Consider the following 138,996-nt stretch of genomic DNA (forward strand, 5'->3'; position numbering starts at 1 on the left):
GTGTGGATGAGACAAAGACATTTTCTGCTTCACAGTGATTTCCTGGCCTGTTGGCCACAACGTTCAAAAAGCCTTGTGAATCCAAAGGTTTGCCTGGAAACAAGTGACGAGGGCCCTGGGCAGCCAATGGGATCAGGCTGGCCTTTTCTACCTGCTTGCGGGGGACTCCCCCTCCTTACTCTGAACCATGAAAGGCAGCTATGCCTAAGTGGGGTATTTCCAACTTGGTGGCTTTCACTTCCACATCTGCTAGGGGGCGTGGTGACCTGCTATAGACGAATCAGATTCTTTGTCAGCATGAACTTCAAGAGGTGACGAGGGGTTCAGGGTTCCAGACACACCAGCAGCAGCAGCAGGTGCCACAGGGGGAGAAGATCAGCGAGGCCAGAAGCATGGACGACCAGCGCGATCTCATCTCCAACCATGAACAGATGCCCATGCTGGGCCAGCGCCCTGGGGCCCAGGAGAGGTATGTGTGAGCCCCAGGAGAGCGCAGATCCTGGGCTGCCCAGAGTCACAGGAGACTGAACTCGACTCTGCATACCAGGGCTCTCATTGATTCTGATCACTGTCTGTGGCCTGCTCTGAGTTCAGTTCCTTAGAGCAGGGGGTCCTGCCCTTTTTAACAAGGTGCACCCCCTCACTATGAAAGCCAGAAGAGAGTTCCAGATTCTCTCTAGATTTTCACACAGTGTTAGGGACTTTGAACACCCCCTGAAGCTGGGGTTAGAAACTGTGGGCCAGACTTGAAAATATTCTCGATCCAGGTGGGGAAATGGCCTCCTGCCAGTGACTGTGTGTGGGGGCAGGTGTTGGCATCATAGAAGTGCATGTTTTTTCCCTCATGGAGGATCCAGCATTGTCAGGAAGGGGATTAAGGGGCTCAGGGTGGGTGTGGCTATGCCCCCTCCCATGCAGGTATCCAAAAGACTTCTGGGGTCTGTCTCCCTGTCTGCAAACAGCCTCACCCGTGTGGTGTAACTCTCAAAAACAGCTAGAATGTAGTTCCCTCATTGGCAGTGTCACCCTCATCCCCTTACCTTATCTCCAAAAGGTAATTTCTGGGAACTTGCAGTGAGCTGTAATGTCACCTGTTGCCAGGCAGAGGAAGGTTTGGGAGAGATGCTCTGAGGTGTCCTAGGGGACAAGGCACCTTGCCTCAAGAGATCATGAGGACGGCGTCCTCAAAGTCTAGGGACTCCAAGGATGGGGCGGACTCCCTGGGAAGCACTGTGGTCTGGCCCAGGTTCAGCTAGGGCCAGAATCTAGGAAAACTTGCTGCTTCTCTCTGTTGCCAACTGCATGTGGACTGTCAGCAGCCCCCAGGCACCATTCGTGTTTTTGTGACCCTATCAGGCAATATCACCCCAGGTTTACAGAGGGGGAGGCTAAGGCTCAGTGTGGAGATTGGCCTAGGTCGTCACTGGCAGCCATCAAGTGTGGGAGGCAGAGCATGAACCCTGACTCCCCTGACTGCTAAGGGGGGTTCACTCTTCTGTTCTGTCACCACACAGGTACAGTTTGCAGATAAGGGAGGTGGGATTGGGTACCCGATGAGCTGCAGACCCAGGTGGGCTAAGGGTGCAGAGAAGGTATTCACCCCTTTCCCCGTTCCCTCTTCAGGTCTCTGATTTTTTAATTGCCATCAGTTACTGCTTCTAAAACTGGACTGGCCTTATGTGCTTAGGCCCTTGCCCCCTGGAGCCTGTCTGAGAGCACCCTTCATGACCACTTCTGCCCGGCAACGTTTGCGTCATGAGTCATGCCGGTTCTGGTTGGCTCCTGACTTGGCCAGTTGTTATTTCTTTCAGAAGCAGGTGATAGGAGTTGGAACTCTGCCAGAATCAGGGGACAACTGCTTGAGATGCACAAAGAGGAAGGAAGTCTGATGCTGAAGTTAACTATTAACTCTCTGAGAATAGTTCTGTGGGTTGTTTTATAGAGCACTAACTGTTCTTGTTCAAGGGGTAAACCCTCCTTTCAGCAGATATCTTAAAGATTTTTTTTAAGATTTATTTATTTTTATTACAAAGTCAGATATACAGAGAGGAGAGACAGAGAGGAAGATCTTCCGTCTGATGATTCACTCCCCAAGCGACCACAATTGGCTGCGCCAATCCGAAGCCAGGAACCAGGAACCTCTTCCATGTGTCCCACGCGGGTGCAGGAACCCAAAGCTTTGGGCCATACTCGACTGCTTTTCCAGGCCACAAGCAGGGAGCTGGATGGGAAGTGGAGCCATTGGGACCAGAACCGGCGCCCATATGGGATCTCGGCATGTTCAAGGCGAGGACTTTAGCTGCTAGGCCACGCCGCCGGGCCCAGTTACAAAGAGAGTTACAAAGAGATACTGTTGCTGGTCTTCCATCAGCTGGCTCACTCTCCAGAGGTCACAGATGATTGGGCCTTTGCCATGAGTTTCTCACGTGGATGGCAAAGGTGTAAGTACCTTGGCCATCTTCTGATTTTTCCAGAAGTGCTGGGCAGAGGCTGAGTTGGCAGTGGAGCAGCACATGGGATGCTGGTGTCGTGGGTTGCGGCTTACCCACAGTGCCATAAGCTGGCCCCTCAGACTTTCTTCCCTAATCCCACCCACAATTCCAGAGCAACACCCATGGCTGAGCCACACTCCAACCCAAGATTTGAGATCTGGTGTTCAATAGGAATGTCTAGAGCCTTAGGCCTCCTGAGAGACTGAGCATCAGGGAAAGGAAGGAATTCCCAAGAGGCCAGAATCAGCTGGGGGTCAGGGTGGGGTGATGCACAGCCAGGCTGGGAGCTGGGACCCAGGCAAGAATCGAAAGATTTCCTCTCAGCCTTAGGGGCCAGGGAACAAGTCCCTGTGTTCCTCAGGGAGACAAAGGACAGAGTATTTTTGCCTCCCTTTTCCCCAGGGTTTTTGCTTTTTTTTTCCTTCTAGAAGCTCTCACTTGGCCTGGAAAGTACAGAGGGCTGGCAAAGACAGCCAGTGTAAATGAGCTTTGTCTGTGACGTCATGAGTTGCTAGGGAGAAGGGTCTTCTGGAGTTCCCTAAACCATCTTGCAGGAAGCCGGGGAGTCCCATCCTAATGGTTTCCAGAGGGCTGTGTCTTAATTCATTTGGACAGAATACCACAGATGGTGATTTACAACGAGCAAAAATTTTTGCCTTCTGGAGACTGGGATTTCCAAGGTCAAGATGCAGGCCTCTGGTGACAATGGACTCCCTGTGCCAAGCCCTTAAACAAGAGCACCTCAGCACACTCCTAGGGGAGCCATCCTGGTGACGCAGTCACCTCCCAACACCTTGCCCCTGGGTACACCTGATGTGTGTGGTGGAGACCCCACCCGTAGGGCAGGTGGATGGAGAACATGCAACAAGAGCTTCACATCCTCACACTGCCAGCTGTGCCAGTGCCCCCTAGGCTATACCCAAGGTCCATGGCCATGAGGCATTCCTGAGCTCTTGAGGGGCTGGTCACTGGCCACCCCAAGTGTGATAAATCTACCCAGGTCACCCAGGCTGAGATGCTTCTTGGTCACAGACCTGGCTCCTACCATACCCTAGTCACAGAGGTGGGGGACAGGAGTATGACAGGAGGGTGGGAGCTCTGCTCCAGCTGGTGGGAACTTGCTTCAGGACACGGGGACCATGTGGGAAGTGCTGCAGCCCAAGTCTCCCACCCCACTCCTGACATGCCAGTCCCTGCTTCTGCTTTCTGTGTTTGCCCTATCCTCTGCATCCCAGTCCCATTTCCTTCCCTTTTCTCCTTAAATGACTTTATTGTGGGGGTGGGGCCTTCCCCTTACAAGGTAAATGCACACATCCTTTTTTGACAATTGGAAAAAAAGGGGGGGGCAGAGCCATGGTGTAGTGGCTAAAGTTAACAGCATATAGCATCCTATATGTGTGCTGCTTTGTGTCCCAACTTCTCCACTTCTAATTTAGCTCCCCACTAATGTGCCTGAAATAAACAGCACGAGATGGTCCCAGTGCTTGGAAACTGCCACCCATGTGGGAGATTCCAATGAAATTTCTAGGCTTGCCCTGGCCTTTGTGGTTCATCTAGGGAGTGAACCAGTGGATAAAGCAGCTCGCTCTTCTCTCTCTGGAGCTCTGACTTTCAAATAGATCAATCTTTAAATAACAAAACAAAATGCCCAAACCTTTTCCTTCGCTTATAGGCAGCCTTGACTCTTCATCCCTACTTGCCGTGGCACCAAGGCCCAGACAGGACAGGGACCTTGGCTCATCCCCTCTGAACCTCGCCCCAGGAGAAGCTGCAAGATTTCTTCTTGGGAAGACTTTAGGGGCATGGATAGATGGAAAATGCCAGCAAGCTGCACCCCAGTAACCAGCCAGTTCCTTGTGTCTAAAGGACAGGTTTAGCAGAGGTGCTCATGGGTTGATAGAGACAGGGGCGCATATCCCCCACCCAGCCCACCACTGGGACAGTCACCCCTCCCCTATAGATTCCCTGACCCAGCCCCCTTCTCTTCCCACAGGAAGTGCAGCCGTGGAGCCCTGTACACAGGCTTTTCTGTTCTGGTGGCTCTGCTCCTGGCAGGTCAGGCCACCACTGCTTACTTCCTGTACCAGCAGCAGGACCGGCTGGACAAGTTGACAGTCACCTCACAGAAGTTGCAGCTGGAGAGCCTGCGTATGAAACTTCCAAAGTGTGCGTGCCCTGCCTTCCTCCTGCGGCTCACCCCCTGCTGTCCCACCATCCTCTCCCTGCACTGCTCTGAAACCCCCTCCTGGTGCTGGGACCACACTCATGCCATATTCCCTGTTCCACAGCGGCCAAGCCTTTGAGCCAGATGCGGATGGCCACTCCCATGCTGATGCAGGCGCTGCCCATGGACAGCCCGTCCCAGGGGGTAAGGGTAGCTTTTGGGTTGGGGGGGAGGGAAAGTAGCTAGTTTGGATGGGGCACAGGAAGACTGCTGACCCAGGAAAAGCCAAGGGTGTCTGAGTGCTGGGGAGGGATGGGATGAAGAAGAGGGCTTGGCAAGTGTATTATGGAGGAGCCTCTGGGAGCAGTCCATGGAAGGAGTGCCTGATTCCAACCCCCCAGTTTCTGAAGTACTCCTCATGCCCACAGCATCCACAGGCCCCTTTGTCTCAGACCCTGAGTAGCCTGTATGGATATTTCTACACACAACCATAAGCTACTGACAAAGCCCTGGGCACAAAACTTATGCCTATTCAACCCATGAAGAAATGGAGGCAGCAAGCGATTAGCACCAGCTCTTGTTTAGTGGTGGCTGAGATGCCTGGGTGCTGGCCCCCGTGCAGGGCCCATCACCAACTCTGTTCCTTACTCCCATAGCCCAAGCAGAATGCCACCAAGTATGGCAACACCACACAGGATTACGTGATGCACCTGCTTCTGGTGAGTGCAGGGCAGCTGCTGGGGGGCCTGTCCACCCCACAAACTGCCCCATGCCTGCATCACTGTGAACCTCAACAGTGCATGCTTGCTAGATTCCTGAAGGAACCTAAGGGGTGGCCATTCCATGTCCTGTGCTGTCCAGCCTCTATTTCTAAGCTGGAGGGAATGAGGCCAAAAGCTTATGGAGGTGTTAAGAACACCTTAAAACACCACCATCCTACTCTCCTCAATTTCCACTCTTGTCTACTCTGTGCTGGACACTGTGCAAGGTTCTGGCTCACAATGGGGAGTCTGGACCCACGTGCTGAGGCCACAGAGACCTCAGGTAAGGTAGGGGACAAGTGACCAGGGAGGAGGAGGATTTGTGAGGCACAGGAGCCAGCTTAGCTGGGGGCAGTCATGGAGTCTTCCTGGAGGAGATGAGTGTCTGCTGCAAGAGGACAGGGGCTTATGGATAGAGCTAGCCCTGAAACCTGTGCATCCGGACTACCCTTATCCTCTCCTCTCCCACCTCGGCTGAGGCCAGGCTCAGGCCCACTCCTCGGGATGGGAGGCAAAGGAACGCAACTTGCATGCTTCACTCCACTTGCCAGGGAACTCTCTTTAACCCTCCCTCCTACCCTGCCACTTTGCAGAGGTCTGATCCCCTGAAGGTGTACCCACAGCTGCAGGGGACCTTCCAGGAGAACCTGAAGCAGCTTAAGAGCAACATGGATGGCTTGAACTGGAAGGTGGGCATGTCTCCCTATGCCCTGACCCTGTGTCTTGGGTAGGGTTGGGCAGAGGGGCATTCTCAGGATGCTAGGTGGGGTGGGAGCAGAGGGGGCCTCAGCACATACCAAACCTGCAAGGTTGATGGGGGTTGGGTTGAGGAACCATCTGGCTAAGCCATGTGGGTTTTGACAGGGAACCAAGCCACAGCTGGATTCCTGGTGCTGGGGCCCCATCTGGCCCACCATGTTTCTATCCCCAGGGGCAGAGTAAGGCAGGTCGGGGTTTGGAGATGGCTGCTGACCCCATTTCCCTGCCTCTTCCCTGACTAGATCTTTGAGAGCTGGCTGCACCAGTGGCTCCTGTTTGAGCTGAGCAAGAACTCACTGAATGAGAATCCCACCCCAGCTCCAACCAAAGGTTCAGGGTGGGGGAGTTTTGGGGGACAGGGGAGGGCCTTGTGGAGCCACCAGGTGAAATGCCCCAGAAGCCGCCTCCCCACCTCTGTCTCCTGCCTGTTTCTCCGGGCTCAGGCAGCCTGTGTGCACTGCTGCTCTTCCACATGGTGATGGCCCATGGGGAACTGGCCTGCCTTCCTGCGGGGACCTCCCTTGTAGAGGACAGCACTGGGCAGAGGGCCTGGAGCAAAGCCTAGCCATGACACACCAGGCCAGAGTCCTCATGCCAACTGCCTGAGCGGTGCTGCCCGCAATTCTGGGGAAGAAGCCCAGGTCACCCGGCCAATGAGGGCCAGCCAGGGCCCTGGATGACAGCTGGAGACCCTTCAAGGTGCTTGCTATTTGTTGTGCTGCTTCAGGCGGGTCTCTTCCCTCTGAGCTTTCAGGGTCCTGAGGTGAAAGGTCAAGAGCACCCCCACCAGGTTCACAGGAAGGGCCTTATAAGCTACTGTGCCCAACAGCCAGTTATCTCCAGATGCCTTCTGCCATGTCGCCGGCATAGGGTTCCCCTTTTTTGTAGCTGGGCAGCCCTAGAAACAGGCAGCTTAGCCCTACCAAGGCGGCCCATAGCTGTTCTCTGCAAGTCACAATAACACTTGGGATTCCAAACATTTAAGGGCTTGAAGAAGGAATCATCAAGTTCTGGAGTCAATTAGCCACACAGCCCTTCACTTCCCCTTCTGATCTTGCTAGGCCTTAGGCCTCAGTTTGCTCATCTGTATGATGGGTGGTGGGAGTAGCACTGCTTGGGCAGAAGGCATGAGACCCGCAGCCATGGAGTGTGGGTCTCACCAAGTGTTCAACCATGCCTGTCGCTTCAGCACTAGGCAAGTGCCGGGAAGAGGTCAGCCGCATCCCCGATGTCCACCCGGGCAAGTTCAAACCCCAGTGCGACGAGGACGGCAATTACATGCCGCTCCAGTGCTTTGGCAGCATCGGCTACTGCTGGTGCGTTTTCCCCAACGGCACCGAGGTCCCCCACACCAGGAGCCGCGGGCGCCATAACTGCAGTGGTAAGCAGTGGCCAGGAAGGCTGAGGCCCGAGCTCCCTCCCGGGGCCAGGACACCGGGGATGGCAGCTGCAGGCAGTTCCATGCCCAGCCTTCTCTGCATCCCACTGTCCTTGTCACTTTGTTCCTCTTACATGCATGCTCAGCACCCACAGCCATCCATGCACTGGTCTCCAGCACCCAGGTGTCCCACAGACACATCATGTTGACCTTGCCCTTTGATCTTCAAGCTCTTCCCACACTTCTTCCTAGGCACCTGCTCTGCCACACACTAGGGCTGCGGTCCCTTTAAGTACTCCAGGGCACTGTGCTAGTGGCAGGGATGGGAGGGAGTGAAAGTAACCAGCATGTCTGCTGCTGCTTTGCAGAGCCGATGGAAGGCGAATACTCCTCTTCAGGGCTGGGCATGATGGGCAAGCCAGATCTGGGTGCAGGTAAGGGCCCTGTGCAGGGGAGTCTCATCGCCAGCAGCCTCCCAGGGGCGAGTGCTTCACAATGGGGATGCAGGCCGGTGGCTGGCACAGCCTGAATCCAGCCTGGGCAGGGGGCATTGGGGGGTGCAAAGTCCTTGACTGTTTGGTGGTCCTGGGATAGGGAAGGGGGACAGACAACCAACAAGTGACCTTGACCAACACCAACCTGCTGCTTCTCTCTCCTAGATATTATCTGAGAACCGCAGTGGCCACCTCCAGCAGCCAGCCAGCTCTGCATGCCATTGCTTCCTGCTCCCCTCCACCCACAGCCCCTTCCGTCTCCCACCCTGAACCTTATCCTGTGAAGACTCTGGTGCCTGGCTCTCTGTCACAACAGCATGGACAGCAGTGCTCAAAGGCCACTGCCATGCCTCTACTTGAGCAAATGCTAGGCAGATCCCCATCACTGCCTCTAGGATCCAGGTCATGGATGAGGTAGAAGGCACAGGAAGAGGGACACCCTGTTCCTAAATCCAGGATGGACACATCGGTGGTCCTGCCCTCCCGGCTTTGGCTTCAGCTTCTTGGCCCGTTCACCTGGGGAATAACCACCCACTCTTTCCCTTCTCCAGTCTCACTCCCTGCCCACCCCATTCCACCCGTTAACAGCCCCCAGGGCATGGCTTACAGAATAAACAGTAGGAGGTAGGACACTTGGGCTCTGGTTCTTCCGTTGGGGTCCAGCCCTTTACCGCAAAGTCTCTGAAGACCCTAAGCCCAATCATCCTGGTGGGGGGGGGGGCTGTAGTCCAGAGGCCTGGGGTCCAGGGCACCTGTGTTCTACGGACACACACATGTGGCTGCCAACACACATGAAGATTTCTTTTCTTTCAAAGAGAAACAGGCTCTTGCCCCATGTTCTAAGTGCAAGTTCTAAGTCCCACTTTCACTTCCTCATAACCCCACCTAATGTCTGCTTAGACCATCATGTGTATGAAGACAGAAGCACCTGGGGCTGGGGGGTGGTGGGCCTGACAGAAGGGGCTGAGATTGGCTCTAGTCAGTTGTTGCCCAGAGGGGTATAGTCCTGCTGCCAGACTCGCAGCTTTTTTTTTTTTTTAAAGATTTATTTTTATTACAAAGTCAGATATACAGAGAGAGGAGGAGAGACAGAGAGGAAGATCCTCCGTCCGATGTTTCACTCCCTAAGTGAGCCGCAACGGGCAGATACGCGCCGATCCGATGCCAGGAACTAGGAACCCCTTCCAGGTCTCCCATGCGGGTGCAGTGTCCCAAAGCATTGGGCCGTCCTCAACTGCCTTCCCAGGCCACAATCAGGGAGCTGGATGGGAAGTGGAGCTGCCGGGATTAGAACCGGCGCCCATATGGGATCCCGGGGCTTTCAAGGCGAGGACTTTAGCCACTAGGCCACGCCGCCGGGCCCCAGATTCGCAGCTATTTAAGAGCTACCAATCCAGAGCTTCAGTGAAACCATCGCATTCTAGAAGGCAGCCTGGCTGCAGGTCGGCAAAACCTGCAGAAGCTTGCTGTGGTCTCTGCCCCGGGCTCACACACAACCAGCCGGGCTGGGGGCACAGCCCTTGGCCCTCTAGGCTGTCAGCCCTTTCTTGCACTGTCCCCAGCTGCCTGACGGGAGGCGGAAGCCATGGAGAACACTCCAGCATCACTACGGCCCCACAGTGCTCTGGAATGTTGGTGGTGGGGGGAAAGGCCTCTGTGTTTCTGGGCTGGAGCTATAGGAGGTATCCTCTCCACTGTCATACCTAGGTCTAGAGCTCGGCCCCTTACCTTCACCACCATGAAACCGCCATTTCCTGGACATGTAATTTTTCTGTCCCTGTCCAGCTGTCCTCTGCCTTGAAGCACTGGGGTGGGATGTCCCTTCCATTCCTCACCACTGGACATGCATATGACCTCTGGCACCCAGACACCTGCTGCAGCCACCTGAAGCCTTCCCTACCGCTTCAGCTTCCCTGAGACCCCACTGCTGGTCCCTGTCCCTCCCCCTCCCTCTTGGCCCGGGGGCAAAGTGCCCCAGAGGCACTGGGAACACACAGTTTCCTGTAGGTCTTTTATTTTTATGAGTTTTTAAAAAACCAAATCAAACCACAACTGGAAAAACTGGCAAAAGAAGGACAAGACCTCAGGACAAGCTGGGGCTCTTGGGGCTGGAGCGGGCTGGCTGGTAGGAGTCCTCTGAGGCCTTTGAGTAGGTTGGCTTCAAACAGCAAGAAACAGGTCCCTTAAAAATATATATATTCTGTACACATCTAGTCAAGGCATCTCAGGCCGTGAAAGATGGGCCCACTTCCTTCTTGGGCCAGCCTTCCTGTGGGCTCACTGGCTTGGCCAGGGTGGAACCCCAGGGTTGGACAGCTTCTGCTACGGGGGAGGAGAGCTAAAATTCAGTTTCAGCCCATGGCGGGCAGAGGTCAGAGGCATGGGGGTCGTCACCACTCAGCAAAGAAGAGATCCCTAGGAAGGAAATACCCAGATTTAAGATTTCCTGACCCTTCTCTACCTGGCATCTCCAACACACAGGTGAGGATGGCTGCCACCCCAGCTCCAACCGCCCCCACCATCAGAAGCAGGCCCTGTCCTCCCACCTGGCTGGTCAGGAAGTGTACCTGCACTTCCGCTGGCCCCTCACACCGCCTGCACCTGCTCAGCCGCCTTCTTCTGTGAAGAGGGAAGTGCGAGGGTTGTTGTACCCAGTCTCTCCCACCTTCCACTGCCCACCTCCTCCCTCACGGGGGCTGCAGGGATACCTGGGGCCAGGGACTCTGTGTCCTACAGGGCAGGCCAAGGCTCTATGCCAATAGCAGCTCAGCTTTCTGAGCCGTGATGCTGGCCACAGTGAGAATTCAGGTCATCCCATGTAGCATCGGTTTTGGTACCCAGAAGGCAGAGGGCCCAAGAGGGCTGCCATGCGGGTCAGGCCTCCTGCCTCACAGGACAGGCTCCTGGGGCACGCCTCCCCCAGCGGGAAGGGATGGGGACAGATTGGGTGTGGGATGGAGCCAGGGCTGTGCCCTCTCTCCTGCCTGAGGCTCCTCAGAACTGTACCTTTTTCTTTTTTTTCTTCTGAAATGGTGACTCAGGGTCTTTGGCTGAGGCCTTTTTTGCTTTCTTCTTCTTTTCCTTTTTTTCTTTGTCTTTTTTTCCTGAGGGAACAAGGTAAGTTTCCTGAACACCACCAGTGAATCCTGAGTGCTGGGGTCAGTGTTGAGGGGCAGGGCCGGGCCCCTAGCTCTCCTTACAGCACAGGGAGCCAGTGGCCGAGTCAGCCTCAAGTTCTGTGGACCACCTGGCCTTGGCTACTTTGTGTGATATATCACAGCACTTTATTAGGGGCAGTTACTGTGGCACAAGGGTTAAGCTGCTGCCTGCAGTGCCCACATCACATATTGGAATGCTGGTTTGGGTCTCAGCTGCTACTGTTTCCCCTCTAGCCTTCTCCTAACGTGCCTGGGAGGCAGAAGATGATGGCTCAACTACTTGGGTTCCGGCCACCCACATGGTGGAGTTCCTGGCCCAGTCCCAGCATTGCAGGCACCCGAGAAGTGGACCAGAGGGCAGAAGGTCTGTTTTGGTCTTGCTGCCTTTCAAAAAGTAATCCTTAAAATTCTTTATTTTATTCATTTGAAAGGCAGAGAGTTGGAGATCCAGAAACAGATCTTCATCTGCTGGTTCTTCCCAATCCTCCCTTGGCTGGGACTGAGCCAGACCAAAAGCCAGAAGCTTCAATCTGACTTTCCCTGAGTGCGTACCAGGAACCCATGTACTTGAGCCACCACCTGCTACCTCCCAGGGTGCACAATTAGCAGTAAGCTGGAATCAGAAGTGGAGGTGGGACTTGAAGGCAGGTACTCAGATAGGGTTTATGGAATCCTGAGTGGTACCTGAACTACTATACCAAATGTACACCCCTACATGACCTCACTGCAATTGAACTCCTACGTACTTTTTAAAAAGGACATGCTCTAAAACACTGCATGTGGGAACCTAGGACAGTTCTGAGCACTTTTCTGAGTGCTGTGGGGCAGTTTCCTTTGGGGGTTGCCCATGTACCCTCACTCTTTCCCATCACTCAGGAGGAATGGGTCCTCCTGGTGATTCTGGGACCCTTAGCCACTTTCCTGCTTCTCCAAGCCAAGACAGTCCACACAGAAACCAGCAATGAGGTGTCTCTACTGTTTGGGGCTGTTCTTAGGGCAAGGGGAAGCCCCCCTGAGCTTGGAGCCAAGCACAAAGCTCAGACGTGTTGAGGGTGGAGCTAGTGCTGGTTCTGGGTCCACCTGGCACCAGAGGAGCTGGTTGGAGAAGTACGTGCCTCTCAGATCTGTTGCCTTGAGATGGCAGGAAGAAACATCACGGCCTGCCCTGGTGGGGTTGGAGCAGGAGCGGGAAGCAGGTGCCTGTGACTGCTGGAGGCAGCTGGATGCACTTTGCGATATGGAAGCAAGCTGCCCCCAGGGCTCTCCTGCTTTGGAATCTCCTTCTGCCTTGGCTACTAGCTTCCCACACAAACCCGGATAAACCACTTCCCAGCGTGCCACAATGCCCTCCATGGGAGAGAGACCAGAGCTGACCCTCCCGCACTGCGGCTCCCTGGCAGCCCCTGGCACGGCCACAGGAGAAGCGAAATCACTTACTCTTGTCTGACTTTTTCTTCTCCTTCTTGCTCTTGGAGTTGCTTTGGTCTTCTTCCTCGGCCTTCACAGTCCCCAATTCCTCCTCTGGCTTGCCCTTGGCCCCTTGGGAGCCAGAAGACCCCTTCCCCTTCTTCTTGCTGTCACTGCTTGCTTTATCTTTCTTGGTCTTCCCCTTGGAAGTCCTAGAGGCCTTTTCAGGGGAACCGGCATTCTCCCCATTCGCCCCAGCCTCCAGCAGCTTCTTCTTCTTGCCCTTGGGGGCTGGCTGGTCCCCCGAAAGCTTGCGCTTGTGGCCCTTTTTGCTGGTTTCCTTGGTGGCGTCCATGGCCTTCTTCTTTTCCTGCTCCAACAGCTCGGTTAGCACCTTCACCACCGAAGCCTGCACCTGGGCCTCGCTCAGGGGCCAGTGCTCATTCAGGAGGCGCTGGGTGATGCTGCTCTGCAGGACCGAGGCCTGGGCACCCAGGGTCCCCTTCTTGGGCTTCCGAGGCTTCTGGGGTGTGGTGCCGGAGGCGGGTTCTTTTCTACCTGCAGAGACAAGAATGTGAGGTCACAGACCTGTGAGAGCTGGTGTGTGGAGGGTACAGGGGAATAGGGGGAGAGCCTGCTTCCTCTGCCAAAGGTGCAGAAGAGGAAAGCGCGGCCCTATCCCAGCTCCTGAGCCCACACCTCTCTCCCAGCCTCACGTCCTGATCTCATTTCTGACTTAGATCGTCTCACACTCCAGCCTCCGCTTGGACAAGTTCAGCCTGTGGTTAGTTAGAAAATGACTGGGATGGGAACAGTGGGCCCAAGAGAGGGTGCTATGTCGTGAGTCCAGAGCTAGGGGTGCGAGACCCAGGTTCTGGACCACCCGCTGCCACCCACTTGTTCTGCTCCTCCTGGGGTCTTGGTTTCTGTTTGCAAACTGAGGAGCTGGACTAACAGCAAGGTTCCCTTCATGCCTGGTGGACCCCCGATGGCAGTGAATGCCATGTAGGTGCTCAGCTCTGTCCACTTCACATAGTGGGGCAATCGCCTCCCGGTCAGAGGTCCTGTGTACACACACGTGGGGGCTGACTAAGCAGGTTTACCGCCTGCCAGAGCAACTTCTGGTGCAGCCTTTGTTTAGAATTTTCCACGCCTCTGCTTGCCTTTGATAATTGTGTGCTGACTACACGTGTTAAAAAAACCTTCAACAGCCCCCTCTAAAATGTCTCCTTGTCGCACCCGCCTCCTACAAAGAGAACGCTGGGGAAAAAAAGTGAGCAACAGCTCTGCTTCTGACCCAGAATAGGGCGAGCTGCACAGAGGCTTGAGGTCCGGGCCCTGTGGTCGCCATGACCCTCCAGGGCTGTGTGGCACAAAGCTCTGTCCTATCAGCACCTGAGGGGGCTCACTGCAAGGAGAGGCAGGGGTCTGACCCAGGCTTTTAGGGACTCATGGCAAGGACCACCTGGAAAAGGATGCAGAGTATACAGCCTGCCCAGGCAGCCTCTCCCCCAGAACCCACCTCTCTGCTCACCCATAGACGGCCTGAACATGCAGGGACTCCTTGAGCTGTCCTTGCTATGTCCATCTGAGTCACCTGTCTTTCCGCAATGTCCGAGGTGACAAAACACCCCAGATCAGGTGACCGGAGTACTCTGTCCATTCAAATACCATGCAGCTATGTTCCATGGGGGGGGCCATGCTTCACTGCCCCCTGTCTCATGTGGCCAGGGCCCTGTGTGAGGACATTTCTTACCGGTCTCCTCCGTGTCTCTTCCAAACATGGCCCCAGCCTTTGACCAGAGCCGTACTTAGGCTCTCTGTAACCCAGGCCACAAGCCCATTTGCTGGGAAGACAAGTCTGCCGGAAGGTTACAGAGAAACAAGGCCCACTTCACAGGTCCAGACCACAGACACTCCTGCACCCGGAGGTCTACAACATGACCATGAGGCCGCACTTGGACGGGTCCTCATGGCCACCATAACTGTTCTGCTGGGACTGTTGCTAGGGCAAGACGAGAAAGGGCCCACAGCCCCAGCTCTCCACACCCAGTTGTGGCTGTACACTCACCTTTTTTAGGGGACGTGGTGTCCACTCCTCGTGGGGGTTCTGCCTCCTGCTTGCCATTTGGGTTGTCTTTGGTAGTTGGAGTTGAGAACACTAACGGTTTGGGGTCCGGCCTGGGAATCGCCTTTGAAACCTGGGAATTGGCTGGCGTCAGCCCAGGGGTCACATAACCTGAGAGGAGAGACTGTGGAAGGCCAGCGTGAGAGAGGCTGCCAACCCAGCCCAGCCCAGTCTGCCCTCCCACAGGAAGCCTGAAGAAGCCAGACCCCAGCACCCCCAAGACTCCCCAGGACCAGGCCAGCCCTGTAAGTGCAGTGGGTGGGCACTGTAGCCCAGAGCAGGACTTGAGTGTGCACCTCCTCAATTATTTTAATTAATGCACTCTCTAGACAGACATTGAAAAAGGAAATTTCCTATTATAAATACAAATGGCGGTTTGGCATTTGGTATGTGGTTAAGTGGCTGTGTGAGCCGCCCACAGCCCATATGGGAGTGCCCAGGGTTCAAGTTTCAGTTGTATTCTCCATTGTAGCTTCCGGCTCAGGTGCACCCTGGGAAGCAGCAGGTGATGGCTCAAGTCCATGATTCCCTCCTCCCACAGGAGAGCCAGATGGAGCTCTTGGTATTGGCCTGGCCCAGCTCTGGCTGCTGAGCTAGCTCACTTGGGGAGTGAATCAGGGGATGAGACTTCTGTCTCAGTCTTACTGCTTTTCAAATAAAACAACAAGAACAACAACAACAAAAAAGCCAAAAGCAACACCAACACCGAAGCCATCAGTCAGCAGCACGTGCCAGGAACAGAGGACAGCCTCCAAGCAGGAGTGTTGTTGCCTGGCACTACGCTGAATACGAGGGAATCCCTTCGATACTCCTAGAGGCAGTCAACCTGTGGCTCCAAGTTGAGTGGAACCTCAGGGCAGGGGATAGCTTGCTGTATCCTGTTGCCTTGGCCACACTGGATGGCCCATAGGCAGACAGGACTTGGCCTAGGACCTGCAGTAAGACCCATGAAGCCGCCATCCAGGACCCTTGCGGTTACCTGGGAAGGCGCCACCACCTCGTCGTCACTGGACTCGGAAGTCTCTTCCACCAAGATCTCCTTCCCAGCAGGGACTGCACCTGCTGGAGAAGCGTAAGAATCCTGTTGGGAAGGCCCTGCTAGCTGAGTAGGGCAGGGCCCTGCAGGAGGGCCTGAGGACACTCTGGTCTTGGACTGTGGTCCTTACCCACCTGCCCAGGGCTTCCCATGGCTCTCCACCCACAGCATTCCAGCTGAGACACCTGAACATCCAGGCCTTGCTTTCTAATTCCTGGGGTCCCTCTCATGATTCCCTATCTTCCCTGGTGGGGTAGCATGAACCTGGAATTTTAGGGACTGGGCCATTAAAGAAAGGAAGCCTAATTCCAAAAAGCCAGCTGTGACCAGGTTTTTGAAATCTTTTGCACTGGGTTCCTGTGGTTGGTGTAGCATGGTCTGGCTGAGGTCACAGAAGCAGCAGAGCCAGAGGCCAGAGCTTGCTGCTCCTGCCCTTGGCTTTTGTGTGCCCCCTTTCCCTCCTCTTCTTCCTGTACCTGGCTTGGGGGCTGACTTGGCCGGTGGGGGTCCCTCAGCACCCTCCTCGCTCCCTGAGGAGCTGCTGCTGCTGTCCTCGCTGTGTTCGGAGCTCCTGGGGACTTTGGCTTTGGGGTTTCCCGAGGGAAGGAGAGTGGCCTGCTGGCCTTTGGCTTTTCCAAGCTTGTTGGCCACTCTGGCCTGGAGAGAGTTGCTCTGTAGACCTGTCACAGGGACTGTTCCTGTAGCACCATCAACCTAATTAGGGAGGAAGAATCTGAGTTAAAACCTGGCTTTGCATGAAAACCTCAACAGGGCTAGGGTGCTGTGCTGGGCCTCATTAGATGCCTCCCAACACTGCTGATGGTGGGCACTGCAATCCCTTCTCACAGATCAGCCCGCTGAGGTCCAGGATTATAGACAAGCACTGGGGTACCCTCCCATCTGCACTCAGGGGCCTCACCTCTGAAGCAGAGCTGAAGGGTATGGCCCCTCTGGCCCTCAAAACTCACCCCACTTGAAGACTGGGTTCCAGCATGAGGAGACTGGGCCTGGCTGGCTTTTTGGGCCAGGACCTTCAGGGCAGCCTGGGTCAGTGGGAGGGAGGCCGGGTTCCTCTTTGTTATCTGTGAACAGCAAAGGGTAGCCCTGAGCCTCGCGATGTCATTGAGGCCATGCCCAGATCGGACTGGGGTTTGGCTAGGGTGGGAAGCAACCCAGCCTGGAGGATTCAGAAGGACTGAGGAACAGTCCAAGGGGTACTGTCATTCTCTAGGCAGAAGGAGTATTGGGCTTTAGGTTATGGAGCTGGGCTGGTCAGTTCTTAAAGAGTGCAGAGCTTACTTCCAGGCCAGGGTAGGGCAGCGGTTCAGGCACCATGGGAAGCCCCGCACTTGGTCTGGGCTCTCCTCAGAAACACACCTCACGCCTCCTGGTCTCTCTGGTGCCACCCCCACTTCCTGCAGCTAACAGCACTTTCCACGGCCCCCAAGCTCTCAGTCCCCTCGGCCCCAGTGACCTTCCTGCCTCTAGTGCAGCCTGTGGCTGGCTGCTTGCCCTGTATCTAGGCCACCTTCTGGGAAAGCCTTCTTTACCTAGCTTCCTAAAGCAGATCACCCCAGTGTGCTCTAGTCCATGTTTGGGTTTCTTCTTGCCAGCTCCGGGCCAGGGAGGACTTTATGCTTAATGACTGCTGTCTTGCTGGCTTGGAGGCCCCAAGGTCAGGAGCTCCTCCCTGTTCTGCTCCTGCCCCAGAGCTTGGCACAGTCAGATGCTTGCCACACCTGCTGGCTGCATGGCTGGAGGGATGCAAGGTCTTTGGGGGCAGCAACTCTCACCCAGCCACCCACCCAACACCTGTGCTCCAGAAGCCCCTTCCTGGGTTGTGGCTTGTGAAAGGCCAGTGAGCAGGGAGCACACCAGCTCTTCTGAGCTGGGCATGCCCAGGCTAGCTCAGCTTTCTTCCCCTCAGGAGACACAGGGCATGCGTGGGTCTCTCTCTACTCACTGGGAGCAAACCAGTAGAGCCAAAGAGCAATTAGGACATCGAGAGTCAGGAGACTCGGACCTGCTCAAGCTGGAGGTCCCTGGGCAAGCAGGAACCCTGCTTGGGACAATGTGTCACCAATCCCACCCTGTTCAGCCACTGAGAGCCAGGCAAGGACCACATAAAATGCCCCACAAAGGTGACAGTCAGGAAGGACAGTAAAGTCACTATTCCAGACATTTAAATGGAGCAACTTTCGTTCATGGTCATTTTAAAACCACAAAGAAAAAAGTTCAACCATTTGGAAATAGCTGGTCAGGTACCCTGGGAGCAGCGTCAGCCGTGCCCAGATGTCATATTCCCGACAGCTTGGAAACTTGGTGGGCTGTGGCTACAAGGCCAGAACAGTCGTGGCTACAAGCAGGGGTGCGTGTGCACACAGGTGTGGTAGCAACCACAGCCCCTCAGCTCACTGGCCGGCACAGGTACCTGTGTGGCTGGTGCCTCTTGTTTCTTGTCTTCTGATGCCCGGCTGCATTCCTCGCTGCCGCTGGCGCTGTGGCCTGTCCTTGGGTGGCCAGTGGCCAGCACGTTGGTTCTGATGGCTGAAACGGGGCAGGATGGGAGCAAGTAAGTAAAGAGGAGTTCCTTGGTTCCCTGTCAGCAGCAACACCCCAATTTGCCAGCCAGTCCTTGCTGGGGCCCTGGTGCTGCATACCCCTTCCTCAAGGCTGCTGTCACTGTGTCCCTCACAAGGTGCAGGGAGCCCAGAGAGCTGCAGTGACATTGACTCTAGGGTTCCTTCTCATCCTCTCCTCTCCCTGCAGAACGGCTATTGCTCCGGAGAGGTCAGGTGCTGGGCCATGGCCTGTCCTCGCAGTTCACACTCTTGTAGAACTGCCTTGGGCACTTGCAGGGGTGCGGCTGCCCACGGCCCATGGACTATGTTCCAGGAGCCCCAAACGAGGCCCTAGCTTGCTCTGCCGTGGCAATGGCTGGCTAACTGGCCCTGCTTGGCAGATGGGAGGAACCATGGCTGTGAGCATGTGATAGCAAAAACACCATGGCGTCATAAGATGGCCTCTCAGAACTGCTGAGCTGGCTTTCCTCAAACGATGAACAAACATGTGCGTCTTGGGCTTTTGGAAAGTCAGCAGCTGGGAACTATGAACAGTGGCTGGGCTGCAGGATTGCAGGGGTTATGCTCTTCTTCTGGGGCAATATGCATTTACTGATCTAACCAGTGACTAGATACCACTTCCTCACAAGAGTGTAACAATGGGGATGGTGCCTGTTTTCTTGCTATCACTGCAAGAATTACATACTCTCTAAAGTCAATCCCCAGAAGTGGCTCTGTCTTCCAATAACAGAACCCCTCCCCGCAATGTCTCTGTGCAGGGCTTATCTAAGAAACGGGAGGCTCACTACCATCCTGACAACCCACTCTAGTCAGCTGGCACACAGCCCTTCCTGACGCTTCACAGAAGAAAAGCACTGGTCCCCGCAGTCTCTGGCCACTGCTCTGAGTGCTACCCCTGGGACTGGCACAGGTAAGTCCTGACAACTATTCTTCCAGGGCTGCAGGTGGGACGCCTGGCAGAGCCTGGAGATACAGCCCCAAGCCCTGTGGAAAAACACTTGGCTGTGCATCTTGGCCACGGTACTGTCTCACTGTCTTTCAGTGCGGGGTGGTGCTGGTGAGAGCCAGCGCCCCATGGGGCTGTGCTCACCAGGAGCCAAGGACTGCGTTGCGGGGATCACGTCGTCATCCTCGCTCTCTGAGGAGCTCCTGGTTGTGCTTTCCGAGGCCCGGGTCTTCCTCTGGGCGCCTGCAGTCTGGGCCTGTGCCGGGGTAGCAGCCGGGCCAGCTGGACTGCGATTAGGGTCGACAAAAATCAGAGGGGGTTTAATCACCTTGAAAAACAAAAACAAAACACCCCCCAGTGATTAAAGGCTTGGTCAGGGGAAGGGAGGAGAGTGCAGGGGAGGGATTCACAGGGCAGAGTCCAAGGAGCTCGGGGGTGGCCAGCTGAGGCCACTGGAGGTGTACTTCCAGCTCAGCCCCTCCCGGCTCACACGGACCCCCAGGGCCAGGGTGGTACAGTAGGGAAGTCACAAGTCTAGAGGAGCAAGGCCAGCAGTCCAAGGCCACAGAACAAGGCAACTGCATAGAATGACCAATTCAGCCTTCTTGACTCTGGCTGTCTTTTCCAGAATTTTCCACAGCTGCTACGTTGTGATACACGATCCTTACCACCCCCGCCCCCGGCCCGGGGGAGGCCTTCACAGTCCAGCTGCCCCACCCTGGAAACACTACTGCAGCCCAGGATGTGGCTGCCCAGGGACGCCCACCTCATTTCTCAACAAATAAACCATTTGTGGAAATGGGCCGGTGAGTGGGGCAGAACCAACTGCAGATTGATGAAGGCATTAACAGTCCCCTACAACCAGTGGCTTCTATTCAGACCCAGTCAGGCAGATGGGGGTGCTGTCTGGGTAAATCCTTTGTAGGGCTGCCCATGTGCTGTGGCTGTGCTTAAATCCCAGTGGATGATATGCCACGTGTGAAACTGGCAGGGAAGTGAGTGGGGACATTGCACAAGCCGGGCCTGCCCAGGAGGCAGTAACTGCCAAGGCTGGGGAAGGCCTGTGGGGGTTCTTTATAGAATTTCTCATCTTTGGGTATGCTTCCAATTCCCCAATAAAAAACGCTAAAAGAAAGCACACTCAAGCAGGCAGCAGTGGCTGCCTGGGCTCTACAGGCGAGCAGGGCTGGGCACCATGGCTCTCCTGACATGCAGTGCTGCATACAACAGTACTCCGAGCCTGGGGCCTTCTGCTCCAGAACCCCAGCTAATGAGAGCATGGGAATAGAACGACCCCTCTCCACTCCACACATGGCAGGAAGAGGAGGGAGCTACCTGAGGTTGAGGGGTGTGCAGTCAGGCCTGGGACCTGGTCTCTGCTCCACCATCAGCTCAGTTCTCAGGCCTGACTCAGCAGCCTGGGTTGCTGCAGAGAGGGAAGGTCAGAAGGAGAGCAGGAAGGGACCCGCCTGAGGGGGGAAGCTCTGCCTGGCTCAGGCCCTCCCTACCCCTGCCAAACAGCCGCCCCCGTGGCTGCTCTGATCTGCCACTTCCACAGCCTCCCTTCCCACGTGATGAGAAGGAGAAGGATGGAAAGTGGGAGAAGGCTTACAGTTGAGGGAGGGGAGCTATATATATGTGAGAAGACAGAGGAACAGATTGTCGGGGACCAAGAGAGGCAACGAACCCACTGAGGCAAACAATAGCATCTTGGGATATTAAAAGTGGCTCAGCAGCAAACACCGCCTCCTGGTTCCACCTGCCCACGCCAGCCCACCCCGGCCCCTGGGCTGTGGGAAGGAGGTGGAGCAGGGGGACTGGCAGTGGTAGAAGGGGGAGTGGGGGAGCATGAGGGGGACAACAGCCTGGTGCTGTGTGTGGCAGGAATGCAAAGATCAACGTGAAGAGTTCAGTGAGGTGGGCAGTGCTGCTGTGGGGCCTAATCTCCCCTGCACTGCGGCGGCCTGGGTTCCCTGCCTGCTGCAAGGGGCTGTCGCACTCTGCACCTTGCAGAGCACCAAACATGAAGGCATGCTCTGGGGTCGCAGAGAGCAGCAGGCACATGAGGAGTGGAGCAGTGAAAGCATCATGGGCCTGAACACTTGGCTGTGCCTCCCTGCCAGGGTGGGGCAGTAAGGATGGGAGGAATTCATGGGCTCCCTTGCTGACCAGGAGTGTGAGGCTGAAGAAGCAAACCTGCCCCCTGTCAGAGCTGAGCTAACTATCATAGGGCCCTTGTGCTGGCAAGTGTGACGAAGTGGAGCAGAGTTGGCGGCCTGGGCTGCTAAGCCTGATAAGGGAACAGTCACAAAGGCACCATGCCTGCAAGAGCCTCCCTCAGAACTGCGTGGGGACCCGTTTTCAGACCCCGGATGGCCCTCCCCAGGGGGCTGAGGAAGCCCACTCACTGGGGGTGCAACCCAGGGCTTAGAAGGAGAGGGATGTGGCCTTGCCCAGGGGAATCAGCACACTGATACCAAAGCCAGGACTGGAAGTCAGTTCTCTAATCACACGCAGCCTCAACGAAACACCCCTCCACTTCTCACAGACTTCCTTCTCTCAGGCTCAGCCAGAAACTTCCAGAGTGGGATCTCTATGTCTTTTACTGTTTTGGTAAAGTAATGGAAGAAGTGGCAGTTAAAAAAAAATTAATTTGAATTGCTAAGTGAAAGTGGCGTGTATTATGGGATGAACTATGATGTGATGTGTATATTCCACAGAGTGGCTAAATTACGTGCTGTCTCGCGTGGTCACCATCTCCACATGACTGTCGCCCACTGCAGGCTCAGCACAGACCCGGGCCTGAGGTTCACTCTGTGCAGTGGGCCACAGGCACAGCACGGGGCCTGCAGACACAGCCACACTCCATTCCCGCTTGCCAACCCAGGGCCCCACCCAACAGCCCTGCATTCTCTCCTTTCCCCCGCAGATGGGCTATTAATAACAATAGTGCAACTTGTTCATAGAAAAGTGCTCAATAAAATGCATCATAATTATAATAATCATAATTAGCGGGCTGGGGATTAAGGCGCTGCAATCTCCTAGCTTCCCCAGGCTATGCCGTCTTCCCTGAATCCCCCAGGGGAAGGCACAAACTGCTTCTTTCCTTCTGCTTTTTTTTTTTAATAGGGACTCTAGAATCTTCAGGACTAACATACCAATTAAATGGTTCAGTTTAAAAGCATGATGTTCATTTTAATTGTGTTAGTCTGCCCCCACAGAGACACGCAAAGGGGCCCCCTCCCTGCCAGCTGTTCGAATGCCTCGCAGAAGAAGGCTGGTTCACAAAGGCTCCAGGATAGCCTTGCGGCCAGGCCCGAGCTGGGAACAAGCAAGTGTCAGGCACTGCCAGGGAATCCTGGCCGGCCTGGGTTCAAATACCATGTCTGCCTACTGGGCCTCAGCCACATGGCGCTGGGGCTCCTCATTCTACTCCTCCAAGCCGCAGGGTCTCCTCCCTAAAATAAAAAATAACTCAAGGACCTATATCCTCTCATGGCTGCTGTGCAAACAAAACAGGATGATCAAATCGGGGCTCAGCACAAAGGTGGTCAAATGCATTAGCTGTGTGTAGTTGCCCATCTTAGATTTTGTAATCGAACTGTTATGGAGAGAAAGGCAACAGGCCCATCACTAGATTTCATTGATGGCCTGAGAAGCACATGGAATTGAAATAGAAGGGGAGATAGTTAAGGAGACCCCACTGGTCTGGGGGCTGCAGGATCCAGCACCTCTAGCTAGGTCCTTGGAAGGGGCCTGGTTGATGCCTCCAGAAAGGCTATTGTATACATAGAAGCATGGAGCACCTGGCATGACTGATGCAGGCCTCTGAAGCGAGGGTAAGATTGTGGGCCTGACCCCACCCTTGTGTGTGGGTACAGCAGAGCACCTGACGTGTCAGGTGCCAGGTGCCCATCTCTGCGAGGCTCTCGGGACTCTGAGAGCCCTGCGGGTGATGCTTGGGGATTTCCTCGCACAGGCAACCAGGGACCACCACTTGCACCTTGCTTAGCCTGTTGGGTATCATTAGCATTTGGGGAAACCACTTCGACTGTCATGGCCCAGATACCCAACGGGGCCACATGGCCAGGCCTGCTGATGGACAGGGGACTGAGCCATGGCTTTAGGTTCTTTTAACAGCACACAGATTCAGGAGAGGCCCATCACTGACTCTACTTTATAGGCAAAGCAGCTGAGCCTCAGGGTGGACGAGGCAATGCCTAAGCTAGGAGCTGGTGGCAGGTGGCACCAATGCTTTGCTGGCCCCGAAGCCTGCCTCATTTGGTCCCGGAAGGATGATGGTGTCACAGGGGTAGGAACTTCAGTGACTGCCATGCGCTGCTCTAAAGTGGGAGCTCTGCCCCTCCTGCCTCAGCCCTAGCAGGCAGGGAAGGAGGCATGGCCTACCTGGCTTGATGGCAATTCCTCGTCACTGCTCTCGGAGGACTCTGCTGCCTTCTTCTCTGGAGGGGCCGGGGTAAGGATCTTGCCTCTAGATATTTTGGCGTTACTGTCCTTGCGAGAGGTTAAGACCTGAGTAAGCACAAAATGTGTGTGTGTGGGAAAGACATTAGCTAAGCAGGAAAGGGGGTCAGCAAGCCATGCCCACATGCACCTGCCTCTTTGGGGAGGGCACGGTGGCCCCTTCCTGGCCTGGAGTGCTCTAGAAACTGGAAATGCACACTTCTTCCTGGCTTAACCTCCTTCCAGGGCTGCCCACTAAACATCACGGGGAGATAGGACGCAGAAACAGCTGAACACTGAGAGCCGCAAGCTGCCAGCCCAGGGGCTCATGAAAGGAGTCCCGGATGAAGCTGTCGGTGTGAGCGGAGGTCCCCACACACCTTGTCTTGACTGTAACATCCTTCTCGCTTCCTGCTAAGAAGCACTCTACTGGCTAGACAGTTCAACGGGCCGTCCCTGTGGGAACTGCGGTCACCTCAGCTCAGCGGAGGACAGGAAGCAGCCCAGCATCTTACCACCTGGCCTGGCCAGTGAGTGATGCCCAGGCTGTTGGAGCTTGCACTTTGCTAAGAGAAGTGAGATCAGGACTTGCACGCATCACTTTCGACTCTCCCACTGAGGCAGCTGTCACGCAAAAAGGCCACCTCCTGCCAGCCCTGGCCTTCTGGCTCCCTGCCTCAAATTCCAGCAGCCCCTCCCACCAGCCAGACAAGGGCACTTGCAGGCTGCTCATTATGGACTGCAAGAGGGTGGTTCAGCCAGTTTGAGCCCTGGACAGGATGTGGAGGGAGAGCCTCCAGGCTGACTTGGTAGCCCATTGTATACATAAGGCCAGAGAAGCACTGGGGCAGGAGTACCTGTGCACCTGTGACGCCGAGCTGAAGAAGGAGCCAGCAACAGCAGCCAGATCCTGGAACCTCCCACATGCTGACAGTCAAGCCCCTACTGCCTTAACTTCACAATTGGGCTTTTTCCTAGAGCTTAGCTCATCCTGACAGAGAAACACACTGAAAACTTAAAACAAAACTCCAAATAGTCCAGCCGCCACGCCCTCCCAGTATCACTAGGAACAGGCATCTAAAGGGCTGCCGGTGTTGCTGACCACCTGCTCTGCCCTGGGCGCACAGCCTCCACCTGTGCCTGGGGATAACCAACATGCCACCGAGCTCCACCCTCTCCTTGTCTGAGCTCCAGGGATCTGTTCTTCCAGCTTTGCTACACAGTGCAGAATCCTGTGGTAACACAGGCCCACCCTGAAGACTGTAAGCTCCTTAAGTGAAGTTCAAGTTCTTCCCCTCCATTGGACAGGTGTGGATATCAAGGGCATAGACATAGCAGAGCTGTGCAGGCAACAGATGCCACCTCATGCCTTCTCTTCCCGCTGCCCAGGGCCTAGGCTTCATGCTAAGCTCTCCCAAGCAGAGCCACACTGCGTTCTTCCTGGGGCCTCACAACCCCCACACCACGGCCTGGAACCCCTCACAACCCCTGTAGCAGAGCTCGGACCCCTCATGACCCCTGCACCATGGCCCAAGCCCCTGACTTCATGTACTGTGGGGAGCGGCCGACCCCACGTATATGTTAGGCAGTTGCCAAGATGGCGGCTGGCCCAGGGCCAGGAGGCGGAGCTGGTCTCGCCAGCAGGTAAACAGGATAGGCTAGTTCCCCCTCGGTGATTACTGGCCTATCACGTTGCGCCAAGTGGACCCACGGAGAGAAGTGATTGGTGGAGAACTATATAAAAGTAGCGGGTAAAAGCTAGTGGGAGGACAGACGAACTAAGACGGACAGAGGACGGACGGAAGGACAGACAACAGATGACGACGAAGAAGAAAGACTGCGGGGCGACAAGGAGACTGCGGGACAACGAGGAGACTGCAGGACGACGGGGAGACTGGGGAATGAAGCAGAAGGTACGGGAAGAAAAATGGGAGGGAGGGTGGCGAAAGAAGCGGGCGGGAAAGCTTAGGCAAATGGGGACAAGAGCGGCGGAGAGGTTTTAAACGCAGCCGCTTTTGGCAGTGAAGGGTCCGGTTGCCAGCTTTTCCCGGACCTCCAAGAGTATGACGGTGTTTTTAGTGTCGCTGCTGCTGGGCGGCGGTGACAATGTACCTCAGTAGGACTTGTTTGCTTCGCCTTCCACGGGGCTGGTGTGTCTGCTTGAGCTGTGGGGGCCTTGGCAGACACCGGGGTGCCCAAGACCCCTTTCACTGGTGAGGCCTTGAGTTGGGGGTGTCGTGTAGCAGATTTTGCCTGGGGAGACATGGAGTACAGGAGTGCATGGAGAGGAGGGGTACTGGATTTGCAGCCTTCACCTCTGCCTTCCCCACAGAGGCCTTAAACCACATCCTCACAGAGCAGTGGCGGGTGAGGTCTTGGAGGTCCGGCAGCTCTTACCTGGGCTGGGGTCACGGCCATGGGTGTCTCCCCATCGCTGTCCGAGTCCTCGCTGCTGCTCTCCGAATCCTCCTCCTTCTTCCCCAGCTGGGTCTGAGCAGGCACAGGGCCTGCCTTGCCAGAGGGTGCCAGAGGGGTCCCTTTCCTGGGGGACTCCTTGGCAGGGGCCAGGGCAGCTCTGAGTTGGGGTGTCTTTCCCAAGAGTTTCACCTGGGAGGTGAGAAACAGGTAATGAGGGAAGGAGTCCAGAAGATATGCGTGTGTGTGAAGACAGGAGATCAAGGGGACAGTGCAGTTGGGTGCGAGCCGCAGCTGGACCCACGGGGTCCCCCTACAGAGGGGAGCACCAGGCTCCTCCCTGCCTCAGTGCTGGGCCTCACCTGAGCTGGCGCCTCCTCCTCCTCCTCACTGTCTGAGGACTCCTCACTGCTCTCCGAATCCTCCTGTGGTCTCCCCACGGGCACCTTGTTGGCCTGGGCCACTGTGGTTGCCGCCTTACCCACAGCACTGTTCTGGGCAGTCTTCATGGGAGGCTTCCCCTGAATTGCAAGGAAACATGACATTGGAGAAGGAAGTGGCTGCCTCAGCTCCCTTTAGGCTAAGCTCCTCGCAACAGCTGGGGAGGTCACACCTGCGCATGCAGGGCCTGCTTCTGGCTAGCCCCTGGCCCCACTTGCCTTGGCTGGGGATCCCTGCTTGGCTTGGGCAGCGGGGGTGATGACTTTTCTAGGGGGTGACGTGACGCCTTGGGCTGCAGCTGCTCTTGCAGAAGCTGTGCCAACTCTAGCCTGGGGTGCTTTTGCGGAGGCCTTCACCTAGAGGAAGACAAGGGAACCTCAAGTGGTGGCAAGAAATGAGGTGGGGTGAGAATGGTGGGCCAAGACTGCCAACACTGGAGTCAGAGGCCTAAGCTTCGATCCGGGCTCCTCCAGCTAACAGTTCCGGGAACTTGAGTCTAGTGACCTCATAGGGCCTCCGTCTCGGCGGAACAAGGACAATAAGGCCCATCTCTGGGGCTATGGGGGGGATTGAACAGGGCCTTCTGTGCCTGGTACACAGTACACAGCCAAATAAGCTTGTGCCTAAAGCACCCTTTGCAGTGTGGGCCACACACAGGAGCACCCAAACTGTAGTGTTTTCCTTTCAGCTCAGGAGGTGAGGGGCTGGAGAGATGGAAGGATTGTCATCTGGACAGCATGGAAGCAAAGAAGCCTGGTTCTTGTGCCTTGGTTGGCTGGAACACAAGGCTAACAGCAGGAATTCAAGCAGTCAACCTAGTCCATGAGGCTGAGATGACAGAACCTGACAGGAAAGCAGTGCTCTTTTGAGGTTTTCTTGGGCTTTCCCTACATTAACTGATAGAGCCCCCCCAAAGCCTGCCAGGGTCTCCAGCAAACACAGAACTAGTGGGCCGAGAGCCACCAAGGAGGAAATGCCCAGCACAAGGCTCTGACAGGAGAGTGGGGAACAGGCCAGCTCCCCAAGCCCTGCCTCATTCAGACACAGCCCTCCTCCTGGCATCCCGTGCCCACCAAAGACTGAGGGAAAGGAAGAGCAGGCGGGAGTGCAGAGAGGAAGGCTCCCCAAAGTGCAGACATGCCGAGCAGGCAGCCCCACATGCAAGGCCCCTGGAGGGGAGCGCTGTGTTTCACACAGACGTGAGGGCAAGACAGAAGACTCACAAGGCCCGCCACATCTCTGCTCACACAAAGACCAAAATCACACAAAACAGGTTCCCCAGCCGCAACACAATTAAACCAGAAGTCAACAACAGAAAGCAAGTTGGGTAATCCCAGATATCTAGAAATGAAACAACCTACTTCTAAATAACCCTTGGTTCAAAGCATAAAAATAAAACACCCATCTCACGGTGCAGGTGGGAGGCTCAGATGGAAAGACAAATATTTAAGAGCTCTGTGCAGCGAGATTGGGCGGGGGGCAGGGTGTGGGACTCACTCTTTTTTTTTTTTTTTTAAAGATTTATTTTATTTTTATTACAAAGTCAGATATACTGAGAGGAGGAGAGACAGAGAGGAAGTGGAGCTGCCGGGATCAGAACCAGCGGCCACATGGGATCAAGGCAAGGACCTTAGCCACTAGGCCACGCTGCCGAGCCCGGGACTCACTCTTGCAGCCCGCAGGTTGCCAGAGGAACCCCACATGGCCAGGGACTTCAGTGAGGAAGACCTCAGAGAGTGTCCTACATGCCACAGGTTATGTCGGGGGTGTGGAGGATGAAAAAACCCACTGAAATGTGTGCTCCCACCCCAGGGGGAAGAAAGAAACGACTTTAATTTTGGAGTTATCACTGGAAATAATAAAAAAGCAACCATTAAACAAGGAACGGTGGGTAGTAAGCAGGGAGAACGAGCCTTACTCGAGTTCACTAGACTCAAGCTCCATTTGCCCTGGCTCTTCCACAGCGTGAGAGCTGAGTCCCACTCCTGCTCTCTGTCAGAAAGGCCTATGATTGGGTGACAGGTGCGGAGCTTGTGGGCAGGTGAGAACCCACTCACACCCTGGAGGACTGATCTTTAGAGAGGAATTGGCGCCTCCAGAGGGCTACATCACCTGCTAGGAGGTGGAGCTGGGATTTGAACTCGGCCAGTATATCTCCCTGCCATTTGCCTTTGCCACACTGTAGCATGATCTCACCTGAACATGGTACTGTTAAGTCACCCAGACCAAACACTCTCCTTGCACTGGGCCTTTGCACAGCCTTTCTTTGCCTAGAACACCACTCTCTTGGGTACTACCACACAAAAGGTCCTACTAGTGGAGGAGCACCCCCGACCCCTTGCAGGAATAACCTGTGTGCACATCCATGGCTCCACTTGGGTGGAACCTCCCTGAGGGTCATGACCAGAGCAGCCTGACAGTACCTGCAGAGGGCACTTGGACTGTGTTGGAGACATAGGAAATCTCAAGGAGGGCTTAAAAGTCCATGAAGGAAGACAGCAAAGCTCTGACGGGCAGAACAGCTAACAGTAGAAGTGGGCAAGGAAGGCTGCCCAGGTTTCTGCATGCCCAGGGACAACAGCAGCCCCAGACAGGCCCATCCTCAGCCCAGGCCTAGGCCTCACCTGCGTGGTAGTGGAGGCGGCCCCCTCACTGTCTGATCCCTCTTCACTGCTCTCCTTGTGCGCCTTGGCCTTGAGCTGGGCACTGGCAGGCCCTGTCTTTCCGGGGAGCATGGGTGTGGTTCCTTGTCCCAAAGGTCCCGTGGAAGTAGCTGGGGTAGCTCTTGCCTGGAGGCCTTTGCCCACAGACTTTGCCTGGAAGGACAAGTGCATGTGTGCATCTCAGGTGCCCAGAGAAGCCCAGAGCCGCCCCAGGGCTGGCCAATCCCATGCAGGCCTCACTGTAGCAGCAGGAGTGGTCTCCTCATCACTCTCTGACTCCTCACTGCTAGAAGAGATCTCCGTGGGCCGCTGGGCGCCCTGGGCCACAGCAGGGGATGAGGAGCTCACTTGCATGGCGGGAGCCTTGGTAGATGTAGGGGTCATGGGAGCGGGGGTACCTTTCTTTGGGGAGGCCTTGGGTTGAGTTTTCTGAGCCAGTTTTGCCTACAGGGACATGGAAGGCAGAGGCTGGAGCCCCACTGCTGCCCACACCCACTGGAGCCCAGGTTCCTCCCGAGAAGTGGCCAGCTCACCCTGGGGCTGGCTGACAGGGGCAGTCCTAGGTCGGCTGAGCCTCACCTGAGTAGGAGGTGGGGCTGTGCGTGCCTCCTCCTCGCTATCAGACGACTCCTCACTGCTTTCTGAGTCTTCCTTAGGAGCTCCAGGTCCAGGTCCAGGCTTCTGGGAGGGCACCGGGGCTGCCACTTTCCCTAAGGGCCCCTGGGTGGGAGCTGAGGATGGGACTTGAAGGCCTTTCCCTGGGGGCTTTACCTGGTGGGAGACACATGGATCAGGAGAAGGGTCTAGCGGACAGACACAAACACATACACAAACACAATGACCTGAACGGTGAACAGAAGGCCCCGGGGAGCTCCTAGCACTGATAGACAGCAGAGTTTTAGGGAATTGGCCTTTACCTGGGCTGCGGACATGGCTGGAACCACCTCCCCATTGCTGTCAGACTCTTCCTCACTGCTGCTGCTACTGCTGCTGTCTGAGTCCTCCTTCGGCTTAGCCACCTGGGTCAACGGGGCTGCAGGCCTTGCCTTCCCAGGGGGCACCAGCCCAGTGCCTTTCCCTGAGGGCCCCACGCCCACAGCAGGTGCAGGTCTGACTTGAGAGTTCTTCCCCAAGGGCTTTGGCTGGGAGGGCCAAAGGACAAAATGAAGGTGGGAGTCCAGAGAAGGGAGGGACAAGCCCATAGGAGCTCTTCTGGGGTGTCTGACAGCTCACCTGGGTTGGGTTCATCGTCTGGGTCACAGGCGTCTCCTCGTCACTATCTGACTCCTCGCTGCTGCTCTCTGAGACTTCCTTCTGCTTCCCCACTTGGGCCTGGGTGGCGGCAGGGCCTATCCTGCTGGGGGCCACCGGAGGGGCCCCTTTCCTGGGGGATCCCTTGGCAGCTCTGGCATGGGGAGTCTTCCCTGAGGGCTTCACCTAGAATGAGGGGAGGGTGAACGGGCATGTGCAGATACAGGGTCTAGCAACAGGGGCAGCACAGAGGAGGCGCCTGAGGTCTGGCACAGTGTGCAGAGCAGCCCTCTGAAGGCCAGCAGGGGCGGTGCCAGGCTGCATGGGGTCCCCCGACAGGCCTCACCTCGAGTGGGGTCACGGCAGCTGGGGTCTCCTCGCTGTCAGATGATGATGCCTCACTGCTGCTGTCGGAGTCCTCCTCTGGCCTCCCTGTCTTCCCAGGGGCTGCTGGGGTAGCTGCTTTCCTGGGTGTCCCCTTAGCAGAGGCTGAGGCCGATCCAGCCAGGAGAACTTTCCCTGAGGCCATGACCTAGGAAGAGGCAAGGAGTAGTCTGCTCTCAGCTTCTAACAATCCTCTGCTATGCCCTCAGGATATGGCCTGGAAGCCTCACGGGGATCATCCAATCCGTTCTCCAACCACCCCAACCTCAGACCCAGGCCCACACCTGGCTGGGGTCCCCAAAGCTTCGTCCAGCTTAACTTCATGCATTCCTAGGGCATTGCCAGCTCTGCTCCTTCCAGCTACTGCCTGAGTCCCTGGGTCTCCAGCAGACACCCCAGCAACAGGCAGCTCTTCCCGCCCTGCCCCGGACTGCCTGCTTGGCTGCCCAGCACACGAGGGAGTCACAGCTGGGGGGCTGGTGAGTCTGGGAAAGTGTGACTTTGGCAAGAAGAAAAGTGTCTGGGGGGCGCTCAGTGAGGCCCCCACTTGGCCTGGGGCCAGTCACCCTGCAACATCAACGGCTCTGATCTTTGAAGAACCTTTCCCTGAAGTGGGTGCAGGCCACTCCAGACAAGCTCTGTGTGACTTGTTCCTTTTCAAAGTTCTGCATGAACATGTATGCAGAAGTGTCTAGAAAAGTCCCCATACTAAAAAATGGATGCCCCCACACAAAAATAACAATAAACAAACAAAAACAAAGAAAAATGGATACCTACACAACACTTGGTAGCTTGTGGGCACAGCAAAGCAGACTCCTGGACTCGTTCTCTTCTCCCAAGGCTGCCCTGACCGCTGTATTTCAAACCGCCATTCTTCACTGCCCCCATACCCTGCCTTCTCTAACTTTCACTGGCATCTAGCAAAGGCAATCTTATTTATCTGCTGCCCTGATCAATCCACCCCCTGCATTACCTCCACCCTTTTTGCTCCACACTCTGACTCCAACAGTTCTGCAGCCCCTCAGGCTTGCCCTTGGGAGGCCCCCACAGCCTCAGGGGCTGAGATCCCTAGCAAGGGAAGGTAATTGGACTCCCTTTAGGGGCATGATGTGCATGATAGGCGCCTGCTCAGTGCTGGCCTGAGAAGCTAGAGGTCACAGAACCAGCAAGGATGAGGGTGGCAGGGATGATGGAGTGGACAGCCCATCCAGACCTGTGCGTGGACCACAGAGTATTTTCCAGAGGCCAGAATCCCCGCTTCGCCACCTGCATATGGCTCTTCTCCCCCTCCTCTAAGGGGGCTCTTCCCCAGCAGAGGTGCTCGCCACACAGCTACTCCTTCAGCTATGGTGGGCCCCGGGACAGCTGAGGTACTGGGCACCTGTGAGACTTCTCACCTGGCCGGGCCTCCCTGTGGGGGGCTCCTCCTCACTGTCGGATTCCTCACTGCTCTCCGAGTCTTTTTGTGTTTTCTGGGTCTCCGCTGCTGGGGTCAGGGCACCTCCTCGGGCCTGGGTTGGCCTGGCCCCCACCTTCCCGGGGGCTGGAGTTGTCCTCTTCACTGTGGACTCCTGGGCAGGGGCTGGCAGTGGGGCTTTGACCTGGGTGGGTTTCACCTGGAATGAGAGGCTCTAAGTAGGTGGTCTGCTTCCCCTTAGCTGGCACTCACAAGTGGCCCAGAACGCTCAGAGCAAGCTCATTCTCACCAGCATCTCTTCCCTTTAGGAATGCCCTCTCCCCAGCCCAGGGAAGGCCACTGGGCTCCTCTACCCCGATTCCCACCCACCCCACCAAGGTAACCGGCCAGCCCCAAGGCAGCTGGGCTGAGGCCAAGAGATCTAAGTGCCCTGGCCTCTGAAGTCTGGCCAGGTTCCTGGGAGGGTGGGAGGCCTGGAGGGGCAGCTCTCCTGAGGCCAGGTCCCTTTACCTCCATATCAGTCTCATCACTGGAGCTGGAGGTATCCTCGCTGGAGCTGTCGGCCTGGCCCGCTGACACCAAGCCTGAGAGATGGACACAGTGGGGAATAAGGGACCCTTTCCAGACCCACCCACACCTTCCCCCACGTTGAGTGTTAAGCAATGGAGCCTTCCCTGTACCAAGTTACAAATCTGCCTGCCCTCTCAGCCCCCATCTGAAGGTACATGGTCTTCACCCCTGTAATCCCAGCCACCTGCAGCTGAGAGGTGACAGGGAGCCTAGACTAGGTCCCAACTGTGCACTCACACTCGCGTTTATAAACTTTCTGAGTTACTGTCACAGGCACTGAAGCAGTCATGGCACGTGCCTGTTTCACATGGAAAAGGAGGCAAACCCAGGCCCTTCAGAAATGTCTGAGCTGCCAGGGAGCCCTGTAACTCCCCAGAAATGCCAACTCACTATGCAGGCTGCACTGACTCGCTGGAGCTGCCCTCTTACCTAGATGCAGGCCCCTCACTGCCTATAGACAGACCTTTGGGCTCCAGAATGACCCAGAACTTTGCAAAGCAGAGCCAGCACCTGCCTCGTCAGCCAAGGGGTGGGGCTGCTCACCAGGCATGGCAGCAGGTGCAGGGGCTGGGCCACCAGCCTCCTCTTCAGTTTCTGAGGCCAAAACTGTGTTCATTGAGGGTTCTGCTGACTTCTGGGCTGACTTTCCAGTCAGCAGGTGGGCTAGAGCCTTCTTGGATGCAGAATGTGGCACAGAATTCACTACCTTGTCGGCCCTGGTCTGTGCCTGCACCTGCAGGGAAGTCAGGGGAAACACTGGGTTAGAACAGCAAACACAGGATACAGAGTGCAACATCCCATTGTGACACCTTGTGGGTCACCTCCCAAAGGCTCACCTTTTGGGGTTGGGGGTACTCATACAGGCCCTCCCCTAGTAAGACTGAATTACAGTTTTTGGGAGAGAATAAGTAGGGGTAGGTGGCAGTCTGGTGTGACTATCCACTTTTTGTAATTCCTTTTACACACAGTAAATGCTGTAGGCCCTTGCAGGGACACAGCCTGAAGCTCTGCTTCTAGCTTCTGGCTTAGGACATGCAATTAAGAATTTCAGAACCTCAGGTACTTGGTTTACTCCAGTGTCTCTACTGCCTGGCAGTGCCAGGAACAACACAGATCAGCGCACTGCTGAGTGCACTGGGCAGGTGGATGCACTAGGGAAACCGCCCAAGCCTGTGCCCACCATGCCTATTGTCCACGGCAGCAGACATTACTTCCACCTCTCCTGAAGAAGAATGTATGCCATAGCTAGGTTATAACACGAATCCAGGTGGCAATTACGCACAACCTTATCCTTCACCCACATAGGGGACTATTCCCTTACAGCATACTGCAACTCCCACAGGCAATGGCTGGGAGTGGGCATCACTCACCTTAGCCTTTTCTTTCATGCTTGCTGGCAGATCCACCCCTGTGACTGAGGAGTTGACAGCTGTTGGCCTTGGGGCTGCAAGACACAACCAGCGGGATGAACCAGGTGAGCTTTCTTGTTTGAGGGCGGCAAACAGCTTTCCTCTCACCTAACGGTTCACCTGCTACTGGCTGCCTGGAGATGGCATCAGGACCTGGTGCTGAGCCCAGATCCATGGGAAGAGCTTTGGGATGACTTAATCAGGTGTACCAGGAGTACGAGAGAAAAGAACCGCACCACAGAAGCTGTGTGTCCATGTTCTGATGGACGCCTAACTCCCCTGGGGGCATGAGACATGCAGGACTGGCTCCCCCTCATTACCACAGAGCAGACAGCTCCCAGGAGCGCCAGGAAACCTGGGCCCAGTTGGAGGTATGATGTGTGGATTCTTGGTGCTTTTACATCTTAGGGGAAGACTGCAGTCTTGTTAGAGGGTACTTGTGAAGAGATGGAGACGAACGGCCCAATCTGACCTGGACCTACACTTAGCGCCATCTCCCTTTCTGTAATTATGGGGCACTTCACACATCTTCACAGGGAGACATCATGTGGACTGGGCCACCCCACTCCAGTCATTACCAACTCCTGGCCAACCTCACTTCATCTGCAGCTCCCCACTGGGGATTATTTTGAAGAAAATGCCAGACTTCTTAGCATGCTGTCCACAAACACTTCAGGAGGTCTCTCCCAATGAAGACTCTTCAAAAAGTATAATTGTGATTCCATTTTCATAGCTTATACAGTTGATTAATGCGACTTGCTAGCCAAATGAAATCTTACCACTTTGTTTTCAACAGTACACGGGCCTGTATGTAAACATGCATCATCTGTAGATGCAAAGGAGGTTTGAAAGGGGCCCCTTGGGAAGATGAGTTAAAGAATGGAAGGAAAGAACAAGAACGGTCAGTTTCCCTCTATATGTTTTTGCGTAGTTCAAAGTCAATCTGTTCAGCATTTATAACTTAAGAAGATTAAGCACAACATAAAAGATATGATCCAGTATGACCTGAAACATTTTTATAAGTAGGCTCAGAAAAATAAATGGAAGAAAGATGTGTGAAATTATAGGTGGCAAGAATATGGGGTAATTTCTCCCCCTTTTTTCAAAGTGACTTCCAATAATGAATACTCCATAATAAATCCTGCATTTCTTTTATAATCAGGAAATACATTTAAAAATCAGGAAATCACCTTCATGTAAACTAAAAACAAAGTATCACGATGTACTGGAGACACGGATGGATAAAACACAGGGCCTCAGAACACGGTTGGAGGAGGGGCCACAAGGCCTTTACTGGGTCACCCCTGCTGGCGCCGAGACCAGTGATGAAAGATCGCCACTCGTGATGCAGCATACAGGCCGCACTGAAGAGGTAGCCAGCGGCTGCCCTCTGGGCTCTTGGCCATGACTTTTGGAAATGTAGTCTTCCTCCACCCATCAGCATCACCAGGGAGCTTGCAAAAATGCAGCTCCTGGGCACTGTGAAGGTGACCACAGATGCACCTAAGACAACAGTAAGAGGGCATCTGGTTTCACTGGTGAGCCCTGGGAGACAGGACAAGGGTGGGGGACACAATGTCTGGCATGGAGGAGGGGTTCAAGTGAACACTGTGACAGACCCAACCTTCCTAGAAGAAGCTGATCCTCCCAGGCTCTCCAAAGAGGAAGGCTTCCCTGGCACAACCCAATTTCCTCTAGGCTGTCCCAGATGGCTCAGGCCCCACCAGCACCAACAATGGGGGCCTGACCACAGGCCCAGGGATCCCAGCAGCCACCAGCACACAAGGCTCTTACTGGCTTTAGCAGCCAGGGCTTCTACTTCCTCATCCTCCTCTGAGCTCTCAGAGCTGCTGACGGGGTCTGACACACGCATCTTCTTGGCTTGCAGTGCTGCATCTTCCTCTGCCTTCTTCTTCCGCCCAAGCTCCGAGGTTCTGCAGGATAAAGGAAGGGAGTGGGCAATAGCCACTGCACGATGGGACAACCCCGGGATCTAAGATCAGGCCCTCCCCACGTCCTGCCAGCTCCCACAGGAACATATTCATAAAGAGCCAAACCACACTGATTTGTATTTCCACTCATTTCAGTGAACGCTTTTACAATGGCTGACTGGTCTTTAAAATAATCACACTGGCGGGGGAAGATGTCAGATGGTACCAGCAGCTCATTGACCTCGCAGGTGCTTCTCAAGATCACCAGGCACCCTCCTCCAGAACTCCAGAACTGCCCGTGCTGTGCCCCAGACTGGTGTTCCTCCCCTTACGCCTCAGCAGTACCTTGGCCTCTGCAGAGAGACCCCCACCCTGGGTAACCACCCCCTCCCCTGGGGAATTCTTGGTACTGCTTTCATTTCCTTCCCAGCACCTTTGTAGATCTGGTACTTTACTTACTTCCTGCCCGCCTCCTCCACCACACAGAAAGGCCCCGGCAGGGCGAGAGGAGGGCTGGCAAGCTCACTGTTGTATGCTCAGCCCCTGGCAACGTCTCAAGGAATTAATTCCAAGTGATGTGCCCAGGGCCAATGTTGTTGGGGAGCCAAACAAGTACACACATGGCCAAGTCTCCTGGACCTTCAAATTTTGCCTCTTCAATCCCATCCTCCCACCCTCAAGGAGTCACTGCCCATGTCCCCCTCGCCCCACTCTCCAGCTGGCACAGCTATGCCTGTCCAGGGTGAGCTGCTGGGGTCCCTTGTTCAGATTGTCAGGAATCTCCTGCTAAAGCAGGTTTCATATGTAACATGTATCAACTTATTCTTTATTCTTCCTCTCAGCAGGCTATAAGATCTACAAAAGCAGGGATTTTTTTTCCCCTCTGGTTTGTTCCCAGAATAGTGCCTGCTACATAATACGTGCTCAACAAATACAGAGACACAGAACAGCAGCCTCCAGTCAGCCCCCTTTGGCTCCCCCAGCAGACTCCCATGCTCACTTCTTCCCGTGCAAAGAGATAATTACTATTATTTTTGTTTTCCAGATCAAGACAGACTCTGTGAGGCCAAAGCACTCACTCAAGGTCACAGAGCTTGTGGCTGGCACTGAGCTCGGTGGGTGACAGGTCCTTGGCCCACTCAGTAACCTCCCATTCCTGACGCAGCTCCCTGGAGGGTGTCCTAACTGCAGAGGTACAGGGGTGCCCGGTGCTATGGGCTCACCTTAGCACCAGAGCAGGGCCGAGTGCTGAGCTTTGCAGTGGAGGCGGGGACCCCTTTTCCTTTCACTCCTCTCCCTCCTCCTACCAGCAGGGATGACAGGGCGTTCCTTCCCTCTCTCCCTCACCTCACAAGCAGCCCACCTTACTTGTGGATTGTTCCCATGATCAAGTATGTATGTATTCAGAAGATGAAATCCACTCCTATTTTGCAGAGCATCAGAGAACGCATCACCCACCCCTCCCTTTCCTCAAAGATGTGCAGACAAGGGTGGGCGTTTGGCTTAGCAACCGAGACATGGGTTGGGATGCCTGCACCCCACATCGGAGTGCCTGGTTCTGAACTGCATCTCAGTTTCTCAGGGACACAAGCCCTGGGAGGCAACGGTGATGACTCAAGTAGCTGGGTCCCTGTCACCCAGCTCCTGGCTGCTCCTGGCTTCCACCCAGCCCACTGCCAGCCACTCCAGGCATTTGGGAAGTTAACTAGTGGACAGCAGCCGTCTTTTGTCTCTCTCTTTCTGCCCCTCAACTAAGAAGAAAGAAAACTACAGAGGACCCAATGCTAGAACAAACAGAACCACCAAGTGTAGATAGCAGTCCCTTACCTTGCCCCACAGCTGCCTCTTTTTCAGCCTGGCCAACTAGACAGCCCTGCAGAGCCCTGGCTTTCCTGGCTGCGCACGGCCAGGCCAGTGCCTGGAGGAAACACTGATGGCCCTTTCCTTCTCAAAGCATTCCTCTGCTCATACACCCTGAGATCGTTTCCTGCATTTCGGTCTCACAGGCTTCGCAGGCATTCCACATTCAACACTGCCCTTGAACTCCTTCCCTCCCAAGGTCCAGACTACGCTCTCTGCATGCACCCGCCTTCCGTCCAGGTGGACATCGACTAGAGGCTACTTTCCCAAGCCGTCCACAGATCCTGCTTTCATCCCAACAGTACAGGGACCCACTGTCTACCTCCTCTCTTCTCCCTGTCCCAAGTGGCTCTCGCCATGGACCAGAGTGATCTCCTCAACCCTCTGCTTCACATATCCATGGCTCCCATAGCTCTTGGGTGGACATGATTTGATACCATGGATCAGCAGAATGTATGAGGTGGGCCCTGCCTTACCATTCCTGCCACAGGCTTCAGCACCAGCAGCTCCCACTGCCAGCCCCAGTCTGTGTGTCTCTGGGGACCTAGCTCACGCCCCAGCTTCCTGCACTCTCAAGCTGAGGTCACTTCAAGAGGCCTCCTCTACACCCATAAATGGCCAGACTGAGGATGCTGAGGCACCAGGTACGTCTCCTTTATAACCCTACTAGTGTGATCTTGTATTCGTTTGCTTCCTTCTATGACTCATCATGGCTATCTCCTTGACCCATTAACAGCTGCAGGAAAGGAGGAGCCACATCTGTCTCATTTACGATGGCAGCTACCTGATTCAAAGAGGGCTGAAAACTTGGCAAGCGCCCAGTGAACAGTGATGGAGTGAGCAGCAGGTGGGTAAGATTCTTTGCTTCTTTAGGGACCACAGCTCCCAGCATCTGCTCGGATTATGTGATGATATCCACAGGGGGCTAAGAGCAGAGGTCTAGCTTGGATCACCACCCTGGTGGAGCCCAAGCTGCTTGCTTTGGTACCCCCCTCCAGGCCTTCACGGGCTGCTGACTTACTGTTGCCAGTGCGTGTAGATGTCCAGAAGGGTGACAGGTTGAGTCAGGAAGCTTTTCTGTGGAGAAGGCAAGACAGCCACCATTAGCTCCCAACCGGTGTAGCGAGGGTCCCCTCCCAGGCAGCTCTCTCTGCCCAGGTGGTCTGGAAAAGGGCTTTTGGCTCTGGGAAGTCACGCTGTGTGGTCTTGCCGGTGCCACCCAAATAACCCAGAGCCAGGAGGAACACACCATTCCAGGGGAAATCCTTGCCAACACATTGGCTTGCAGCACCTGAGAGGCTGGGGTGTTCTAAGCTAGCTCTAACATAGTCTCTGACCTCACGGGCACCCAGGACCTTGGTCAAGACTCTCAAAGGTCTGACCAGTTGCTGTACTTCAAGTGATAACTACAGCCCATACATTTGAGGCACCCAGGTGTTCTGAGGGCAACCCTCTGCTCCCCACACAACAATGATGCCAGCCTCTTGGCAGTGGCAGGGGGAAGGCGATGGGCTACAGAGCCACAGGGCAGATGTCGAGATGCCAGTGTGTCAAGTGCCTCGAGGAGGCCGAGGAGTGATGGAGTGCGAGCAGAGGAAGCGGCGACTGGGTCAAGTGGCTAAGACAGCACCTGCGGAGTCAGGCAGTGTAGCATGCCTTGGCAGAGCAGCTGGCTTGACCTCTTCAAACTTCACACTGCTCTAGCACATGGGCATGACAACAGAGCCACCTCGCAGGTCTGAAGGAGACCTCGGGGCCCGGCCCCTGAGCCAGAAACACCAAGACCTTGTGTGTCAGTATGCCTGTGCTCCACCCAAGCCACCTCACTGTCCCTTCAATGTTGCGCCACCTTGTTTTGTGACTCTCGCTGTCTAGAACACTTTCTTTCTTGCCTGCTAACCAGGAGCTCACCCCAACATTTCCTGTAGGACTCAGCCCACATGTCATGTTCTCTGGCCACCGTACTTAGAACTAAACACTCCAACCTCCCGTGCCTGCTTAGTTTTATGGCCAGCACCTACCAGCCATGAACACACCACATTGTTAATTATGGTCATCCATCAGCTACTGCTACAAGGGCAGGGGACTGGGGCTTGCACATCTGCCCAGTGCAGACCCTCCGCCCACTGGACCACTCCAGCAGGTCTTAGTCCCTCACACCTCTGCCATGGTGGACTTTCTGGAGGTTGGGGCTGCTAACAAAAGCATCCCGAGGCAGTTGCACCTCTGTGGGAATATAGAAGCCCCTTCTCTTCTCCAGATCTCCAATCAACTGCCACTTTCCCAGGGTGGCAGAGCCCAGTGCCCCTGGCGAAGGCCATCCGCTGTGTCCCGGCCTTGCACGCTGGGCCCTCATGGCAGTGTTACAGGCACACATTTTCCCAGCCAGATGGAGAGTTCCACCAGGGCTAGGGGTGTTGGGGGGTGCCTGTCTACTATCCTGAGTAACAGAATGGAAATAAGATGGTGTCACGGCGTGGTACCCTAAGGCACTGCGACTCAGCACGAGGGTGAGGTCTGAGCTCCAGAGGAACCACCCAGATGCTCCCTGCTCCTGTCTTCCTCCACCCCCGCCCCATCCCAAGGGGATCATCCCGATCCACCCTCGACCCCACAGCAGCCTCCTCGTCCCAGAGGGGATCGTGTGGAGCCACGTGGTCACACACTTGGGGAAACTTAAAAGTGCCGCTCCCAGGAAGAGGGTGGAGGTAAGGGGCGCGGGAATTACAAAGCCCTGCGCGTCAGGTCCCGTGTTCCGGCCCGCCCACTGGACAGATGGGGCAACTGAGGTCCAATGGGGCTGAAAGTCCCACGGGGGAGGTAGAGGCACGGGTGTCTCTCCAGAACCCCTGGCTCGCACTCCGGAGCATCGGGGGAACCGCTTCCAGGAGGCATCCACATCTCCAGGGGCAGGACGTGGCCGTCGCTCTTGAGATCCTGCACGCGGCCCTCACACACGACCCCTGAACGCCTACCTGGCCACTCTGCTCCTTCACTTCGCGAGCCGCACGCACGTAGCCCGCCTGCAGCAGATGCTGGTAGATCAGCGGGAGCAGCTCCCGCCGCTTCCGGGCCTCCGCCATGCCGGCCACCCGCGGCGGCCCGCTCACCTGCACGCCCCCCTTAGTCCCCGCCCGCCACTTCCCGCGTGCCCTTAGACCTCGCGCACCCCACTTCCGGCTCCTTGTCCGCCCCGGCCGCGCGGCTCGCCGGGAAATGTAGTCCCCGGCTGCGGGAGGCCCCGCTTCCCCCTCGCCCAACTTTCCGCTCCGGGGAGGGAAAGGAGCCGAGACTTAGAGGGAACCAGCCTCCCATTGGCGTGGGGGCGTGATCAGACGTAGCCCCGCCCTCAGACCGGCCTCGGGGTGGGAGAGCCCCACCCACATTTCAATCCTTTCGGCTCACTCTTGTTGAAGTGATCTTTTTTCCATTCTCTGCTGGTGCGACTGCCTTCCCTTAGCTCCTCTCTCCTAATCTTTACCTCTCCAGAGACCTGAACTTGTAGTTACCCACTCTTTTCTTCAGTCCACGCATTTTGGGATCTATGATTTAGGCTCGTGTTGTTTCTATTGTAGTTATTCATTCTCTGGTTGTACAGATTCTGACTTGAGCTCTGTATCTTGGAGCTAGAGGAAGAGATGACTAAGACATGGCAGCTGCCCTCGAAGCTCTCAGGGTCAAGAGAGGCAGGTGGTAACCAAGCAACTGCAGCTGAAGACTCCGTGTGCCCCGGGCAGCATGGAGGAGGGCGTCCTGCATCTGAGCTGAGCTGAGAGCTGGCACGCCACGCAGAGGGCATGGCGTGAGAAGCCACCCTGGCGCAGGCTGGAGACCCTAAGCATAATTGAGCCTGTCAGGCTGCTGGGCCCAAGGCTTGGGCAGGGGTTGGCAGGAAAGAAGGGACCAAAGAGGGCGTGGGAGGACAGAGGAGACAGCCTGCAACCCCCCAGTTCTGCTCACAGTTTGAACTTTGTTCCAAGGGTAATAGACTGGTTTTACACAGGCGTGCGACCTGAGCTTGTGTTTGTAAAAGACCTTCCCTAGAGAAGCAAGGAAGGTGGATTTGTGGAGAGCAGGAAGGCGGTGGGAGGCTGTGGGAAGAAGCTGAACCAGCCATGGGCCACCCAGCCCTTGCTCTAGAAAATGCAGGCCACGGGCCCAGCGGCGTGGCCTAGCGGCTAAAGTCCTCGCCTTGAAAGCCCCGGGATCCCATATGGGCGCCGGTTCTAATCCCGGCAGCTCCACTTCCCATCCAGCTCCCTGCTTGTGGCCTGGGAAGGCAGTCAAGGACAGCCCAGGGCTTTGGGACCCTGCACCCGCGTGGGAGACCTGGAAGAGGTTCCTGGTCCCGGCTTCAGATTGGCGCGTACCGGCCCGTTGCGGCTCACTTGGGGAGTGAAACATCGGATGGAGGATCTTCTTCTCTGTCTCTCCTCCTCTCTGTATATCCGGCTTTCCAATAATAATAAAATCTTTACAAAAAAAAAAAAACAAAGAAAATGCAGGCCACTTGTGGACACATGACATTTTCTGTGCTAGTTCAGGACACAGACTCAATCTAGGGCTGGGCACCCTTCCCCAGCAAGAAACACAGGACCAGGTAGTTAATGCTGTGTCACTGGTGAGGAAGAGAGAAATCAACCCCCTTGGCATCAGTTAGCAAATGCTTATTGAGCACCTACTATCGCAGATGAAACCAGCGCCATTCCTGTAGAGCTGACAGTCTGATGGAGGTGACAGGCTAAAACAGCAGTCATGTGCTATCCTGTTACAAATAGGGTACATGTTCCAGAAGCAGGACATTGTTTTCTTATGGACTCCTGTGGTGTTGAAGAGCCACACTGCACTCCCATGCCTGGGTCCAAATTCCGGCTTCACCACTTATTACCTACATGACCTCGGATGCATAAGGTGACTTCTCTGTACCTTTGTTTTTTTGAAAAATATTTTAAAGGCATGATTTTTGTCCAATGGGATTATCATAAGAAGTGAGCTCTAGGAAAACTTTTTCTTTTAAGAGTTATTCATTTTTATTTGAAAGGCAGGTTGTACACAGAGAGAAGGGAAGATTGGAAGAGAAATCTCCCATCCACTGATTCACTTTTCAAGTAGTTACAACAGCTGGAGCTGGATCAGTCTGAAGCCAGGAGCCTGTGATCCTTCTGGGTCTTCCACATGGATGCAGGGTCCCAAGGTTTTGGGCTATCATCTGCTGCCTTCCCAGGCACATTAGCGGGCAGCTAAATCGGAAATGGAGAAGCCAGGACTCAAACCAGCACCCATATGGGATGGCAGTACCGCAGAGACTGAATGGACTATGCTATAGTGCCTGCCCCTCGTAAAGCTTCTAATAGGCATGCTCTGTATGTATATATTGGCTGGGATGGTGAAAGCATTTAAGAGAAAGTTAATGAGGATGTAAGTGAGGAACCCTGAACTGTGTGTAGGGTAGACTGGGGAAGATGCTGCTGGGCAGAGGTGGAGTGTAAAGGGCCTAAGGCAGAAGGTGCAACTGAGAGAAGAGGAGAGAAGGGGACAGGGGAGGGTGTGGAAGATGGGCCAAGGGAGCTCTACATTAACGGGCTGCTGCTGGAGGGCACTTTTTCTTCCTTTGGAACCCACTAGTGGTGTACACCCCACAGGTGGGCCTGAGGTGTGGCTGTTTGGCAGAGTGGAGCAGGGAGAGAAGAGGAGATGGAGGGGCGGGGCCGGGGTCTGCGGAAGGGGCAGGTGAGCGACAAAAGTGTAGGCCGGCAACCTGAGAGGGGAAAGTGGTCAGGTGCTGGGGGAGGGGAGTGGAGGATTCCCGGAGTGGATTAGGAAGGAAAATGGGTTAGATCAAGCATGTCAGGGGGGACTCAGGTTTCTGTACCAACAGGTGGGCAGTGTCTTTCTGAGACAGAAACTAAAAGAGGACTCAGGGTGTGGGCGCCGAGGGAGGGAGGGTGTGCAGGGGATGTTAGAAGTCCAAGTTCTATCGTGGATTCACTGAGCCCAGCATGCCTTTGAAACACCAAGTGCGGGAGTTGACTGGGCTTTTGGGTAGCTGGCTGGGGGGCTTAGTGTCGATGTCTGAGCTGGAGAGGAAGGTGGACGCGTGACAGGAGCTGGGTGATGGTCTAGGCTGTGGGTGAGAGCAAGCTTGCCAGGGCAAGGGAGAGCAGAGGTGACCCAGGCCTGAAGTGTGGGGCTCACGCGCTGGGGCTGAGTGAGGCAGGATCTGTCTACACAGGCTGGGAAGAGTGACCAGAGAGCTTGGGAGACACCCAAGAGAGGGGGGCTCCTGGAAGACAGCCAGCGGTGGAGGTGAGGTTATGAGGGGCAGGGCCTCAGGTAGTGCCATGGGTATGGAGTGCTGGAGACCATCAGATGGCAGTGGTCTGAGGGCCATGGTGAGATAAGGGAGGCAGTGGAGTTTCAGAGAACTTTCTGTGTGGAGGAGAGAGAGAGAGACTAAGCCACTGTGTAGCTGTGTTTCAAGGTGCAAGGGACCTGAGTATGTTTACAAACTGCAGGCAGATCCCAGCTGGGTAGATTCCTCAAGGCAGTGGGAACAGCAGGTGTGAAGGGCTGGGATCGGCGTGGGGGGTGGGTGGAGGGGTTGGACCTGGGTGAGGATGGGGGTGAGGGGCTGACTTCTCTAGAACCCCAAAGCAGGAGCAAAGGGAGGGCGGTACCAATGTAAGTGTAGGCTTGCAGTGGGTGTTACGGGAGACTTCATCCTGAGCTGCTATTTTCTTCTGCCAAGTGGGAGGCAAGGTCTGCTGAGAGCGAGGAAGAGGTGGAGAGGCATTTGCGGGAGGGGGAGCATGAGCATTCAGAGTGGAAATTCAGCTAGCCAGCCCACAGCATCCCTCAGGGCCTCATAGCTCGCCAGACAGTGGAGGTCAGTGGTTGCTGAGGGCTGTGTGTCAGGACCTGTCTGCTCCCTCCCTGCTCAGGCCCTGCCCACTGGGCTGCAGACAGTTGTGCTGGGGCTTCTCCTGCCTGGGGCTCTATCAGCTGGGTGGGGGAAGGTCTGACGGGCAAAGGGATGGCATTTCTGTTGGTCCTGGGCTTCTCGGGGGAGCGGTTGCCAAGATAGGTTGGCTGGTTTCTAGGGAGAAAGAAGGGGGCACCCAGGCAGTTGGGAGCTAGATGCCTGAGATCAGAGGGGCCTGCCAGCTTAAATGGGTGGTGATGCTGAGGAGCCCAAATGGGTTAAGAGCTCATGCCATGAGCATGCATGTCCCTGCAGAACCCGAGACCTTGCAGCAACTCCACCAGGAAGCACCTGTAGTCCCCGGTTGAGAATGCAATGATTCAGTAGGATGGAAACTCCCTGAAAGCACTAGCATGCTGTCTTACTGATGGCATGACTCTGCCCCCCTCCACTTCCAGCACCGTGTTTGCACACAGCAGATGCTCACTCACTGCTGTCAAATTTATGAATAAGGTATAGGGGGTAGGGGTCTCCCTGGGAGTGAGGCCTATTGGCCAGAAAAGGAGAAAACTTGTAGCAGGCAGTGTAGACAGAACTGGGCTGTGCATCCTCAGCTGACCTGGGCAGAAATGGAGAACTGGTATTAAATTAAAAAACCAGCACCAAACCCATCCAGGATGGCCTGCTATTAGTTCCCATCTGGCAACAGGTTGTCTGTTTTTGTTTTGTTCCTAATAAAATTCATTGCTGGCGCTTGACTCTTTGTCCTCGGCTCCGGAGAGGCTGGACAATTTCTTTATCTCCCTGATTTTCCAAATCATACCCTTCGCTGCATTGCCTTGGGGACCAAGCACGAAATTAAAACATTAAACCGATAAAATATAACATGGCAACAATTAAGGCAGCGGCAAACAAAACAGTGCATTAAAAAAAATCAGCCGCAGAGAATTTCTCAACCAGTTTGGAAAAAGATGTCTTTGTTAGCTTTAGAAGGCAGAAGCTTCTAGACCACTCTACTGCAAATGCCTCTTGGGTAGATGGTATGCCTTAGTCACCCAGGATGCCCAGGGAGGGCATTTGGGAAATTAGCGAGAGGCAGATATGCTATAGAAAGGCTAAGAACTCTGTGGGTAGGCCCTACAGAGGTGGGAGGCAGCACACAGGACAGGATCTAGGCCAGGAGGCAGGGCACTAGCTATTTGGGCTGGCCTCTCGCCCTCTCTGGACCCCAGCATTACCTTATGTTCAACGAAGTTCCTGGACAACAGGCCTTTAAAATACTAGTACCCTCAAGAGATGTTGCCCAGCTGGGAAGACGTGGTCCAGAGCAGGCCTCCTTTGGCCAGGGTAACTAAACCTGTTTTTTTCGTCTGGACCAAGTCACTTGGGACACTAGATTTCTCACAGCTTCCTCCTCTCTCGGGGAAAATTAATTTTTTCCTCTGGTGTCTCAGGGATGTTTGAAAGGTTGACCTGGTGTTGCTGCAGTAACGTGGAGTTCAGAGAGATGTCAAGGCTGACCTCAGTCCATCGGGGCTGAGAGATACTGTCACCTGTCCCCTCACCCTTGGGTCCGGCTCCTCCCCTCTGCAACCCGCCTCTGGGTCCTGCTTGGACCCCCACCCCCCCACAGCATTTCTCTACTCCATGGTGGGCATCCCACAATCTGTAGTAGACCCTGCAAACTACCCCACCCCATGCTGCGATTCAGTGAGCTGCAGCTCCCTGAGGCCAGAGCCTGTGTCAGGAATGGCAGATGGCGTGATGCAAGAGGCTTTTGGCTGTACCCTCGTAAATACATCCTAGCTGATTCAACTTTTCATTTCAGTGGATGGAATTAAAAGCGGGGCCAGAGAAAATGGATGGGCATTTGGCCTAGTGGTTAAGATACCTGTGTTAGGGTCAGCATGGTGCCACAGTAGGTTAAGCTACTGCTTGGGATGCCCACATCCCACATGATAGTGCTGGTTCAAGTCCCAGCTGCTCTGCTTCTGCTAACGCACTTGGGAAAGTAGCAGAAGGTGGTCCAAGTCCTCAGGCCTCTGCTGCTCACATGAGAGACCTGAATAGAGTTCCAGGATCTTGACTTTGGCTTGACATAACTCTGGCTTTTATGACCCTTTGGGGAGTAAACCAACAAATAGAAGATGTGTCTGTCTATCTCCCCCTACTGTTTTACTTTTTAAGTAGATGAGAATGAACATGAAAAAGAGGCCCGAGTCTGACAGTGGAGAACAGAGTACCTGGGCTCAATACCCACCTCTGCCTCCTGTCTCCAGCTTCCTGCTAACGGGCACCCTGGGAGGCAGAGATGATGGCTTGGGTAATTGGGCTCCTGCCTTCCACATGAGAAACCTGGAATGAGTTATCAGCTCCCAGCTTCAGTCCCTGCAGACAAGGCCTCTGGGGAGTGAGCCAGCAGCTGAGAGCCTACTCTGTGTATCTGTCTCCATGTCTCTGCCTCTTGGATGAATAAGTGAAACAACAAGCCAGGTGGACCAGAGGGAATGCATGCGTTTTATATTCATTGCGAAAGCCAGATTAACTGCTGAAAGAGGTGCAGCAATTCCCAGACTTATCAACATAATTTCTTAGTGTGGTGATTTTGCTTCTCAGAGCTGGAAGGGCCCTTGGAGAGCATCTAGTCTGGTTCTTCTCACCTCCTGCCAAGGGAACAGGCCCTCTGAGAGATCGCCAGAGGCTTAAAGGCAGAGGCAGACCCTCTAAGAGGCTGTCCTGTGACAGTGTGTAGCCGGGTGATAGCACCCCACAGCAGGGGGTGACTCCATTTTGATTCCTTGACTAAGTTTCAAGCATAGCTAACTGCAGCTGTCTGCTTCTGCAAACATGCTTGCTAGTGGATTGGCTTAAGCTGCGGTTGGAACTTAAGTTGACTGGATACCTTGTGTGTCGCTTAAGTTGATTGGATGATTTGTAATGTGTATCACCTAAGTTGACCAGAATGCTATCCACTGATTGGATAGTTTGAGAAAAAAATTCCTGGCTGTTGAGTGCCAATGGGAACTTAAAAAGTCCCTGACTTTGGCCATGTGGCATAGTGGTTCCTGCAGTGTAGCAGGAACTACCACTGCCAAGCTTGGCTAATAAAAACTGCCCTTACATCCTACACTTCTGTGCGGCATGCTCTCTCTTGCTGTCTATAACAGTCCCCTTTGGCTTGAGCCATTGCCACATCCCCTTCTCTGCAGGCTGCCCTTGCCCTCCCTCTTCCCCTGTCTACTCTACACGCTGTAGTTGGCATCACATCACTTCCCTGCTTATCCACCCTCCCCGGCTGAAACCCTGACTACAAGCTGTGTGAGTCCTGTTTTTCCGCGTGCCTCCTATCATTCAAACATGCAACCTAATCTGAGCATGCAGTGTCCTGGCAACATTTCACTCCCTTGCCACCATTCAGACACAAGTGCTCTGTCCGCTCTGAAGTTCCTGTTCCTTTCCAAAGACAAGTGCAAGCGCCCCTCTTCCATACTAGCTCCTGTGGCTGCCTAGGCTCTTCACCTTGGGCAGTCATTTCTGTTCTGCAACAAGGTCCCCTTCTTTTGGCTTGTCCTTTCAGGAGGACATGCGTGACAGAGGGTCCAGCCAGGAGGGGGCAGTGCACCACCAAAGGAAGGTCTCCTGGAAGGTCAAGGTCCCTGGGTTGCAGGGACCTGGTGAGGACCATGGACACCTGTGTAAACAGGTGGAGCCGCAGAGGGAGTGATCCTTGGCAAGTTCTGCCCCTCCCTGGCCTCGGTGTGCGTCTCTGAAACGGGTAGGGTTGGGTCGGTTCAGCATTTCTGAATGCATGGAGATGCACCAAGTGGCTTCAAGAGAAAAGCAGATGGACACTTTAAAATGGAAAAGTTATGTATTTACTTTAGTATGTATTAGACCAAAAAAAAAAAATCTCTTACATCAAACCTGTTATTTTGCAGATATCACTGTGGATGAGGCTCAAGCAGGCATTCATGTAAAAAAAAAAGTGAATCAATAGTAAGGAAAGTGCCAATTAAGTAATAGTACAGGTAATAAGTCAGCAGTGAATGGCTGCCACTGGGAAAATGCAGCTGTGCTCTGCCTCTGACGCTCTGCAACAATGCTGTGACCGGCTGTGACTCCTGGCTAGGAAAGGACTGGAGGCAGGGAGAGGGAGCTGCCTCCTGTGGCTGGGGTGCTGGGCCCAGGGCTGGAGGGGCAGGAAGCCTGCAGACGGGCTCTCCACCCCACCCTTGCTCCCCTGCAGAGGATCCCAGTGCTGGCTGCCCCTCCCCACTGCCTTTCTTAGCTTCCCCTCAGTTACCAGGGAGTAGGAGGCTGTTCCCTCATTCTCACCCAACACCCTGCTTGACATCAACTATTCAGGGCAGCGATTGCCAAAGAGGCAGGAAGACACTGGGCACAGAAAAGATGGTCATTGTGGACAGGTTTCTGTCATGCACATCTGTGTCCAGTCTGAGATGACCGCCCAGCCATTCCCAAGCTTATTGAGTGCTGGCCTCACCTGACTGTTCAGAGCAACACACTTCTAAGGCCCCACATCAACAACTTTGATTTTGGCCTTTATTCGAAGCAAAACTTGTTTATTTCTTTGAAACACAGAAAGAGATTTTGCATATGTTGGCTCACTCTCCAAATGCCCATGATGATTGGGACCAAACCAGGCCAATGCCAGGATTCTGGAACTCCATCCAGTCTCCCACATGGGTGGCTGGAACCCAAGCACTTGCTATACTCTCAGGTGCATTAGCAGGCAGCTGGATGGGAAGTGGAGGAACTGGGTCTTGAAACCATATGATACGGGATGCGGGTGTTGCAAGCATCAGCTTACCTGCTGTGCCATACCTACTTCCACACTTACATTTTTTTTAAAAGATTTATTTATTTTTATTACAAAGATATATAGAGGGGAGGAGAAAGAGAGAGGAAAATCTTCCCTCTGATGACTGACTCCTCAAGTGGCCTCAATGGCCGGTGCTGTGCTGATCTGGAGCCAGGAACTTCCTCCAGGTCTCCCGCACGGGTGCAGGATCCCAAAGCATTGGGCCATCTTCGACTGCTTTCCCAGGCCACAAGCAGGGAGCTGGATGGGAAGTGAAGCTGCTGGGATAAGAACCTGCGTCCATGTGGGATGCTGGCGCGTTCAAGGCGAGGACCTTAGCTGCTAGGCCACGCCACCGGGCCCCACACTTACATTTTTAAAAGCATTTTTTTCAGTAATTAATTTTTTAAAATATTCATTTTATTTGAAAGTCAGTTAGAGACAGGGAGAAATAGAGAGATCTTTATTTTCTGGTTCACTCCCCCAAATGGCTGCTGCAATGGTCAGAGCCAGCCCAAAGCCAGGAGCCAGGAGCTTTTGGCTCTCTCACGCTGCTGCAGAGACCTGAGCATGTGGGCCATAGTCTGCTGCTTTCCCAGGTGCATTAGCAGGAAGTAGATTGGAAGTGAAGCAGTTGGGATTCAAGCCAGTACCCTAATACTGGCTGCTGGCATCCTAGGCCACAGCTTGAACTGGTGTGCCACCCCACCAGTCTTCTCCAGTAATTCTGGTGCTTCTAGACCTGGGGGCTCAGTGAGATTGTATTGCTCACTGACAGTCATGGGTGGGTCAGTAGACGCTTTCCTGATGCCCAACTCAGTTCTTCCTCCCGAGCATTGAGTCAGCCATGGTGAGCAGAGAGAACTCCACAGGGAAGTGTGCTGGCATGTTTTGGAGCCTCTGTTGCTTGGAGGGTGGAGGGGGATCTTCTTCGGGGCTTCTTTAGAAGTGAACATGCTGTAGTTGATGCTATTTGTTCATGGGACAGGATCAAGGAGGTGGGAGATGTGGCCTCTGTGGTTGCAGGGCAGCTGAGGACACGAATCCATTTGCATCTGAGTCATCCATGGCTTGGGTTCACACGAGGGTCTTTAAGGAACAGCAATAGGGTCATGCTTCGGAGAATGCCACAGTTTGCACGATTTCCAGCTGGAGCTTTCTAACAGAGATCAGTGACCTGGGAGGTAATTGACCTTCCAGCAATTATCCAGTTGGTTAATTTATCAATTATCCATTGATAAATTATGCGCTATTTGACCTATGAAAAATACAGGGACAGAGGGAGACAGGTTCCTATGATCTAGCATGTGAGGCAAGGCATAACCAATGAATCAGAGATTCTGAGTCCCTTCCCTGCTCTCCTGCTCAGAAATACGAGGCTCCCAGCCCGTTCCCTGAGGTTGGCATGAATTGCTCCTGAACATGTTTTTATGCTCCAACTATATATGTTCATAAAACACAGTATTGCCTGGCAGACTTTCCAGCTTGTTATAAATGACATAATACTGTACATTGGCCTCCTGCTGCTTGCTTGCTTTTTGTTCGTGTTGTGTCTGAAATTTATTCACGTTCATGTCCAGGGCTTCCACTTTTCAATCTGCTTCATTTTAGGCGTGCTCTGCAATTTATTAATCCATTCTCAGGTGGATGGGCATTGGAGTGATTACCCACTTTCCACCATGAACTCCATACTGCCCGGGCATCCTTGTGCGTGTCTGTCATGTGCCTGGGGAGGAATTGCTGGTATTGTGAGCATCTTGGCGGCTCCCCTGCCACCGCTGGGCTCATCTGCAGGATGTTCCTGTCTCTCTCCTCATCCACACACAGCAGTGATCCTCAGACGTGGGGACACTTGCTGCTCTTAGGGAGGGCAAGTGGCTCTGATTTCCTCTCCCAGGAGTGGCCTTTCATACCCGTGCCCCCCCGTCCGTGTCTCTGTAGGATTGTCATTGTTTTCATCATTGACCACAGTCCTATAATCAGCTACTGTCTTCTGCCAGGCCTGGCAGGTCTTCTCACCTTATTTAAACAGTTTTTTTTTTCAAATTATCTATTTACTTTAATCTGAAAAAGCAGAGAGAGAGACAAACAGAAAGAGACCCACTGGTTTGTTTTCCAAATAGACACAATATCGGGGGCTGGGCCAGGAGGATGCCAGTAGCCTGGATCTCCATCTGAGTCTCCCACGCAGATGACAGGTGGCTGATCGCTTGGGCATCTTCTGCTGCCTCCCAGGATGTGCATTAGCAGAAAGTGGGATCAGAAGCAGATGTAGGGCTCCATCCCAGGCACCCTGATTTGGATGTGGGTCTCCCAAGTGATAGCCTCACCCACTGTGCCACATGCTGCTCCATACTGTTCCATACACATGCTATCTTTTAATATATAAAAGTGATTTTTACAGGTTTTTAGGTTTAAATGCAATGAACAACACCCCTGTCTTCTACAGTTTGGGGTTCAGGGATCCTCAGCAAATTGGGGCCAGTTTGTAACTTGTGGTGACTTATTTTGGCTCTGGGTGTTGGCTTCTTTGTGAAGTCAGGGTAACAACAGCCCCAAGTTCTCTGGGATGCTGTGAGGCTGAAAGGAGGAGGCCAGGGTCAGCAGGAAATGCTGATGTCCCCCAGGGAGGGGAAGGGGTGTCACTGAGCAGAGTCCCTGGGGAAGCTGCCATTCAAAAGTCACCCAGAGGAGAAGTTCTTGCTTGGCCTGCAAGGATTCCTGTAGCCACCATGAAGTCCCTGCTTGGATCCTCTGGAGGCAGGGCTGGGATGGGACGGGGTTCAGAGTTGGGGGGAAGAAAAAGTGGTACAGTAATCTCTTGGGAAAGCCAGGAGAGGGTGGGGACCAGCCCTGTGTCTCAAAGCTGCCCATCACCTCCATGGCAGGCTCAGGAGACCACCTGCTGGCTCCAAGGTATCAGGGAAAGTAAAGGACACAAGTGTTGGTCCCTCTCACTCGCAAATGACCACATGCCAGTTCACACACAGGTCTCTTGAGGCCATGCAAGGAGGAGTCCCTTGTACTCCCTGGCCACTGCATGGGTAGAAGCCATGGTCAATGGAGCTGAGAAATGCCTCCTTCCTCACCCTGCTTGCTAACCCCAGATCATGCCTTTCCCAACACCCCTCTTGGGGAACAAGCATGGAGGTGAGGATGTCATCTAAAGCTGAAACCTATCTCTGGGGTAGGTGATGCACAGGCACACTGCCAAAAACTTGAAGGGAGCGGAACAGAGTAAAGCCAGGCTCCTTGCCTCTGTCCTCTGGCACCCCAGTCCCCTCCCCTAGAGGAGGCCCTATTCCCTGAAGCAGACAGGGGTAGGAGAGTGTCATTCACATTACAGTAGAGCTTGCTTCATTTTTCCACCCCATCTTCCCTCCCTCAAATTCAGGAGCCAGCATGTAACAGGCATGGATGAGTGAGAGGACCTGGTGGCAGGGCCTGGTGGAAGGAGTGACAGGTGAATGAGCCATGGCCTCCCAGGCCTTCTCCCTGACCCTTGAGATTCCCTCTTCCCTAGCAGGTGTCTGTCTATGGTAAACCTAGGTCTTCCTGACCCTGAAACCAAGCTGTAACGAGGGAGTGGGGTATCTAAGGGAACCAGGCAGTTGAACCGCTTAATTGTCATTTCCACCAGCCCACAGTTACCAGGGAAACTCAGAGACTGTTAGGGCTGGGAGGGGCTCCAGGCCGTGTGGAGGCAGCGTGACGGAATATCAGGCTGGGCAAAGGAGGGCCCCCTGCCAGTTCTTTGGGACTTTCATGTTCACTTCAGTGATCATCCCAAGCAATTAAGCATCTTGGTGGAGGATCATCTAACATGTGACTTCAGCGCCTGGCCGGCGTCTGTGGTTATGATGATGACATTGGCACTGGATTGATCAGCAGTTTCCCCCCACCCAGAATCAACCAAAAGCTTTCTCCTGAACAAATGAAGCAAGTTTTTCCAGTTTGGCCTACAGTCGATGGGTATGGTATTCTTAGGGTCAGTGAGAACTGGTGTTTGGGAAACCCTGGTGAGGGCAAAGAGCCCAGGCGAGGGTCAGGAGCCTCTGATTGCTGGGGTCTCCTGAACTCCTCTGTCTTTGGCTTTAATTTCCCTATCACCAGCACAGGGATCCAAATGCTGTCCATTCTTACAGGACATAGGAACCCCAAAGGAGACAGTGGATGTGATAGCTCAGTGCTTATTATGCCCATGTTCACCCCTTGTGTTGTCTTAAGGAGGCGAAGGCAGCTTGTAGAGATCTTCTGGTTGTCCTTGGCGGAGCTAGCCTGACAGTGGCAGGCTAGCTGCCCACCACTAACCCTAAGCATGTAGGCCACGAGCAGCGCTGCTGGGATTCTAATTCAAGAAAAGATAATAATAAGAGCTCAGGTGGGGCCCGGCACTGTTTGGGAAAACATAGTCTATTTTTATTTGGGAAGGAGCTGGAATTCAGGAAAGCAAACAGGTGAGCACACGCCTTACGTTTCCCACAGCTGTGCCACTTTCCAGGGAGTACCAGCAGAGCCTTCCAGAGTCCACATGAGGTGAGGCAGGGGCACCCAACAAGCACCCAGCACCCAGGGGCTTCAGGGCCAGCCAGCCAGTGTGTGGGTGGCTTCATGTCAACCTTGGGCTTCGGAGTATGCTTTTGGGAAACAAGGCAACTAGGGAGGCTGTGAACTCCCAAGAGCAGGTGCTACGTCGGGCACTGCCGTCTCTCCCACGCTCAGCTCAGCACCTTGTCATCGATGTTTATCTTTTATGTAATCTAAAAATTTGTATTATCATTATTTATATTTATTTGAAAGACAGAGGGCGAGTGAGATAAAGAGAGTGAAATCTTCCATTTTTCCAACTGCTGGCTCACTTTCCAGATGCTCATCTCAGTGGGGGCTGGGCCAAGCTGAAGCCAGGAGCCACATGGGTGTCAAAGACCCAAGAACCTGAGCCACACCTGCTGCCTCCCAGGGTGGGTATTAGGAAGAAGCTGAAATGAGAAGCAAAGCCAGGACTTGAACCCAGGAACACCAGTGGGGACGTAACCGCTATACCAAAGACCTCTCCCTCATAATGGTATTAAGAAGATTGGGGGTCTTCTCATATATTTTTGGGTCTAGATCTGCGTCTTGGGGTTGGCACTGTGACAGGTTGTTATTCAGCCTGTGACTCCAGCATCCCAAATGAGTGCCAGTCTGAATCCCAAGTTTTGATTGTTCCTCTTCTGGTCCAGGTCCCTGCTAATGCACCTGGAAAAACAGTGGAAGATGGCCCAAGTCCTTGGACCCCTGCCATTCACATGGAATTCTAGGCTGCTTGTTTCAGCCTGGGCTAGCCTTGCTCAATGCAGCCTATCTGAGGAGTGAGCCAGTGAATGCAAAATCTCTCTTTAACTTTCTTTCTTTCTCTCTTTTGTTTCTTTGTTTCTTCCTTCCTTCCTTCCTTCCTTTTCTTTTCTTATTTGTTTATTTTTTTAATTTTCTTTTCTTTTGAAAGGACCTGGTTTCTATATATTAATTATGTAGCTTTTGGTATTGACTATATATCAATGATACTGCGTTTACAAATCTATCCACACAAACCTGAGGCAAAGGCCTGACATTTTATCCTTAATGCGATGGCTAGCATTTAGAAAATGCTCAATAATATTGAATTAGATAAGCCTGGGAGGAGGCCTGGTTTCTTCATACTCCATTTTAACCAATGCCTTGGACAGCAGCTGAGTCAGTGGTGAGAGCCAGGGACCTAGTTCTGACCTCAGCCTGGTCACACCCTCACTCCCCAGATGGCTGTAATGGCCAGGGCTGGGTTAGGACAAGCCTAGGAGGCTGGAGCTCCATCCAAATCTCCTACATGGATGGTAGGAACCCAAGCACTTAGGTCATCTTCTGTTGCCTTCCCAGGGGTGTGAGTAGAGAGCTGAATCACATACGGAGTATCCGGGACTCAAACCAGAGCTCTGATGTGGGATGCAGGTGGAGACTCACCTTGCTGTGCCACAACACTGGGAACTCCTGTTTTTAACGCAGCTGAGTAAGACGTGATGTTCGGTCAGGTTGTGGGGCCTGGGAAGGAGGAAGCATTTACACATGTTTTCTTTGGTCCAGCTCAGGGTTGAGAAGTGTCCCAGAAGCCAGTGGAGGGATAAAAGGAAAATCAAAAGGCTCTATCCTACCCTCCCAGATGGAACTGGGGAGAGTGTGGAGGCACACTGAGGTGGGGATGGGGAGATCAGGCTTCCTAGCTTGGCCTCTTTCAAGCCCAGGCTGAAGGGTCGCATGAAGAGCTGGAGTGACACGGCATCAGGCAGAGGATTAGTGTGTGCATAGCGCCGGGTCTGCAAGTCGCATACATGGTGAGCTGAAGGAGTGGGGGCATGAGGAGGAGGCCAGATGTCAGGAGGGCCAGTCACCCACTGGCTTGACTTTGGGGCTTCTAAATCCCAGAGGATGAATATGGGAGACTTGAGGATTTTTGGGTATGAAGCTGGGAACTTGGGAGGAGGAGCCTAGGAGGGGTTACAGTGGGCTTGATCTTGACCTCTCTGGTTGAAAGCGGGTCACTGCTAAGGTCTCCCTAGAGGGAGGAAGCATCTTGCTGCAGTTCCCAAATATGCCAGGCAGGAAGGAACGGGATCTGTTTTGTCAATGCAGCTTGCAATAAAGAGTCTCATTCAGGAGCCATACAGCTGCCTGACTATTAATAGGCAGAGGCCTCAGCCGCAGCCTGCTGCGAGGGCCTCAGCACACTGCTCTGAAAAGGTGAATTGGCTCCTTCTGCCTGCCTGGGCTCTGCACCCTGGGCAGGACAGGTGGTCAGGTGCTTCATTCTAGCAGGGTCAGTGTCCCGCAAGTGCTGGCTGGGGCAGCTCAGAAAGTATGTGTGGTCTGGCTCTGCTGAATCGTAACTCTCCCACCTCGTGTAGGTTGCAGCTGAAAAGAGTGGGGCACAGCAGAGGGTTATCTGTTTGGGTCCCACAGTTGCTATTACAGAAGTTTGGGCATCTGCCCAGAATGGGGTCTTTGGGAGATCAGAGATGGGTATGGGAGGGGGGGTGGCTACTGACAGGAGAAGGACTGGGAGAATCAGGTCATGTCCCTGACCAAGCATTGGACTAGAGCTGAGGCAGACCTGGGTGTCCAGACCTGAGAGGGCACGGCTGAGGAAGAGCCTCAGGCTCCTTCTGCTGCCGCCACTGGGACGCATGACCACACTGTGGCCAGTCAGCTTGCCCTTGTGAATGAGCTTGGGACAGGTCATCTGGGGGCAAGCTCAGGGAATCTGATGGGTGCAGGGCGGTAGGGGAGGGACTGTCCAAGCCCTGCACAGGGTGAATTGGCTTGCCTTGTCATCCGCCTGGACCTCAGGTGGCAGCCACTTCAAAGCAGCCCCATGAAAGCAGGGTACCACCTCTGGGTTCCTAAGGACCCTGTCCTTAATGAGGTTAATGAGGCCATTAAGAGGCTCCTCATGAAACAGGTTTAAATAGAGTTTGCCTGGAAGGGCTCTGGCTGAGCCCCACCCCGGGGCTGGGAGTGTTAGGATCTGTGTGTGTCGGCTATGGAGTCGGCTGGCTAGTACAGGCTGTGGCCGCAGATGGCTGGAGTCAGCCACTGCACCCTCCGGGGGTGTGTGTCCTCAGGTTAGTTCCTTTTATCTCAGTTTCCCTACTTGTGGAAGCCAGTGATCACCAGCTGGTTGGCTTGGGTCCCCACTGCTCTCAGGAGAGAGAGCCAGTGCCTTAGGATGGTTGGCCTTCTGCTGCCTGGCCTGGGTCTTTCTCATGTTTGTCTCTGCGGCCGCATGGCCCGGCTATGTGCGTGCTGTTTCCTTACCCTGGATACATCCTCTCTCTCTCCCTCCATCTTGCCCTGCTCCACTTCCTTCCCCTGCAGGTGTCAGCTGGAGTCCCTTTTGCTGGGAGCTCTGGGAGGATCATAACGATTCCAGGCTGTTGCCCATGGTGCTGGCTCGCACACTCACCATTCTGCCGGCTGGTTGGCCCTCAGGGTTAAGTTGGCAGCTCGCTGAAGGTAGGGCTGTGTGTCCTACTCCTCCCCGCTTATGATTGCGCCTAAGTCCCGTGGCTGATTTCCAGTGAGCTTGACAGTTTGGGCTCTCTCTGCATCTCTTCCCTTCTATTCACTGTTCCTTCTCACCTTCCCACTGGCCTTGATGGTGAGAATCCCACTGCACCTGCAGAGGGGCACAGGGAGACCTAAACCAAGTGTCTAAGGCGGCCCGCCTGGCAGGACTTTGTTGTTCCTTCATTAACACCATGAACCCTGATGCTGATCTTATCACAGCCAGGCCAGGCCTTTGCCTGAGCACGATTACATGGTTGACATGTAATCTGAGTCATGGCAACTTTTTTCCCAGTGCCTGTGAGTGCAGTGTCTACCCATTGTCTAGACTGATCCATCTGTGCAGATGTGGGTGGGGAGGGTAGAGGACGCTGAGGGGTTAGGGCAGTTCCCAGCGGGAGAGCTGCAGGCTGCCTGGCAGGCAGGAATTGGCTGACCCACCCTCCATGAGTGGGGCACAGCAGTTTTCAAGGGTGGAAATGAGAGCAGCAGAGTAAGAGAGCTGAAGTTGGGGGCTGAGCAGTCAAAAGAGAACCAGACCAGCTTTGAGAATCAAGTGGCTCAGGATCAGGGGTGTGAAGAGCAAGAACTCAGCATTGAATCTGTGCTGTTAGGGCAAGGCCAGTGACTTAGAGCGGCCACTTGGGTTCAGTTTGAATCTCTCCACTCAAGCAGGAGCTCCTACCCAGGGCAGGACCGCGTACCCTTCATATGGGTATCCCTGTATTGCAGACTAAATCTCACATCCTTTCAGGCAGTCAACACTCAATAAAAGTGTTTTCTCCTCTGGGTACTTGAAATTGATGATACCATAGTACTCCTAATAAAAATAGGTATCATTTGTTGGGCTCTTAGCTGGTCTCGGGCACTGTGCTAAATAGTCCGCATCCATCATCTCGAGAGCCATCAGCCCCGCGGGAGCAGGAACCAGGTCTGCTTTGTTTCATCGACGTATCCCCAGGGTCCAGCACTAGCCTGACCCATGGTAAATGCTTAATACACATTTATTACATAAACAAAGAATTCTGCCTATTATCTGCGTTTTATGTATCAGGAGCTAAGTCTCAAACATGCTAAGGAATGAATGGAGGTTATTCGGCTAGTGCAAGGGGAAAGCCAGGCTTTAAATTCAGGCCTTTCTGACTCCAAAGTGCACAGGCTTAGCTATGTTCTGCAGTCACTGTCAGTATCTTGGATTTCACTTTCAAAGTATGGCCTGGCAACGGGCATCACCTTGCATCTGTTGGAAATGCAAACTCTCAGCTGCATCTCAGATGGCTTGACTGGGAATTGCATGGCACCAAGATACACACATTAGCAAAGAAAGCATGGACACCCCGTTGCCCCACCCTGCAGGCGCTGAGCTGCTTCCCTCTCTTCCTGGTTGCCAAGCAGTCTCAATGAAACCACACCTGGCTGTTGGGTCCTCCTTCCTTTGCCACAGGAGTGCCGAGTGTAATTGTAGTGTCAGTGGTGCCTTGGGCCATGACCTTTAAAATGATTATTCACACTTAGGGTCAAGCATATTTTTACCTTTCCAATCTTTTTTTTTTAAAGATTTATTTGTTTATTTTTTTAAATTGGAAAGTCAGAGTTACAGAGAGAGGGAGAGACAGAAAGATTTTCTATCCACTGGTTCACTCCCCAAGTGGCCACAATGGCTGGAGCTGGGCCAATCTGAAGCCAGGAGCCAGGAGCTTCTTCCAGGTTTCCCACACAGGTGTAGGGGCCCAAGGGTTTGAGCTTTCCAAGACCACAGGCAGGGAGGTGGATGGAAAGAAGTAGAGCAGCTGGAACACAAACCAGTGCCCAGATGGGATCCTGGCACATGCAAGGTGAGGACTTTAGCCACTAGGCTACTGTGCCGGGTCTACCTTTTCAATCTTGCAGGTGCATAACCAAGTTGGTAGCACTACCAGGAACATATTCAGGGGAAAGGAGGCAGAGCTTGTGGCTGGCGTGGCTTTGCTTTTAAACACAACTACCTTCAGTGGGGTCTTATCACCACAGGGCCCCCTCTTGGTTTTTTTTTTTTTTTTTAGATTTATTCATTTTTTTATTGAAAAGGTGGATATACAGAGAGGAGGAGAGACAGAAAGGAAGATCTTCCATCCAATGATTCACTCCCCAAGTGGCCGCAATGGCTGGAGCTGAGCCAGTCCGAAGCCAGGAGCCAAGAGCTTCTTCCAGGTCTCCCACGCGGGTTCAGGTTCCCAAAGCATTGGGCCGTCCCTGACTGCTTTCCCAGGCCACAAGCAGGGAGCTGGATGGGAAATGGGGCTGTAAGGATTAGAACCGGCACCCATATGGGATCCCAGTGCATTCAAGGCGAGCACTTTAACCGCTACACTATCGTGCCAGCTCTCCTCCTCTTGATTTTGTGCTCTCCTCCATGCTAACCTGGGTTTGTGGATTCTCAGTTCTGGCCTCTGCTTATTGTGAACGGATGATTTAATCTGGTAATATTTGTGAGTAATTCTACAGTGACTTAAGTGGTTCTGTTTGCAAGCATGCGGACTTGGTCTTTCAAGGCAGTAAGAATTGCTTTGTCTAGCCTACGGAACAATGGATGGCTCAGGGTTTATTTCAAGCCAGCTTTTCCTGCCACCTCCTCTTTTTGATCAAGGGCGTCCCAAGACCTTAACCACTGACCCCGTGGTACCATTGTGACCATTGTATCTTTAACCTCTCTTAACGACTTGCGTGATGTTCTTGTTCAAGAACTCAAGATAAAGGTTTGTTCCAGATGCGCTTGACTTTGTTCAATCAACACTTTTGACCATTACCACCCAGAAATTGTATGTAGCATTTGTGCATTTTGTACAGGGAAGGGCTAGTCCTTTTTCCAGACTCTCAATGGAAAATTTTGGAATCCACTTCTGTTTCTGTCATGGTGCTCGGGCTACTTGGATCTCACCTTCTCTGCTGGACTGTGAGCTCTGTGCAAGTCAGGACAACGGCCAATGCCATTCACAAGAGAGTCTGCCTGTGAAAGTCAGAGCCCGTTTTGCAAAGTGTCTTGCTCTGTTCGCTGCAACACCCTGCCCCCTACCCCACACGAAAGATGTTGCAATTTTATGTAATATTTACAGCCACTGCTGTGTGTGGGCCTTTTCCCAGACCTCTTAAAATGAACTTGGACCTCCCAATCCCTGCTCTAAAAGTCTGCAGCTCACAGACTGGTAGATGAGCTACTAAGATCTTAAGCAATAAGAAAAGGAAACATCCTTACTTTCTATCAAGTTCAACCCCTCATTCTGCAGCTTAAGAACATTGAGGTCTAGAGAAACCACTTGCTTAAGGTCACACTGAGAGTTCTTGTTGAAACCGGGACCAGAAGCCAGGTGTCTGACCTCTGCCAAGGCCATGCCTGCTACGTTGTCTCTGCAGCCCTAAGAAGTGTTTGTGAAATCAGTGAATGCATGTTGGGCAGGACAGAGAGCCACCACAAAGCCCAGGATGCCTACAGATTTGAAGATTTTTTCCTAATTAGTAAAAATAAGATAATAAACTTTTTAAAAAAAGATTCATTTATTTTCATTGGAAAGTCAGATATAAAGAGAGGAGGAGTGGCAGAGAGGAAGATATTCAATCCGATGATTCACTTCCCACGTGACAACAATGGCTGGAGCTGAGCCAATCTGAAGCCAGGAGCCAAGAGCTTCTTCCAGGTCTCCCACGCGGGTGCAGGATCCCAAGGCTTTGGGCCATTCTTGACTGCTTTCCCAGGCCACAAGCAGGGAGCTGGATGGGAAGTGGAGCTGCCGGGATTAGAACTGGCACCCATATGGGATCCCAGTGTATGCAAAGTGAGGACTGTAGCCAGTAGGCTATCGCGCCAGGCCGAGTTAATAATCTTTCCCTCTCCCCGTCTCTCTTTCTCTCCCCCTCTGCCTCTCTCACGCACACACACACACATGCACTACCTGGACTGGGTTGATGTGGCTGGGTGAGGCTGTAGTAAAAGACAAAGCTAAAGGTTAAGGCGCATTGCCTTGATTGCACCTGACTCCTAGCTCCATCTCCTCATAATGATCCCCATCACATTGCTGTCCAAGTAAGAAGTTGCTCCTGGGATGCTCATTAGTGAACAACTTTGCTGTTGTGAACATTGTGCTAGGCTAAGGCTGCGGGTAAGTGAGGCCATACTGCCCTCGCTGCTTGCTGCTAGCAGGCCCTTGCGCTGACCAGTGGTCCCCTTTCTGCTTGCAAGTCTTTCTCCTGCTTGCAGGTCTGCCAGGGTCTTCAAGAGTGAGGGCAGTTCAAGCAAACCATGTTCACTTCTTTCTCATGATGAGAATGATGCACCTGCTATGCCTGAGGCCAGATATGCAAGGAGCTTTGCAGGTGCAACCCTTTCATTCCATGTGGGAGCAGCCAAAAGACTAGCTCCAAATCATAGAGGATTAAGGACACAGGCACGGCCATCACCTGACTATCAGAGGTGGATGCTGAGGGCAGGTAGAGGAGGACATTGTGGGGAAAGAGGGCAAGGACAGAGGCCTGGAGGAGAGTGGGCGTGGGAAGAAGGCAGCCCAGCTTTCCCTGTGACAAGGGGAGGTGACTATGACAGGAGAAGCAGTCAGCAGGTAAACTCAGGTGAGGACTGATAGCTGTCCCCAAGTACCAGAACCTGACAGGAAGTAAAAAGCAGCTTGGTACCAGATCTGGGGAGTACTTCTGCGTATCACAGCATTTCTAGCAGGGGTGGCTGTCAATGAGCACATTGTAGCCTGTTTCAGCCTTCCTTAGGGAACTGGGAGAATCACATCATAGTTACCGTTGCCCTAATGGTAATATAACAGCCTTTGGTGGGAGTGTGGATGTGCACGGAAGAGCTGTGAACTGCAGTCAGACACTCCACACAGAGCCAGAGTGCACCTCTGACTGCACAGTCAGGACGTTGCATCGCAGAAGAAGGGCTCAAGGGCACGTAGTGGACTGGCTACAGTGGGATTAGAACTGGGTCCTCCTGTCCATAGGCCAGACCCGTCCTGATGCCACCCTGAATCTACAGAGAGTGAGCCCAGCTTTGAGGCCCCAGGAGTATGCAGGTGGAAACAAGCTCTTCACATGGCCCCCCACCCCACCTCCCTGCCCCTGGAGTGGCCAGAACCACTGGGCTGTGCCTGCTCCCTCTGTACCTCAGTTAAGGGAAACCCACAGACCCAGCTGTCACTGAGATTTGTGGTACAGTGTGTTAAGAGTCCACAATGCTGGTATCCCATATGGATACTGGCTCAAGTCCTGGCTACTCCATTTCTGATCCAGCTTCTTGGCTAATGTGCCTGGAAAAGCAGAAGAAGGCAGCCCAAGTCCTTGGGCTCCTGACCCACTCACGTGGGAAACCTGAATGGAGTCCCAGTTTTCTGCCTTTGGCCTGGTCCAATTCTAGCCACTGTGTCATCTGGGGAGTGAATTAGCAGATGGAAGACCCCCTCCCCTCTGTTTCTCCCTCTTGCTGTAACTCAGCCTTTCAAAAACCAAGTATATGAGAAAGAGTGATGCATAGACTGGGACCAAGACTGAGACAGCTTTAATTCTCTGGGCTGTCTCCCTAATGTCCACAATAGTTAGAACTGGGCAAGGATGGACTCAGCTTGGTCTAACAGGGACCTAATCACCTGATCATCACCTGCTACCTTCTAGGGTTTAGCAGGAAAGTAGAATCAGAAATGCCAGGACACAAACTCAGGAATTCTGATATGGGATTTGGGAATGCCAAGTGATATCTTAACTACTGCCCCAAGCATCTGCCCTAGCAAGTACACCGTGGCCCGGCTGAGGCCTACCACTGGTCCTGGGACTGCTTGTGTCTTCAGGAGACTCCAGGTGCTGGACTTTGAGGGTTTCCAACATCCCTTGCTCATGGAGAGAAAGGGAGACAGTGCATTGTGAGGGATGGGTTTTGTAAAAATCCCAAAGCTGGGAAGAGAAGAAGCCGACTGGGTTGGACCACATGTGTGTGGCTTTTGGGAGTCAGGGGCTTTGTGCAGTGAAGGCACACAGCCTGCAAGGAGCCTGCATGCTATCCAACTGTAGCACTGATCCAGTCACTTAACGAGAGCAAGGTGACAGGTAAGTTGTATTTTTCAGCCTTCATTGTAGGGTTTTAATTTGCCACTAACTGGCTTTGAACACCTCTTGATGCCTTGCTAGTATGTATGTGTATACGCTATTTTTTTTAAAGAGTAAGCCTTGGGCTTGGAGCCTTTGGCAGGCGACAGTATCTAGTTAGAATTTAATGGCATTGCTTTTATTGTATTTATTTTTACTTTTAGCTCCTATTTATGGCAGGTGAGACTAGTTTTCCATTTGCAATAATGATAGAAAGTTTCCATTTTAAAGACACTTATTTAAGTTAAAAAGAATCTATTTAAAGAAAATCCTCATGCATAAAAATACAGGTGGTATACAGACCTAGCCTACATGAGAGAGGTGGTGTGGGAGCAAATCAAATTTTGGGAAACAATGATACGCGGGCTCATGGAAGCATAGAGTTAGGTACTTCAACGGTCAAAGGCCATTGCATTCTAGAACATAAAATTTTAGCATCATGAACCCTGAAGTGTGCAATCTGGTATATGAGGTACTGTAAAATATATTCTCTTACCAAATATTAGCGCGGGAGACTGCAAACCTGGAACCCATTTGTCAGTTCAACCCTCATCTTGATGTGTGGAAACTGAGACCTCAGGAGGCTGAGACTGGGGTCAAATAGCACGAGAGAAAGAGAGCCTTGAACCATGCAATGTGCTCTTTGCACATGTGTGTAGTTTGTGGAGCCTGCCAAGGTCACATGCAGGGTCTGGGAAAGCAGGATAAGAGGCAGGGGAGACAGGTTAGCTGACTCCCCTCCTTGTGCCTACTACCTTCGTGGGTGGCCCTTGGCTTGTGAGAAGTTCTTGAGGTTCTTCTGGCTCAGGCCTGGCCTTTGCTGGGAACACATCTGTGTTGGCCAAGCCTGCTGAACCCTTTCCAAGACAAAAGCAGAGGAAGGGAAGGTTGTGGCCATGGCTAAGGTCCTAGGCGGAGGGCGTAGTGCCTTGGTGGGGAGGGGGCAAAAGGCACATTCAGTCGTGTGCACTTTGGGCTGTTCAGCTGCCATTCACAACACCCGTGTACTGCCAGGTGGCCTGCAAGGGGCAATCACTTCCAAGATTAGAACTCCATCTATTTCTGGAGCCTTAGTTTCTCCTTGTGTCCTATAGGTCCCTAAACCATGCTTGTCCTATATCCCTGCGAGCTGACCTGGGCAGAGAGTCGATTTGTGTTCCACAGTCGTCTTGAAAGGCTAGGGATGGGGACAGGATGAGAGCGGCATGTGGTGAAGGCACAGGGTGGCCTCACCCCCAGCCTGGGCAGTGTGCCCTGGATTTCTCCTTGTTCTCCCAATGTCTGGGATTTCTGCAGCTTGGGCCAACTGTCCTGTGAACTGGGTGGGATATTGGCAGGGGGCACCTGCTGGGCTGTCAGGCTGGACTATGAGTTTAAATCAGAGATACTGTTCTGACTTGGTGCTTCTGAGTACCCAGCCTTGAGAACTGTCCTCTTACCCACAGGCACCAAATGAGGCCCCACCCAGCATGCCGCCCTCTGACATACCACAGGGAGAGGGCAGCCGCTGGCAGGGGGCAGCTGGGGTGACAGTTTCCTCCACCCCCTTTCTCCTGAGGAGCCCCCCAAAAGGGGAACTCCCTCCAAGAAAGCCTGCAGAGGCCCGAGGCCCTGGAGTTGCCCCCTTGTCCTGGGCGGCACCTCATCTGCCAGGCCCCAGGTTTTCTCAGCCACTTTCTGCAGCGTGTACTCTCTCCCTGGCCCCTGAGACCTGTTTCATGTGGTTCATGGGAGGGGAAGCCCCAGATGGACTGGCTTCTTTGTAGCTAGGACCGCAGTCACCATCCCCATCTCTCTAAGGCTGCCCGCAGTAACCCTCCTTCCAGGTGCCAGGAACCCTGAGGGAGCCAGTGATGTGGATTCCTATGCAAGCTCCAGGGGCTCCCATGATCACCCTGGCCAACATGACTGACCCTTCAGTCTGCTCACCATCTTCCAGACAGGCGCCTGGGGAAGAGCAAAGAAAGGACCCCTTCTCCTCACCGCCTGCCTCACAAGTGTCTCAGCCATTCTCTCTGTATTAATCATGGAAAAGACAGCACGCCCCAGCCTGGGAGGGAGAAAGTGCCTTTTTTCATCTGTCTGAATACGTAGGTTCCACACGGAAGCCCTGCCCTGGCTGGGTTCCACTCCTGACAGCTGCTCCATGGCCTTGGATCCACCCGCACCCAAGGGGCAGCAGGGTTAAGTCGATTCACTTCTCGAGCAGGATCAATAGCCTGTCTCCTCCACAGTGCCCAGCAGAGTCCAACTCACAGCCCCCTGGCACCGTCCTGGCGGGCTCGTCGCCCTCCAGGGCCGTGATGCTAGGCTGGGTCTGTTAAGCATTTCCTCATTAAGGTGCTGGCAGCTCCGCGCGGATCTGCTGCAGGCCAACGCCAATAGTTTGAGCCGCCCCAGAATGTTTGCACAGATTTCTGCAGCCACGAGGCTGCTGTTCCGGGATTGAAAGGTTTCCCGGTGGGGTGGGGAGGAGGGGGACCATCTCTCCCAGGGCCTGAGTCTGCCATCCACGCATCTGAGTGGTAGGAAGATGAGGGGGGTGGGAGGCCCCCCGGATAGACTGGAGGCTAACCGAGGAGTCAAGACTGGCTCAAGGGTCTGCTGAGTCAGGGGCTGGAGCTTGGGGCCAGGCACCCAGGGCTGATTTTGGCTCCAACTGGGGAAATAGCGATGCTCCCAATAGGGAGTACTAAATCCTGTGCATCATTCATAATCAAGGGAACAGTACTGGATCTTCTTCTTTTCTATTTTTGAAAAAGGTTTATTTCTTTTTTACACAGAGGAGGAGAGACAGAAAAAGATCTTCTGTCTGCTGGTTCACTCCCCAAGTAGCTGCAATGGCTGGAGTTGAACTGATCCAAGCCAGGAGCGAGGAGCTTCTTCTGGGTCTCTCGCATGGGTGCAGGGTCCTCCACTGCCTTCCCAGGCCACAAGCAGGGAGCTGGATGGGAAATGAAGCAACCAGGACATGAACCAGTGCCATTGTGGGATCCCTGCGAGTGCAAGGTGAAGACTTAGCTGCTGGACCATCACAGCAGGCTCCATACTTTCTATTTTTAAAGCTGGTTCTTCAAAAAAGAAATATTTGTGAGAAAGGCATTTTACTCATCCACTGCTTTATTTGCCAATGGCCTATACCACTGGGCCAGGCTGAATCTGGGAGCTCCAAACTCCAGCTGGGTCTCTCACATAGGTGGCAGGGGTTCACGTCCCCTTGCCATTTTCACCTGCTGCTTCCCAGGGTGCATGTTAATAGGAAGCTGGGATTAGAGTGTGGTTGTGACCTATATGGGATGTGGGTATCCCAAACAGCAGTTTAACTGCTCTGCTGCATGCCCACTCCTGTCTTCAATGTTTTCTGTTCCCAGATCTGAAAATCTCCCATTGAGATCAGGGACCTAGAAGGAATTCCTGGCTTCAGCCTAGCCTGGCCCCAGCCATTGGGGATATTTGGGGAGTGAACTACTGGGTAGAAGATTTTTCTCAGTGTGTTCTTACTGGTGTCCTCAAGGCTTAGATGTTTCATCAATGTTTGATGAAAGAACCGCAGGATGAATGAATGAATGTGCCTCCATTTGCCGATCAATACAATATAAGGGTAAGCAAAACTCAGTAGTTCTGGTCACAGGTGTCTTTTAAAATACCATGCTGCCCAGGAAAGTTCAGCCACAACACTCTGCACCCAGAAAAGGGATGTGGAGACTCCTGTTCTGTTGTAAGGAAATTCATATTTATACTTAAACTATACAGAGAAGTGAAAGAAGGTTCATCTGCAGTCTTCGCCCCTAGTGGGGCCACTGATGAATGATTTGGTGAAATGTACACTGTGCCAGATTGAACAGATAGATCCTATATTTTTGCTGAATAGATAATTTTAGGCTTCGTTTTCTCTGTTAAATTAATTCCAGAGGTGTATGAAGGAAAGAGCTGGACCTTCAGGCCTGCAGTGGGGCTGGTGTCATGGGCATGTAACTGACTACCTGTGTGTTGTTGAATATGCCTCTGAACAAGGATGTTCCATTTTCATTTTGCACTGGACCTTGCAAAGTTAAGTGGATCGGGGGACCCTCAGCTCTGCCTGGGCTCCTGGTGTGACCTTGAACATGACTGCTTTCACCTTGGGTGTCAGATTCGGATTACTGGAAGATGTCTGTAGGGTTTCGAAGGGGGAGTGGGAGTGGGAAGTGAGGTGGGCTTCTGGGAGACACTGTTGGGCCAGGTCTGCTGCTTCTCCCACAGCTCACTCCTTCCTTCCCATTGCCCCGGAGATGCCCAGCGCTCCAGCTGTGAGTCAGTCTCTGCCCTTTGTGGCCCAAGGCAATGTCTTCCTCTAAGCAGTCTCTCCCAGGAGCTCTCACTGGAGCCATCTCAAGCCCTCCTCTGCATTTTCTTTTTCTTCTTCTTTTTTAAATACTTTTTTAAACTTTCATTTTATTTTAAAGGGTTGAGAGACATTCCTGCCCACTGGTTCACTCCCCAAATGCCCACAACATTCCATGCAGGGTAAGTCAGGAGTCAGGAACCCAATTCAAATTTCCCACAAGGGTCCCAGGGATCCAAGTCCTCAAGCTGTCACTTACTCGCTGCCTCCCAGAGTGTGTGTTAGCAGAAAGCCAGAATCAAGAGCGGAGCTGGGACTCGAACCCAGGTGCTCTGGTCTGGGATGTGGGCATCCCAAACATGCCTTTACCTTAACCACCATGCCCAATGCCTCCCACCATCCCCAGCTCTGCACCTTCTCGCTATCTTCTAAAGCTCCAGTTTCTCTCTAACGGTCAGGATAACATCCATCCATCTCTTTCTTCCTCCTCAGCTGTGGCCTCAGAACCTGAGATGTCACAGACGACATACCTCCCCTAACAGTCAGGAAATTTAAGAACTGAGAGACTGAGAAGAGAGTTGGCAACCATATTCTTTTGCTGAAGACAACTTGTAAAGGAGAACTGTGGCTTCATATAGTGATCATTTCCTTAAATAGGAGACTTCAACGGCAAACAAAGTAGGGAGCACATAATCCCTGAGCAAAGACCATCCTTTCCACGGAGTACATGGCACCTCCTGCCTGACTCTCTGCTGGGGAGCCATGTAATTGTCCCTTGGGGCCAGCACATAGGACTGCCCCTCATCACACCCCGCCTGGGAGATGCTCAGCTCGGCTCCACCTGCCCCAGTGGATCACTCCCCCACCTATACTGGTGATAGTCAAGGGGCTATTATTATTATTATTTTGTTTTTTTCACTTTGAAAGGGCAGCAGGCTCCACAGGTTTCAGAAACTGTTATTAATCCCTCAAAAACTTCCATGTTCCAACCAAAATGCGGACATGCTTGTGAATATTTGTAGTACCTCCCTGTCCCTCTCCACTTTTGCGAAGCAAGGACTTCAAAGACTGTTCCCTTGCCGAGGTAAACACCAGCGCAGGAGGTAGGGGAGAGTGAGAGACACATGGGCTTGGTGAGTGGAAAAGAAAATTGTGTTTTTCTTCTACAAGGCATCCAGGCTGCATGAATGGCTCCTGGACAGGAGGGCAAACATTGGAAAGGTTGAGGCCAGGGCTGGGGGTGGACCTGGCGTGTAATGATCAGTGCCTCTGCCCCGTGTGCTCCAAGGCCAGGACGGGAGTGAGCCAGGCCCACTCTGTGCCCCGGCCTCCAGGCACTGTCCGGGAAATGCTTGCATGTTGCCTACAAGCATGGCTATAGAGCCTGCTGGCTTCAATCACAGCTCCACTGCTCAGCAGCCCTGTGATCCTAGCCTTTTTTCCTGGGCCGCTCTTCCCTCATCTGTAAAACAGGATAACGTTTGTGGTGAGGGTCTAACTGATTCACACAAATGTGATTGCGTAGAGCCAGCCCACGTACACATCAGGCATTGGCCACTATGATTGTTGTTGAGGGTCTCTGCCAAATTCCCTTCCCCAGACTCTTACCTGGGCTCTGGAAGTTCCATGGTCAGCCTTTTCCTTCCAGCTGCTCTCCCTAGTGGAGAACAGCTGGGTTAATGGAGATGAAGCAGGCCTGGGCTCACTTGATGACTCCAAGTGGACTGGGGGATAGATGGGTTCTAACAGTCTGTCCTTTCCCAGAGGATCCAGGGAGGGGAGTTACTCTGGTCTGGTGTTTGGAGTGTGAGCCAAGGTGTGACTCAGGTCATCCCCTGAAAAGTAGGACTAACTCCTCTCGGGTCATAGCAAGATGGCACGTCCCATAACGTTGGCTGGCTCTCATCTGGGAAAGAGATGTAGAACTAGGCCCAGGCTTCAAGGGGAGGGAAAAAGATGCAGAAGAGGACGGAGTGGATGGATTCAAAGGGAGGAGGCCCCAGGGGTCAGGGTGAGGGGCAGAGACAAACAAACGAGGTTAGGAAGCTGCTGAGGAGCTGGGTAGGGTCTCCACAGCCTGACTGCCCACCCCTGCCCAGGATGTGAAACCAGGTAGGGTCGCTATTTGATTTACAGAAGGTGGAGAGAGGAGCCTGGCTTTGCCAGGAGAAGCCAGGGGCAAGTGGGGAGACAGTGTTGTCATGGAAACAGGAAGAAGGTCCCTGGCCGGGAGGGCTGAGCACTGTGCCTAGATGGCCACTGTCCATGCAGATATGAGTCTTACCAGCTGGCCACCTTGCTGGTTTCGCAGACTCTTGGGGTGTGTCCATTCCTCCCAGAGGCTACCCATGCGTTCCCAGCCTTGTCTGGCTTGTGTTTCCAAGTCACCCAGGAGCTTTTCTTCTCCCACAGCTGCTGACCCCAATGCTGGGCTAGTCTGTGCTTCAACTGTGGTCTGCCTCAGAAGGTGGGCGATCAAGAGGAGAGGACTGGAGGCCCGGGGTTGGCTCTGAACTTCCCTGGCTCAGCACGATGCTGGGGCAGAGCTGGCTGAATTGATTAACATGGGGCAGAAAGACTTAGCATAGCAGCAATGAGAGGGAGAGACAAGAAGTATTTTAGATGCTCTTGGATTCAACTCATGCTTGTAGGTGGAGTTTCCTCCGGTGACTTCTTTACAGGAACTATCAAGTACCTAGCAGGTGCCTGCTTCTATGGTCATACCTGGGTGGCACAGCGAGCAAGACAGAGAAAGGGGGCTCGTATTCTAGTGGGAGAGTCTGGCAAAGAGATGAGCTGCTGAGAACTTCTAGGATGCTGTCAAGCAATGTGAGCTGTTCTGGGGAACGACTGAGTCTCGGGCTGCACCTATGTAAGTGGTATGGGTGGTGGCCGAGGAAAGCCCTCTCCATGAGGCAGGTACCTTGGGCTTTGATGCCCCAGCTGGATGATGGCTAGCCCACAGAGGCAAGGCCAAGATCCACACTCTCTCACCCCTGCCTGAACTTGATACATGTTCAGCATTCCCCTCCCAGCCCTGATCCGAGTTGGTTCAAGTCAATTTCTGTTTCTTGCTCCTGCTTTGTGCAAGGTCATATGCCAGCAGTGTGGAATGGGGTAGAAAGACCTAGCTGAAGAGGATGCGACTCTGCCTGAAAATCTTAGCAGCCTATGGAGCCAGGAGGTGCCTTGCAGCTTGCCCCGAGACCAGAGAGAGCTTCCGGGGCAGGAGGCAGACAGTGTCCCGGTAAATGATGGCACACACGAGCCTGCGGCACAGGCCCCAGATAGTGGGCAGGAGCTCAAGTGGCAGGGACCACCCTGATGGCTCAGTGCTTCTGGAGGACTGAACAGGCTCAGAGAGAACCAGTGTCCAGACCAACAGAACAGAGCCCAGCTCCACACTCAGCCAGTCTGTCCGTGCACTGTGGCTGGCTGGGGCCTGAGGTGGCAGAGAGCAACGTGTCAACAAAGCTGCAAGATGGAGAGGGTTGAGGACATTTGGGGGAGCTGGATCATCTCTTTCCAGGCACGGGGCCTGGAGAAGTGCATCCTAAGTGGCAACTGAGGAGTTCAGTCTCAGCTTGGCTGGCACAGCCACGAAAGCTGTCCTCTGAAGACAGGGATCGCGTCTCCAGGCTGCCTCTGGATAAGTTAGAGTGGCTGAGGTTATGCTGCAGTGTATAAACAGCCTGAAATCTTAACAGCTTCCAACATCCCGGCTCCTTTCCTGCTGCTCTGTTACATAATTATCACGGCTCAGCTGGGGCTCGCTCTCCCCAGCACTGTCCTCTCTTTCCTCTCTTTCTCTCTCTGGCACCCAGCTTCTGGAAGAAGAGAGTGCCTGGCGATGTTGCTAGCCCAGAAGTTGCATGCGGCTTGGGAAGGGCCAGCACTGGTCTCACGGCCCTATCCTGTTGGCCAGGAGCAGGAAAGTATCCACCCTGCACGTGCCAGGGAGGCAGAAAGCCAGTGAGGTTTCCTGCCCAGCATTCATGATATCCCTGTAGCCGAGCCGCACTAAGCAGCCGTGAGGTGTACAGTGAAAAACTCAATTTCTCTTCGATCTCACTGTAGCTTTCTGATGATTTTGAGGAGAAAGTCCTCAGTGGGTTTTCAGTACTATCAATGGTTGTTGTTTGGCTGGGTGATCCCTCCCTTCCCTGGCCTTAGTTTCCCTGTCTCTGAAATGGACTCAGGGTTGATTTGGAGGAGGTTGTCTCTGTGTTTAGGAAGGCTGGGCAGATATAGGTCCTGGAATGCCCACATGGCTGGATTTGGTAGGTGGAGCAAGGACCCCAGTGAGCCTGGACCGCCCCCTCCCCTCTTCTCACCTCTCACCACCCTGGCAGGTGCCATGCCTCTGGCTGGCAGCTGTGTTTTCTCTGTTCGACAAATGTCTTAATCACAAACAGCAAAAATGCAATGATTCCCAGCCCCTGGAAAGCCTTACTCCAAGGGGCCTGGGCAAGAAAAGGCTCCCTGTGTCTGGGCTAGGGTGGGCTCTGCATTCCTAGGGTCCAACCACTGGGGCAGACTGGGCCCTGGAATGCAGCTGGAGGGCCCGGCCCCCTGCCAGAAACAGCGTGGCTGCAGCTTGGGGTGGCTTTGCTGTGGTTTCTGAGAGCCCAGCTTAGTGGGGGCAGGGAGGGCTGTGGGACGAAGCAGCTGGGCAGGACACAGTGTGCCCCCTTGGACAACTGCTCAGGCTCTTCATAGCTTGCTTCTGATCCAGGCATCCGGGGGTCTTGCTCTGGAACCCCAGCCCACGCAGGCAAAGGTCGCACCTATGAAGAAGTGAGCGTGTCTTTACTCAGTCTGCGGGGCTGCCGGTCGCCTCCTCCTCCTGGGGCTGGGGCCTCCGCCTTACACCTGCCCTGCTTGAACCATCGTGCCTCTTCACCAGATGGGCTTCTTGGGGGTGCAGCGCTGGTATCTCAGTGTCAATGTCATTGACACTGAGAGGCAGCTCCCACCGTCTCCAGGGGTTGCTCCGCCCCACTCTGAACCATCTTGGTCATTGTATTGGGTCATATCTATTCATCTCTTTACTGCCTCACTTACTACTTCATGGGCAGGAACCTGTGCCCTTCACCGTGATGGCCCTCTAGTCCCTGAAAAGCCCTGTTCTGAGCTCTCTTCCCATTCCGTAGGCACTCAATACCTATTTGATAAATGAGTGTGTGGGTGAATAAATGAATGAAGGAGAAGGCAAAAAGACACCCTGGACAGTATTGTCTGTTGTCTGAATTAGAGTTCCCAGTGCCTGAGTGTGTTCTCCCGGCCCTATGTGGGGCCAAGTACAGTACCTGCACACTGTTGCCGCAATAACCCTGGGAATCAGATGCTTGTTTTTCTGTCTTCAGAGGCCCAGGGAGAAGTTAGGGAAACTTAGCAGGCTTACACTGTGAGGGGGAAGGAGGCTGGTTTGAGTCTGTTTGTCCTGTGCCAATGCCCATGCTTTTAATACTCCTTTCCCCAACCAGCACCCAGAGGTGGCTAGTGACCTGCCCAGCAGCAGGTGCCATTTGCTGCCTTCTGCCTCCTTTGGCCAGCTCACCCAGCCCAGATGGATGCAGGTAAATGCTCCCCTGCAGGAAGTTGGTGAGGTCAGCCTCTGTCTTCCGGGCAGCCCAGAGTAGCTGGGGTTTCTCTGAGTCATCCAAGGACCTGAGGCTCCAATGGGTAAGTTCCAGGTGGTTAGGCTGTGACCCACGGTCACTCACCGGCTGACTCTCTCGCCTCTAGTCTGGTTGGAGGCTGTGCCCAGTACACCAAGGTATACAGGAAAGGCCTGAGGCTGAGCCGCGGTGTTCTCAGTCCTCAGGAACGCCAGTGACTCACAGTGGGCGGCATTTGGTGACTCAGGGGCCCTGTGGTGGGGAGAGGGAGTCTCGTGTGGAACGCAGGCCAGCTCTCAGCTCATGGCCTGATGTGCTACAAGGGCCATGCACACCTGCAGCAGCAGCTGCTGTTGCTTGACACAGCCCTTCTGCTTTGTTGCCCTGACATCCCCGTCTATGCATGCAGCAGGTGCACAGAATGCTCCACGAGGGGCTGTCGTATGTGATGTGCAAAATGAGAGTGGTGAGAACCAGGTGAGGCAGGGCCCTCCCTGCTGGGGTGGAGAATTAAGAGCAGACTTGGTGGCAACTAAAGCCCTGGATTGGGAGTTGGGATTCCTGGGTTCTAGGACTGCCCTTGAGGTTAGCTTATGGTGTGACTTGATAGCGTTATGTCACCTCTCCAAGCCCCCACTGCTGCATGTGGCGAAGGCTGGCTCCTACTGGCTAGGCTTTGCCCCTTGCCGAGGACGTCCTGGTTGCCAGCCCTGCCTGCGGATATGTGAGGGCCTGAGCTAATGACACATCAGCCTTCCAGAATTTCTGTGCCAAACGACTCTTCAGCTATTTAAGTGATTTCATGAATCTACATTTGGTAACATAAAAAATCCAAAATACATTAAATGAAAAAAAAGCAAGAGATGGAATAAAATGCATAAGATGTGTTTTTATCCCTATATGTATCTATAAGTAGAAATGCATAGAAAAAGGCCTAGTAGGATACGTGTGTGTGTGTGTGTGTGTGTGTGTATACACACACACACATATATATATGCTAAAGATGACAATCTGAATCATGAAAATTATGTTGATCTTTAGTTTTAATTAATATTTGGGAAAAATTTTTAAAGACTTAGCTCATTTGAAAGCTAGAATGGCAGAGAGAGAAGCAGAGACAGATTATTTGTTGGTTCACTTCTCAAATGGCCCCAAGTGAAATCAGGAACCAGGAACTGGGCCTTTCTTATGGGTGCAGGAGTCCAAGCACTTGGGCCATCTCTGCTGCTTTCCCAGGCATATTAACAGGGAGGTGGGTTACAAGTGGAACAGCTGGGATTCAAATTGACATCCATATGAGATACCAATGTTGCTGGCAGACACTTAATCCACTACACCATAATGCTGACTTCTTATATATTTTTAAAAGTGTTACAATATGTATGTTGTTTTTGTAAACAGATGGAGTGTTTTCCAAATAAAGAACTCATCTCCTGTAAACCAAGGCCTGATGGTTCTGGCTGTAGCCCTAAATTGATACCTGAATTCATTTAAGTCCCTTTTCTTCCCAAGCTGCATTTTTTCCCCTATAAAATGAAAGGATTATATTCTGCAATCTCTAAATTAGTGTTCTCCAATGGAACTTTCTACATTGGGTTGAATGTTACAGCATAGCGTGTGAAGCTGTTGCTGATACCAACATCCCATGTTGGCTAGCATTGAGTCCTGCTCTGCTTCTACTCCTGATCCTTGCTAGTGTCCACCCTGGGAGACAGGCTAACCATGGTTCAAGTACTGGGGTGCCTGCCATCCATGTGGGAGACCTGGATTGGGTTGTGGGCTCCTGACTTTGGCTTACCCCAACTCTAACTCTTGTGAATATTTGGGGAGTAAATGAGTATTTGAAAAATGCAGCCCCCCTCCTATTACCGTATGTTTTAAATAAAAGTGAACTTAAAAGAAGGAACTTTATAATTGATGGAAAATTTGGAATCTTTATTGCTGAATATAGTACCACTAGCTTTTGAAAGGGTGCTAGTGCTATTTAGAGATTCAATTCATTTAAATAGTCACATGTAGCCAGTGTCCACCATATTGATGGAATAGGTCTGATTTTTAGCTCTCTAATTTAATTGGGTCACATCTTATAGATGAAGTAAAAATTTTCTTTGCCCAGAGTGCTCTGTTTCCCAGCCTTCATTAACATGGCTTCCCTCAGCAGAAGCCATGTGCCTCTTCCGGGAGTTGTCATTCCTTCTCTAGATCCCACCCGTAGGCCCTGTTGATTGGCCTGGAGGCCTCCTAGCTCACACTTAACGCTCCAGAGCTATACTCCAGGATTTCAAATTTTGTTGTGAAATGTGAATAACCTAAAATTAACCATTTAAAGCAAACCATTCAGTGCTGTTTAACATGTTCACAAAATCGACCAACCACCACTTAGTTCCAAAACCCTTTTATCATCTCTTAGGCAAACCCCCTGCCTTCCTCTTTTCTCCCAGTCTCCAACAGTCACTGATCCATCTTCTTCAAAGGAGTTGCCTTTTCCTGAGGTCACACAATACATGTGTGATTCTTTTGCATGCAAAGTCAGATATACAGAGAGGAGGTGAGACAGAGAGGAAGATCTTCCGTCCAATGATTCACTCCCCAAGTGACCACAATGGCTGGTGCTGCACCGATCTGAAGCCGGCAATGAGGAACCTCCTCTGGGTCTCCCACGTGGGTCCCAAGGCTTTGGACCGTCCTTGACTGCTTTCCCAGGTCACAAGCAGGTTCCTGGATGGGAAGTAGGGATACGGGGATTAGAACCAGCACTCATATGGGATCCTGGCATGTTCAAGGCAAGAACTTTAGCCACTAGGCCACTGCGCCGGGCCCTTTTGCACGTTTTCTTTGGCTTAGCAATGCTTTGATAGTCATCTATGTGGTAGCATCTATTAGGATTTCATTTCTTTTCATGGCCAAATAATATTCCACTGTGTGACTTTATTAATATCTCCTTATTTATTCATCCTGTGAAAGGTCATTGGGTCATTCCCACTTTTGGGCTACTATAAGCAGTCCTGCATTCATTTATTCATTCACGTCACATTCCTGAGTCCCTGTCTTTAATTGTTTTGGGTTTGGAGCTAGGTATGAAGTTGCTGGGCCATGTACTAGCTTCATGGTTAACTTCTTGAGGAGCCACTGAGCTATTTTCCATAGGGGCTGCACCGTTTAACCCTCCTACTGGCGCATGAGAAGGGCACATTTTGGCATGGACCTAGAGAGTGCTTCTTAGCCCCATCTTGGTAAACTTGAGGGCTACTTGCCTGGAAGAATGAACAGGACATCCAAAGAGGGGTGAAGGCAAGAGACAGACCCCAGGTCACCTCAGAAGCCAGGTCCCACCTCCTTCCTCTTGGGAACACAGACTGGGGAGTTCTCCCTTCTGATCTAAGTGAGCCTTCTGTCACCTTCAGCATTCTTACGGGTCGCCTCCTGGGACTCACTTCTGAGCCCTGATGGCTCAGGTTGTGTTTCAGGGCATGCTACATTGACTTCACCCTGACGTCAGCCACCGTCTACCAGCCTGCCCCCTACAACTTCACTGCCTCTGCTCTCTCCAGGTCCTGAGCCAAGAGTCCCGGGAAAAAGCCGTTAGGAAACCCTTGAGCCCTGGCTGGTCATCGGATGGGTGTGCTGGCCAGGCAGGAAGGCCAGCGGTGAAAGCAGGTGCGTAGGGGGCTGTGGTGGGAGAAGAGGACTGGGGTCCCCTGAGGACACTGTGTAGTAAGGAAAACAGAAGGGAGGGTGGAGGCCAGGCCAGGTTACAGAGGAGGAAAAGGTGGAAAGAAAAACCCCTGTGGCCCTGTCAATGTTTAGATGCCCTTTCCCAAGGTAACTGAGATGGGCTCCTCTGCAGCCAAGGCCAAAGGCAGCCTTCCCTCAGGGTTGGGGTGGAAAGGACTTTGATTTCACCTTCTGGGTCAGGGAGAGGAAGGAAAAGTGACATGGAAGAGCAGCTCTGAAGGAGGGTCCTGCAACTACAACCCCTTCATTCTCTAGAACCTCAAAAGCGAGCTCTGGGCTTGTGGGATCTGGGGAATGGGGGCACCTGGATGGAGAGGAACCAGAAGGCAGGGGCAGTGGGTACTAGGGATGAGGACAGGGCACTGTTGCCACCTCAGAGAAGGATTTATGCACCCTGTCTATGGAGAGCATGGAAAGATTCTCCACCCTGCTCTTATGCATAGTTGTTGTATTCCTTCATTTTCATTTTTGAAAGGCAGAAGGAAAGAGAGAGAGAAAGTTTTATGTGCTGATTCATTCCCCAGATTGCCACAACAGGCAGGTCTAGGCCAAGCCAGGTGTTCTACATGGATGGCAGAGACCCAAGTACTGGAGCTATCACCTGCTGCTTCTTAGGATGCACAGTAGCAAGAAGTTGGAATCAGAGGTGGACCTGGGACTTGATCTCAGGCACTCTGATGTGGAACGCAGCTGTTCCAAGCGGCATCTTCCCATATGGTATGTGCCTGTCCTGCACATAATGAACCGAGTTCTTCTCAGGCCCCAGAGCCATGGTTGGGAACTCTGCCTTGCTCATAGTCCAGGACCCACGGGACATGAACTTCAGCTTCCAAGTCTAACCCCCATCCTTGTCTCAGAACTTCCCCTGGTGAGCAGAAGCTCACCAAGCTCTGATTCTGTGCTTCCAGCCTGTGAGGCCTGGTGCCATATGCCCACCTTGGCTCTGGCCCAGCCTCATTTAGGCCTATGCTTTGGGACATTTTCCTCTTTGAGCCTCAGGGTTTTCATGTGTTAAATGCACAACCCCAGGAGGGCTGGGCAGCATGTCTTGTCTGTCCACGTCGTCTCGGCCCATGCTAACTGCTCAATGGGGGCTTGTGGAATGAGTGGACAGGGTGACAAGACCCTTGGGCCCCTGAGGATAAGCTAGATATGTCTGGTAGCTGGCATTTGTTTAACTGCTAGTGACAAATGCCAGCACAAACCAGCAGAGGGAGGAAGGAGCAGTTCACATGATGTAAGTTCAGGCCAGGATGGGAAGCATTGGGGGCTCAGATGGCATCATGGGGGCTCTGTCCATCTCTGCCCCCACCCTTGGCCTTCCTCTCTCTTAGAGCTAGCTTCAGGCAGGTCCAGCAACTAGAATTATCGCTCCAGGTGCAGCAGAAAAGAGGCTGTATCAGGACATGAGGACTGACTGCAAAGCTGACCCAAGGGGCCTACCCATACCCAGTGTTTGACAGAAGGCTGAATGCTGGCTCAGACCTTCCATTCTATCAAGGGTAGAGCAGCTGGGACGTGAACCGGTGCCTGTAATGGATGCCGGTACTTGCAGGCAGAGAATGAGCCAATTGAGCCACTGTGTTGGCTTCTACTAAAATGACAAAGGGATGCTGGTTATTAATTTTTAGCTATTTAACATAGGTTCTGAATTAATTTTAACATTGTTTAGGTGTACCAATTGGCAAATGTTTATGGCCTGAATGCCGGGGCTCAAAATACAGTTGTGCCTGGATAGTCCACTAAATTTACATATGATTTCCTCTAAACTTAGGAGAACTATTGAATATACATTACAGTGCAAATACAATGTCTCATCCTAACCATCAGAAATACAATCTTGCCTACATTTCCTGTGATCCCAATACTCATTGCCCTAAAACATCCCAGTGTAGTTATGAATGCTTAGATCAAATAAGCGATAAATTTACATGGAATTAAATATTTGCACCTACAACTTGACTTGACAAAATGAAACCCTATGTACCTAACTCCCCATTAAAATAGCTAATATGGCTCATTGTAAATTGAAAATTGGGCCTTCAAGGATTGAAACTGATTTATTAGGCCTAATGGCTATTAGGGTGAATATCCTCACTGATTTCTCCATTTGGCTTATTCTTCAATCTGAAATGAATTAATGATGCGCTAACCTTGATCCCTGTGGTCTCATTTTATTAGGGCCACCATATCAAACATTATTGAAACTACTGATGTTATCCAGTAGTATATTTGGCATATCTAATATGTATTTGGTGAATATAGTCTGTTCAGCGTCTGCTCCACGAGGCTGAAAGGGCATCATACATATTTACTGGTGTACTCACGGAGCACCTCAATAGTCTTGCTAACGTACAGTCTTGGCAGGCGAGATCATAGGTCACGTTATACTAGCTACAGCATCCTCAAGAGAGATTTGTGGGGCCAGCACTGTGGTGCAACAGGCCAATCTTCTGTGCTGTGGTACTGGCATCGCATATGACACTAGTTTGTGTCCTGGTTGCTCTATTTTTGATAGTTTGAGAGAACAGTGCAGGATGGCTTGAGTCTTTGGGACCCTGCATCTGCATGGGAGACTGCTGATGCCTGGTTTTGGATCGGCTCTGTTGCAGCCATTTGGGGAAGTGAACCAGCAGATGGAAAGCTTCTCTCTTCATAAAATATACCTTTCAAAGAAAAATAAGTACATCTTTAAAAAAAGAAGAAGAAGAAAAATCTCACCTTCCCTGAGACTCCATTCATCCATCACAGGCTATGATGACAGCAACAACACTCACGAATCCCCCTGCCCTTCTTCACATCCCAGAGACTTTGTGAGGTGCCCAGGAGACCCAGACTTGTAATGACAGTTATCACGCATTGAGGCATCAGTAAGCACGTGGCCTGAGCTAGGTGAACCCTCTACCCCTTCTCTGAATCTTTCAGACAATCTGTCTCAGTGCCGAGAAGCGGCTGGGTGAGGTTAGAAGGCTTGTACGCTGTCACACAGCCAGGCAGGGTGGAGCTGGGGTTTCAAGCCGTGCCCTCAAGCATGCAGCTATTTATAAACTGTAAATAATTTTATGAGCATAAGGGATTATTAGGAACGGTCTGTATGGTTAATAATAGTAATTAAAAAAAAACCCTGAAAGGGAAATTCAAATAAATTCAAACAAGTGTTTGTTTAGCACCTACTATGGGCTGATCACTCACCAGGGGCTCTGAAGGGGAGACATAAATAACTGTGAACCAGGCAGACTGTGATCTAACAGAGCCATAAACACGTCCCCGGGCAGTGGAGGGGAGGGCGCGGTAGGTGGCAAGGGAGGGGATCTCAGAAGGGCTTTTGGAAGAGGTGGGATTTGAGCTGGGCTTTCAAGATGAACAGACTACTATGAGGTAGGGGTTCGAGGAGAAAAACCAACTTTGAAGGGACCCACAGTAGAGTTCTTAGATCCAGAGGGATAAGCAGTTCTGTGCAAAATAACTTTCACACCAGCAGGAGCTTCTGCAGTGACCGACTAAGTGGAGCACAGCAGTTGCTATGGGAACAGAGGAACGCCTCATCCCTGTCATTAGTGAGCATCCCTGGCTCCCAGCTCTTTAGCCAAGGCCAGGAGGCGGTGGTGGGGGATGGTGTTGCTGTTCCTGAGAAGAAAAGCCCTGTGAGAGACTGCTGCCCTGTGAGCTGGGGTAGGGGTGGGAAGCAGAGAGGGGTGCCGGGGCTCACAGGTGACACCTGCAACAGAGAAGATGGCCAGGGGTCTGCAGGCATCCAGGAGCTGTGGAGTAGGCAGGAGACCCTCAGGGAGGAAGCAGCAAGGACCAAGTTGGTTCATTCCCACTTTGTCCCAGGGTGGGGAGCAGGGCTGCAGGCAACCCTCCTTACCCCAAGAGGTCAGCAAGGCAGGGGAGTCTGCCAGGGCGTGCACCCATGTCAATCTTTGGTCCCAGGGCTCCTGTGGGGCCCCGGAGAATCCCAGGACACCCACCTAACAGCTTGAGTGAAAAGGGGAAATGTTTGATGGACTGGATGACAAGCGAGTGCAACACGGTGGGCTTTCAGTTTGAGAACTAGATTCAGAATCCTGGCTTTGACTTGCCGGAGCTGGCTGACCTCAACAAACGACACACCTTTTCTGTGTTTTTCTTTCTTTCTTTCTTTCTTTCTTTCTTTCTTTCTTTCTTTCTTTCTTTCTTTCTTTCTTTCTTTCTTTCTTTCTTTCTTTCTTCCTTCCTTCCTTCCTTCCTTCCTTCCTTCCTTCCTTCCTTCCTCTTTCCTTCCTTCCTTCCTTTCTTTCTTTCTTTCTTTCTTTCTTGTTTGGTTTCTACATCTGTGAGATGCAGGTGGCAGCAATATTACCTACAGTGTGAGACTGAGAATTAAGTGCCATAATTGATATAGGAGCCGCACACAGTCCCAGGCACACAGGAAACCATCCCTTGGTATAAGCTGTTCTATCATGATTACTTCCACATACCAGGCAGAGGCTCCTGACACTTTGTGCTAAATGCTAGTTCCCCCAGTGCAGGAAAAGTGGACAGTGACAAAGGACATGGGAGCCATGGGACTCAGTTGTAGCCCTTGTATCCAGTAGCCCTGATGATGACGGAGGAAGGCCAGGGTCTGCTACCAACACCAGGCTGAAGTGCTTGGCTTTTCTCTGCGAGCATTTGGTAGCCATTGAATATTTTGGAGGCTAAGAATAACTACATGAGAAGTACACAGATCTTTTTTTTTTTTTTTTTGTCCTGAGGCTCTACACTTATAGGATACACTCTATACTCTAAGGATAATGACAACAGAAGCTAAACATAGTAACAATACTAACAATGGCTTTTCCTTTGCAGAGTGCTTATTAGACACCAGAGTTTCACAGGCCTTGGCTGTTGTAACCCCCACAACAACTTTATGAGGCAGATACTACTATTAACTCCAATCTGATAAATAATAAGAAAATTGGGGCGCAGAATGGCTAACCTGGGTAGCTAGGTCACACCGCTGGCCATTGATATGCAGGGCTGGATTCTAGGCACTTCTCAATGAACAGGGACCCTGCTTCCTTACCCAAACCTCTGAATGTTCTGGCTCAGGAATGAGGAGCTGGGGCTCAGAGTCCCTTAATTTCTTCCCAGTAGCCCCATTGGGTTTTTTGGGACTTTGAAGGTATGTGTGTGTGTGTAGAAAAGAAACTTACACTGACCAGTGAAGACAGAAGCCTCAGACCTCAAAGTGAGCAGAGTGTCCCAGCTGGACGGGCTGGAGGCAGGCCTGGGTCCCATTCGGTTACTTCCTCTCAGGACTGGCGGAGGCCATGGCGGGAACTTCTGAGAAGTTGGAGAACAAGCCCTTTCATACCGCCTCCCTTTGAGCTGGTCTTGAGGTGGGGCTGGGGGTCGGGTGGGCGGAGGGTGGGGAGCGTGCTGAGAGGTGAGGCTGCAGGCGGGCTGGGCAAACAGATTGGGCAGCGGCTGTGAGCACAGAGCGCCCATTGTGGACCCAGAGCTCTGCTTTCAATAATCCACTTGGAGGAATGTTTCATTGAGTGCCAGAGAAAGGAACCATTGAAATGCCCAGGGTTGGGCTCCACAAAGGGTTAACGGCAAGCGGCTATAGGTGCCCAGGCTCTTGCCACATTGGCCCACATGCCTGACATGGGGACCCTAATCACCAAGACAAGGGACACTCAGCAAGACCACCCAGAGGGCTAGAACAGGTATGTGTGTGCCGTCTGCACCGGCCAGAAATAGTGAAGGAGGTACCCAGCTTGAAGGATGAAAAACCCTTTCCACCAAGAGCCATTTTCCCTGAGTACCAACCAGCAAGATCTGAGCCTCAAGTGGCCCTTCTGTCTGCCTCCTGGGAAGGTGTGGCTCTACAGGGACTTCAATGTGGACCTTTAACAGGGACCCCTGCAGCACACCCTCTAGGATGCAGCTAGGAAAGCTTTCTTAAGCACCTCTGGCCTTTCCATTAGTCCTTCATCAATTATGATTCCTGGTACAGCAGTCAAGAGCACGGGAGTGTCAGGAAGAACCGCTGGTCACTAACCAAGGTGACCAAGGGACCCTGTGTAATTTTCCGTTGCAGACTCTTCCTCACTTAGAAGAGCACTCGTTAGGAGGATTCAGCCTGGCTATTGGTGAGAACATCTGAAGTGAATCAGTGCATCCCACAGGCAGAGGCACGCGCTGTTTCTGGCTATAGGGGCTTGCGGGCCTTGGAGTGCAGGCAGCATCTTTCTGGCATCTGGGAGGAGCAGGCAGGTGGATGGCCAGGGCTGCTGCCAGAGGGTGGCCACACACTGGCTGCCTCCCTGAGAATGAGCTCCAGCAACCCAGCGGTGCAGGTGCAATACCTTCATTGCCGCGAAACCCACTGTGGACACTTCTGTCTCCTGGGCCTGTATCTCATATATTCTGAACTCTGTCCATTCACCTGGGTAGGGACCATGTGACAAAGAGATTCATGACAAGGATTTAAACTCTGGAGGGCAATCTCTTGTCACTTTTTTTAACTGGGCTTTGGTCTGGTGATGCCTTGGGCTGGATTTTGGTGAATGCAGACCAAATGTCTCTAAATGGGCATCCAATGTCCCCAAACCTGCAGGTTTTAGAATTCATCAAGTTGATGTTTACATTTCTTTGATTTTTCCCTAATGGGAAGCTATATTATTATAAAGTGGGCAATGGTCCCCAGCCACCTCCTCAGCTTTCCCGTTGTGCAGCTCTTAATATCCTCGGGGAGGGAAATAGATCAGCCTCACAAGAATTTTGAGTGAAGTAAGAATCAGTGGACCCAGAGACAGCCTGGGGAGCTCTCTATGGCCACTAGGCTACCACGCTGGGCTCCGAGCCTTATTTTTTGAACCTGAATTTGAGATAGCTTTGAATTTAGTGAGCTTACCTGGCTAAGGTTGAGACTTGACCCAGGGAGGAAGACAGGGAATGCCAAGGGCAGAGGAGTGAGCCCGTGAATCCTGAGAGCTATGCCCTGCATTTGCATTATACTTTGCACTCAGCTCCTGCTGGGCCTCCCAGGGCCTCCTGACTTTGCTGGTTAAGCAGTCCCAGCCTGGCCCAGCTGTGTAACGGGTGGGGAAGGAAGGGCCCAGAGTCAGTGTGGCTGTCCCTAGAATGTCTTACAGGGAAATGACAGCTCTGAGGCCACTGTGAGTTTGGGTGATCACCAAGATTCTTCAAGGAAATGTGACTACTAGGGAATTGCTGTTGGCCTGGGGGTCCCACCCCTTCTCCTCCTTGCTGGTGGTTCACCCATCACTGGTATCCTCTTACTAAGAAGCTGCCAGACTTCCATTGGATTGACCTGCACACTGTCTCCCAGCAGTGCTGTCATCCACAGGCCTCCATTCTTCCCCTCAGATGCAGAGAGAACAATCGACTGGGGCTGTGGCACTGGCAAGTAAGCTTGCAGCACCACAATTCCAGGAGACACAGTCGCTGCAAACCTAACATTACTTTAAATATAAGCAGGTTGCAAAACCAACCCAAAACAACTCCTAAAACCCAGCAGCATAGAGAACCATCACTGTGCCAAAATTCATACCTGTTGAGTGCTGACTACGTCCTGGGCACTAGGCTGAACCCCCTCATGTCATTTATTCTATTATCTCATTTGATAGAAGAAGAAATTGAGGCTGAGGGTGGTCATGTAACCTGTCCAAGACCAGGTCTACAGAAATGGCAGGACTTGAACTTGAGCCCATGCCCATGGTCTTGACCTGTGAAATGCTGCCTGCCTTGTCCCCATGACAACCCCTGTGGCCAGGGCTCCTGTCTCCCTGGCCGGGTCCCCACCCACTCCCCTGGCCCCATTTCTCTGTGTACACAGAGCAAGGGGAGGGCAGCTCTGACTAGTTCCTCTTGACCCAGGTCACCAACAAGTCCTTTGCAAAGCCCAAGTCCATCCAACCTCCTGGGACTTGTCCCACGTTGACCTCCTCTCCAGGATGGCCTTGGCCGAAGCCTCCGGAAGCCCTGTTTTAGTAGCCTTTCCCCCAGGAGGCTATATTTTCCCCATCTGTCCACAAGATTTCTTCTCCCAGAACAACAGGCTCCGTTTTCCCTTCTGATAAATCCGGTCACCCTACATGTGGGGCTTTGAGCAAACAGGAGTGGCTGGCCCTATGCAGCCCTCACTTCAAAAAGGCAGATTCACACAGCTACTATTTTGAAGGTGTGGCTTCTCTCCCCCGCTCCCCCCCAACACACACAGTGGTTTCAAGCAAAAGGCAAAAGTCTCCACAGCGTTTGACAGGGGAAGAGTACAAGGAGAGCAGTACCTGGGCGGTGTTGGCTTTGCAAGGTCGGCAAGACCCTGACCTTTTGTGATGCTCCAGGAAAGACACTTTACCCGGCTCCCTGCTGGCCACAGCAGGGGTGCTTGGTCTGTAGGCTCGCTGGCTTGGGGAGCCCAGCTCTCCCACTGAAAACATTAGCCTGGTAAAAACCTAAAAAGCACTGCTACACCCTTGAGCTTATACATGGGTACCCAAATGGCCTCAAACAAGCATATATGTCAGATAGCTTGGGCTTGGGCTAATGGTGATTCAATCTGCCTTAGCATCAGCTACTAACACTTATCGACTGAGACATACCAGGTCTTCACAGAGTTCAAGAGCAATCCATGTTATCAAACAAACAGAAACAAAACAAAAGAAAAACCCCAAGTTCATGGACAATGCATATTATCACAAAAAACCACATGCAGATGTCAGGCTTTTTGCCCCTAAAATAAATGTACGCTTTCCTTCTGTCTTCCGTGAATGGTGGGATGCCTCTTCGAGTTTCTCATCATAATCTCAATTTGTGTGACTTCCTGGAGAGACCGGAAGATTGGGGAAACACCCATGGTCATCCGCATGTGACAGCAGGCCTCTGGGATGGTGGAGGCTGTGGGCTGCAGCTTCCAGCATCCCTGAGCCTCCCCCTTAACCCCTTGTGGATGCTTGCTCTAACTTGTCCCCATACTGCCTGGCGGGAGGGGGGGGGACATATTGGCCTTTTCTGATGTGTAAATGGCCTGTGAACTGGAGGCCCATTCATCCATTCACTCACTCAGTTCATTTAGTCTAGTGGTGTATTGGGTGGACACATCAGCCAGGGCCGCCTCGACTTCACTGCTAGCCTAAGATTCTATCTGGGAGCTGTGAAAGGAGGGGTGGAGGGAGGCCGGCCAGCCCAAAGCCCAGTTCCCTGACTTCCAGCCCGGTTAAGCTTTGCTGAAGTGCTTCCAGAGTAGGCTGTGCTCCCACCCAACCCCACCCGGGACCTCAGTTTTTCCATCTGTAGAATGACCTCCGTTGGACCAGAAGCGTTTGTGCTTCTTCCTTCTGGGGCTGGTACTCTGAGACGCTAGGACTCCAGGATCGAGGAATGTCTGGCTGGCCATTCCGGAACTGTTCCTTCGAATTCCAGGCAGTTCCCCCCCCCTCCAACTCCCTTCCCCAGTCCTGGCCAGGGGCGGGCTTTAGGGCTGGCAGCCCTGAGCCGGGCCGGGATTCGCGCCCGGGGGTGGAGCGGCGGCTCGGCGTCCCGCCCTCCCACCTGGGGCTCGGCCCCGGCAGATGTTACGACTTCCCCACATTCTCTCGGTGTCCCCTACCCCGGGGCAGCCCCACCCTTGCCTCCTTCCCTCCCTCTCTGGGCTGCTGCCCACCTCTCCGCGTGGACCCCGACGGTTCTAAGGATTTCGGGCGGGGTAGGGGGGCCGGGCCGGGGGGGCTGCAGGGTCGCGCGGGCGGGGGTTTGGGGAGGAGAAAAAGAAAAGCAGAGGCGAGAGAAATTAGGAGGAGGGCGAAAACTTGGGGCAAAAAGGAAGAGGATGGTGGAGAGCGCTTTTTGGGAGCTACCACGCCGTGTCTCAGGCTGGCCCGGCTGAGCGGGGACAGAGCGGGTGAGGCAGGCACAGGGCGGCCGTTCTGGCGGCCGCAACGAGAGGCAATTGGCGGCCGGCCTCCCCTCCCCAAACCGCCCCGCTGCTGCCCCGCAGGTGCGACCACAGGCAGCGGGGCCCCGGAGTACTCCCCGGGTTTCCCCTCGGGGGGCCGCTGTGCGCAATCGCCGCAGCCAGGCCGGCCTGCGGGCCGTGCGCCCTGGGCGCGCGAGGCGCTTGAAGTCCTGAGAGCCGTGCGCTCTGGCACGCTCTGCCGCCTCGGCCATGCACGCCCTCACCGGTCTCTCTCTAGTCAGCCTGCTCAGCTTCGGCTACCTATCATGGGACTGGGCCAGGCCAAGCCTCGTGGCCGATGGGCCCGCCGAGGCCGTCGCAGAGCCTTCCTCAGCCCCTCCGCCCCAGCCTCCTCACATCATCTTCATCCTCACCGACGACCAGGGCTACCACGATGTGGGCTACCATGGCTCGGATATCCAGACCCCGACGCTTGACCGCCTGGCAGCCGAGGGTGTCAAACTGGAGAATTACTATATTCAACCCATCTGCACACCTTCTCGGAGCCAGCTCCTCACCGGCAGGTAGGCGTGCCTCCCCTTCCCACCCCATGAACCCAGTTGGTAGATGTCCTCTACCTACTATCCAAACCGACCTGCGGCCCCAACAACTAAGGGGTCTGATCAGCTGTGCCACCATGCCGAAGTGCCTGGCCCTCTGGGCCTCTGTGTCCCCACCTTACTCGGAAGGGGCTGTGTGTCTTGTAAGTCTCTCTGGCATATCTCAGGAAGTTTGGGCCAGAGGGGACAGTCCGACAGCCCTTTATTTGGGGGAACGATACTCACTGTGGATGCTGCTTCTAGAAGTGTTTTCGGACCTTGCAACACTGAACCCGTGATTTAATTTCTGTGAGAGTCCAGTTTTTGAATCCAATTTAATTTTGAAAAGGAGCTGTGAGAATGGACTTGACCTGCTGGGCTATCAGTAAGTGGCAGTTTCTGTGTTGTTGGCTGGCTGGCTGGCGGTGGGGGAATCCAGTACCCCGTACTAGTTGCAGGCTGTGCTGGCAGAAACCCAAGGAACCGAGAGGTGGACGAGAAAGACACACGTGAGATGTCATGCCCTGTGCAGCCTTGGGTGGGGCACCAATTGCCCAAGCCTGTTTCTTGCTGAGCCAAGTTTTCCCCGCTGGCTGGGAGCCCCATGGGGACCCGCTGCACCCTCCACCCTTCGTAAGGAGTTATCCACAGACCAGGCGTCTAGCCAGATCACAGGACAGAAGGAGCTGGGAAGCAGGAGTTGGGGCTGTGGAAGGCAGCCTTGGAAGGCAGTCTTGGGCCACTTAGGGGCAAATCTTTCGCTAGGGCTGAGCTAATCCTCCTTGGATAGGGCCCAGGGCCTGCTTTCTTCCTAGTTTCACCCAATAGCCTCTCGCAGGATCTCAGGAACCACTCTCACAACTTCCTGGGAGGGAGACATTGAGGCAGGAAGGACTCAGCTCAGGTCCCCAGGAGAGGTGGCCGAGAGGCCAGGGGCTTGGCAAGGACCCTGGAGCTGGGAATCAAACGGTGCCCTAGTCTCCCTCCATCTGGCCCTTTGTTCAGATCTGGGGACCAATGAACAAGAACAGAAAAAGGAGGGAGAGAAAGAGTGGGCACCTGTTCCAGGTGAGGGGTGACACTGATGGTGAAAACCAAATGTTGACAAGCCTTCCAGGGGAGGAATCTGCCTTCCCAGGAGTTGCGTGCAAGTTGGTGTTTCTCTTCTGAGAGACAACTTTTGGCTTAGGAAGCTGCAAGAGTGGCCAGCACAGGGCTCCAAGCTCTAATCTGGGAAGCTGAGTGTGATCAGCCTGCCTCTGCCCTCTGCCCTCTGCCCTCTGCCCTCCGCCCCTGGCCCCTCCAGGCTCCATCTGGCAGTGCTCAGCTCTCAGCAATTGTTCACATCTCCTCCAGGTGTGTTTGGGGAACCCAAGAGATCTGAAGTCTCGTTACTCACCTGCAGACTGGACTCTGAACTGGGCTGCTCACTTTATAAACCAATGCACCCAGTACCCCTTAACACTACCACCATGACAAGAGGCTCTGCTGGGACTAGCCTGAGGTGTTAGTCCAAGCATTAGCTTGGCAGAGGCCTGGAGAAATCATTGCACTCAAGTCTTAAAAACTGAGGTAGAGAGAAGAGAGATCCTTTATGTGTCATTTCATTCCCCCACAGGCCACAAAGGCTAGAACTGAGTTGGTCCAAATCCAGGAATCAGAAACTGTGGGTCTCCCATACTGATACAGGATCCCTAGGCTTTGGCATCCTTCTCTGCTTTCCCAGGCCATAGCAGGGAGCTGGGTTGGAAGTGGAGCTGTCAGGACTTGAATGGATGCCCAGATGGGGTGCTTGTGCTACAGTCAGTGGCTTAAGATGCTATGCAACACCACTGCACCACCCCCTGATATTCTGAGCATGGATTGAGTAGACTTGGGCCCACAGCTCAGCTCCACAGCTTGCTAACGATCTGCCCTTTGTTGTACTTTTGGGAGAGCCTCAGTTTCATGATCTATAGGGTGGGGATAGTAATAATCTTCCCTGTACCTGTTTTTTTAAAGTGAGAATTAAATGGAATAGCCGTGTGTGGCACATTGTAGTGTTAAAAATAGCAGTAGTAGCTAATTAGAGCTGACAATCACAGCTTTAAGACGAGGAAAGCAAAACAGAAGTCTCCAGGCCAGTGCCAGGGTGAAGGTGTCAAGGATTCAGGTCCTAGTTTCAGTCGAACATGTGGGGTGAGAAAAGGGTGTGAGTCTAACACTCATGATGTCCCAGGACTCTCACTCACTCTAGGATTTTTGAGATGTGAGGCAAGGCACCATAAACAGCTCACACGGAGGCCTCAGCCACAGAGGGGGAGGATGGGATACCAGCAACAGGATGAGGAATTTAGGACTCTGTCCACCTGTTACAATTGCCTTAGGGCATCACCTGGGTGAGGGCCTGTGAGCTCATAGGTAGACCCATGGGTGCCAGTAGCATACAATCTGGGAGCTATGGCAGAGCATGTTAAGCTGCCCTCCTGCAGCGCTAGTATCTCCTGTGGGCACTGGTTGGAGTTTTGGACACTTCATTTCCAATCCAGTTCCTTGCTAATGTGCCTGGGACAGCAGCAGAAAATGGCCCAAGTGCTTGGGTCCGTGCACCCATATGGAAGACTTGAATGAAGCTCCAGGTTCCTGGCTTCTGCCTAACCCAGTCCTGGCTGTTGCAGCCATTTGTGGAATGAACCAGTGAACAGAAGATCTCCCTTTCTCCCTATAACTGTCTTTCAACTAGATAAATAGTAATTTTGTATAAGTTGGGGAATTGGGCAAGTCTTAGAGATACCCCTGCTCCAATCAGCTCATTCAACACACGAGCCACGTGAGGCCTCTGCAAAGGGAGAGGCAGGGCAGCTGAGTTTGCTGAGGAGGCTCTGCTTGGACTCTTCCTGCATTCCTTATCAAGTCCTGGCTCTGCCCTGCCTGCTGAGGGACCCTGGGCAATGTCCTTCCCCTCGTCTGAACTTCAGCTTCTCCAGACACAATACACAAAGTGCACAGTGAACTGAGCCCCTGGTGGCTCTGAAGCCCTGAGTGTCGTCATCCTTCTGTCCCAGAAGTCATTAAGAGACCTTTAGACATTGCTTGGGTGCTAGGGATACCAGACAGTTGTCACTGGGCCCCCTAGCCTGTGTAAGTGATTACAGAGTCATGGCCACATGGCATAACATCAGCCTGTGCTGGATGCTAAAGGGAGCCTGAGGCAGAAGCAGTGCATTGTGGGAAGGTGACTTTGGAGCCAGGCTTTGAAAAGTGAGTAGGAGTTTGCTTGCAAGAGCAGGACTTGCCCTAGGGCATGTAGAAATTGTGTCTTGAATCTTAGGGGCTTGGAAGCCGAGAGCCAGACCTCAGGATACAAATCCCATCCAATTCCTTGGGGTGGGAAGCCCTGAGGGGTGAGTGGTATCCCTGTGGAGCCTCTGTGTAGGGAGGTGGGAGTGCTGACGCACACCTGCTGGCCAGCAGTGAGGAGTTGGGAGACGTTGGACACGGGAGGTTTGGTGGGCATGGAGCACACAGCGGGACATGGTGTGGAATGTGATCGTGTCATTAGCCACTAGGTTCAGTTGTTCACTTCCCAGTGAACAACTGGGAACCTGGCTCTGTGGACCTGGGTGAGTGGCTTCAGGTGACAACAATATCTGCTTCCACAGAGATTGAGGAGTTATTGAGGTCATGCATTTCCAGTGTGTAGCACTACAGAGAACACCCAGTGGTTACCATTGCTGTTTTTGCCAGTGGGGCTGGGATTGGAGGCACCCCACCCACTTCTGGGTGGTGTTGGGGGTTGGTTGGTGGGAACAGTGACCTACAGCTCACCTGTGCCTCCCTGTGCCCGCCTAGGTACCAGATTCACACAGGACTCCAGCACTCCATCATCCGTCCACAGCAGCCCAACTGCCTACCCCTGGACCAGGTAACCCTGCCGCAGAAGCTGCAGGAGGCAGGTTACTCCACCCACATGGTGGGTAAGTGGCACTTGGGCTTCTATCGGAAGGAGTGCTTGCCCACCCGCCGTGGCTTTGATACCTTCCTGGGCTCGCTGACTGGCAATGTGGACTACTACACTTATGATAACTGTGATGGCCCAGGTGTGTGCGGCTTTGATCTGCATGAAGGCGAGAATGTGGCCTGGGGACTCAGTGGCCAATACTCCACGATGCTCTATGCCCAGCGTGCCAGCCACATCCTGGCCAACCATAGTCCCCAGCGTCCTCTCTTCCTCTATGTGGCCTTCCAGGCAGTGCACACACCCTTGCAGTCACCTCGTGAGTACCTGTACCGCTACCGCACCATGGGCAATGTGGCCCGGAGGAAGTATGCGGCCATGGTGACTTGCATGGATGAGGCCGTCAGTAACATCACCTGGGCCCTCAAGCGCTACGGCTTCTACAACAACAGTGTCATTATCTTCTCCAGTGACAACGGTGGCCAGACCTTCTCAGGGGGCAGCAACTGGCCACTCCGGGGCCGCAAGGGCACATACTGGGAAGGTGGCGTGCGGGGCCTGGGCTTTGTGCACAGCCCCCTGCTCAAGCGGAAGCGGCGCACAAGCCGAGCCCTGGTGCATATCACTGACTGGTACCCAACCCTGGTGGGCCTGGCAGGTGGCAGCACCTCGGTGGCTGATGGGCTGGATGGCTACGATGTGTGGCCGGCCATCAGTGAGGACCGGGCCTCACCACGCACCGAGATCCTGCACAACATCGACCCTCTCTACAACCACGCCCGGCATGGCTCCCTGGAGGGTGGCTTTGGCATCTGGAACACAGCCGTGCAGGCTGCCATCCGCGTGGGCGAGTGGAAGCTGCTGACCGGAGACCCCGGCTATGGTGACTGGATCCCACCACAAACGCTGGCCTCCTTCCCCGGCAGCTGGTGGAATCTGGAGCGGATGGCCAGCGTCCGCCAGGCCGTGTGGCTCTTCAATATCAGTGCTGACCCCTATGAACGGGAGGACTTGTCTGAGCAGCGGCCGGATGTGGTCCGCACACTGCTAGCCCGCTTGGCCCACTACAACCGCACAGCAATTCCTGTACGCTACCCAGCTGAGAATCCCCGAGCCCATCCTGACTTTAATGGGGGTGCTTGGGGACCCTGGGCTGGGGATGAGGAAGAAGAAGAAGAGGAAGAAGAGGGCAGGGCTCGAAGCTTCTCCCGGGGTCGCCGTAAGAAAAAATGCAAGATTTGCAAGCTTCGATCCTTTTTCCGGAAACTCAACACTAGACTGATGTCCCATCGGATCTGACAGGACCAGTGGGCTCTCCGGTCCCCTGATTGCTTGGTCCTGCTTTTTCTTGGGGAAGAGGTCTGGGGTCAGTCTCCCGTAGCAGAGAAATAGAGGATCTAAGGGGGACGGGGGTAACACAGACTGGGCCCCAGGTCCCAGCCCTGGCTCTGCATGACCAGCTCTGTGACCTCTGGTGACCCACAGTGGCTTCATTTGGGAAAGGAGCCCTTGTGACTTTGTGACTTGGTAGGGATACACCTGGAGCCATGATAGGGTCTCTGGCCAACCTCACTACCTAACAGCTCCTTTAATGCCTAACCCTTAACTTGGGAGCTTCCTGGCGCTGCTTGGGGGCGGAGCCACGCTCCAGACCTCTAGAGAAGCAGGTAGTCTGGCTGCTCTTCAAAGGTATCCCTGGGTGCTAAGAGTGAAGGTACAGGGTCTGGGCTGGGGGCTGACCTGCTGGGATCTTCCTGAGTGGCCAGGCCAGTCCTGAAGCCACTCTTCTTACTGACCCCAGAAGCCTTGGCTGAGACAGTATCGAGGGTGTCAGCTTGTGAAAAGAGCTTCTGAACCAATAGTTGGGACACCTGGGTTCTCCCGTGGTCTGAAGCTTTGGGCCTTGATCCCTGCACCTGCAGATGGGAATGCCGGCTATAAAAGGCTGGCCTAGGTGAAGGTAGCACAGGAGCTGATGAGCTCAATTAAAGTGTCCCAACTCAGATGCAAGGGACACGTGCTAGCTGCGAGTATGTGTATACGTGTGTGTATGTGCACCGGCCTGCGCAAGGGTGAGTGAACAGGCGAGGAGGTGGGCCACCCGCAAGATGGCAAAGGACATGGGAGTCCACAGCGTGACCCTGAGCAAATCCCTTGGCCTTCTCTGAGCCTCCCCCACTGTCCCGTGTTGCTGGGAATGATCTCAGAGCCCTTCCCCCACCAGCTGTTCCGGGCACCCCATGTGTGTGAGCGTGGGGTGGGCAGGGGGGTGTGGGGGCTGCACAGGCTGCTGGCTGCGTAGCGAGCCTCCATCCGCACACGGCGTTCCACATATCCCCCTTAAGGTTCCAGTCGGCGCAGTGTGTGTAGGCGAAAGCCCTGCTGTGAATTTTGAAAATAGTTATTTTTGTCACCAGCAAAGGAGGCCTGTTAGGACTCGTCAGCTTGTGGATGAGCGGGATGGGTGGGGTGGGATGGGGTGGGGTGGGTGCAGTGCCATGGGGGCTCCAGCGCTGGTTATGGGTGCCTGTTCCTGGGTAGACGTCTGGCCTGGCTGCCGGGAGGGGATGACCAGCAGTGGCCTTGGCCATTCCTCCTGGTCCTACTCTTTGTACCCTGATGACCCCCCAAACTGGAACCTTCTGTCTTTCAGGTGGCTGACGATCAGCTGGTAGGGCAGGGGCCATCCTTGGCTGAGGCCACCCAAGGCCAGTGTTGCTGATTGCTTGGGAAGGGGGCTCCAGAGAAGTGCTCACTGAGGTAGCATCTGCCTAGGTTTGCCCATTTCTTGGACATTCCTGCCGTTCTGGGATTGCTCTCAGCCCTGTGGGTTGGGCCTTCCAGGCAGCATGACGCCCCAGCTCCCCTGCCACTCCAGGCTTGCTCTGCCCATGTGCTGGCCTCTCCTGGCATGCTGAGTTGCCTCTACCCCAGGTGGCCTGACCTCCAAGCTCCAGCTCCACTTTTCTTCCTCCCTGACCCCCCGCCTTGGAGAATGGAGGCACAATAGAGGGACCACACATGGCTCTTTCTATTCTCCCAACTTGACCCCAAGCTAAGAGAGACTAACTGGGGTTGGGGGGCTAGTACCTGTTTCTGGGGTGCCCAAGATATCTAGCTCAGATCTCTAATTGCACATTCATTGCAGAGTTCACCTAGATCAGACCTGAGCAAACAGCTTGGGAGCCCCACTAGAGCTTCAGCCTGCAGCCTGGCCCCCCTGGGAGCTGGAAGGCCTGAGATGGGTGGAGGGTCTCCAGAATTGCTGTGAGGGGCTCAACATACTCTGGCTTCTCTCTGCAGCAGCCAGCCAGGCTCCTGCCCCCCACTCCCTATCTCCACCCTCTTTTGCTGCCTGTGGCTCCTGAGCCAGGGGACCTGGGTCTGGAGCTGGTGCCAGGCCCCACACAACCTTGGGTGGGCCAGACAGCAGCAGATCTAGTAGCTGGAGGGAGAGAGCTGGGCGGGGATCAGCCTGGATGAGCTTGGGTTCTGTTGAGCCATTCCCCAGAAGCTGGGGAAAGCCCCAAACCCATTGGGGGAGCAGAGTTTTGGGCCCCACACTAGATCCTGGCACCTTATCTTCTTGCCAGCTGCTTGCTGGTTACCAAGGGACACAGGCAGGCCCACATCCTCAGCAGCCCAGGAGGAGAAAGGGCAGAGTTCCCATAATGAGCACTATTGTGGGAGTCAAAGCTTGCTGCCAGCCTTTGACATGGGCTGCTGTGGGGTCCCAAGTGGGGATCTGAAGCCCCAGGGCAGGACTGCTGCAGTCCTGTGGACCTGGATTTGAGCCTCAGGTATAAGGTCCTGGGGAGGCAGTCACGTTGTCTCTGCAGGGTGGGTGTGACAATGCCATCGGCAGCGGCCGTGGCTGGGAGCTATCAACGGTGTGAAGTGCCAAGTGCTTAGCGCAGGGCCTGGCATTAAGGTGGGAATAACTTCTGTTCCTGTCCTTGGCATCAGTGAGTGAACATTTTGCCCCATCTTTCTCCAGAGGAAGTGGAGGCCGCATGAGGAGGAGGTTTGCAAGCTTGCCCAACCTGGAGCTCGGGTCTCCTAACTTCAGGCTGTACTGCACAGCCCTCAGTCCAGGTCTCCTGTCCCATGGCTTGTTCTTTCCTTGGCCCCTGCAACCAGGGTCCCTGGCATGACCCTCCTCTCTATTGCACACAGGCCTGGTGTGATGCATTAGTAACTAGCCTGATCGCCTTCTACCTAGATCTTTAGTAGGGTCCTTGTCTTCTGGCCCATTTCCCCCAGATTCTGTCCCCTATGCCTGCTGCCCTCAGTGGAACAGGCACCGCAGATACCCTCTGGATGGAACATTTTCTCTGGTGCCTGCCTGGGCCCTGCAGGACCCTGCAGCTCGGGCATATGCATGTGAATATGTGGGAGGGCTGTGGATGTTGGCATTTGCATTGCTGTCGCAGTGACACCAGGCTTCCCATCACCCACTCGGGAACTCAGCCTTGGTTTCCTGTATGCCTGCCACAGCCATGGGGGCATGCTGCTAGTGCTCCCATGCCCATCCTCATTGTGGCACATGGGAGCTGTGGTCAACAACCTGCAGGCCTCTAATCCCCAGCCAGCATGCAGGCCTGTGCATTGGGGCCACACGTGTGTTGCAGTTGGGAGCACACGTGCTGTTCTGGAGCCTGCCATGGCCCTGGGGAGTGGGGAGTCTGGCACAGGAACAATCAAAGCTCATTCTCTTGGTGCCACAGAGATACGGTTGGTTCCTTGCTGCCTGCCACCACCGGGCGCAGCTGCCAGCCTCATGGGCACAGGGGAGGCAGTGAATAATTACCCCTCCTTTGGCAGAGCTGGCGGCTACACTCAGGATGGGGTTCCTATCAGAAGTAGCACCCACACACTTGAGCCAGGCTCTTGAAGGTTCAGAATGTGTAGTGTGTGTACAAATGTACATGCACACATGTGCAAGAGACAGTTGCCAAGGAGGCCTCTTCCTCTTCTCCCTTCGCTTCTTCATTCACCCTTCTTTCCGGCTGTCTCTTCACCATCAGCTCCCTGCAGCCTGGGACCTGCCCAGCCTCCAGTGCCAGGTGCATTGTCCAGATAGAAAGAAATAGAAGTGGAAGGGAACAGGGAGATCTGCGAAAGATGGATGCAAGGGACAAAAGAAAAGAGGGAGAGAGCCAAAGAGAAGAGTTGAGAGATTCAAATCTGGATGACTAGATGGGCAGGGTGATTGGAGAGCCTACCCTTGCAGCCATATGAGCTGCCTTTTTGCCCAGCCATCCATACTGTCCACCACCTTCAGATCCTCCTGTGTGCCCATGCAGCCTCTGCCAGGCATCTGTGCCTTGCCCCAGCCCCCAGCTCCAGCCGGCTTCTCCTAGTGCTGCATTCCATGCACAAGCTGGGGCCAGCACCAAGCCGAAGGGCACTATCAATTCCTTTGTTCAGAATGTTAGATCTCCATAAAGCCAGCCTCGCAGCATCTTGACTCTGTTTTACTTGTGCATCTTCAGAGCAGCATTATTGTCCTGCTGACACTGATGAGCTGGTGGGCCCTGTGATCCCCCTATCCTCGTAGCAGAACCCCCTCTGTTCTAGAGGAATAGCTGTAGAGGAGTCCTGGCCCAGGGATGTCCTAACCCAAGTCGAACTTTGGCAGGGATTCAGAATAGTATCCTGGAATGCTGTCACTTGAAAGTGGTGGTGTGTGCTCCCAAGAGTCAGGAAGAGGGCTGTGAGAGTCCCTCAGTGATCTGAAGTCCCCACTTAATGAGCATTGCTATTTTGTCAGCTCCTGAACCTGTCTTGGTTAATCCAATCAACATTCTGGGCCCAGAGCTTTGGCAAAGAAAGGGTACCTGCGGCTCATCTCACAGTGTCTGGGTGCAGAGCACCCAACTCCCTGCTGATGCTCACCCTGGAAGGCAGCAGGTGGTGGCCCAAGTACTTGGGTCCCTGCTGCCCAACTAGGAGATCAAAATGGAGTTCCACATTCCTGGCTTTGGCCTGGTCCAGCTCTGGCTGTTTTGGGCATTAGGAAGAATGAATCAGTTGACAGAAACATGTCTGTGTCTCTTTTCCTTTCAAATAAAATGAAAATAAGTAGAAATGAAAAGAAAAGAAAAAAACAGTTCTGGAGGTGGGGGATATAATTTATTCAATGTTACAGAAGAGGAAACTAAGGTACAGAGAAGGATAAGTGCTCACCTGAGTCTCAGAGCCTGAGGGGTGGGAGGTGCTCCGCTGGCCTCTCCTCCTGGCCATGGCCAGGTACCCTCAGGCTCTCCGAAGCTGTGCTAGCGCCTACCCAACAGCATCCATCCCCTCCCCCGGGCAGGCCAGAGGTCTGGGCAGGAGGGTGGAGCTGCAGCCTGCTTGCTCAGCCAGGTTCTGTGCCCTGTGTGCTGCCCACCGGCTGCAAGGCCTATAGGAGGCCTCTCCTCACCGCTCTGAAGTGCAACGTTGGCGGCAGAAGCGGGAAGCATATTGTGCGCAGAAACAAAACGGAGTGGTTTTTCCTTTTTCTGAAGGTGGTAATGGTGCAATTAGTGGCTGAGCCATTACCCCCTCCTCCCCAGCGGGCCTCCCTTCCTCCTCTCTGCCTCCCTCCCTCGGTCTCTCCCAGGAAAAGCGACTGAATGGGAGTGCTCACCCTACTTTCTCCCCACTCTCGACTCCCAGGAGGAGAGAGAAAGAGAGAGTGTGTGTGTGTATGTGTGTGTGTTGGGATGGTGGAGCAGGGGGAGGGGGATCCAAATGTTTCCAGGGACCCAGCACTTGTACTTGCTGGTAAGGTGACCTGCAGGTGAGGTGGCATGGAGCAGCCAGGAGCAGCCAGGTAGAAACCCCATGGGCTTGGATCCAACTTGTGCTCACAGTGGGCAAATGTTGGCAGGTGGCTCAGCCTGGTGAATCGAGCACGGAGCTAAAGCAGCCTTTTCCCTGAGTGGAGGGGGTGGGGACACAGAGTCTGAGATTGCAAAACCAAGCTGGAGGGATGGGGCTGGATGTGGCTCCATTGGAAACCTCCCTTTTCTTTTGCTGAGAACCAAGATAAGGTCACGTGTTCAGGTATTTCCCAAAGGCCTTTCCGACCCTTGGTCCACACCATCTGGAGGGGCAGCTTTGTCCTCCTGCTTTCTAGAAAAGGAGCTAGAGGCTCGGAGAAGACCAGAGACTTGCCCAGGGTCACACAGCTGGTAAATGCCAGGGCTGGAGTTTGAGTTTACATCTTGAGTCTTGCACTCCAGTCTCCCTTTGTAGCACCCCCCTCTGTGCCAGGCCTTGAGGCTGTTGGTGTGGCTGATACCCTGGAGAATTGGACCTGGTCAGGAATGTGCCCACTTTTTCTTGAAATGGGAGGTTTTCAGACAGGTTCATTGTCACTGGCCAAACTCCGGGTAAGCCAGGTCATGCTCACTTCCCCGCGGCTGCCTGTGGCTTCTTTCACCTTGACTTGGAGCACAGGCAGAAACTGGGACAGGAGCCCCAGGAGACCAGATTGCTGTGGTCCCTTTGGGGGAAGGGAGTGGGGGGGAGCAGGGTGTGGACGAGACCTCTGGAGGGGCCCAGGCGGCACAGCTGGTGTGTGTGTGTGTACGCACACTTTGGGGGGGGGGTGATGGGCAGGCAACCGGGGCTGTGCCTCCAGAATCCTGGAGTCTCCCTTGTTTCTCTACCCCCAGGCCAGGATGCTGATGTAGTGGCGAGGAGGTAGAAGAGCAGAGAGCCAGAGGAAAGTAAGGACAGAGGCAGAGGCAAAACAAGAGAGGGAAGGGAACAGAGAGACAGTTACAGGGACCAGAGTGATCCGCAGAGAGACATCCCATTGAATTAACTGTCGTTTCCCTGTAAACCTTAGAACCAGCTGTTGCCAGGGCAACGGGGCAATACCTGTCTTTCCAGGGGAGATAAGTTGCTAGGGTAACTGCATCCTGTCTTTCCTGAAGACCATCCTGGAATGTGGCACCCACTGGCCATCACCATGGAAACTGCCTCTTTGCCCCACTTAATCCCATCCTGTCTGCCCCCACAGTTGGAGGTGGGGGAGGCAAGAAGAAAAAAGATTGCTTGGAGGACTAAGTTTGTTCTCTCCCTCTTTCTCCAGCCCCTCCCTCGGTTCCTCACCCCAGGGGTGCTGGGTCTGCCCGCCCCCAGGCCCACACAGGCCTGCAGTATTATGTGTGGTAGGGCCACGGAGTCCAGGAGCAGGTTTTGCAGTGGAAGGCAGGCAGGTGTTGGGGAGGCAGTTACCGGGGCAACGGGAACAGGGCGTTTCGGAGGTGGTTGCCATGGGGACCTGGATGCTGACGAAGGCTCGCGAGGCTGTGAGCAGCCACAGTGCCCTGCACAGAAGCCCGAGGCTCGTCAGTCAAGCCGCATCTCTGTTTGCACTCAGCAGCACGGGCAGGCGAGTGGCCCCCAGTTCCGGGAGCAGAGCAGGTGCACCCCAGTCCTGGTCCTTCAGCCCCAAGACTCGCCTGCCCGCCCAGTACCAGGATGGCCACCATCACCTGCACCCGCTTCACGGAAGAGTACCAGCTCTTCGAGGAACTGGGAAAGTGAGTTATGCCCTAAGACTCCTGGAGGGCACAGGGTAGGGGGTGGGGTCCAGGACTCAGGCAGGGGGTGTGTACCTGCACACTTGGGGCATTGCTGTGTGCACAGACGAAGGCCAGCTGCATGGGTCGAGGGTGCTCAGAGTCAGGCTTGTGCATGTTTATGGTACACAGATGTGCCAAGCTAGCTGGGTGAGTGCATGTGTGTATGTGGGGGGGGGGGTTGGGTTGGGTTGACGGTGTATGTCAAGGCACGCACATATACACACAAGTATATACAACCTGGGTATGCACAGATTCTTAGAAACTCAAGGCTAAAAAAAAAAAAAAAAAAAAAAAAAAGCAACAACAAAACGAAACAAAGCAAGACGGGGTGGGGGGTGGGGAAGGATTTTCCCAGTCAGCTGATCCAGAACTGGAATCCCCTCTAGTTTTGTTTGTGGTGGTCACCTGGCCTCCACTTGGATACCTCCAGAGACAGAGGGCTCACTACCTCCCAGGTAGTGCCTCCAGATTTTAGACCTCTGCAGCGACCATGCCAAGTGGCCAACTTCTCCCTGTAAGTGCATTCCCACCCCATGTCCCCTTTCCCATTCCTGCTGGGAGTGAGGACACTGGTACGGTAGGAGTTAATGCCTGAATAACTGGGGAGGCTTCCTGGGTGTTGGGATGAAGGGAGGGGCAATTGGGCAGGCTGGGGGCAACGGGGGTGGGGGTGGGACACTGCAGTCCCAGGGGCTGGTGGAATGAAGGGTACAGCAGCTCTGGTCCTTTGGCAAACTTGCCCAGCCTCAGAGCTCATTTTCTGCCTTCTAATGACAGATGTGGAGGGCATGGTGGGAGGCTAAGGGGAGAAGGAAGCCTGCGGGCTAGCCCAGTGCACTGTGGAGTGTCAGGGAAAAATTTCTCGATGCCCCCAGCTAGGTGTATGGAAGATCCCAGGATGGATCAGGGGCTGGGGTGCTCTTTGGAGGATGGGTATGCCCCGTGGGCAGAGGTGGGGGGAGCAAGAAGACGGGCAAGAGGACGGAGGGGTCCTCTGGGCAGGTGTGTGCTGTTTTGAGATCTGGGGATTGATATACAAGAGTGTTTTTGTAGGGGGCTGATGTGTAGTGCTTTAGGAGGACTTTGGAAGGGAGTTGATTGTGTCATATAAGGATTGACTCTGAAGTGTTTTTGTATGTCCCAAAGGATGCACAAACATTCATACATTGGTGTTTGTTTCATGTACAAGCCCTGGAAATGCAAGTGTGCCCTACAAGGGAATGTGTGTGTGTGTGTTGGTGACACAGGAGTGTCAGTGACCAGGATGCATGGGAATGAAAGCGTGGATGTGGTCACTGCATGCTCATGTGTGGCAGGTCAGAGCTGTGTGCACATCAGTAGGCACATGTGTGTTGTCTGGGATATGTAATGATGCACAGATGAGACACGGAGATGTTCCTAAGAGGTCTGGACATGTATGTCCATGTGAGGCCAGGGAGCATGCACATGGGAAGGTGTGTATATGCGTGTGCACTTACACCCCCATGCATGTGCGAGGCCTGGGCTTACAGGCCCGTGTGGGAGTATGTGTGAGCTCATAGTGCTGTCTGCATATGTGTGGGAGGTGGGTCTATGACTATGTACAAGCAGGCTGCCTGTACACACACATTGACACACATGCAGGCACATACCAGCTCCCTTGGGCAGACACGCATCTATGTGCAAACATGTGCTCACTCCCATCTGTACACTTCCTGCATGGCTGAATGCATTTCTGTGTGGGCAGCAGGACCAGAAAAAAGATATTCAGGGTGGCACCAGAGGACCCAGTTGTTGCTAAACTCATGCAAGTACCCAGTCTGGAACCCAAGGATGCCCCTTGCCAGGAGCTGACTTCCCAGCAGCAGCCAAGGCTGGGTTCTGGCAAGGCTGCGTCATAGGGGCCAGGGAAATGGAGCCAAGACGTGACTCAAGTGATCAAGGTGAAAAAGAAGAGCTATGTTTTGCCCCCAGAACAAGTGGGGATCCCTAGGACTGGGCTTGTGGGATCAGCTTGGCTGAGAGATCCTACACAAACCTTCTAAGCTCTGCTCTACTCCCTGCCTCGGCTCTGGGAGGACCAGGGTGCAAGGGCCGAATCAGAGGGGACACAATGCATTGGTATGGCCGTGGCAGAAAAACCAAGGGTGGCAGGCACGGCCAGACCTTATCTAATCAATTTCAGATTCTTCCTTCCAGAAACATCAGTGCTCTTAACCGTTTTTTTTTTTTAGGTCACATTTTCCTCCAGGAATCTGAGGAAAGTCCAAATCTGCATTCCCCAGAAAAATGCACAAACCTCCAAATGTGGCGTGCAATGTCAGGTGCCTTCCAGAACCTGGAAGCAGCCTTGGGTTAAGGTCGCTTGTTCTGAAGGAGAAGAGTGGGTAGCCTGGCTCCTGCCTCTGCAGTCTGGCTTCTTAAAGACTAGGGTATGTTGCCCAGGAGGTCAGGGTCTCAGGGAGGGGTAGCACCCAGCATGGCTCTTAGGGAGTGGGCTCTGAATTAACCACCCATTGCCTCACAGCACTGGAGGGACTCCAGCATCTTCCTCTGCCCCCATGTAACCTAGAGACCAAGCCAGGCTGTGCGATTTGGGGAGCTAGTGCGTGTGAACACACCGCCTGCTGCCGGGCCCTCAGTGGTTCTCCAGTAAGGGCTCCCTTTTGGGGTGTCTGTTGCTGCTGCCACAGCCTGGGTGGGGAGGTGGCTCCAGGCTGACTTTCGTGGGAGGGCTCGGTGGGGGGCAGTGTGAGGTGGGAGGGGGGCAGTGCAGATGCCTGCAGGCCTCATTCTTGAGTTGATGACCCCTGGTTCCCTGCCAGCCTGGTCACTACCCAGAAACAGTCCCTTTCTAATGCCCACTTCCGACCACTTGCAGGGTGGCAGGGAAGGGAACACCTTTGGGCCTCCTGCTGCAGGACACTAGCCTGCCCTGCCAGAGACCAGGACAAGTGCCTCCCCAGGGCTTCCTGGCACTCTGCCCAGGGAGGCCTGGCCAGTGACTACAGCCACCAAGGAACCCAGGGTGGGGCTGGTTATATGAGTGGTAAGAGAGCTGCCCTAATGGGCTGCCAGTAGGGGAGCACTGTGACTGGAGGCTGGTCCTGAGCGGTATCTCTGGGACCTCTTAATGTTACAAAGATAACCCTTCACCCAACTCCCGCTGGAAGCAAGACAAGCCAAGGCTTGATTCCAGGTCCCCTGGAGGACTGGGGGTGGGGCTGTCCCCAGGGATCAGGAAATGAGCTCATCCCTCTTGCCTTGACCTGACTCCTCCCTCTCCCTGGGGTGACAGGAGCAACAGCCTAGACATTGGGGGACATCGAAGCCTCCTTTGGCGCTGCTGATACCTGCTCCAGGCGTCGGGAGAGCCTGGACCAGAATCTCCATGAATGGCAGGAATGCTGGTGGGGGCAGAGGTACCTGGAAGGGGTCCAGTTGGAGGAGGAGGAGAAGGAGGAGGAGGAAGAGGGGGTGGCTGCACCAGCCTCCTCCAGCCTCGGATATTCTGAGCTTTGATGCCTGCCTCCAGCTGAGGCTGGCGGGAAAGAGATGCCCCTGTGTCCACCTGAGTAGTCACTCAGCCGAACCAACAGCCCCAGGAGGAGATTTTACTTGAGAGAGGGAGAAGGAGGGAGGGTGGTTAGAGAGATTCAGCCCACTCTTTTCTCTCTAGAAACAAGGTATGGGCTCCAGCAGTGCTGGCTGGCGTTGGGGGTGAGTTGGCCAGCCAAGGTGCTAGAGAGAAGCAGGAGGAACTGGCCCCTTCACCTGAGCGCCCTCCTGCCTCCATGGTTTTGCGCTGTGGGCCAGGCTTAACCGAAGATCAGCAGGCGGCCCTGGGAAGGAGGTAGGCTTGGCTTACTCATCCACTTCACAGATGAGGAGACTGCCGCTTGTGGAGGTGGCAGGGCAGGTAGTGCTGGGTCAAGGACACACATCCAGGTCTCCAGCACCCACAGTAGGGAGGCAGGTTGCTGGGGACTGTGTCTGTGTGACATCCTCCTTCTTGTCCACAACAAGGAAAGGACAGAGGTCTTGCGTGTGGGAGAGGGGGCTCTGAGCTGTCACTTGTTTTCGAATTATGATTCTGTTGCTCATTTGCTGGGCTCCTCCTGGGTGAATCACTTGTCCTTTGTTTGCCTCAATGTTGCCATCTGTAGAGTGGGATTCACAGTATCTCTGCAGGTGGAAATGCCCACTGGGGTTGCGGCCCTTTTTAGAGAGCATGCGTGGGAAATGGTCTCCAACATCAGAAATAGAAGGGATGTAGGTGGGGGACAACATCCGGAAGGCAGTGCTTGTCCAGGGTCCCAGGAGAGGCAGTGGCCAGGCCAGAGCCAGCGGACCAGAGTGCGTGCAGTGGCCAGAGGGTGGCAGTTTGAGGGGAGGAGCTCAAGGAGGAGGTGGCAGGAATGGGAGAGGGACAGCTTCCCCTCCCGGCTTCCTCCCAACCACCAAGCGGCAGGAACGCACATGTTCTGGTGCCTGCCGCAGCCCTCCACCCCCATACAACCGCCCCCACACAGGCTGAGCCACACGGACACTCTGCTGAGCTGGCCTCCCTCCCTCTGCCAGCCCGGTGACACTGCTGCCAGCAGCCCCTGCAGTCAGGAGCCACAGCCCTGTGAAGTTGCAGCCCATGGCTAGTGCACATGGGTATTTGCGTGCACATGCACACAAACACACATGCACACATACACCTGCACACCAGCTCCTGGTAGCACACATGTATACATGGTAACACATACACTCACCATGGCTCCAACAAGGCATGCAGCCCAAGCCTACCTCTCAGAGCAGAGCAACGTGATGCTGGCTGGGCTGCTGGATTTTCTCTGCTTTACCCAACCCTCCTCATTTGCATCCCTCTCCCTTTTTCCTCTCTCCCTTCCATTCCCTTTGCACAGTCCCTCTGCTACAGCCCATCTTCACCTGTGTGCCCACTGCCTGGGCTGTATGCCCCTCTGTACCTCTATGGTCCTCCTGACCCAGGCAAGCCTGGCACAGCCCAGCTCACTGAGACCAACCCGGGCACTTTAGGGTCTACCACAATATCAGGAGAAGCTACGGAGCTGGATCAACTTTCTGTGCTGGAAAAGATCACCTAAAAGGGGGAACACATCTATGACCCTTCCATCCAGCCAGAGCCTCTATTTGCTGAGTACATGGCAGAACCTAGCATGTACCCTATGTGACTCTGCTGAGCCCACATGGGCTCACAGCCCGGCACCCAGTCAACAGCAGTAACAACATTGCAGAAGTGACAGTTTCAATGTAGCTGCAGGAGACCTGTGACCATGGACACACATACCTGCTGCCTGTAAAGAGACCTCCCCTGGTTGGGATGAAGGAGCTATCAGGGGAGGCTCCCTGGAGGAGGTAGTTTCAGGGAGCTAGAGGTTGAATAAGAGTTGCCCGAGGGGAAAGGGTGGAGAGGGTTCTTGAGAATGGACAGAGATTTGGCGGGTAACTATCTGTTTCAGGGGAGCACATCAGTGTTCAGGGAATCTAGGGTCCCTCTTTTCTGTGCTCTGTTCTACCTGCCCACCGACTTCTAGATTGTATGGCAGAGGAGTCCTGGAGCCTGAGAGTCCCCGGCAGGCAGAATGGTGTAGCAGCAGGTCCAGGCTAGCTGCCCGGTGCCAGCACAGACTTGTAGTCCTACCTGCTGTTTTTTCCCAGCTGTGTCCCTCACGTTGGGAGCCTCACACACTGCGCAGGGCCAGAATGCCCCACCTGGGTCAGCAGGTGGGCATCAGGGGTCTCTGTCACGTTAGGTGTAGACACTGCTCCATGGTCACAAGAGCCTCTGACAGCTGTGAGGTGTGCCCCATGGATGGGCCAGGCCAGGAGGCTAATGGAAAGAAGCCTCTCCCTGTCTGCCCTTGTGCACCTCTTGCCTTGCCACTATCTGGACCCACCTCCAAGGGAGCTGTGAATTTTTAAAAATTCTCTTTGCAACCCATTCAAAAGAGGCCATGCATAGCCAAAACAAGGAATATGTTGGAACTTCTGTTAGTTCAATGTTCCCTGCAGCAAACAGAAGCTTCCGGTTTCTGGGCCTTCTGTGTCTCCGGCAGGCTTCTGCTGGGTTGGCGTTGTGGTGGTGGGGGGTGTGGCGGGGATGGGTGCAGCTCTGAGACATTGTGTCCCCTACAGCATCTTCTGGAGCCTGTGAGTGGGCGTCCGTAACTGGGTGGCCCGCGGGCGGGCAGACGAGCAGGAGGAGTGGTGAGGTGTAGCCGCAAAGATGGGCACTGGGATTTTCCTGCCAGGTGAAGCCGTGGCTGCTGAAGTTGTGCTTACAGAACTGCTGCTGGAGCCTGGAAGGAGATGGGGAGAGCAAGCTTGGTTAGGCAAGGAAGGTCTCGAGAGCTCAGCCCATCTCCCCGCATCCCGCTCGCTACTGGGCATGGCACAGCAGCATTGCTTTTGCTTCTTGTTAAGAAAGGATGCTGCTGCTCAACAACGCAGTACAGGAGAGAGCAAGTGAGCTTGCCAATTACTTACCAAGAGTTGATACAGGTCAAGGATTTGCTCTAGCTGAGCAGAGGTGGGTCTCTCCGAAACACCTTGTGAAGGACTACTTTGTTTTATTTCTGAATGAGCCTGGCCCCCAGGTTTACAGCTATTTTGGGGAGTCTAGAAGCCCTCAGAAAACCTCACTTGAGTCAAGCCACTGTCCCTATAAAGATGCTGCTCACACCCACGCCAGCACACAGAATGCCCAGCATTATTTTTCCTTCTCCCTACCCAGCTGTGGACTTCACATTTGGGCTCTTGTGATCTGAGCATGGCAGGCATTGGAGAAAAGCAGCTGAGTAGGACTGAAAGAGTCCTGGGGGCAAGGCTTGGCCTCAGTGTCTCCATCTACGAAATGGGAGGGATGAGAAGCTGTTCCTGGAGGTCATTGCTACTAATGTGCCTGGTTCTCTAGTTCAGTGGGTGGCGCTGTTCCCGGGACCAACCCGAGATCTTTCTCTTCTCTCTGGTGTTCCAAGTGGCTGCTTGAGTTCTTTGTTGTGAGTGATCAGAGCTGCTAGCCTCAGCTGTCAGTGCTTGGCTGGGGATGCTAACTCCGTTAGGATTCAGGGTTGCCTGCTGTCTACCAGGAGCTGTCTGCAGTTAGCTCAGCTTATCCCAGAGAGGTGGAATGAGGAAGCGCCCTCCTTGAGAGGGGGAAGGCTTGGGGATGACACTGGGCTTGGCGTGTGATGCCTGTCACAAAGCATCTAGGCAAGATAACGAGGAGCTGGGCCAGGCGCATTAGCTTAGCGGCTAAAGTCCTCACCTTGCACAGGCCAGGATCCCATATGGGCACCAGTTCTAATCCCAGCAGCCCCACTTCCCATCCAGCTCCCTGTGGCCTGGGAAAGCAGTCAAGGACAGCCCAAAGCCTTAGGATCCTGCATCCATGTGGAAGACTCGAAAGAGGCTCCAGGCTCCTGTCTCTTGGCTTCAGATCAGCTCAGCTCTGGCCATTGCTGCTGCCTGGGGAGTAAATAAATAGATGGAAGATGTTCCTCTCTGTCTCTGCTCCTTTCTGTATATCTGACTTTCCAATAAAAAATAAATCTTTGGAAAAAAAAGATAGCAAGGAGCTAAAAAATGTGGGGCTGGTTCAGGGCTGTGAGTACAGATCTTGATCTTGGGTGATGGTCAGCATCTTCAATCATTTGTGGAGAGACAGACTCTTTTAGGTAGATTTTGAAAGCAAACTTTTTTTGGTGAGAACAATACACAGGCAGAATTATGCTAAGAAAATTCTAAGTGGGGAGAAGTATTTGGCCCAGCAGCTCCAGTGCTGCCTGGGACACCTGTGTCCTAGTATGCCGATGCTTCTGTCACAGTCCAGCTCCACTTCTGAGTCCAGCCTCCTGCCAGTGCTACATCCTGGGTGGCAGTGGTTGATGACCCAATCGTTGGGTCCATGCCACCCACATGGAAGACGTGGATTGAGTCCCAGCTTCCTGACTTCAGCCTGTCCAAGCCCTGGCTGTTGCAGGCCTTGGGGAGTGACCAGGGGATGGGAGATGTCTCTCTGCCCCAAGTACAAAGGTTTTGAGGCCTCCTTGGAGATCCCAGTTGATCCCAGTGGGGTAAAGGCAGTGGTTAGAGAGTGTTGGGGAGAGAGCAGGGAACAGTAGAGTGGGGGACATGGGGACAGTGAAGGCACAGTCAGTGAGGCCAGTGTCAGCATTAGCCTGGAAGCTACCAGATTGGGTTTCCAGGGTTAGCCTAGAAATCCAACCTGGTGTGGGGCAGGCAAGAGAAAGAGAGATTAGTTCCAAGGGGGTAGGCATTGGGTAGGCAGGACTGGCACGAGCATTGCTTCCTTGGAATTCTGGGGGTGGCACCAGATTGTGGTGGGTTCATGGAGTGTGGGAGGTGGGAAGAGGAGGCGGCGGATGTCAGACATTTGTTCAGCAGGTTTGGCAGCTGGGGTGAGGGTGGGGGTGGGGATACAGCCCCAGCTGCTGGGTCCAGAGAAAGGTTCTTGGTTATTTGGTTTTATGATAGGCTGTGTATGTGTGTGTGTGTGTGTGTGTGTTTTCGCACGCACGCGTGCGCGTACTCTTCTGCAATGTGAGAGCCCTGGGCATATCAGAGGAGGTAGCCAATGCAGAGAGGACCCTACAGACTGTGAGGAGGCACCAGGAATGAGATCCCTGAGGGCTCCAGGGTGGAGGAAGCAGAGGCGACAGTGCTGTCTGCAGGAGTTTCTGGATAACCTGGCTGTGCCTCTCTGCTGAGACCAGCAGGCCCACCCCAGCAGCTGGGGATGAGGGTGGAACGGATTCTGTTACAGGAATGGAGGAGGGACCACTCACAGCTGCTCCCAGGAAGGACTAGAGCTAGCGCTGCCCACCCCAATCTTCCAAATGGGGAAACTGAGGCCTGGAGGGATCAGAAGGCAGGCAATCGCAGAGCTGGGCGAAGATGCAGATTGCCCTACCTTTCCCTTGCTTCTGGCATTGCCCTTGACTGCTGGCTCATGTTCTGGTTGGGGAGGAGGGTTGGGGAGGCTCCAGGCCACCAAGGGTGGTGGGCTCCCTTAGGCTGGCAGCCAGCAACACTGTGCCTGCCAGGCAGCCAGAAAGCAATTTTCCAGTGCACAATGCTTACACTTCACAGCCCATTAGCGTGTTTCCACATCCCAGCCTTGCTGGACCTCCCAGCCATGCAGCCTTAGGAGCAGCCCCTGCTTCCTTGCTGTGGCCCTCACTCACCTCTCCCTCCTGATGGCTGCTTCCTGAGCTTGGCAGACAAGGTCCTGTTTCAGCTTAGACCATGCCAGCCGCTGTCTTCTCCTTGCAAAGATGCCTGCCCAGGCATTGCTTCTGGAGCATTTACTGTCCTTGGGGGACTCTGCTAAGCTCTTGCCTACCTGGCTGTCTCCTGAATCCCTGAAACCACTGCACAGGCCAGGTTCTCTTCTTGTCCGTGTGTTAGAGGGGAGAAATCAGGCATCCCAAAGGGTAGTCATTTGGCAAGAAGTGGCTGCACCAGGACTTGAACTCTGGTTGGCTGTTCTTACCATCCTAGATAAGAACAGCTGCTTGTGACAGTGAAACTGTAGGTCTTTGGTTCTCCCAGACATAGGACTGAGCCCTCTGTGGCCAGGGATGCCCATGCTGACCAGCACAGCACATTTGCACACATTGCCCCCTACCCCAAAAACCCCATTGGACAGAATGGGAGAGGCCTCTATGCTGTTCAGAGTCAGACCCACCCCAGCATCCATGTTGCAGATGGGGAAACTAATGCCCAACATGAGGAGAAGCCCTCCTGGGTCTGCCTGTCTCTCCCATGCCCTTCCCTGCCCACATTCAGTGAGCCCCTCTCTTTGCACACAAGGCTCCATCCTTGGCACTTGGGGCAATGCACCTGGCCTCTTGGCAGCACATTCCTGCCCCTAGGAACTCTTCTTCTACTCTTGGCATCTGTGGTTTACTCCCAAATGCTTAGGAACAAGGTACCCCATCCAAGTCTCCCTCATGGTGGCAGGGACCTTGAGTTAGCACCCGCTGCCTCCCAGGTATATAAACAGGAAAGTAGACTTGGAAACAGCAAGGACTCAAATTCAGGCTCCAATATGGAATCCAGGCATCATCCCAAAAGGCATCTTGTGCCAAAAGCCCATCTTTCCTTCTCACCTCTTGTTTCCAGGAGCACTTTCACAGAGCCCCCAAGGCTACCCGGGCACTCCCCTACTCACACCAAACCTCACCCGCTTTCTCTTGGGACCCTGGGCTACTCCCTCTGATCTCACATTTCCACTTTGGCCTCCCTTCTTGCCTGACTGACTCCCAAGCTCCTGCCTGCCAGCCCACCAAGTGACCCCCTGACTCAGCTCAGGACCACTGCAAAGTGGGCTGATTCTGGTAATTGCCAAGGCTGCCAGGCTGGGGCCCCTCATTCCTGCAGGACAAGAACACAGCAATGTGCCTTTTTCTAGTAAGAACTGTGGAAGGGAGAAGGCAAGGGCTGCAGCTCACTGCCCACGTTCAGTATGATCATTAGACTTGTCTCTGCTTTTTCTCCCTGGGCCCCACCTGCAGGGTAGGCAGACAGGCGAGGGTGGGGCCTGCCCACTCAGGGCTGGAGAGCTGAACTGAGCTGCACAAGTAAAAAGAGGGGCTCCCCAGCCCCAGCCTTGCCTCTTTCTCTCCCTATGTCCCCGGTGAGTCCTCTTGTGCTCAGCCCTGTGCCAAGTGTTTTTGTACTCATCACCTTGCCAGTTCTGCCTGGTGTATCCTAGGAGATCGATACTGTAGTCGCCCTGTTATGGGAAGAAACCAAGAGGCAAAGTGCTAAGTTCAAATTTGTAATTAGTTGGGGGTGAGCACAGGTCTGCTTTCACTGGAGTCGGGTGCCTTGGATATTCTTTACAGTCCTGCTGTAGGAACATGCATGTTCACTGGAGGCCTTGATTTCTAGACCTCTGAAATGGAGGCTTCTGACTCTCACTTGAGGGGCTTGCTGGGAGGGCTAAGATGGTGCTGAGTGTACCACCCAGGCTGCTGCAACACCATCCCTGGCACCAGCAGCTCTGAGCCAGTTTAGAGACGTGCCCACCTCTAGCACGCAAGCCTGGCCTCCTTGCCCCAGAAATAAGTACACATGCTTGTACTCAGAGGCACAGGGTGCCCCAATCAGAAGCTCTGCCTTCCACACAAGCTCAGTGCTATCCTGAGGAAGTTCTGGGAGTGGCTTCTGTTGCTTTAGTAGATGCGGCACTTAGGTCCCCAGTTCCTTGGGCAGGGTCTGTGTTGGCCCCTGTTGCAGGGGAGGCAGGGTCTGCAGCAGGACCTGCCCCAAAAGATGGAGTGAGAGGCCCCCACCTCCCTCCTGGCTGCAAGGGATTCTCCTGGAGAAGATAGTCATATGCAAATGTAGATCCCCAGGACCCCCTCATGGAGTGGGTCTGGGAGGGGTCTTGGAACCTGTATGTTAAAAGCTTGCCTCCCTACCCTCCGAGATTTTGAAGCAGTAAATTGGAGGACTGCAGATCTCACAGTGGAGTTTTGTTTTGCTAGAGGAAACTATATCAATTTCTCCCTCCCTCCTTCCCTCCCCACCAACACACACTAATTGGACTCAGCTCGGGCCAAGCTAGGGCTCAATGCCAATGAGCAAGAGGAGGCTCAGCCTCAGCCCTGGGGAGCTCATGTCCTCCTCCCACCCAGTCCTCCTCTCAGCAATGAATTCTCAGAGCTTTCCAGATGCGTTCTCCCCCAGGACTTGAAGAATCAATACCTCGAGCTGGGCAGGGACCTCAGGTCTTTGGGTGGCTCTGCCTGGGTTGGAGGGGCCCAGTGATTCCCCACCTGCGCAGAGGCCTGTTCCTGCTCCCCACATCCCTCCCTGTGCATGCTCCGTCCTGTCTCCTTTGGGTTCCTCTCACTGCTGCTTGCCCTCACTTCCTGTCCCTCTAAGTTACACCCAATGGAGGCTGCATGGGCACCAGACATTGGGTACCTGGACACCAGTGGACACAGAGAAGAAGGTGACAGCAGTGGCCCTTGGGAACTCACAGTTGGGGAAGAGGCAGACGATACGCCAGCTACCTCTGCCTAGGCCAGACGGAACGCGGTGCTGTGATGCCATAGAAAGCCATCCTGCTCCTCCTTCCTGGCTCTTCTTGGCCTGCAGCCCTGAGAGCCCTTGTCATGTCTTTAGTGACAGGGTAGTTGTAGCATCTTTCATTCTGATATTTAGTCTTCAAAGTCAGTTCCCACCTTCCCTGGCATTTTCCAGGGCAGGGTGTTAACTGACAGGGAAGGGCAAGAATGCCTTTTGTTGTAATGAGGCGGCTTTTGGTGGGCTCCTGGTGGGAGCTAGTCACAAGAAAAACCAGGCCCTGCCAAGGAGCTTGGAACCTTCAGTCCCACCCCATCCTGTGGGAGGAGTGAGGGACTGGGGACTGCATTAATACCCCATGCTGTCTACAGGATGAAGTCTCCGTGAGACCCCTGAATTGTGGGGTATAGAGAGCATTTGGGCTGGTGGAGGTCACCTCAACTCCATGGAGATAGAGGAGCTGTGCTCAGGCCCCTGGCAGCCCTCTCCCGGTGCCTCCTGGCAATCCCCTTCACTATGAGATGATCCAGTTCACAGGAATGTGTCTTTCTGAGCTCTGTGAGTTGCCAGAAAAAAAAAAAGTGTTGCATGTTTGCTCATTTGGGCAGAGGATGAAAAACCGGGGCTCAGCCCTCTGGTAATCGGCACCAAGAATGATGGGGTGGTCTTGTGGCACTGGGCCCTCTGTCTGTGGGGTGTGTGCCAACTCCTGGCTAGTGTCATGATCAAACTGTAAGACACCCAGCAGGTGTCAGCAGTGGGAGCACCTCCCCTACTTGGTGACTAGAAGTATTATGGGGGTGACTGCAGACGTGTGAGATTCTCCTATACGTGGGGGTGCTGCTCTGGGAACCAAATGAGGAGCAGACATGTCAGAGAGAGGACTGGGATCTTGCTGCCTTTTTCCTGGTGATGGGTAGGTGGGCCTGCACACCCAGGGCAACTCCGTGGCTATACCCATGAGTTCTGGCTGTTGGCCAGCAAGCCCCTATTCCCTGAGTTTTAGTCCTCATGCCTGCTTGTTCTTCCTTCTCCCCTTGGCTTCTCAGCCGCTCACATCCCACTGCTCAGGGATATGTGCAAAGTAGGTGCCCGTGCCAGCTGCAGGTCTTTCACTGCCTTGGTCTGCGTGCCTCTTTGTGGCCTAGCACTGCCCAGCTTGGGGAACACAGTTTGCAAGCTAGGAAGAGTTTGATCAGGGGCTTGAGTGAGGCTAGCATGCTGGAAAGTGAGAGGCTCCCTGGGTGGACATCAAAAAGAGTACCTGAGTCCCATCTGGCACCCAGTCTGCCACTCAGCGAGTGCCCTGAGTGAGCCACATGGAGCTACATGGTAGTCTTGGCCCCACTGGAGACTCACACAATGGGAACCTGAGTGGTTGCAATGTGCTCAGGTGTCACATGTGGGGAACCTACCCAGGAGGTCCTGTTCTGTTCTCAGTGTGGTGGGGGGTGTCAGGCCCCAGGCGGCCCTCTGGGTCAGGTCAAGTGGCCTTCATGGTCAATGGCGCGGAAGGATAGAGACTTCACATGTGGTCCTCATACTGACTTTCATTTTTAACTGTTTTTTTAAAATTAATTATTTTAATTATTGGTTTATTTTTAATTTTGTTGAAAGGCTAACAGAGAGAGAGAGATTGAGATTGATTTTCCATCTGGTGGCTCACTCCCCAAATGGCTGCAATGGCTAGTGCTGGGCCAGGCAGAAGCCAGGAGCCTGGAACTCCATCCAGGTCTCTCCTGTGGGTGGGGTACCTGGACCATTCTCTGCTGCTTTTCCAGACACATCAATAGGAAGCTGCAATGGAAGCAGAGCAGTGTGATGCTGGCACTGTGAGTGGTGGCTTAACCCTTGGTGCCACAAAACCAGCCTCCCCTTGCACTGATTGGCCCCATACAATGTTCAAATTCTTGGGAGACAAGGTATCAGTGACCAAAATTAGAAAGTGTCTCATCAATAGCCAGGCTTGCAGCTCTTGGAAAATCCAATGATGTGGGAAAGAGGCACACTCCATGTGGCACCTGTTTCCCCACCGAGGGCTGTGGGAGTCACAGCCCTTGTCCCAAGTTCTCTTTCAGTCACTCTTACTTTTAAGGAGAAAAATCTCTGGGGATTGTTAAGTGCTGTGAATATGCCCAGCTTTACTCTTAATAGGAAAATTGCCCACGGAGCCTGCAGTGAGCTGCCACTTCCCCGTCTCCCTGGGTTGGCTGCCACACTGTGTCTGCAAGGGCAGAGAACTCTGCTTCCTGTGCATCAGGTGGGAAACCAGATCACCATGAAGTAACGACAGACAGTCTCTCGCTGGCCACCAGGGTGGCTAAGCAACATCAACACTAGACCAAGTCACAGAGGTTCTAGAACTTTACCTCCACAGACATGCGCACACATGGGAAATGGGATTCTTTTGTATTTGCTTCTTAAAATATTTTTAAAATTTATATAAAGAGAACAGATTTCATGCATTTCAAAAATACAATTTTAAGCCCACAATGATACTTCTTACCCTCCCTTCTCTCCTCCTTCCTTTCTTATTTTTCCCTTTCAATTTTTATGCTAACATACTTTTAATTTCCTTTATAGTCACAGGCTTAAGTCTCCATTAAATAAAGAATTCAGCACATAGAAAGTGGAAAGACCAGGGTTCTGCAGGCGTGTGGACAAGGCTGTAAACAATAATCAAATCTCAAGATGGCAGCTCGCCTCGTTTACATTCCTTTTTTTGGTACTCTCTATATTAGCTACAAGACAAAGGAAACATGAAATTGTGTTTTTGGGTCTGGTGGGAGACATAAGCCCACCTATACCAGGGCTTTTCACGACACCTATAGGAAGTGCATATTATAAAAACAATAATGCATGAATGTCAAAATTGCTTTGCACTTAAACTTATCTTTTTTACAAAGGGATACGCTAGGCTTTTCTATGAACCCCTTGAAGTACTTTCAGATGAGTTTGGTCCTAGTAACATTATTGGAAAGAACTACGAAGCGGAACTACCCAACCAGTCCCGTGGCAGGGGACTGGCTAGGTCGAGTAGAGGACAGCCGTGGAGTTGTGTGCTGTGCCCTGAGGGGCTGGCTGTCTTTGTGCTGGTTTGGGAAGAGGATCTCCAAGATTTGTTGTTTATTAGAGAAAGGGAGATGTGGCACAGCAGGCGATGCTCAGTAAGCAGTTGGGTGTGGGAGAATTCTGTGGATAGAGACCCAGGGCCTGGGCAAGCCTAACTTTTGACGTCTCTGGAAGGCTGGTCTCGTGAGGCCAACCTTCTAGCAATGCACATCTGGCTCCCTCTCTGGGAGCCCCTAGCTTTGCTCTTGCCCACGAGCTTGGGCAGCCCCGTTGAAGGGTCCTTCTCTAGCACAGCCACCACTGCTGGGACTCCAGCATCACCAGACACTCAGCCCCAGGTCTTGCCTCACGTTGCCCACTTTCTCTGTCCTCTCAGGGGAGCCTTCTCCGTCGTTCGCCGGTGTGTGAAGGTGCTGGCTGGCCAGGAATATGCTGCCAAGATCATCAACACCAAGAAGCTCTCGGCTAGAGGTAGGGCCTGCCTGCTCATCCCCCTGCCTGCCCACTGGGCTCCCCTCCCTCTGCCTCTGAGTCTGTCCTCCTGGCGGTGGTGGAGGGGGATGCCAATGGCTGGGGTAAGGGCTCTTCTTGCTGATGATGCTGTGAAGCTACACCCCCGTGTTTTGCCCTACTCAAGGGGAGTTTGGGCTGGAGGCCCCAGCCTCCTGCAGGGAGGACAAGCCTTCTGTGCCCACCAAATGAGAGCCACAGCACCAGTCAAAAACATCCTGTCCCAGTTCTTTTTCCTTCATCCTCCTCACTGCCCATTACCATGCTTCTGCCCTTGCCATGACCTTGGCCTAAGTGTCTGAACCTGGGTCCCATGCATGGCTGCTTCTGTCATAACCTTTAGGCATCAGCTCACAGTCACATTCTTGGGAAGGTGTTTCTGAACTCCTAATCGGAGGTTGTCTCCCCCATGTTTTTCTCTCTCACTACTGTTCACATCCTTCCTGGTTTACCCCTGACCTAGACCTAAGCATTGATTGGCTCCTGGTTTAACATTTGTCTCCCGTCTTCCCTAGAAACTCCAAGGGGGTGTAAGGGGCTCCTCGAAAGCTCTGTGCCCGCAACTGGGACAGCACTTAATGCCGAGAGCTCAGGTTGTGTCCAGAGAAATGCATGCATGCTCAGCTTCCACAACACCCTGCTCTCCAGTTCCTAAACCCAGTTTTATGGGAAAAAGAAAACCAGCCGGTCATTAATTTGCAGCAAGGCTGGGAACCACTACACTGTGACTTAGACTGGTAGTATGTATGACCCTGGGGATGGTTAAAAATGCCATACTGAGCCCTCCATCTCCTCTGACTTAAAGTCCTTGAATCTGTATTCTGGCAAGATACTCAGGCAATTTGCATGGTGAAGTCTGGGAAAGCCTGCCTAGGAGATTCGTGTTTCTTGCCATTTGACTGGGCAGTGATGATAGTGGTCAAAGTATGTTGGGGGAAGTTGTTTTCAAAGATGCCGATCCACACCTGGAACAAAATGGTATGGCAGCTGCCCAGGCGAGTGCCTGAAACTGTTGGATGAGGTGGGGGGAGAGAGATGGGGTATGTAGCCCCTGGCTCTGGCAATGTGGGAGACACTGTGCATAGAGCTGGCAGAGTGGCCAGCTAGTGGCCAGCAGCAGCTGTGTCTGGGCCAGAGCCCAACAGGTGCAAAGCGCGGCTGGTACATGATGTTCATGCTGTTCCCTGCAGGCCTCCCAGCATGCCCAGCATGGACCTGCATGGTGCTTTTCATCTCTCTGGCTCAGTGATGCTGGGAGCTCAGCACTTGTTCCTAGTCGTCCCCAGCCCTGCAGAGAGATGTCGTTTCACTCAGGGGGCGCTGGCAGTGGAGCCAGGGGTCTGTGAATACGACATGGCACATCATGAGACATGTGCAAGGTCTGGAGTCAGAGCCAGCAGCAAGCAGCCAGAATGGGGATAGAGGGATGACAGAAACTGGGCTTCACGTCCAGAGGCCTGAATGGGGCCTTGCCATTGCTGTGTTAGCGCTGCCATGTGTTGGCCTCTCTGTGCTTCTGGTGTCTCATGATCAGGGCGAATGTCCCAGTCTCCGAAATACAGCAGTAACAGGGCTCGCAGTGTGACGTGGGGACAGCAGTTTAAGGTTACCCCAAGGGGAGGGAGCGTTGGGAACTGAGGTCCTCCCTGGGTTCTAGGGTTCCCAGTGTACCGCATTCATACACACATGCACACTCAGGCATGAATGCACACACTCAGACATGCATACTCACATACACACTCATATATACACACTCTCAGTCATGCACACTGATACATACTCGTGTATGCACACAGACACACATATGCACACCCACACACTTACATGCATGCACACACAGATGTACAGGCACTCACTCATTCCCACACACATACACTCTCACTCACACACATTCACTGATGCCATGCACATTCTCACACTCATGCACACACACACACACACGTCTATACTCTCACTGGCAGACAGAGGTGTGTGCAAGAGTGGCAGACTCCTGTGTGAGAGCAGGAAACGCAGTGACACCAAGCCCTCACCATGTGGCCATGTATCTTTGGTAATTCTCTTTGAGTTCCTGGGAGGAACTCCAGTCCAGGCCTAAACGAACGTGGAGGGTGGGGGTTGGGGAGGTTATCTGGGAACCTTCCGGAAGTCTGCTGCCTGTCAGCACTTTCCTCCCTGGTGGGAGAGCAGCCGCAGAGCTTCTTGTGGCAGCTTTCTTTGTTTGCCACTCATGGAGCCTCCAGGGGGGGTTTATTGCTGAATATTTGGCAACACACTCTGAACTTGTGCTGCCAGCTCTCCCAGCAGGGGCTGTACCCACCCCTGCCAGGGAGCTGGGGCTCCCCCTGCCTTATCCTGCTCTACCCCTTCTAGCAAAGTTGGTTGGCATACCCAGAGACATTCTGAGGTGCATTTTCAAAAAGGTTTTTTTAAAACTCTCATAGTATAAACAATTCACAGAAACCACAGAGAAGTGAAATAAAAAGTAAAACTTTTGCTTGTCCTGATGCAGGAGCCTTTTAAAGCAAGTGCCTGAGCTCCACTCCTGCCCACCCAGCTCTCATCACTTTCTCCTGTCCTGGGGATTGGATTCTATCCAGGAGAGTCCAAGCTCCAATGTGTGTAAGAAATCCTGCCACTGTCGGGACCAGGAGTTAGGACAGGCTGGAGCTGGTCCCAGCCAGGCGCGCCAGGAGCCTCTCCAGGCCCGCACAGGAAGAGGCAACGTGTGAGGGCACGCTGGGCCCATGGGCATGGTGGGTGCAGTTTCATGTGGGAACTGTGGTCTCTGCTCACCCCACCAGTGTGGTGGGGCTGTTTCCAGTCTCAGGGTCTCAGGTGCAAGCATGGAGGAGCTCCTATAAGACCCAGGGAGCATCTTCGAGGACAGCAAGGTGCCTGGGTCCTGTCTCCTGCCCTGCCTCCTCTCACCCCTCACCTGGCCTTCTCATCCTTGGCCTCATGTCCACACCCTCCAGGATCAGAACCTGTAGGCTGTGAGGGTGCATTTCCTGTGCCTGGACTCCCACACCCACCTACCTGCTGGAGCTTCTGTATTTCCTCCCGCACCCTGCCCCTGTGCTGTTGGGACCACTTGGCCCAGGGGGGCTCCCTTTAAAGTGTCCACCCAGCCCTCTGTCTGCTGAGCTCTGGGCAAGGTAGTGCCCTTAACACCAGTGCCCTGGAGGTAGCCCAGCTACTCAGAGAAAGAGAAGCTTCTCAAGATGTTGCTTGGGCACTGGGAGCAGCAAGTTTCCCCGAGGCTCCAAGCTGCCCTCGGATCTCAGCATTGCACAATGCTGCTGAGCCCAGTGAACTGGGCCATCCATCCATTCATGAGCTGTCAAAACAGGAAGCCATAGAGTATACTGATTCGGATGGAACATGGAATAAAATCCAGCTCTGCCTCTCCTTCATCCCAGGACCTTGGACAAGCTGCTTAGAGCTCAAGGTCAGGCCTTGGGAGAGTGGCAATGACCAAGAGACAGGGTCTCGCTCTCTTTGTGCTTGTCTTTTAGGAAACAGGCCTGATAGGCACACTGAGCACATAAATAAACTGGATAGATGCAGAAAGTGCTATCAAGAAACAAGGCAGGGTATTGGGAAAGAGATGAGGGGACATTGTGCTGGGACCTGTCTGAGGAGGAGGAGGTAGCAGCTATCGAAAGACCCAGCAAGTGCAAGGGTCCTAAGGTTGGAAGGGAGCTCACCTAAGAGCAAGCAGAACCCACCAGGGCCTTACTGACTGCTGGTATTGGGGCACTGGGCACACTGGGAGGCTGCTTGGAGCAGCTGGGGTGCTTGATGCTAGGGGCACTTGGCTGGGGTGGGTGCAGGGGCATTTCTGCATAGGTTCTCAGAGCTCTGACTACCTTGACATGCGACTTTGATAAAACGGGGCTGTCCTGCTTAACAGGATTCTGTCTGCACAAGCGAGCAGAGCCTCAGAGTGGATCCCACATGCTTGATGTTCTCTGTATATTAGAAAATGAAGACATTGCCAAGTGACAATATTACTGTATAATGTATATTACAAGCTAATTCCTCTACAGTGAATGCTATAACACAGGGCACTCATACCAAGCACAAGAGGAGGACAGGATTTATAAAAACACTTGGCTCCTAGCATTTCCAGCACTGGGCTCTGGCAACCAGACAAGTTCAAAGTTGCGTGACTAACACTTTCTCCTTTTGGTTGTGTTGTTGTCACATTGCCCCTGAGTAACCTCGTAGGGAAAATACATCCAAATTCCAGACTTGGGTCCCCGGCTCACTGAAGGTGTAGCCTAGGCAGGGGGTCCTTGCCTGCCTCTCCTATAGGCCTGACCTTGACCCCCCCTCCAATTTCTGCCTGTGCTGGGTCAGGCACAGGAGGATCAGGAGCAGGATCCAGTTTGCTTCAACCCAACTGAGAGCTTTTGACCAGCCCTGCGCAGGGTCTGCTACCCAGGCATTAGCTTGCCTAGCCCTAGAGGAGAGGAAGGCCACTGGGGAAAGAGGGGGATTGAATGGCTCATGCCTGCTTCTGAGCTGGGGAGCTAAACCTCTCTGCAAGCAAAACTAAAAGTGTTCGCCTTGCTGGTGGCAGAGCTGCATTTCAGCATTGATCTTGGCTTTCACAGCCCCAGAGATTGCTCTAGTGAAAGGTGCAGGGGAAAGTGGGGCAGGGTAGCTAGAGCTACTGGCCTCCATCCTCCTCACCCTCTCTGGTGCCCACCTGGGAGACTTGGGCTCCAGTCCTGGTTCAGCCTCTGAGTGTGTGCGTGAGTTCCCATCTGGGGCTGCTCACTGCTTCCTGTCTGGGAACTGGGGACAGGGGTGGTGGCGATGAATCACAGGGTGGAGCACAGAACAACACAAGGCCTAACGCCCAGCTCCATAGGCTGAGGCCTGGGTCCTACTCTCCTGCCCGCCGCAGGTATGGCTTTGTTCCGGGTACTTCACCTCTGGGAACTCTTGTTTTGTCCTCCATAAAGCCAGAACACAAAAGGCCTAGAAGGCATGGAAAGAACGCCACATGGAGCCTGGCATTGAGCCAACATCCTGCCCCTGGGAGCACTTTCTCATTTACTACTTAGTTTTTAAAATGAAAGTCTTAATGACTATGTTGTAAGAAAATCACCAAAACAGGGAAGTTGGAAAATGCACTGCAGGCACCACCAGACCACCAAGGCCACAACTGACCTGTGCTGCAGGTACCTGGCACACCCATGGCCTTGGTTGTGGGAGCACCTATGGAGTTGGGAGTGTAACTGTCCCCTGCTACCTGGAAGACAAGGACCACAGGTGGCAGCTCCCGAACCAGACCTTGCTCCCACGTGGGTGGCAGACCCAGGAGACTTGGATGGAGGTCATAGGAGGCAGGTGGCAGGTGGAAGAACCTTGGGCTAGCCCCAAGGCCACCATGATCCAGTTCTACCTGACAAAGCAAAGGTTCTGAGGTGGAGAAAATGTGGTTTGCACACATCTGGAGGGTCTCGGTAAGAGAAAACAATAACCTTGCAAAAAGTGACAAAATTACACATTTATTTCAACACATCAGTGCTTTGAACAGGGAATGGTGCCAAACAGGTTCTGTGGGGGACCCCGAGTCCCTGGTCCCAGGATAGTTTGCAAGGGAAGTGGCTTCTGAGAGTCAACACAGCTCCTCCGTGAGATAGTCACTTTTCTCATAAGGGTCACCCTTCACTCATCTGTTTTTGTTTTTGTTTTGCTTTGTTTTGTTTTTTTTTCAGAAAGCTCTTGAATATCCATTACACATTAGCCATTTAGGGGGGTGAATGACTAACACTTTCTCCTTTCGGTTCGTGCACACGGACAGGCACAGCAGAGGCCCAGCCCTGCAGGATATAGATGCCCAAGGGACAGGGTGGCACTTGCTGTCTGGGGGTCCCTGAGAGTGCAGAGGGGGCTCTGCCAGTTCTAGCAGGCAGAGCAGATTGTGGGGATCCCTGATATCTACCTATGGGGTGGGTGGGTGGAAGTGAGTGATGGCTGGTGAGTGACAGGTGGGAGGCTGGGGGGAAAGGTTCCAAGCTGGGAGCTGAAAGTGTTGTGGTGACAAGACTGAGTGGGGTATACAGGTCAACAGTGCAGCCTGGCTGGAGTACAGGGTATGAGGGTCAGCCTGCAGGAGGTGACCCTGGGGCCCTGACCTGTGGGCCCATCCAAGCTGCATGAAGCCTGGTCAGTGAAGGGGCCTGCAGATGCCGCAGGATTGAAGCCAGAAAAGGGGAGGGAGATTCCTTGCTCTTTCCATGGAACTCCACTGTCCTCCCCAGCCGCCCCCAACCCCTGACCCTGGGTGAGCGAAAGGGTAGAGCTTCCTGCCTCACCTGAGCATCTGTGTTGCAGACCATCAGAAGCTGGAACGCGAGGCCCGCATCTGCCGCCTGCTCAAGCACCCCAACATCGGTAAGCTTCCATGGGGAGGGGACAGTGTCACTGGTTTCCACAGGGATCCCAGATCAGCTTGCCTAGGGGCAGGTGCAGAGAAGGTCCATTCTCCCATCCCACAATACTACAGCCTCCCTTGCAAAAGCTGTTCCAAGGAGAATGCTGAGGCTCTGCAAGATGAAAATAGGCCTGGAGTTGGGGTGAGGTGGGGAGCTGGGCCTTGACCGGGAGCAGGGCCCACTTCTCAAGTCCACCTTCCTTGCCCACCAGGATATGAGGGCATGGAGTAGTTGCAGCCCTGCCCACTGGCACCTCAGGGGCAAGCCCTGAACCAGCCCTGGTGTACTGAGCCCAGGCTGTGGGAAGAGGCTTGGGCTGGTCACCCCTCTGGGAATGGTCACTCACATAGCACCTCCCTGCTGACTGCCCAGGCCCTGTGCACTTGGGCGGGGCAGCTCCCTGCAGCTCAGGGGTCTGAGTCACCACCGTGGCAGCCTTCAAAGCTAGTTCTGCCAGTCACAGACTGTGTGACCTTGGTGGCACTGTGCTGCCCTCTGGGAGCCACCTTCCTGGCTGCACCTGTGTGTCCTGTTGCTTACAAGGGTCTGGGCCAGGCCTAAGGCCTCACTGCTGTTGTCACGCACTCCTGGCTGCTGCCAGGGCTTGCAGACCACACTCTGGGAGCAGGGCCTGGTTGCTGTCAGAGGACGGTAACAGCCAGCTGGTACCACCTTCTGCTCCGCCTTTTCCCTTAGGAGGGCAGTAGTTCTGTCGCAGGACCCCAAGGGTTAACTAACTCTGCTACTGGAGCAGAGCTTCTCAGTCTGCTATTTATACCCAGAAGGCGCCTCCCTTCCCTGCACCAGCAGCAGCAGCCATGGGCTGCAGGGCCCCACAACCCAGAAGACTCAGCCTGGCCTGGCAGGGAGGGGTCCGACTCCTGCTCTGCTTGCATGCTCACCGTGTGGCCATGGACAGTTCGTGCCCATCCCCTGAAGGTCTCCAGCTCACCCACCTGTGCACTGGAGGGGACTATGAAATCCCACAGAGGAGGGAAGCAGGCTGTGTGTATGTGTGTGTGTGTGTACACAGAATTACAACTGGTTCGGGACAATGTTTTTTGAGTCTCTCACTCCTAGCTACAATGAGGAGCTGCAAGTTATGGGTTCTCTGGGGCTGGCTGACTGCAGCTCAAGTCCTAGATTTGTTGCCTAATTGCTGTGTGACATAGGACCTGCTGCCTCTCCACTCTGAAGCCATGCCCCTGTTCTACCGCTACCCCTCCCCACTCACAGTGTGATGAGGAACTAAAGCGTAGCAGAACCAGAGTCCAGAGGCAATTGCTTTGTTCGAGGCGAGCTTCTTCCTTTGCCTACACTCCCCACTTTTCTGCAGGATAGCTGTGCCTCAAGACAACCCCTAGCCCTGCTGGAGACACAATTAGCATTCCTCTGGAGTTTTGTTTGGGTTGCCCACGCAGGGTGGCCAAGAGAACGGGTTTTTTAATCAGACATATCAGGCTTCTGAGCTCTGTTGTCTGCCAGCTAGCTGAGCTGCCACAGGCCTGGAAGCTCTTTTACCCTCAGACTCACACTCATCTTCTGTGGATGTTGGGAGGGCTAAATGAAATAGTGCAGGTAAAGCACTTAGCACAAAGTCCAGAAAGTTTGGAAACTGCAACCGACATCTTCAACATCATCACCGTTGGGTCAATTTCTTCTTCACTCACTCATCTCATGTTAGGTATGTCTGAGGACCTAGCATGTGCCAAAGCCTCTCCCTGGTACTGAGATAATTGGGAGAGATAATGAGGGGGCCTGGGGCATCAGTGGGGTGACTGCTGGTGTGTCCCAGGGGCCAGAGCTGAACCTGCAGTATAGGAAAATCCTTAGACAAGCCTTGGACTATACTGACAGGACCAAGAGGATCCACAGAAAACCTTGGTCTCCCTGGCATCTCACTTTCAAGTAAGTTATAATCTTCCCAGAGAGATATAGAAAGACCTGCTTGCAGGTGCAGATCCTGTGAGGCAAGTCAGTGCCTAGAGAAACCAGATCAGGTCCCATCCAGCCCTCCCGACTGCAGCCTGTGTGTGGTCATCACCCAGCCCAGGGAGAGCAGGCCAGGAGTTCCCTGATTCAGTAGAGGTTGGCCCAACTGTGCCACACACAAAACATTTTCTTTTCATTCTGCTTGGGGCAGAGGTAGTACCAGGTTCTCTGTGCTATAGACACTTGCCAGTAGGGTATAACCCTGTAAGGCCACCTGGGGGCCCAGAGGACTTGGATTGTGCTAGGGCCAACCTAGGAGTTCAGTGGTCAACATGGAGTGGGACAAGAGAGTCGACCAGTCCATGATGGAGATGGCAACGCCTTCGTATCTTGTGGCCTGCCTAGCTTCAGGTGCTGTGCTAAATGCTTTCCAAGAATTCTCTCACTGGCCTGTTGCAGGGGCAGAAGCTCAGGCAGCTCTCAGGTCCTTGGCGCCAAGTCCCTCAGCCTGCCAGAAGTGGATTTGGGAGTAAGCCCATGTTCTCGGTCTTTTTATTCAGTTTCCTGAGTGGACATCCCAGGTGTGCTGTCAAGGTAGCGTGCAGAAACAAGTGCTCCCTGCAGCTTTGAAGATGTAAATGGCACCTGCTAGAAGCATCACAGGAAGGCCAGGGGTTTGTGAATCCAGCTACACAAGTGAAAACCAGCCTGCAATTTTGTTCATTCCAAGACAATATTTTAAACAGTTACAAGTGACAGCTAAGTTCATGTGCACAAACTGTCACTTCCCAAGAGACAGAACCAGTCCCACTGCCCTTGAATGCTGACTTTCCTCTTGGGTTCTGGCTGAACTGCTCTCCTGAGGAAACAGCAGGCTTCGTGTGTAAAAGTGGCCCTGTGATAGCCTTGGGCTCCACGGTCAGATTTTGCTGGCTCTCAGAGACTGGAGCATGGTGGTGCAGGTGTGATGCTGTCCACCAGCTGCTGACACCAGCCATTCGACTCTCACCTAGCTGCTCAGAGGGGTGGCTTTTCTTCAGCAGTCCAAGGCACTATCAAGGAGAGAATCCACTCCCAGTTCTGTCCATTGCCCAGAGCCCTGGGGGTCCTGGCTAGAGAGGTAGATAAAGAATTTTAGTCTTTTAGATGCTCCTCCTAGTGGGCTGTCAGCTCAGTTCTAGCAGCATTTTCTTTAAAAATAAAGGTTTGTAGTCCCAGTACTATGTTTCAGTAGCTAAATCCTCACCTTGCAACTGCTGGGATCCCATATGGGTGCCGGTTCATATCCTGGCTGCTCTTCTTCCCATCCAGCTCCCTGCTTGTGGCCTGGGGAAACAGTGGAGGATGGCCCAAAGCCTTGGCACCCTGTACCTGCCTGGGAGACTTGGAGGAGGCTCTTTTCTCCCGGCTTTAGATTGGTTCAGCTCTGGCTACTGCAACCATTTGGGGAATGTGCCAGCGGCCAGATCTTTGTCTCTCCATCTCTCTGTAAATCTGCCTTTCCAATAAAAATAATCTTTCAAAAATTTTATTTTGTATATCTCAGAGGTAGAGTGACAGAGAGAGGGAGACCAAAGGAAAAAAAAAAAAAAAGGCTATCTCCTATCAGCTGATTCATTCTCCTGCTGGTGGGGCTGGGCCGAGTAAAACCAGAAGCCAGGAGCTCCATCTGGATCTGCCATGTGTGTGGCAGGAACCCAGGGATTTGGGCCATCTTCTGCTGATTCCCCAGGCCATTAGCAAGGAGCTGGATAGGAAGCAGAGCAGCCGGGACTTGAATCCACACTCTGAAACAGTTGCCAGTGTTGCAAATGGTGACTTAACTGGCTATACTTCAATGCCAGCTAGTAGAAATCATTTCAGAGAAGATTTTGGCTGAAGTTCGGGTTCTCAGAGTGTCTCACACTCAGGAAAGGAAAGTTAAGGCCACCAACCCCAAAGTGTACCAAAAAAGGCCTGGTCCCCCCAAGTCCACCTGATGGCAGGAGAGAAAGGAGTCTCTTTCACAACTGTCCCTGATACTGGACTAGTACAAGTTTACTTGCACTTTGAAAAAACAAATAGCTTTTTCATTAAAAAAAAAAAATATTTTGGGCCCAGCACGATTACTCAATGGTAAATCCTCGCCTTGCAAGCACCGGATGCCATATGGGCACTGGTTCATGTCTTGGCTGTTCCACTTCTCATCCATTTACCTGCTTTTGGCCTGAGAGAGCAGTAGAGGATGTTGCAAAGCCTTGGGACCCTGCACCCATGTGGGAGATCCATTCAGCTCTGGGCATTGCAGCCATTGGGATAATGAACCAGTGGATGGAAGATCTTTCTCATTCTCCTTCTCCGAAAGTCTGATCTGCCTTTCCAATTAAATCAATCTTAAAAAGTTATTTATCCGAAAGAAATACAGAGTGGGTGAGATAGAGAGAGAGAAAGAGAGATCTTCCATCTGTTGGTTCACATCCCATGGCTAGACTGGGCCATTTTGAAGCTATGAACTTCTTCTGGGTCGACCCCATGGGTGTATGAGCCTAAGCACCTAGGCCTTCCTCCACTGTTTCCCAGGCCTTTATCAGGGAGCTGGATCAGAAATGGAACAGCTTAGGAACAAACTGGTACCCACATGGGATGCTGGCGACACAGGTGGAGGATTAGCCTGATGTACTGTTGCACTGGAATGATACCACACTTGGGATGTTCACTTCAGAAACTGAAATAACCTGCTATGTCATCATGTTGGCCCAACCAATGACTGTTACAGTCTCTGCTACAACCCTGCTATCCAGAGCTAATGTCTTACGATGCATGCTTCCCTGTGATGTGTGATACACACACCTTCTAAAGCTCACCTATGCTGATCATATGAGACCAGGTGGCTTAAAAGCTGAACTGGGGACAGGGATTCAGGGACTGTCAGCAGCCAGCACCCCCGACAGCTGGGGCGTGCATTCGCCAACTTCCTGGAGAGGATCTGGGAAGGGTACCAGGCTAGGTTGCCAGATTCTACAAACAAAAAGCACAGTTCAATGCACAGACACACAGGCAACATGAAGCCTGCACTTCACTTTGAGATGCACTAAGCAGTGAAAATAGATTGGTGGACAAAGGAATCGATAGAAACACAGTAGAGTGGCTGGAGGAGATCATTAATAATACAACCCTGGGGTCCTTGGGGGATTCATTTAACTGGGTATTGGGAATTCATCATAATAAAATCTTGTCAAGAAACTCAAGCAAGATGATAGAGCATATGTGCTCTTCAGGTCTAGCCTTAGAATATTTTGATGCCATCTTTCAGTTATTCTTGAAAATATGTTGCCACCATTTAAATCTTTTGATGTAAACAGATAGTCTCTTAAAGCTCGCTCTCCGGGCTCCATCCCCCAGGACATAGCTACTAGAGAATTCGGTGCCTGCTTCTCAGCCCACCCTCTGTACTTTATATGCTAACATCAGAGCCACAATTCAACACACTCAATGTTGAACCAGAAGCACCTGCAGATGGCAAAAAATGCAAATGGCGTTTTTTGAAAATGTGATAAGGGCATGATGGGGTGGACTTTTGGCCTGGTGGTTAGAATCCTGGCCAGGACACCCATGTCTAAATGCCTGGGTTCAATTCCCAGCCCTAGCTTCTGATAGCAACTTCCTGCTGATGCAGACTCTAGGGAGGCAACAGTCACGGGTGGCTTGAGCAATCCCTGTTGCCCACACAGAAGTCCTGGATTGATTGGGTTCCCGGCTCCTGGCTTGGGCCTGACCCAACTCTTGGCCCTGGCTGTTGCAGGCAACTGGAGAGTGAACCAGTGGAGGGAAGCTGTGTGAGTGTGTGTGTGTGTGTGTGTGTGTGTGTGTGTGAAAAACATTTTTAAAAATTTAAAAAATTCTCCCAAGGCCCCCAGTTCCCTTTCCCAAAGGCTCCCTCAAGACCCCTTCCACGGAGACCCCTCCATATAACAGGGAGAATGCATCCCTTTAAAAAAGAATGACACATCCTGTCTGTATTTTGCTCCTTTCTCAAACATGCAGTCACTGCTCCAGAATTATCTCCAAGCTGCGTGATCTTAGCAGCTGTGTGCCTTTCCTTTGTGTCTGGGGAACGCTAGCCCCAGAGTCTTCAAACCCATCCATGGGAATTTATTGGCTGGTGGTGCAGCAGGGAGGGACAGGAGCTGGGTCCTGCAAGCACTTGCCCTTGGCTGACTTGCAGAGCCAGCCTGGCTTCAGCCCTTCCTTTCAAAAGCCTGGGGGTAATTTGGGAAGCTCTGGGTTCCAGGGAGCTTTGCCTGTGTTCTTGGTAAATGAGGTGTGAAGAGATAATGGCTTTACAGCAGCTGAAAGCCGCCAGCCAGGCCAGCTCCCCACCCAGCCTCCACTCCTGCAAGGTCTCCCCACGTCCTGACTCTGAGCCTGGTGTGGAGCCCTCACAGCACCTGCATGTCCAGGAAGGACCTGCATTGTCCAGGCTGGAAAGGAGGACTCAAGAAGGCCTAGCCGCTTGCCCAAAGTCACCCAGCCAGGAGGTACCAGAGGTAGGAGCTGCAGCCTGCCCTGTAAGAAGACTTATAAGGCAGAGTCTGCAATCTTTAAAGGCCTCTTGGTAACTCCTAAGGTCCTCGCTCACCTGTAGGTGTCAAATCTCCCTCTCCCCAACCCCTGGCAGGCTGGTTGTGGGCAGCTTTCTGGAAAATTGGGCTCTAGGAGTGGTGAGGGGGAGGATGGAGGTGGGGGCCATTTGTGTAGGGGTATAACCAACTACCTTGGCCCTGCAGTCCGACTCCACGACAGCATCTCCGAAGAGGGACACCACTACCTGATCTTTGATCTGTGAGTTTGGCGCTGCCCTTGGATGGGCCAAAGGTGGCTGGGAGTGGTGGGGGCAAGTCCAGGAAGAGATGACTTCCGCAGGACCCCCAGAGCTCCCCATTGGAAGGGTCGCCCCAGCTGCACCATGCTGCCGACCAAGAAATGCCAACAGTCACTTGCAGGTTTCAGCATGTGTTTATTTTTGCTGCTCTTCTGTGTGTGGAAGGGGTTGCTAGTTGTCCACTTGCAATGACTGTAAGGCGTTTCCTTTTGAAATGTGTTTACATGAATAAAGCCAGTGGCTCAAAAGACAAGCAATTATGAGATGACAGGCATTAGTGGCTCCTGGGCTGGCAGTGAACATTGGCCATGGCGTTGACCTCTGTCAGCAAAATCCAGCTCTTGAGATGCAGGCAGTGGGGGTAGCCATGCAGGCGTGTGGAGGAGGAGTTTTGTGTCTCCCATGTGGTTTTGCTGGGAACCCAGAGATATTCCAAAAAGAAAGACTCTAAAGTAAAGAGCAAAGCAAATCAGCTCAACAGGCCTTGAATTTGCAGAAATTCACTGAATCCAGTGACAGTGTTCACGCCAGGGGCCAGATGCCCATTGCCCCACCCTGTCTGGATCCAGTGAGGAAGAAGGGAGAGGGGAGGGAGTTGTCAGAAGGGTGTCCTAGGAGTCAGGAGGGGACAGCAGGGTTCCCTGGGGCTTGGGTTCTGAGGTCCCTGGGCCCCATCCTTAGCGCCTCCGTAGGCTCTTCCAGAATGTGCAGCACAGGGGTTCGGGGGAATCCCACTGATACAGGCTGATTCTGGGCCTATCTCCCCAGGGTCACTGGTGGGGAGTTGTTTGAAGACATCGTGGCCCGAGAATACTATAGTGAAGCAGATGCCAGGTGAGTCCCGAAACCGGCTGGCAATGGTGCCAAGGGCAGAAGCAGGCGAGGCCTGCCCTCAGCCCTAACCCCTTTCTCTCTTTGTCCAGCCACTGTATCCAGCAGATCCTGGAGGCCGTGCTGCATTGCCACCAGATGGGGGTGGTGCACCGGGACCTGAAGGTAAGCCTGCTGCAGGAATGTGTGCTGCCCACAACACTCTGCCCCCTAGGAACTTACCTCCAGCTCAGCTGGAACAACCACACTCCCTTCACTCTCCCAAGCTAGGCCTGGGCCACGGGTAGGAACAGTGTCTCCACCCTACCTAGATCAAGAAACAGAGCTAAGGCAGCTGGAGCCCCTGGTGTTTGTCTGGACCCCAAGTGACCCAATCCCCAGAGCAGGTGCTTTATACCAGGCCAAGGTAAGAGGCAGCCAGACGCTCCCCATCCCAACCTGACCGATTTCTAGTGAAGGGACCTCATGTTTTGACCCCTTGAACCTCAGTATTTATGCTGGGAGTTGCCATGGCAACCTCATGTGGGAGTTGGTGAGCCTGGCCAAGGAGATAGCACCCTCTGGATGCCCCCCAGCAGCATCAAGCAGCATCATTGCCCTTCCTGCTGGGTCTCTGGCAGGCCAACGAAGACCTCCCTCTTGGCACCTGAATAAGGAGAGTAATGAATTAGGCAGGTGGTGTCAGCACTCACTTTATCCATCACCCCTGCTAGGCCTTAGGGCAGTGGTTGCTGGCGACTCCCAACACTCCCTGTTTGCAAACCAGGAAATCAAACTGACAAGCCCAAGGGATCTACACCAGGACATGCCTGAGTCAGCACACAGGAGTGCTGGCCTTTTAGCTGCAAATCCTGAGGACTGGGGGCTATGGGACCACAAAGCCACTTCATCCTGCTCCACCCTGCCCCTCCCTGGGAGAGCCTGCCAAGTGTGCCCTGAATCCCTGCTCTTGCCCTTCAGTGCTGCTGTACTCTGCTCCCCTGGGAACACTAGGGAATCTGTCTTGGATCTCTCCTGCTGTGGGAGCAGCAGCTCTCGCCTGGAGCAGCACACAAAGATCAAACCTGAGCCCGGAAGAGTCTGACAGAGACTTAGTTGTCATTCCTGGGTTTTCCACAGGCTGTTTCCACCTGCCCTGGTGCTGCTTCCCTGGGCTTGCTCTGGTCAACCCAGGTCCTCTCCTGTGCCCCAGACAATCTGCAGCTTGTCACCTATACCCTAAGGTGGAGCTCCCTGTGGCTCGGGGTAGAGTCACTGGCCAGCCGGCAGGGCAGCTGTCCCCAAGGGCCTGTCCCTGTTACAGCGGCAGCCCCTGCACGGGAGGAGGCAAGGAGGAGAGGCAGCCCGAATTTAGGCCATTCTGGATACACTAATTAGCGGTCTATTCATCAAATCAGGGCAGGACAGCCACTGCCAAGACCCAGGACATGGTGGAGACGCAGTCCCCAGAGGACAGGGGAGGCCTCAGCAGCCAGGCAGAGGGAGCTATTTTTGTTTGGGTCCAGTGTTGCTTTGGACAGTGAAAGGTCAGAGGTGGGACCCTCCGAAGTTCCCCTCTAGAAAGGAGGATTTCACAGAAGGCTTGCAACCAGTTCTTTCTAGGAGCTCCAAACAGGAAACGTGAGATTACCAGCACAGGCCACTGTGAGGTGTTCCCAGGTGGGTCACCATGATGGATCCTGCCACTGCCCCTTTTGTCCTGGCTGGGAATTGAATGAAGCTCAGAGCAGGGACAGCAAATGGTCAAGTTCCATGGCATGGATGCAGCAGTGCTGGCGTAAGAGCTGGGACAGGTGTTGAGCCCATGCTCCCTTTGTCTTAAGTCCTGAGGTGGAGGGGGGACAGCAAGAAGTACAGCAGTTCCAGGGTCTGAACTGGGGTTCAGTCAAGGTGACAGCCTCAAGTGTCCTGGAGGCCAGGTGTGGGGTGTGTCCAGAGGCTGGCCACTGGCCCTCTGTGTGTGGCACAAGGCCCTCTGGTGCAGAGTGGTCTCCAGTGGGGACCAATCTTCATCTAACTGTGGCCTAGCTGCCCTGCGATGTGGTTAAGGTGTTTAGACTCTCTGAGCTGATACACACTTACTGGCCAAGGACCTGCCATATGCCTAGCCCTTGCCACTGTGTTTGGTGCGGGTGATATTACATTAAACAGGATAAACTTGGAAGCCACACAGCACATGGTGTCCAGTGTTGAACAAACCCCTCCATAGGTTGGAGCACATTACAATGCCAGAAGGTAGCCACAAGAGCCAAGGTGGAAACACCGGAAGGCCTCTCTGTCTGTTTATTTTTACATTCTCTTACTTGTTTCTTTAGAAAAGCAGCGAGACAGGGAGATTACTCTTCCACTGTTTCACTGCCCAGATGCAGTGCCCACAGGGCCAGGCAGGGGCTAGGCTGAAGCCCGGAGCTTGGAATGCAATCTTCATCTGCCCTGTGCATGCCAGCGACCCAAACACTTGAACCATCACTTGTGCCTCCCAGGGTGTGCTTTAGCAGGAAGCTGGAATTGGGAGCAGGCACTCTAAATGGGATGTGGCTGTCCTAAGAGACATCTTTTAAAAGGATAATAGTTATTATTGTTTTAAAGGTTTATTTGGAAGGTAGGATTACCCAGAAAGAGAAAGATAGATTGTGTGCTATATGCTGGCACGCAGAAAGTACTAGCATACAGTAGGGGCTCAGTAACTGTTTCTTCTTCCTCCTGATGGTGGTGGTTGTAACTAACTCCGCCCCTCATACATACACATCTCATCCCAGCCTCTGTAGGGCTGCCCAGTGGAAAGAGGGTCTCCGCCTTGTAGAAGCTGGAGGTCTTGCCACAGCAAAGCCACTTCTCTGAGACCCAAGCCCGGGTTCCTACGGCTGGGTGGACGGTCAGGTGGGGACCACCCAGGCATCCAGAGGCAGGCTTGGCCTCTGCTGACTCTCCCTCCCATTCTCCCCATTCTCTGGTCCTGGGCAGCCGGAGAATCTGTTGCTGGCCTCCAAGCTCAAGGGTGCTGCGGTGAAGCTGGCGGACTTTGGCCTGGCCATAGAGGTGGAGGGGGAGCAACAGGCGTGGTTTGGTGAGTGGGGACAGCCTGGCGGGGGTGCTTCGGTCCAGCCTGGGCCCCACTCCAAGCAGCCTAGGGATCCCGGGGACCAGGCACCAGGATGGGGTTAGCACTTGACCAGAACATGGCTTCTTCCCACTGCTGGCTGCGGCCTCCACGGCTGTGGCAGAAACCAAGGCCAAGGAATTTGGAGGAGATCAAAGGAGCTTAAAGGAGAAGAATCGGGGCCTGAGCTCAGACTATCCGCCTTGTGGTTTTCTCACAACTGGCTCCCTTTCTACTATCTGGGATACTTCTGAATAGGCAACATTGACCAGCTGTTAAAAACCAGAGCTCTGGGTTCAAATCCCAGCCCAGTCACCCATGATCCGTGGGACACCGGGCATTGCTTTGTTGGATTGGGCCTTCATTTTCTCATCTATAAAATGAGAATGGTATGACATGTGAAGGTTAACAGAGACCTGTAGGGTGTTGGGGCCAGTGGTTAGCACAGACACACTTAACAACTGGTGACTATTCTCATGATTTCTTATCGGAACCCCTGGGTGAATGCTCACTCCTTAACCGACCCTCTCAACTGCCCTGGGGGGTATTTAAGACAGAAATTCCTAATCTGACAGCTCACAGATGAGGAACCTGAGCCTAGAAGGGTAAGAGGTCTACCCTAGAGAATTAGGGACAAAGGAGTTAGAGACCAACTCCAACTGGGGGCAAGGGAGGGAGCAGCAGGTTTAGTTCTCAACCTGCAGCTGACAAACCTAGTTTGCTTCAACTTGAGGGCCATCAGCAGTTGATTAGTAGGGTTTTGAAAGGATGTGGTTTTGGCCTTGGGTTGGGAAGGAGCTCCGGTTGATTATTGCTGTCTGCCATGACAGTGAGGAGTAGTGGCAGGTGTGCCATGTGCTTGACCCTGCCCTTGAGGCCGCTGGCTTCTTGGGCCCTGCTTGCTGTCCTTTGCCCAGCTGGGGTTAGGTCATGCACCGCCAGCTCTGGAAAACAGGGCTGTTTTCCCCCGAGCTCCAGGGCCACCCTCCTCCCACATTTGCAGGATCTTGCTCCAGGTCACTCATATGCAACCTCTGTGTGTGTCTACCTATGTGTGTGTCGGGGGAGCAGGGTTTGCAGGGACACCCGGCTACCTGTCCCCAGAAGTGCTGCGCAAGGACCCGTATGGGAAGCCTGTGGACCTGTGGGCCTGTGGTAAGTTTGTCCCCCTGGCCACTCCAGCCCAGGATGTCCTCTCTTGCTTGCCCTCACTCCCAGCCCTCCATCTCCCTTCTCCCCAGGGGTCATCCTGTACATTCTCCTGGTTGGGTACCCCCCGTTCTGGGATGAGGACCAACACCGCCTGTACCAGCAGATCAAAGCTGGCGCCTATGATGTGAGTGTCGCTTCTCTCTGCAGCCCTTACCGACCACCTCCGGGGAAAGCCCACTGTGCAGGGGTCAGAGGCCTGAGGACACCTCCTTGCTACCCCGGATCCAGCCCACTTAGGTCCCCTGACCTCCCTAGCTCTGGTGCAGGGTTCAGACCCCTGGAGAGCTTCAGGATCACACAGGGTCAGGTGAAGGCCACGTGGTGCCCATTGACTAGGGTTTATCTCGTGGGGCCCCAGAAGGCAGAAAGCTGCACCACAGTGGTACAGCAGCTGGGGACCGTCAGGCCCAGGAGTCAACTTTTCTCTTACAGACCAGGGGTCTTCAAAAAATTAACAGCAAATGCATATCATGAAAAAAAAGTGTGCACATCAAACTTTTTTCCCTGATAGAAACAAATCTCTTCATTGCATTTTCCAAGAACTTTCTGAAGTCTGTCTCTTCATAAAAATGATGACAATGGCTAACACTTCAAGCACTCTCCTGAGTGTTTTACATTCCAGTCCCTGACATGTATGCTATTGTTATACCCTTTCATGGAGAGCAAAGCTGAAGCACAGGGCGGGTAGGGTCACAGGGCTTAGTTATTGTACATTTGGGATTTGAACCCAGCTGGTTACATGGTCACAGCCATGTTTCTCACCACCCTGCTATACTGCTCTCCTGCAAAGTGACACCTGTCAAGCTAGGAGTCATACACACTTGAGCCTCACAACATCCTTCATTGTAGCTTGAGGTGTCCTGAAGTTTGTCCAGGTCACATAGCTAGGAGGCAGAGCCAGGACTTGATTCTGGGCCTTCTGATTCTGCACTCTGGGCTATGACACTGGCCTGCCATGCTCCAAATGAGAAAGCAGTCTCCTTTCCCTTTGGTCATCTTCTGCTTTATCCTGGGATCACGGAACTTTGCAGCCACTGCTGAGAGGAGCTCTGACTTCTGGTTGTAGACACCCATGTTGGATATCAGTAGGACCCCTGCCTGATCCCCTGCCAGTCAGGGGCTGGGGAATCGCAGGGGTGGCCTGGGGCAGGCTGGGCAAACCTGGCCCCTCTGCCCCTTCCAGTTCCCGTCACCAGAGTGGGACACCGTCACCCCAGAAGCCAAGGACCTCATCAATAAGATGCTGACCATCAACCCATCCAAACGCATCACGGCCGCTGAGGCGCTCAAGCACCCCTGGATCTCGGTGAGCCTGGCTCAGTGAGGGGGGACTCCCCCATCCCTAGGGCCAGGCACCTACAGGGCCCTGACTCCCCAGCCCCAGTAGGGTGGTCAGAGAGGGCCTAATCCAGGGGCCCTGCTGTAGTTGTCAGGGGGAATGTGGAAGCCAGGGCCATCCTGGGTTGACATCACGATTGGCAGGTGCTCCTGGCATTGAGTGTTGGCAGCCAGGTTCCCAAGCATCCTGCGACATAACCCCATGGAGGCATTCTGCTCGGGGAGGGCCCTGGCCAGGTGGGTCTGCAGCCTGCCTTCCACTTACAACCCCTTCCTCTTCCTGCTCCAGCACCGGTCCACCGTGGCCTCCTGCATGCACAGACAGGAGACCGTGGACTGCCTGAAGAAGTTCAACGCCAGGAGGAAACTGAAGGTAACACGTCCTCACCCTCTATATGGCCCAGAGGTGCTGAGAGACCTGCTCACCAGCCCTGTCCTGCATTGGTTTGACAAGCATATATTGACTATCTACTACTGTATGCTGCACAATGGGCTGGGTTCTGGGGAGGGGGAATGTGGAGAAGGGCAGTGAGAAGTAAAGCAAAGCATGCCTCTGCCCAGGCCAAGCTTTCGGTCCATACAAATAACCAGGGTATTTAGGGGAAGCAAGCCCCAGGCAGTGGGAGCACCCAGGAGGGCGGCGGCATTTCCAGGTCTAGCAGAATCAGAGGAAGACCTAGGAAGCCTCCCTGAAGCTGGTGTCACTTAAACTGTGACCCTGAGGGACCAGCAAAGTCTTGGCCAAATGCAGAGTGGGAGTGGACAGATAATTCCGCACAGATGAAATAAAAACAAAAACACAAACACTCGTGGGGAAGTCTGGAAGTGTGAGTGATTTTTTTTTGGATGGCCACACATGGTATGGAGCAGCTAGGTGGGAGGGGACTCTTGGGGCTAATGTGTGATTGGCTAGAAACCAGCTAGGGAGAGGTCCCAGTTGCTTAGAGCTGGGGAGTCACTCAGACCATGATCATGGTCCCCCAGAAAGCTCAGGGGTAACCAGGTGGGCCTCTGGACCCCTGTGCAGGTCATGCGTGTTCATGAGGGAGCCAGTGGCATCCGCCGTCAGGTCTGAGTCACACAGCATCAGGCCAGAATGGCTGGCATTCCTGAGCCCTGGCTAATGGCAAAAAGGGGATTCCTCAGCATGGGGAGCCCTCCGGGGTTCTGAACCCAGAGCCGTGGAGCCCATGGCTGGCCGAATCCTAGGGAGTAATGCCCTCAACCCCAGGCTCAGGGCTACGTGATCTGCCAGGCTGACACTAAGGCAGGACACTTCCCGTGGGCTTTAGGAGCTCCTGCTGGGAGGTGTCCTTGGGCTGTCAGCCTTGGCCAGGCTGAGGAAGCTATTAAGATCTACTTGCGGTGGCTCTGTCCCAAGGCCGTGCTGGCCCAAGTCAGCTCAACCTGCCGGGAGGGGGATGGGCCCTGCATGGCAGGAGCTGGGCTGGGGCAGGGGCAAAGTTATGCTTCTTGCTCCCCTCATTTCCGACCCCTGGCGCTGCCCCTGCCCCCTGCCCCCTTTTCTCTGTTGCAGGGAGCTATTCTTACCACCATGCTGGCCACCAGGAACTTCTCTGGTAGGTAGTGGGACTTCACAGGTCCCAAATCATCTGTTTTGGTCTGCTGGGGGCTGCCTTATTGCATAGGTGGGTGACCCCCCCACACACACACCAGACCTACAGGGGTTACTATCACCTGCCACAAACCTGCACTTGGAAGTAGAGAAAGATCACAGGGGGCAAGTCAAGGCCCCAGGTAGAGGTACAGTCTGGCTCCCTCACTTGGTGGCTAGCATGGGGGTCTCAGGCAGAGCCAGGTTTGGGAAGCCAGGTCTAAGCAAACTGGAATAGCCATTCTGGTCCACCTGTATGGGAGGTCTAAGGGGGGGCCTCACACAGTGGGGGCTGTCGCCATCCCTGTTTGCCAAATGAGGAAACAGATGCCTGGAGAGGTCACACGGCTGGAATAGGGCTGCACCTACTGACTGACCTGAGTAAGCCAGGGCAGGAGCCATGAGGGCCCTGGGTCAGAGGGGAATGCCAGATTTCCTGTGGCATGTGGTCCCGAAGAGCGAAGGGGAAGGTATTATTGTCAGGCTTTAGCAAGAGGTGCCTCTTGGCACACTACAGGGAGCCAGGGCCAGCACCACTCGCCAGAAGCTTCTCTCTGGGGAGCCCCAGACAGGGTGGGTGGCGGAGCAGCCTCGCACAGCAGATACAACTGGGCTGCTGCAGACTGTGGCCAGTACTGCAGTAGTGGTCAGCTCGGGGAGGGGCTGCCTGTTCGGATCAGCAGCTGGACAGAAGTGGGAAAACGAGGCCTCGGGCATAGGCTTCCTCCCCTAGATGAGGCCCCTATAGCTCCTTCCACCTGAAACTGAACTACCCTGGCTGTCAGAGTCTTTTTCTAACCACTGAAACTCCCTGGGGAACCCAGCCCCAAGCTTACTGGATGGCCACCCCTGGGTCAGATCCAGTCCCTTCATGTGCTTTGTGATGCCAGTGACTGATGCTACTGGATGGAGCAATAGGTTTTTAGCACTGAAGAGTCAGGGTATGTTACCCCAAATACCCTAATGTTTATTGTCTCTTCAAAGCCAGAATCTGAGGCCTTGCAGGCCCACAACCCCTGGGGCAGGAGGCTGCAGTGGGGCCAGACTGCCAAGCCTGAGGCCTGAAGGGCAGACACCCCTGCCCCCTGTGCTCTCTGGCCCAGTGCCATGAGCCAGGACTGGCAGAAGGCCAGTCCAGAGGCATTCCCGATGTCCCTTGGCTTGCAATCAGAAGAATTTGTTAATAGATTGATTTGTTTGTAAGGTAGACAGAGAGAGAGAGAGATAGTGCAAGACTTTCTGTCTGCTGGTTCCAAATGGCTATAAAGGC

General features: G+C 53.6%; 4 protein-coding genes across 9 annotated transcripts in view; 3 read left to right on the top strand and 1 right to left on the bottom strand.

Annotated features, from left to right (window-relative positions):
- Positions 1 to 252: 252 nt before the first annotated feature.
- On the top strand, positions 253 to 8,678 carry CD74 (CD74 molecule). Of its 2 annotated transcripts, XM_012927641.2 has the most exons (9): positions 253 to 469; positions 4,486 to 4,658; positions 4,781 to 4,860; positions 5,313 to 5,375; positions 6,011 to 6,106; positions 6,419 to 6,506; positions 7,366 to 7,557; positions 7,923 to 7,988; positions 8,214 to 8,678. In XM_012927641.2, exons 1-9 carry the CDS (start codon positions 393 to 395, stop codon positions 8,222 to 8,224), a joined length of 846 nt encoding a protein of 281 aa, XP_012783095.2. In that variant the 5' UTR covers positions 253 to 392; the 3' UTR covers positions 8,225 to 8,678. The 2 variants fall into 2 exon arrangements, with proteins under 2 accessions (XP_012783095.2, XP_012783096.1); XM_012927642.2 differs by lacking the exon at positions 7,366 to 7,557 and having other exon boundaries at positions 273 to 469.
- A 1,348-nt stretch (positions 8,679 to 10,026) lies between these two features.
- On the bottom strand, positions 10,027 to 41,237 carry TCOF1 (treacle ribosome biogenesis factor 1). The gene is made up of 28 exons (XM_058677882.1): positions 41,086 to 41,237; positions 39,132 to 39,187; positions 36,114 to 36,253; positions 34,281 to 34,354; positions 33,454 to 33,643; positions 32,851 to 32,924; positions 32,321 to 32,539; positions 30,886 to 31,071; positions 30,522 to 30,725; positions 30,206 to 30,430; positions 29,868 to 30,059; positions 29,529 to 29,732; positions 29,250 to 29,441; positions 26,828 to 26,981; positions 26,547 to 26,758; positions 26,167 to 26,376; positions 25,882 to 26,022; positions 23,713 to 23,838; positions 19,450 to 19,633; positions 18,209 to 18,324; positions 16,746 to 16,859; positions 16,254 to 16,491; positions 15,721 to 15,800; positions 14,685 to 14,865; positions 12,644 to 13,171; positions 11,055 to 11,152; positions 10,595 to 10,667; positions 10,027 to 10,463 (listed from the first exon to the last, which is right to left on the bottom strand). The coding sequence occupies exons 1-27, from the start codon at positions 41,191 to 41,193 to the stop codon at positions 10,635 to 10,637; spliced, it is 4,479 nt and encodes a 1,492-aa protein (XP_058533865.1). The 5' UTR covers positions 41,194 to 41,237; the 3' UTR covers positions 10,027 to 10,463; positions 10,595 to 10,634.
- Positions 41,238 to 53,542: 12,305 nt separating this feature from the next.
- ARSI (arylsulfatase family member I) lies at positions 53,543 to 93,532 on the top strand. Of its 2 annotated transcripts, none has more exons than XM_004587537.2 (4): positions 53,543 to 53,826; positions 77,541 to 77,646; positions 87,716 to 88,197; positions 92,044 to 93,532. In XM_004587537.2, the coding sequence occupies exons 3-4, from the start codon at positions 87,884 to 87,886 to the stop codon at positions 93,446 to 93,448; spliced, it is 1,719 nt and encodes a 572-aa protein (XP_004587594.2). In that variant the 5' UTR covers positions 53,543 to 53,826; positions 77,541 to 77,646; positions 87,716 to 87,883; the 3' UTR covers positions 93,449 to 93,532. The 2 variants fall into 2 exon arrangements, with proteins under 2 accessions (XP_004587594.2, XP_058533345.1); XM_058677362.1 differs by lacking the exon at positions 53,543 to 53,826 and adding an exon at positions 55,826 to 55,876.
- A 6,883-nt stretch (positions 93,533 to 100,415) lies between these two features.
- The window catches only part of CAMK2A (calcium/calmodulin dependent protein kinase II alpha), a 58,715-nt gene continuing 20,134 nt past the window's right edge, over positions 100,416 to 138,996 (top strand). The window contains exons 1-12 of one of the 4 annotated variants that reach the window (XM_058677363.1): positions 100,416 to 100,692; positions 116,252 to 116,346; positions 122,737 to 122,796; positions 129,536 to 129,590; positions 130,399 to 130,464; positions 130,554 to 130,626; positions 133,426 to 133,528; positions 134,633 to 134,716; positions 134,803 to 134,897; positions 135,957 to 136,079; positions 136,401 to 136,484; positions 137,649 to 137,691. In XM_058677363.1, coding sequence (XP_058533346.1) covers positions 100,631 to 100,692; positions 116,252 to 116,346; positions 122,737 to 122,796; positions 129,536 to 129,590; positions 130,399 to 130,464; positions 130,554 to 130,626; positions 133,426 to 133,528; positions 134,633 to 134,716; positions 134,803 to 134,897; positions 135,957 to 136,079; positions 136,401 to 136,484; positions 137,649 to 137,691 — 943 coding nt within the window. In that variant the 5' untranslated portion in view covers positions 100,416 to 100,630. The remainder of the gene's footprint in view (positions 100,693 to 116,251; positions 116,347 to 122,736; positions 122,797 to 129,535; positions 129,591 to 130,398; positions 130,465 to 130,553; positions 130,627 to 133,425; positions 133,529 to 134,632; positions 134,717 to 134,802; positions 134,898 to 135,956; positions 136,080 to 136,400; positions 136,485 to 137,648; positions 137,692 to 138,996) is intronic. The other 3 variants (XM_004587535.2, XR_009247152.1, XM_004587536.2) reach the window with 3 other exon arrangements.

Source organism: Ochotona princeps, chromosome 19 (assembly GCF_030435755.1).
Source record: "Ochotona princeps isolate mOchPri1 chromosome 19, mOchPri1.hap1, whole genome shotgun sequence".
Taxonomy (NCBI): Eukaryota; Metazoa; Chordata; class Mammalia; order Lagomorpha; family Ochotonidae; genus Ochotona; species Ochotona princeps.

Excerpts from the sequence above, each read along its gene's own strand:
- CD74 (XM_012927641.2), top strand. The coding sequence starts at position 393 with ATGGACGACCAGCGCGATCTCATCTCCAACCATGAACAGATGCCCATG. Across the intron at positions 5,376-6,010 it reads ACGTGATGCACCTGCTTCTG|AGGTCTGATCCCCTGAAGGT; the intron begins GTGAGTGCAGGG and ends GCCACTTTGCAG. Across the intron at positions 7,558-7,922 it reads CGGGCGCCATAACTGCAGTG|AGCCGATGGAAGGCGAATAC; the intron begins GTAAGCAGTGGC and ends GCTGCTTTGCAG.
- TCOF1 (XM_058677882.1), bottom strand. The coding sequence starts at position 41,193 with ATGGCGGAGGCCCGGAAGCGGCGGGAGCTGCTCCCGCTGATCTACCAG. Across the intron at positions 16,860-18,208 it reads AAGAGGCACCAGCCACACAG|ATAACAAAGAGGAACCCGGC; the intron begins GTACCTGTGCCG and ends TGCTGTTCACAG. Across the intron at positions 14,866-15,720 it reads AGGTGGTGGCGCCTTCCCAG|TCTCTCCTCTCAGGTTATGT; the intron begins GTAACCGCAAGG and ends GGCCTTCCACAG.
- ARSI (XM_004587537.2), top strand. The coding sequence starts at position 87,884 with ATGCACGCCCTCACCGGTCTCTCTCTAGTCAGCCTGCTCAGCTTCGGC. Across the intron at positions 88,198-92,043 it reads AGCCAGCTCCTCACCGGCAG|GTACCAGATTCACACAGGAC; the intron begins GTAGGCGTGCCT and ends GTGCCCGCCTAG.